The sequence below is a fragment of the Chiloscyllium plagiosum genome, unplaced genomic scaffold (assembly GCF_037043375.1).
Source record: "Chiloscyllium plagiosum isolate Xiang-an unplaced genomic scaffold, Cpla_swu_hap1 HiC_scaffold_35, whole genome shotgun sequence".
Taxonomy (NCBI): domain Eukaryota; kingdom Metazoa; phylum Chordata; class Chondrichthyes; order Orectolobiformes; family Hemiscylliidae; genus Chiloscyllium; species Chiloscyllium plagiosum.
Window position 1 is genome coordinate 59,823,447 of NW_028270173.1, and position 144,179 is coordinate 59,967,625.

Below are 144,179 nucleotides of genomic sequence, written 5' to 3' on the forward strand. Positions count from 1 at the left end.
TGTGTGAGGTGATTTGGTGGGGAGGGGTTTTACAGTAATCATTGTCCTGGTGTATTTTTTTGATGGTTTTGAGAGTATGTGCATGCATTGAAGTGAGCCTGCTCTTGGGAGTGCATGTGGGGATATGAATTATAGACAGACCCTCTTCAGGTTACAGGGGTTTGACTAGTACCATGCGGAATGTTTGTACTGTCCTGTCTGGGAGGACTACTATTCTAAATATGGTGAGGAAGTAGAGGGTAAGTCTCTGCAGACGTGAGTTCCCTCAGCCCATCAGACCTTGATGTAATAATGGTGTGATAATTATACTCTTCCAAGATTTATTTCATGTTCTGGGAAATGGCATGAGTCATTTTCAACTGTTTTGTTATTTTGTTCGATTCAGAGTTTGATGTACACTGAATAAGGTAAAGGTAAAATGGCTATAGTCCCAGGATTATTGTGTTGTTGTTTCCTGTACTTCCTTCAAACTATTTTACTACATTTGTTGCTCCTAATGTGCTGATCTTTACATTAGTGAGATCAAAGACAGACCAAATGACCACTTTGTTGAACAACTTCACTCCATGTGTAAGAATGACCCTAGCTTCCCGGCTACCTACCATTTCAATAAACCATCTTGCTCTCAAGCAATCATTTTTGTCCTGTGCCTGCTGCAATGTTCCATTGAAGCACAACACTTCATTTTCCACTTCAGCCTCGAGGTCCATAACTTCAGAATCTTACCACATTATATCTGATCTCGATTTGTCTTCCCCCAACCACACGTACACAACAGTCTTGTCTTTTTTTTATCTTAGCAGAGAGGATCCATTCTCTTCCCTTTCACATAGCAACAGGAGTGGATCATTCAGCCCCTTAAGCCTGTTCTGCCATTCAACATGGTCATGGCTGATCATCCAATTCAGTAGCCTGTTCCTGCTTTCTTCCCATATCTTTTGATTCCTTTTGCTCTAAGAAGTATATTTCACTCCTTTTTAAGAAAAAAATCAATGTTTTGGCCTTAATGACATTATGGCAGAGAATTCTACAGGTTCACCACTCTCAGGATGAAGAATTTTTCATCATCTCACTCCTCAATATCCTCGCCCACATCCTTAAATTGCGACCCCTAGTTCTGAGCTCCTAGTCATTGGAATATCCTTCTGCATTTACTCTTGTTATGGTCTTGCTGGAATTTTACAGGTATCTTTGAGATCCCCCCACCATTCTTCTGAATACCTGTGAAAATAGTCTTAACCAATACAGTCTCTCTTCATATATCATGAGGGAATCAACTAGGAGAAAGTGAGGACTGCAGGTGCTGGAGATCAGAGTCAAGAGTGTGGTGCTGGAAAAGTACAGCAGACCAGGCAGAATCTGAGGAACAAGAGATTTGATGTTTTGGGCATCGGGAATTCCTGATGAAGGGCCTATGCCCGAAACATCGATTCAGCTGGTGCTGAGGTGCTGCCTGACCTGCTGTGCTTTTCCAGCACCACACTCTCGACTCTCTTCATACATCCGTCTTGCCATTCTAGGAATCAGTCTGGTAAATCTTCGTTGCACTTCCTCCCTTGCCAGAACATCATTTCAAAGCTGTAAGCAGTGCTCCATGCGTGATCTTACAAAATCAATCTACAATTGCAGCAAGACATTCTGCTTCTGTACTCAAATCTTCTCACTGTGAAGACCAACATAGTTTGCCTTTTTCACCACCTGCTGCACCTGTATGCATATTTTCTGTGATAGTGTACAAGGGCAGCCAGGTCTCATTGCGCCTTTCCTTTTTGCTATCTATTGTCAGATAATAATGCCTTCCTGTTTTTGCTTTCAAATTGGATGACCGCATTATATTTCATCTGTCATGCATTTTACCTACTCATTCAACTTGTCACAATGAAGCATCTCTGTATTCTTCTCACAGTTCACCCAACCACCAAGCTTTGTGTCATTTGCAAATTTGGCGATATTACATTATCGGATCCTGGAGACTTATCAGCCTTATATCCCGTGAATTTCCCTAACATCATTTACGTATTAATGCTGATTTATTTCAGTTCCTCCTTCTATGCAATATAATAATCAATGTCATTGTGAGCTGGGAGACTGTCTCGATTAGTGGGTTTATAATTTCAAGTTCATAGGAAGCGGAACCTTCCATAAAAAAAATCCTATTTACAGGGGCGCACAGCCGTTTCCAGCGCCGTCTTCGTGAAGCCGCTCGAGCTCGCGCGCTTTCAAATTTAAACTGCCGAACGCTCGGGTGCCAACTGTCGCTGTGTGGATAGGAACTACAATGCCCGTCAGGCACCGCGGGCAGTTTTTCCCTGATTATATATTGCAGACCCTCTCTGTTCAGACGCGGGTCCCATATGCACTATGGGTAATGTAGTTCGGAGCGGGGTTGTGAGCGGTTTGGATGAATTGAGCTGAGTCCCTGTGGAGATTTTAAACAACCTCAGCGAAGAGGGAGCTTTCTGGGCTTGGGGCTGCAATTCAGTCATGTTTGAGGAGGTGACCTGTCCCTCCCTCCATCAAACACAGGAAGACGCTGCCAGAGAAAATATCTTCAACATTCTCTCATCAAATGTGAGTTTTTTTTCTCTGAAATGTCCGAGATATTTCTGGAGATGTTGGGTTTCACAAGATTTAGACAGACCTGATAAATGTTGACATCTGTTGTTCTGTTATAGATATTACTGTCCCAAAATGAAACATTCTAACATTAATTACAGGAACATTTTGTCAATAAGGATTTGAAATTTTTAGTTCTGTACGTGGGACGACTTGTGAGGTAAGTTATTGATCTTGGTGTCCAAGGAACAGTAACAACGCAGAGACCAAATTGGCTGAGTCATTAAAAAAAGAGATTAACGGCCAATAAACATGTTTTAAGCCGAAGGAAGGTTTGTAGAGTGTTCCCCAGGGATTGATATTAGGTTTTGCTTTTCCTGCTATGTGAGAAATAAAACTCACAGTATAATAAATTTCAGTCCGAGTCAAAATCTGAAGCAGCGAATTTTATTGGAACCTTCTTGCAAGAAGGGGTAGTCAGTGGGCACACACATTCAGGGATTGCTTTACAATTTATACAGTTTTAATTTTTAGTACTCCCCGTTTACCTCACAGGCCTTCATACCTATCAAGCTCCCTTATTGTGTTCTGCCACTACCCAGCTGCGCTCCGCCCTTATTACTTACCCCCTTCTCCAAGTTGGTGACCCTCCCCTCTGTAAGTGCTGACATAATGGAGATTTTATTAAACTTGGATCTTGATGTTCTTTTCACTTTATCTGTTTGCTTGTAACATCTTCCATTGTTCATAGGTACATTCCATTCCTGAATATACATCTTAACAATGTGTCTTTTCTTGTCTAGTTTATGCGTTTCAGCTCTCAGCTATTTTGCTGAGACTGTAAATTTTTAAACTATCATGATGAAAGAAATTATTTGCTAGAATAATTATGCACAAAAGTTAGTACCCAATTATCTACAATTATACACTAAAGTTAGTAACTATTTACCTATATCGCACAATTATACACAAAAGTTAGTACTCAATTATACGACACGACCAGCTATCCTTAATAGCCACACACGCAGATGACAGGCAACATGAGTTCGACTGGGAAAACACTACTATTTTAGGACCAGCCAAACAGAGAACAGCCAGGGAATTCCGAGAGGCATGGCACTCATCCACAGATTCTATCAACAAACACACCGACCTGGACCCAATATACTGGCCACTGCAGTGGACAGCTAGAACTGACAACCGGAAGCGGCAGAGACAAACCACTATAAATGCCGGAGGAAACAACACAGAAGCGCTTCACAGGAGGCTCCCAAGCACTGAGGATGTCACCTAGACAGGGAATGAAACGTCTGCAACACAAATTCCCAGCTCGGCGAACAGAACCACAACAACGAGCACCCGAGCTACAAATCTTCTCACAAACTTTGAACTCAATTATACTTGCAGAAGTACCACTGTTTTACCTATATCCCACAATTTCTCCCCTTTCTTTTTATTATCTTTTGTTATCTTCTACATTTTTTTACTATGTTGCTCCCAAACTGACCAACATTTTTCCCGAAATTTCATCCATTCTGGAATTCTTCCCGGGGTCACTTATTCCCTCATTGTTCAACAGGTAGAGCCCTTCCCCCGGATTGTTCTTTAAAGGCATTTGTGTGGCTAAAGTTGTTTCAATCAATCTTAGAATTAACCCCCCGTGTGCAGGGTACGATACAGCATCCTAGTGCGATTAGTCCTCCCACCACTACGATCAAAGAGGTAAGGACTGAAATCACTACACCCTTCCATTTTCCAAACCATGATTCTCGCCACCCAGTGAATGATGTGCTGATTCTTGAATTTTCAGCTAGTTCTTCGGCTAGTGTTGTTAGACCTTGCAGAGCTCGAGTAATAGACCCATTTGGGGCTGTGTTATTTGGAATAAAGGTACAACAGCTCCCTCCTAACATTACACACACTCCCTCTTTTTCTGCCAGGATCATATCTCGGGCCATTCTATTCTCCCATGCCATTCGGCTGGTTGCATCAAGTTGTTCGGCTATACCTTTAATTGCATCTCTAGTGTGATTGATAAACCTTTGCTGATTATAGAAAATATAATTTATCCAATCCACATTTTTGTTAACTGTTAGCCACCAAAAGAGAGTTGATTCAAAGCCTGCCGTGATATGGTTACGAGCCTTGAACTCATCATGTACCCCTCTTGGGACTCCTATAGAGTCTAGATATACCTGATCATCAAACGAAGTACCCAATAGTGATCTCTTACTTCGTCCCCTTCCTTTACTATCTCTTTCTTTTCAAATGCCAGGGTGAACGGAATTGCCAGTTGTACAATTACACACATGCCCCTCCAATCTAGAGGTAGGGTGGGTCTCTATATTTTCTCTCCGCAGTACCACCACAGATCCGCTTGGGGAATCCTTAATGCTGAGTAGTACCCTCCCTTTTCCGTCACGTACTCAATCTCAGTACATGATTTCAGCTCCCCCAAATATCTGGACCGATCTGTTCCTCACCTATTTACACACAATCTGTGATTTCTGACCATGACCGAAAACATGGGGGGCATCTTCAAGCCTTCCTTCTTTAGAGGAGGGAACTTTAATAGAAGGGCATACAATCTTTATTACTCCATGCAGTCTCATCCTGATACAGGGCTATCATGCATGTCATGCTCCTCCTGTTTCGCTTCCCCCTGAACGGAAAGGGGACTACTTGGGCCATTGGTCTCCCAGAGGCACATGCATAACAATTGCTTTTATTCAAACTTTTCACAGTGTACTTTACCCATTCAACCCAGGCATTTGTACCCCCATATCCCGTTTCTACTTCAATGGTCTGCTTTAAGTCCTTTACCTCTACTATCTTTATCACCTTAGGGTTAGAGTAAGGGATTTTACTATTCCTTTCTCCTACTCGGGTTCTGCCTTTCACCTGTATTTTAAAACAACATCCCAGGAAATTCTTCCCGTCTGCTTTCATCTCTATCCCAAGGATTTGGTTTAATTGGACCTGATCGTTTTCTCCCCCTAAAACTGCTTCATACTATGAAGTTTTCTTTATTATTAAATATATTGGGTTACACTTTTTATCGGGACAGTCAAGAGCTGACCGGAAGGGGTCTCGGTGTACTGTAACGAGTGGATTAATCAAGAGGTCACCCCTGAGGCCTTCCTGCCTCTGCCATTCTTTACATTCTTTATTCCGAAGATATCTCTTACACTTTTCTCTCTGGGACATTTTCTTCCCGCTAGTCTTATCCCATGCCACACCCCTCCCCCTCTGGAATTCTTTCATAAAATCTAAGATGTATCTCTGAGTTACTGTACTGCCTTTGATTTATTACATCTCCACAATCCACCAGGCTGCAGGCATCTGTTTCTATGACTTGTGGATTTGTACTTTCAGGAACCGTTATCACTGAGTAAGATGACATCACCGTAATCTGACAGAGTCCTAAGACTAGAAAAGCTAATATAATGTACCTAAACGTTTTTCCCATTCTGTAGTGGTATGGAGGTACTGAGAGACTTAACATACAGTACTGCAGAAACTATCCCACGCTTACGCTGCTACCATATAATCAGGAGAGACTTCACATACAGTATTACAGAAACTATCCTGCGCTAACGCCACTACCGTATAGTCAGTTATTTAAAGTCTTTTCAACTTAAGTTTAAGTACTTCTTTTGTCAATTCAGCTGTTCAGACTTCTGTCTCAACTGGAGATTCCACTGGCCCTTTGATCCGAGTGTAGTGAGTCCAGCCTTTCTCTGCCGTTCTTATTGCTGTTTCAGTGGTTAGGAGTGCTTGGTCCAGCCCCTCCCAGTCTGGTTGCAATTTGGCCTCAGTCCAATATTTGACTCGGACCCAATCCCCCGGTTGGAGCGGATGGACGGTGAATTCAGGGGATGGAGTCTGTTTTCTGGGAAAAGACAAAGACAAGTCCAGCATATACTTCTTCAAGAACAGATCTTTAGTCTCCAGGGTCGGCAATTCCCCTTTTGTTCCCAGATCGGGCAGGCCAAACAATATCTTATAAGGGGACAGCCCCATATCTTTCCTTGGGGCCGTTCGCACTCGCAAAAGGGCTATAGGTAAACACTTAGTCCAAGGGAGTCTGGTTTCTATTACTAATTTTGATAACTGCTTCTTGAGTTCATTCTCTCAACCTTTCCTGATGAAGTGCCAAGGAGTGTGGAACTCCCAGGAGATTCCTAATCCCTCCATTACCCCCTGGAGTACCCTGGAGGTAATATGAGTTCCCTGATCTGAATCTATGCATTCCACTATACCGTATCTAGGGATTAATTGTTCGGGTATTATCTTGGACACCCCACTTGCAGTGGCAGTGGCTAAAGGGTATGCTTCCACCCATCCATTTAGGTGATCAACCATTATCAGCATATACCTCAGTCTGCCCACTCGGGGTAATTAGGTATAATCTACTCGAATACTCTGAAATGGTCTTAGCCCAGGTTCTCTCCCTCCTAGGACTTGTTTCCTTAACACCTCCTTGTTTTTTTTTAACATGTTATACATCCCTCGCATATCTGTTTGGCTATCGTATATATCCCTTTGCATCCATATTTTCTTAAGACTAAATCACAAATTGCTTGCACTCCCCAGTGACTCCCCTGGTGTAAGACAGCCATAATTTCTCACATCATCATTTTATTCAAAATTTCCCTCCCATCGGGTAACATCCAGCACCCATCCGCTGTCTTTGCAGCTCCTAAGTCTTTTAGTTCCTTTTCCTCCTTTGCAGTAAACAACGGGGTACCCTGAAGATCTGGAATTGCAGATATTAGGGAGTGTATCACTGCTCCTTGTGGATTTAGGGCCGCTTCTTTAGCGACCTCATCGGCCAATTTATTTCCCCTTGTTTCCGGGTCATTCCCCTTCTGATGTCAGTTTATATGAACTATCGATATTTCTCTCGGGAGTAACAAAGATTCCAGCACTTGTTTTATCGATTCCTCGTGTGCTAGTCCATTTCCTCTGCTACTTATCAGTCCTCTCTCTTGCCAAATTTTTCCAAAGGTATGTACCACTCCAAATGCATATTTGGAGTCTGTATATATCATTCCTTCTTTGACTTCTAAGTTTCTGAGAGCTCTTTCTAGGGCATAGAGTTCACAAGTTTGGGCTGACCAGCCATTGGGCGGTCTTACAGCCTCAATAACGCTTCCCTCTATCCCATCTACTACAGCATATCCATTGTGCCTTTTACCTCTCCCCGCCACAGAAATGCAGCTGGATTCAAACAATTGTCTGTGACTAATACAAGATCATCCTTCTCTATTAATACTCTCTCATATTTCAAGATCCTAGAGTCTTTGAGCCATCGTCCTGCTTTCTGTGCAATTTGTTCTGTACCTGATGTGGGATGCTGACTATTTAAGGCTTCCCCAAAAGTAAGTTTTCGACTCTCTTCTACCAAGAAGGCTGTTGCTACCACTGCCTGCACGCACTCTGGCCAGTAATGTAGCTTTCAGTTCTTTAATTTAAAATGAATTGATGCAGTCATGTTTTAAATTAACCATGAATCAATATGACAGGTCACTGAGAATGCGTGAAGGAATCCTGCCAATTAATATTGATTCAGGCTAACACAATTGATTTATTATAAATATTAATTATTAATTATATATATTATATAATTCAGGGTGAAAACGCAACAAGTGACAAAAACATTTTAAAAACTGTAATTGCGCAGTTCTGTTTGTTTACCAATCACTTGTGACTTCTCATTCTGTTTCTGTAATTGTTTTGCTCGAGCACATTCATTTTTAAGAACCTCAACAGATTTCATAGCACCATTTGCAGCTAATTCAACCCTCAATTTAGTGGCAGTATCTTATCATGAGCGTAAAACTGATTCTTTGTGCCTCTCATCACAAAACTGTCGCCATAATCCAATTGACTCTTTTGCTCCCACTCCCTTCGGCTTAAAATTTAAGAATGACCTTGCTACCCCTGTATCGACTAGGAAAACTACGTCCTCTTTGTAAGGTCCCACCTTTAAATTTATCAAGGGTTCCTGGTGGGTCCCTGGAGGCAGGATCCCCTGACACCCCTATTCTTCATCAAGGTTCATAAACAGTACTGCTTTGCTTCCTTTTTCAGATCTGGACACTCTCTCTTAAAGTGACCTGTCTTTCCACAGTAATAATGTCCCGCCTGTGGGGATTTCCACTTTGATCCTTGTTCCTGTCTACCAGACCCCTTAACATCTCCTTCCTTATTTCCCTTATTTTCAACATGCTGCCCGCTACCATTCCGATTTCCTTCTCCGCTTAGGTTTGTCCTTTTCTTCATTATCTCATCAACCATGGCTATCATTATTTTTGCCTTTCGTTTCTGGTTTTCATGTTACGTTTCCAGATCAATTGCTGAGCCGATTTAACCAATTGAACAGCTTTAGGGTCACCTAATGGCCATTCCTCATCACCCAATGTTTTGTTCAGACCTTGATTCTTTTTAAGAAATATTGCAATATTTCTTGATCCCTGTAACCTCAAATACCAGGACCCTCTTTCTCCTTGTAATCTCAAATACAATTTATCAATTTATGCTTGTCTAAAGCCTGTTCCTAACTATACATTTTGGAATCTTATTTGTAAATATATATTTATATATTATAAATTCATATATTCAGTGTTTAATATTTAAAATGTAAAATGCATACAGTTCCCAACTTTGAAATCCACTATAATTACCCGTTTTAGTCCCTTGATTTAAATCCAAAATTAGTTTTCTTAAGTAGTCCTGACCAGTCATTGCTCAATTACAATGCTATAGGTCGTGTTTGGCCATGATTTAGTTACGAAGTGTACCCTCAGTAGCTCTTTAGCTACTTCTGACACGAAGCATAATCTGATTCCCCCTGACTGTAAGGTTGTTTTCCATTGACATATAAATTCAAATATTTACAAACCCAGTCTTCGTCCGACCCGTACTTTGGCCAAAAGACGGCAGGATGAAGAATGGATTCCTCAGTGCATACAAAGCAACAATATTTAATCTTCTTTTTCCTATCTTTTCCCCTTGTACAAGTATTATTTTTCCAATTCTACAACATCCTGCCCAACGGACTTTCTGGAGGTATGTTGTCAGGGACCCCACCTCTGTTTCCATTTTCTTTTTCCGGAGGCTTTTTCCTTACACATATTGAGTTCCTTCGTTAGTCCCTTATTAACTACTAGAACTCAATCCCAGCCACCAAGGCAGTACTTAAAAGTTAATTTTCTTACCTTGGTCTGTGCACAGAGTTGCCTGGCTCCCTGTGCCTACTTAAACCTTTCGCCTGGTTCAGATAGACTCTTATCAGATCTCGATCAGACAACCAGAGGGGGGAACCCACTGCCGAGGAACACGGGACTGTTCTAAAAAGAACGGGACGTGTCTTCCCAGCCGTTGACGGTGCTTTACCCTGCCGGTGATGAAGGACATCCCGGACGAAGCCCCCAAATTGTGAGAAATAAAACTCACAGTATAATAAATTTCAGTCCGAGTCAAAATCTGAAGCAGCGAATTTTATTGAAACATTCTTGCAAGAAGGGGTGACCAGTGGGCACACACATTCAGGGATTGCTTTACAATTTATACAGTTTTAATTTTTGGTACTCCCCGTTTACCTCACAGGCCTTCATACCTATCAATCTCCCTTATTGTGTTCTGCCACTACCCAGCTGCGTTCCGCCCTTATTACTTCCCCACTTCTCCAAGTTGGTGACATAAGGGCGATTTTGCTAAACTTGGATCTTGATGTTCTTTTCACTTTATCTGTTTGCTTGTACATCTTCCATTGTTCATAGGTACATTCCATTCCTGAATATACATTTTAACAATGTGTCTTTTCTCGTCTAGTTGATGCGTTTCAGCTCTCTTAGCTATTTTGCTGAGTCTGTAAATTATCTAAACTATCATGATGAAAGAAATTATTTGCTAGAATAATTATGAACTAAAGTTAGTACCCAATTATCCACAGTTATACACTAAAGTTAGTAATTATTTACCTATATCCCACATGCTATATTAATGAGCTGGATCTTGGTGTGCAGTTCAGTTTGGAGATGACGCAAAACTTGGAAGAATTGTAATGTGCGAGAAGTGTTGTGGCTACTTCTATTAATTAATTACTAGAGATCGAGTACAGGTTTACAATTATTTTATTGAAGCAATGCTGGGAGAGCTCCAACTCAATTAAACTGATGTACAACTCTGAAGGCGCAGGGGAAAATCTTATAGCACTCATTTGGTCACATCAGCTCATTATTCAACTTCCAATATTGCTTCATACAAACATAAAAAGAATCACAACTATCCATTCTAGATAATTGATTAATGTTGTTAACATCTCCTTCACCCAGTCAGGACACATTTCATTTTATTTTTGTTAAAAATCACACAACACCACGTTATAGTCCAACAGGTTTATTTGGAAGCACTAGCTTTCGGAGCGCTGCTCCTTCATCAGGTGGTTATAGCTTATTTTCGATATTGTAGTTTCAGTGGCTGCTTCCCCTTTACTCATTTTGTTATGTTGCCTTCTATTGTTGCTTACATTCCTGCTGACAGACTCATTTCTAAGATGTTTAACATCTGTTGTTTTCTCTAATCTGAAAATCTTTGTATAACCCTAACAGGTTAAAAATATAAATTCACTCTATCAGATAGACAGTGTAGAATTCCAAAACGATGTAGACAGGTTAATGGGTGGGCAAATCTGGAGTTCCAAAGCAGAGGAGTGTGAAGTTGTGCACTTTGATTGGGAAGAACATAGAATTGTAACCCCTGTTTTATGTTGTATTTCAAAGGGCATGCAAGAACACAAGGATCTGGATGTTTATGTGGATAGATCATTGAATGTGGTTGGATTGCTGCAGAACATGAAGTACGTATGTAATATCCCTATAAAAGCAAGGAGTTAATGTTGAACTTGTAGAAGATACTATATAGATCTCAACTGAAATATTGTATATAGTTGTGGTTGCCACATTGTAGGATGAATGTGAACTCATTGGAGAGAGCGCAGAAGTGATTTACATGAATGGCTCCTGGAATGAGAAACACTGCCTGGCAGTCTGGTGGGAGGTAAATTCTACAGAAGTATTCAAGAGGGCATTGGATAATTATGTGCATAAAAATAACATGCAAGGGTATGGAGTAAAATGTGAGAGATTAACACAAGTTTATGATGCTCATTTGAAGAACTGGTGCAGCCACATTCTGCTGAATGGCTCTTTCTTGACCAATACTCTGTGAGATCTGCTCTAATGATCATTGTAATGTGCAAGGTATTGACACAGCTCTTACTCATACATAGTCAACATCTATTTTTGTCCCACCAGATAAATTACATCTCCATGTTAGTGGCTCATTAAAAACCAGTAATCTGTTGATGAGGTTTTATGGTCAATTTCGAGAGTGTGGTGCTGGAAAAGCACAGCAGGTCAGGCGGCATCCGAGGAGCAGGGGAATTGACTTTTCAGACATAAGCCCTTCATCAGGAAACATCTATTCTCCTGCTCCTTGGATGTTGCCTGACCTGTTGTGCTTTTCCAGCATCACATTCTGGACTCTGATTTTCAGCATCTGCAGTCCTCACTTTCTCCTCCTTTATGGTCAATGTGTCCTTTCTCAGTAATTTTAGCAGCAAGGTGAAGGGTTCAAGCTGCGGATTTGGACCTGAATCCCTGGTTGGTTTGATCTCCAGGTACAGAGCATAGTAGGAAGGAGTGTACCCAATTCTGGATTTTACATCTCAGAGTTGTGGACAATGCATACACTCTTACACAGTTCATAGAGAAAGATTAGGAGAAAGTGAGGACTGCAGATACTGGAGATCAGTCAAAGTGTGGTGCTGGAAAAGCACAGCAGGTCAGGCAACATCCGAGAAGAAGGAGAATTGATGTTTCCTGATGAAGGGCTTATGCCTGAAATGTCAACTCTCCTGCTCCTTGGTTGCTGTCTGACCTGATGTGCTTTTCCAGTGCTACACTTTCTGACTCTGACTCTTCAGCATCTGCAGTCCTCATTTTCTCCAAATCATTTTGAAGGGGAAGGGAAAATTTTTGACAGAATCATGGGGAAAGGAGACAGTGCGTACTTTTGTGGATCACATGGTTAAAGTTTTGGGTATTTGTTGAGGATGGGAGTGGTCTGGCAGGGACTTATAGAGTCATAGAGATGTACAGCACGGAAACAGACCCTTCGGTCCAACCCGTCCATGCCGACCAGATATCCCAAACCAATCTAGTCCCACCTGCCAGCACCCGGCCCATATTCCTCCAAACCCTTCCTATTCATATACCCATCTAAATGCCTCTTAAATGTTGTACCAGCCTCCACCACATCCTCTGGCAGCTCATTCCATACACGTACCACCCTCTGCATGAAAAAGTTGCCCTTTAGGTCTCTTTTATATCTTTCCCCTCTCACCCTAAACCTATACCCTCTAGTTCTGGACTCCCTGACCCCAGGGAAAAGACTGTCTATTTATCCTATCCATGCCCCTCATAAGTTTGCAATAAGGTCACCCCTCAGCCTCTGACACTTCAGGGAAAACAGCCCCAGCCTGTTCAGCCTCTTCCTGTAACTCAGATCCTCCAATCCTGGCAACATCCTTGTAAATCCTTGGGTCCAACTCGCCCATGCCAACCTGATACCCCAACCCAATCTAGTCCTACTTGCTAGCACCTGGCCCATATCCCTCAATCCTTCCTATTCATATACACATCCAAATGCCTTTTAAATCTTGCAATTATACCAGCCTCCACCACTTCCCCTGGCAGCTCATTCCATACACCTACCATCCTCTAAGTCAAAACTTTACCCCTTAGGTCGCTTTTATATCTTTGACCCTCTCACCCTAAACCTATGCCCTCTAGTTCTGGGCCACCGGACCCCAGGGAAAAGACTTTGTCTATTCATCCTATCCATTCCCCTCATGATTTTATAAACCTCTATAAAGTCACCCCTCAGCCTCCGATGCTCCAGAGAAAACAGCTCCAGCCTGTTCAGCCTCTCCCTGTAGCTCAAATCCTCCAAAACTGGCAACATCCTTGTAAATCTTTTCTGAACCCTTTCAGGTTTCATAACATCTTTCCGATAGGAAGGAGACCAGAATGGCACACAATATTCCAACAGTTGCCTAACCAATGTCCTGTACAGCCGCAACATGACCTCCCAACTCCTGTACTCAATACTCTGACCAATAAAGGAAAGCATACCAAACTTCTGGCAATGGCAAGGCGTGACCTCTCAGAGTTATCTATAGGAGGCATCTGGGTAATCCATAGGAGAGACTTCGGGTGGTTTTAAGTCAAAGAGGGTGATCTACAGGAGTCACAGTATATCAACTGTCAGAGTCAGCACAATGTATGGGGTCACTGGGTGCAATGTATAGGGGTCACTAAGTGCAGTGGATTAGAGGACACAACTGTTCAGCTAAGTTCTTCAATGCACAGCCTCGTAAATTGAGATGCCAGATCAGAAGAGATTGGCAAACTTTTTTCTGTCATTAGAATTGAGAATAAGCTTGTTAAAACTAATTCACAAAAACTCATCATGAGTTAAACCTTAAGCATAAAAGTGTATATCAATCCTGACCAAAATCAGAGGCCAAAAATAATTATTCACATTAAAAATAACAGAATGTGAATAATACACAACAATAGTTCTCCATGAGTCAAAAAGTGTGGCGCTGGAAATGCACAGCAGATCAGACAGCAACCGAGGAGCAGGAGAGTTGACATTTCGGGCATAAGCCCTTCATCAGGAAATGTCAATTCTCCTGCTCCTCAGATGCTCCTGACCTGCTGTGCTTCTTTAGCGCTAAACTTTTTGACCCTTCAGAATGATTGTTTTCTCTGAGCTGATTTCCTGAACTGATACACTTTGTTCAAGTCAGTAATTTGTTTTGATCCTTCATTACTCCACTGATTGCATGAAAATGTGTTCAAATGATTATCCAATCAGAGTACTGAAAGATGAACCAATCAAGGAATTGAAAAGATGTCCAATATCAAATTAAGTTTGGGAATGAAATGTGGTCAATGTTTATACAAAACCAGTAATTCTGGCAAGAATTTCAGTTATTTGTAATAATGTATTCATAGAATCACAGAGATGTGCAGCACAGTAACAGACCCGCATGTCCAACTCATCCATGCCAACCAGATGTCCTAAATTGATCTATTCCTATTTGCCAGCATTTGGACCATATTCCTCAAAAGCCTTCCTATTCAAATACCCATCCAGATGTCTTTTAAATATCGTAATTGTACCAGTCTTTGGCAGCTACATTCCATTCATACACCACCCTCTGTGTGAAGAAGTTGCCCCTTAGGTCCCTTGCCCCAGCCTATTCAGCCTCTCCTAGGAGAAAGTGAGGACTGCAGATGCTGGAGATCAGAGCTGAAAATGTGTTGCTGGAAAAGCGCAACAGGTCAGGCAGCATCCCTAAAGTTCAAACCCTCTAACCTCGGCAACATCCCTGTAAATCTTTTCTGAACCCGTTCAAGTTTCACAACATCCTTCCTATAGCAGGGAGACCAGAATTGAACACTGTATTCCAAAAATGGTCTATCCAATGTTCTGTACAGCTAAAATATGACCTCCCACTCCTATACTCAATGCACTGACCAATAAAGGCGATCATACCAAACATCTTCCCTATCCACCTGCAAATCCACTTTCAAGGAACTATGAACCTGCACTCCAGGGTGTCTTTGTTCAACACACTCCCTCAGACCTTACCAATAAATGTATAAGTCTTGCCTGATTTGCCTTTCCAAAAAGCAGCACCTCACATTTATCTAAATTAAACTCCATCTGCCACTCCTCGGCCCATCTGATCAAGATCCTGTTGTATTATGAGGTAATCTTCTTTGCTGTCCATTACACCTCCAATATTTGGTGTAACCTGCAAACTTTATACTAACCTATGTTCACATCCAATCATTTGTATAAATGACAAAAAGCAGTGGACATTTATGACAGTTTACAATGCCTCATGCAGAAGTGGAACAGCAATGGATTTGCAGGGATCTTGATAGATACTCTATGCATTTAACAATCAATATGGCTATGATGGATATTTATAGACACAACTAACATAATCTGGTTGAAACTGTATCAATTCATTAATTTATTAAGGCTTGTAGGCAGTAATCTGGAGCTTCAGCGATGTTGGATCATTGTAATTGCAGGTTTCATGCCAGTATTCACTACCACCCACATGTTTATCATCTTAACTTGGCTCCCAACAACATGGTTAAATGAAAAACCTGTGATTACTTTCTACAGTTGTTTTCTGTGATTGTTTTCTGATGACCATGGAGTGAAAGTATAAAGGTTTGAGGCTCCCGGTTTGAATACATCTCCCTAAATGGTATTGAAGATTCTGGCCTCGATTTACTCCTTAAGCCAGTTAATATTAGAGATCTAAGTTGTACTGTTCCTTGGTACAATTCTCAAATCATTTGTGTCCCTCATGAAGCTTTCTGCTTGCTATTCCTTCAGGGCTAATTTTCTGATTTGTCCAGGGGTGAATGGCAATGACTTGACTGAAAAGGGGAGAGGTTGTAAGAGAAACTCCATGAAGCTGACATCCTAACATCTGCAGAATTTTTTATTTTGATGTGATTTCCTCAGATGTTTTTGCCGTGAGGTCAATGTTCAAGTCACAGTCACTCCTTAAGTATTGGTATTGCCTTGAGCAGGGAGTTACTCCCTGATTCCAATTGCCACTCCCTGCTTCACAGTCTCATTCCCCAGTCAGAATCAATATATTGTCTGGAGAGTGACTGCCATGTAGATTATGACTTTTATGTCCTTATGGAGTTGATAGTTAATGAAGATTTGTCTACCTGTATACCCTGTGCTGACAGATTCACCTTTTCTGAGCTCATCCTGGCAGCATTTGAGGAGGAGAAGGTCACATCCCCACGTTGGTGCTACAATTGGTGCTCTTTGTTTAAATTGCTTAATGAGGACCAAAAAGGATAGTTCCAAGTGTGCAATGATAGAACTACAGTTTCATCAGAAACAAGCTCTGACTATCACTAACTACCCTCATCCGTTGTGAGCGTCCCCCTCCACAGCACTTTCCTCGTAATAACAGCAGCAATGGCCCTATCCCCTACTCCCGAATTCAATGGGTCAACAGCGTAACTAACTGTCATTTTATTGTCTCAAAATTGGTCACCCTGGAGTGTTATGGACCAGGCTAGACACCCTCAAAATATTTTAAGCAGGTAGCCTAGACCTGAACTTTTTCTTATTGTAAAGGTAAATGTGAAGTGGCTGTTCCAAGCGTGATGCAACTGGTCAAACTACTTGGCTTCAAACAAAATAATTTAGTTAAACACTACAGTTGAAGCATGAACAAAAGAAACTGGAATTTAGAATAACTTAACAATTGGAAAACTTAACTGACTTGATACAGAAATTAACTAATTAACTATTCCAATATAGTAACATCCCTTAAACATACCCTTTGGGAAAAGGGTAAATTCAATCACAGATTCTTGCAGGCAGGGGGGATCTTCTTCCAGAGAAATTCAGAAGAAATTCAAATGAATTTGTTGCTGAAGTTTGCAACTCCTTTAGACTCTTACATCTTGTGACTGCCCCAGCGAATACAAGCTAGAAAAAACCTGAACTGGGAGAATTGACCACTCCCCTTCCATTGTTAAACTACACGCCTCAGTATCTCTGCCTTTACGGCCTCTCTTCAAAAGAACAAGGACAAAATAACCTTTTTAAAGTGACAGCATTGTCACAGGAGTCAGTCTCCAAGTCACAGTTACTTCCTAACTAAAGAGTCTCCTCTCGGCATCATATTACTCGCTGAGCAATGTGCTGTTCCCAGAGCACAATCATTCCACAAATCAGTGTCACTCCCTGAGGAACATTGCTTTTCAAGCATTGGCTCAATCTCCTTTTCTAGTCATCTCTCTGCTCCTATGTCCCTCCCTCCTATGTTTCCTTCTTCGCAAAAGAAATCTTCTCAAAACTCGCTTCCCTGTTCTCAGCTAATCCCATTATGGCACAGCAACACTGCCTTGTCTGCTGAGGATTTTCCTCTCTTCTGACTTGCTGTTAAACCCATCCCACACTGATGTTGTCAGTTTGAAATCCTCTGAAGATGAAGAACAATATTCTCACACTAGAAATCTCTGTCAAACATTTACCAAGGGAACTGTCATAGAGGTGGCAGCAAGTGAGGATTTATTCAGGTGGGCCAATGTCAAGTTTAAATATCCACCTCATCTGCTGCTCAATGTCACCTCCATTTCTCTGGTCAGTTCCGAACGCTTCTGGAAACTGGCGTTACACCAGAAATATTTGGATTGACAATGAGAGGTGTCAATCAGAGAGCCCACCCATTCTGCCCATTCTCTCCTCTTCCTCTTCCAGAGCTGGTTCACTTCCTATAGGGACTGAAAACCAAGTGAGGAGATGGCGAGTGAACAGCAGCGTTTATACAAATTGTATCCCATAATATCCACACCAATCTTCAGGCAGTTTGACTATCCTGTGCGCAGTCAGGGGTGGAAATGTCCCTTATTTGTGTGAGAGGATCCAGCTGAGAGAGCTGTTTACTCGGTGATTTGTGCTGAACTGTTTGAATGGAGCTGTTTGTTTAATATTGATTATGTTTATTGGAAGCATTTCCCTCTGATTTCCAGCTGGGTTTTGTGGATTGCTCATTCTTGAATATAAGAAGGTGAGATGTAATTATCGGGGATGTGCAGAGTGAGGATTCTTACTGATTTATCTTACTGAGTTCTCTGTTTATGTTTGGAGTTGATTTATTATCCTGGGTACTGCTAATTGGCGAATGAATTGTGGATGGTGTAGAAGAGAATGGGGAGAGTGGGTGTGCTCTCTGATTGACATCTCTCACACCCAATCGAAATATTCCTGGAGCAGTATGAGATTCCCGAAGCTTGGGAAACTGACCAGTGAAATGTCGGTGACGTTGAGCATGATGTGCTAGGATGCGCGCCGCTCCATCAATCCATAGAAAACTCAACACTGTCCAGGTCAAAGAAATCTGCTTAATTGTGTTATGGACAAGACTAAACCCCCTCAAAATATATTCAGAAGATAGTCTAGACCCTATTTGCTTCTTATGTTCAAGGTAAGTGTAAGATTTTGTGTTCTGGATGCAATTTGATTGGTCAAATTACCAGGCTTCAAATGAACACACTATTCATATACTATAAGTAAAATACAGGCAAAAAGAAATTAAATAAAAGAATTGGCTTTACTGGAACTATCAAATTGCTTAACAAAACAATATATATTAACTACTACTAATTAACTGCTCCAATATTGTAACATCCCATAAACACACCCTTGGCAAAGGCAAATTCAGTGAAATAGGTTGTCTCACATGCAATTCCAGCAGCAGGAAGAAATCTCCAGCTTTTAAATATAACAGAGAGAGTAATAAGAGTTTCCACATTCCGCATCAAGACCCAGCAACTACTGAAAGCAAAAACTAAAACAAATCTTGGTTCTGTGGGAGCTTGACTCCATCCATTGAGACTGCTTCAATTGTTCCAACTTAAAATAAAACAAGGCATCACAAGCTATTTACTTTATCGGATTCAAATAGACAGCTTATTACCTGTCTTCAAAAAAAAAAAGCCTGGTTAAAATACACCTCTTAAAGCCATAGTATTGTCACAACTGGCATTCTATCCACTACCTTGAACATTCAGTTCTTACACCACTGCCACACTGCTTTGAAAATACCTTATAAACCTATGAATTCTATGATTTAGAAGGACAAGGAATAGCAATGATTGGTTGGGATATGGAGTTTAGGCCAAAGTCAGAACAATCAAGAACATATTGACTACTACGGCAGATTAGTCATAGAGGTGGACAGCATGGAAACACGCCCTTTGTCCCAACTTGCCCATGCCTCCCAGTTTTCACAATTCAAACTAGTTCCATTTGCCTGTGTTTGATCCATATCCCTCCATACCTATCCCATTCTTGTACTTGTCTAAATGTTTCTTAAATGATAAAATTATACTCGCTTCTACTACTACCTCTAGCAGCCCATTCCAGACACTCATCACCCTCTATGTGAAAAAATTGCCCTGTGTACCCTTTTATATCTCTCCCTACTCACCTTAAACCTAAGCCCTCTAGTTTTAGACTCCTATGATGGGGAAAAACTTGTGGCTATCTACCTTATCGATGCTCCTCATGATTTTATATACTTCTATAACATCACCCCTCAGTTTCCCATGCTCCAGGAAAAAAAGTACTAGCATATACAAACTCTCCTTATAACTCAAACCTTCCAGTCCAGGTAGCATCCTAGTAAATCTTGTCTGCATTCTTTCTAGTTTAATAATATCCTTTCTATAGTGGGGCAACAAGAACTACACGCTGTACTCCAAATGTGGCTTCACCAATGTCTTTTATAGCTGCATCAAGACATCCCAACTCCTGGACTCAGTGCTCTGACTGATGAAAGCAAGCATGCTGAAAGCTGCCTTCATTACCCTGTCCACCTGTGACTCCATTTTTAAGGAGCTATGAACCTGAACCCACAGATCTGTTCTATAATGCTGCCAAGGGTCCGACCATTGACTGTGTAAGTCTTGCCTTACCAAAATGCAACATCTAAATCAAGCGGGGCGGTTTGGTTGATTGGTGCGGGTGTCTCGGAGATGTTCCCTAAAGCGCTCCGCTAAACCGCCCCGTGGCCCAACATTTCAACTCCCCCTCCCACTCTGCCGAGGATATGGAGGTGCTGGGCCTCCTCCACCGACGCTCCCTCACCACCAGACGCATGGAAGAAGAACGCCTCATCTTCCGCCTCGGAACACTTCAACCCCAGGGCATCAATGTGGACTTCAACAGCTTCCTCATTTCCCCTTCCCCCACCTCATCCTAGTTTCTAACCTCCAGCAACACTGTCCCCTTGACTTGTCCGGACTTGTCCGACCTGCCCAACTCCTTTTCCACCTATCCACTCCACCCTCTCCTCCCTGACCGATCACCTTCATCTCCTCCCCCACTGACCTATTGTACTCTATGCTACTCTATCCCCACCCCCACCCTCCTCTAGCTTATCTCTCCATGCTTCAGGCTCTCTGCCTTTATTCCTGATGAAGGGCTTTTGCCCGAAACATCGATTTTGCCTGTCCTCGGATGCTGCCTGAATTGCTGTGCTCTTCCAGCACCACTGATCCAGAATCTGGTTTCCAGCATCTGCAGTCATTGTTTTTACCACATAGATAACCTTGTTAATCTTTAATAAGCCGTGTTCTCTCCATAGTTACTCTTTTGCCCTTCATGTACTTGTAGAATCTCTTTGGATCCTCCTTTATCATATATTCCAAAGCCATCTCATGTCCTCTTTTAGCCCTCCTGATTGCTCTCAAGTGTACTCCAACACTCTCTGTACTTCTCAAGGATCCCTTGATCCCAGCTGCCTTTACATTTCATATGCCTTCTTCTTTTTCAAGACTAGGACTCAATAACTCTAATCATCCAGAGTTCCCTATTCCTGCAAGCCTGACCCTTTGATCTAACAGGAACATTCTGGCCCTGAAGCCTCATTAACTCACTTTTGTAAGCCTCCCACTTACCAGACATCCCTTTGCCTACAAACAGCTTCCCTGAATCAATTCTTGAAATTTCCTGTCTAAGCCTGTCAAACTAGCCTTGCTCCAATTTCACTCTAACTTGTGAACCAGACATATCCTTTTTCATAGCTATTTTAAAAATACTGTAATGGAATTACGGTCACTGGTGTCAAAGTGCTCCCCCACTAACACTTCGGTCGCTTGCCCTGCCTTATTTCCCAAGAGGAGGTCAAGTTTTGTCCCTTCTCTAGTAGAGCCATCTACTTACTGCATGAAAAATTCTTCCTGACCTACTTAACAAATTTCTCTCCATCCAAGCCCTTAACATTATGACAATCTCAGTTGATGTTCGGAAAGTTACAATCACCTATTATTAAAACCCTATTATTCTTGCAGCTATCTGTGATCCGTTTACATATTTGCTCCTCAATCTCCTGCTGACTACTAGAGGGCCTCTTGTACAATACTATCAAAATAATCTCCCCCTTTTTATTTCTCAGTTCTACCCACTTAGACTCAGTGAACGAACTCTCTAGAATGTCTGTTTTCAGTGCCGTGATGTCCTCCCGAATCAAAATTACAACTCCCCCTCCTTGCTTGACTCCTCTTCAGTCCTTCCTATAGCATCTGTACCCTGAGACATTGAGCTGCTGATCCTGTCTCTCTCCCAGCCATGTTTCTGTAATAGCTATAGTATCACAATCCTGTGTACCCATTCATGCCCTGAGTTAATTTGCCTTACCTGTCAGGCCTCTTGCATTGAAATTAATGCAGTTTAACTCAGACTTCCCTTGCTCCCTGCAGTGCTCTTGCCTATCCTGTTTGGTACTGGGATTACCAAGACCGCCTTTACGATTTAACTTGCTCTCATTAACCTCTGCACTGTCCTCATCCTTCTCTTTTGTCTCACTACTGCTTTGGATCACACGCCCTTGCCAGACTAGTTTAAACCCTCTAGCAAATCTCCTTGCCAGGTTATTGGCTCTCCCTCCAGGTCAGGTGCAACCCCTCCCTCTTCTTTTGGTAACCTCTACCCCAGAAGAAATCCCAATGATCAAAGAATCTGAATCCTGCCCCCTGCACCAGCTGTCAAGCCACGCATTCATCTGCCAAATCCTATTCTCACTAACCAGAAGTAGTCCAGAAATTACTACACTTGTAAGATTAGGGGGCTGAATAGCTTAGCTCCTAGTTCTTGTTTGTAAATGCAAAGGAACACCACCACTTGCCAATTCCTCTTCAAGGCCCACAGCCTGTCTTGAAACTGTATTGCCATTGTTACGCTACCACCAGTTCAAAATCCTTTAACTCCATTCCTAACAGTGCTTTAGATGTCCCTACACCACATGGACAGCAGTGGTTGATGAAGTGGCTTAGCACCTCCTCTTCAGAGCAATTAGAGATGGGAACAAATGACAATTTACACAGAAAATTGTATCCAATGAAGAAATATAAAAAAAAATTACTGAGGAATAATTCCCTCGAGTAAAGGAGTAGAAGGAGCTGGAGGAAACATATTTTATTTTCCTGTTTTACAGGACGATTGCACTGTACAACACCAGAGATACAGAGGATAGACACCGCAGATAGATACTGACCATCACCCAAGGAACAGCTGCAAAACTGTCTGAAGGCATTCGGTCCTGGTGTATCATTGTTCAACACAGAAGGTTGGGCCATCATCTGGAAATCAGTTGGGTCAAGGGACCATTGTCAGATCTGAAACTGGTTAGTGGTGTGGAACCTTCCATCAAAACCAACCTTTCTGAAGGTTTGGCTGTGGGTGATCAGTCAGGGTGAGGCTGGGATGTGGCGTGAGTGGTTCCAAGTGTGTTGAGAGCTTCAGTCATTCATCAAGCCTCATGACCCACTGACACATTTCTGCAGGGGAGAGGCTGTTCAAGAGTGAGCTCTATTCGTGAGATTTCACGCAATCATCAATGCTCATGAATCAGCAACACATTCACACTGGGGAGAAGGTATTCAATTGTGTGGTTTGTGACAAGGGCTTTTCACAGTTATCAGGCCTGGTAAATCATCAGCGCATTCACACGGGGAAAAAATCATTTTTGTGTGAGGTATGCAACAAATCATTTCTGCAGTCATCAAAGCTCCTTGTGCACCAACTCATTCACACAGGGGAAAAGCCTTTCACGTGTGAAGTGTGTATCAAATCATTCTCCCAGTCATCAACCCTGCGTAAACACCAACGCATTCACACAGGCGAGAAACCATTCAGGTGTGAGGTGTGCAAGAAATCATTCTCACAGTCAGAGAACCTCTGCAGACATCAGCGCATCCACACAGGGGAGAAGCTATTCAAGTGTAAGGTCTGTGACAAGTCATTCTCTGACTCATCTAGACTCCTGCGCCATCAAAGGATTCACACGGGGGAGAAGCCATTCACATGTGAGGTGTGTAATAAATCATTTTCCGTGTCGTCACATCTCCGTGTGCATCAACGCATCCACACAGGGGAGAAACCTTTCAGATGCAAGGTGTGTGACAAAGTATTCTCGCAGTCAGAAAACCTGCGCACACATGAACGTGTTCACACGGGGGAGAAGCCATTCACGTGCGATGTGTGTGAAAAAACGTTTGCGCAATCAGGACAACTCCGTATACACCAACGCATTCACACAGGGGAGAAACCATACATGTGCAAGGTTTGTGACAAATCATTCTCTGACACGTCAGGTCTCCTGCTCCATCAGAGGATTCACACAGGGGAGAAACCATTCACATGCAAAGTGTGTGACAAATCATTTTCGGTGTCATCAACACTCCACAAGCACCAACGCATTCACACAGGGGAGAAGCCATTCACATGCGAAGTATGTTTCAAATCATTCTCAGATTCATCATACCTCTGCAGACATCAACGTATTCATACAGGAGAGAAACCATTCATATGTGATGTGTGCAATAAATCATTCTCAAGGTCATGCAACCTGCTGCTCCATAAGAGGATTCATACAGGGGAGAAACCATTCACTTGTGAAGTTTGCCATAAATCGTTCTCGTCATCCTCGACCCTCCGCACACACCATCACGTTCATACTGGGGAGAAACCATTCACATGTGAAGTGTGTGACAAATCGTTCTCTCAGTCAGGGATCCTTCGCACACACCAACGCATCCACATAGAAGGCAAGCCATTCAAGTGTGAAGTGTGTGACAAATCATTCTCGCAGTCAGAAAGCCTCCACAGACACCAGTGCATCCACACAGGGGAGAAACCATTTATGTGCAATGTATGCAACAAATCATTCTCAAGGTCCTGGAATCTCTTGTTCCACCAGAGGATTCATACAGGGGAGTAAAAGGTTTCGGATATCTTTGATGACCTAGGACATTACAAGATTCACAAAGAAAAGAAACTCTTCAGTGCAATATTTATGACAAGACTTTCACATGGAATTTCTCCTGGTCCATCAACACATGATTGCAGGATAGAACCCTACTGGCCTGTATTCTGTAATGAAGACTCCACAAAGTTCTCTTGTCTCTCAGAACATCAACAGTCCCAAGTATTTGCCAGTCTCTCATTGAATGTGAATTCCCTCCCTAACAGCATTGTCGATCTACCTACAGAACAAAGACTACAGTAGTTCAAGATGACAGCTCACCATCACTTTTCAAGGTCATCTCGGGATAAACAATAAATGCTGGCCCTGCCAGCTATGCCCATGCCCCATGAGTGAATTTTAAAAGTTGCGCACAAACTCACTATGCAGGGTGTTCAGTAGGACTGGGACACAAAAAAAAAGCAGTTTTCACTCCCATCAAACAATTAGTGATCACAACACTGTGTTGTCAACAATGGAGTCACCCTGCTTTGTGATGCCAGGACTGAGAGAAACTCCTTGCAACGAGGACAACCAGTTGTATTATCCAGAGGGTTAACACAAACTGAACAACGCTGTACATGGATGGTATTTAAGTATCTGATTGTTGTGTTCTGGGTATTGTGGCTGGTAAAGAATGTTACTTCATTTACAGAGATGTAACTGGGAAGTGAAGTACAAGCAAGGGAAGCAGATATACATCAATGACATGCTATCGAGTGCTGCACTATCTAAGAAGGAGGTTGATGCTGATACACAGTGTGATATAGTCTAGATTCAATAAGAAGCAACAGCATGACATGCTTCAGGAGGCATTGGCCCAATGCAAACATTAGTGCAGATCTTCTAGTCTCGAGATCATCAGCTACTGCTCTTAAAGCACAAAATGTGCAATGAAACCCCTTGCAAGTTCAAACATACTAACCCTATGGGAATTTCCCGAGAAGTTGCAAAGTCCAATGGGGAAAAAAGCCTCTAAAAAGTCTCCAAATCTGAATTAGTATCAGAGAGTTTGTTGAGTTCCAATATGCTCTTATAAATTCTGTTTTATTTCCCTGTATTTTTAATTGTGGACTGAAATGAGAAAAGAACTATTTTAAAATCAAGAATTGCTGGAGGATTGTTGACTGGTTTTAAAGCAAGTAACCTGACTGTCATTGCAGGCATCGTTCATATAGCTGCTGATTCCAGCAGTACCTGAAATGTATGTTGCAGTCAAGTTGGAACCAGAGAGTTGTGTACAAGGCAGCTTTGGCAATTAGTAACTGACTGAAGCAATGGTCAGTTCTCATTGACAATGGCCTTCTGCCTGCCAACAACGGTGATTGGTTTGGGGCAGCTTGGAGCTGCATATGTTCTCTGGAACAAAAACACCTAGCAATCTGAAGAAAACGCAGTTTAATTTTCCTTCAGCAGTTGCAGTAAATGATATTTTCTAATTAATCAGTTCGCAACTTTATAAAAGGGTGAACTGGTCCCCGTGGCAAACCAGTGAAAACATCTGAAGAAGGAAGACCAACATTCACAAGGATCATCTCTGGAATGCTTTGAACAGGAACCACTCTCACTTATTTCCCTCTGTATCTGTGTGTAAAGGAGAGTTTGAAAGGGTATTAGACTTTTAACGAGTAGAGTGATATGCCAGAAGCTCCTTATTGTTGACCTGTAGCTAGAGTCTGTTTACTTATCCTATATTGTCATTGTTAAGTACAGAAATCTAGTCAGTATTTTCTGTTATTTTGGGTATAAAGCACATATAAATCGGAGATTTCTATGTGTGTTTTAATGTCTCTAATCTTTGTGATATCCCCAAGAGTAGTGGGGCTTGATTTCCAGTGTGCTACCCCAGCAAGATGTAACATTTAACTGAATAGTTGCCCAGGAGATTTTAAATCCCAAGCTAATATCTGACCCATTGACTATAGCCAACTGATCCCCATCACCTCTGATTCGTGGCTGGACAACTTCACTGCCTGACCCGACAGGCCACCTTCCCAGACACAACCTGACCATCCCCAATACCCGATCACCTCTGATCAGACAGAACTCCCCTCCTGACCTGACGAACACCCAACTTAATTGTCCATTCTCCCACCCTAACCAGCTGCCATTCAACCCATTAACTACACTAGCCCCTACTTACCTCATCCATCTACCCATCTTGACCATTCACACATTGATCCTCTCATACCATAATATTCACACTGGACCTTTATCTTGGGCAGCTAGCTCCGTAAATAAAAGATATGTTGTTTGCATTGATTCTCTTCACTGCTGTCTGTATAGATTCCTGCACTGATTCTCTTCGGTGCTTTCTGTGAATTAATGCATTGGCTCGCTTCACTGAGTCATTGAGTTTTTATAGAATGGAAAGAGAGACGCTCGGCCCATCATGCTTGTGTTTATTCACATCCCATTTTTTAGCACTTGACCTGCAGCCTTGTATGCTATGGCGATTCAAATGCTTATTTGAATACTTCTTAAATGTGTTGAGGGTTCCCACCTTTCACCTAGTAAGTTCCAGGTATCCACCATAGGATGAAAAATATTTCCTCAAACCCTGCTAAACCTCCTGCTCATAGAGCCTTCCTGTCCACATTTTAAGAATTCTGCTGCCTCTGTGCCTTTCAAGTTTTGTGTATCTCAGATAATATTGGAGTAATTGAAATACTGTAGTCTGATTACCATATTGTTTTTACACTTCTGTGAGATTTGCTTACCTATCAGGCTTCCCATCTCCCTCTGACTACTTGGGGTTGCTGTGAGTGTCCCATTTTTGTTTTAAAGTTCCAACTACATGGCCTCATTTGAGGTGCCTTCTAAGATATCATCCCTCTCTATTGCAGTAATTGATCCTTTGATCAATATTGCAACACTGCTTCTTTTACATCCTGCCTCCTGGCCTGAAGCTCCTATACCATGGAATATTGTTGCCAGTCTGCCACACCCTCAACCACGGATCCATTCTAGCAACAATATCGTATCCCTTGTGGTATTCAACACCATCAATTCATGCACTTTTTTCGAGACTGACTTAGTCCTTCTTCAATGTTGTTCTGTGTATCACACCCTACTGTGCATCCACTATCCCATCCTGCTGCCAAATTTAGTTTAAATCCCCACCAAAACTGCACTAGCAAATCACCCAGGAAGGATGATGTCTCAGTTGTGGTTCAGATACAAACCATCACACTTGTTCAGGCCCTAACTTCCCAGGAAATAGACCCAGTGATCCAGAAGGCTAAAGTCCTGTTTCTATTCCAGCACATTCACCTGGTCTATCCGCCTATTCCAATATCCACCAGAATGTGATAATGGGAGAAATTCAGAGATTACAGCCTTTGAGGTCCTGCTTTTTAAATTTGCTATATAGCTCCCTAAATTCTTGTTGCATGATCTCTTCCCTCTTTCTACCAATATCGTTGGTACCAATTTGAACCACCTCTGACTGTTCCCCCTTGCTTTTCAGAATGATTTGTAGGTTCAGTGGCATCCTTGACTGTGACCCCAGGAAGGTAAGTCACCATTCTGGAGTTAGGTCTGTGGCTGCAGAATTACCTGTGAGTCTTAGTCATGGCTGAGTTTCCCACCACTATTGTTCTTGCACTCTTTCTGCTCTCCACCTTGCACCACAAAGCACTGGCTGCACTCCTCTGAGGACCCATCACTCTTAGTGCTTTCCAATACAGAAAATCTGATCTTGAGCGAGATGCATTCTGGGGCTTTCCTGAATCTCTGACTCCCTCCCTACTACCGACTGGTGGTCACCATCAATGAGAAATGCTTCTTAAGTTGCCAGATGACCATGTCCCCAAAAACATACTGTCCACATAACTCTCAGCCTGCTGGATCACTACTGTGCCTCCAGTTGATGCTCAAGCTCTGAAACCTCATTCTGAAGCTGATCAAACCAGTGCTACTTCCGGCAGATGTGGTTATCCAGTCTGCCAGGAGCATCTATGTTTTCCCATATCTTGCAGGTAACACAACCAATTAGACTGAGCTCCCCTGGTGTACCATTAATTAAAACATTTTTAGTCAGATAAGTAAAAAAAAATTAAATTTGAAAATTTCATTTGAATAAAAGCTACAACTTTTGCCTTTTCTCACTCTCTCTTTGAAGTAGAGAAACAATGTAAAGACTATCTACCAATCACTTCCCTGCTTTGTGCTAATATCACTTTTGTCAGTCTATATGAATTTTGTTGGGATCGATGTCTCTCTGTCAGTGTTTCCCGCAGGTCTGGTTGTCTCCATTCCCAGAAGGTGAGTTAAAACCCCAAGCCTTGCCCTCTCTTCATCTGCTGCTCGGGAAAAGATGACCCTCGTGGTCCAGCAGTCTCCACTGAGAGAAGATGCGTGCATTTATGTGACATGTGCAGGTCCACCAATATTCCACTGAAACTAAATATTTCTTTACAATAAAATTATTTCTTTACAATATCTGACAGTACAACTGTGAAAAGGGTCAATTGCTTTTATGAACTTGAGGCTCTGGATGAGATCAACTAGCATTATGAAATGGTGGATGTTTTTGGAACAATTTCTGTTCCAAAGATGAGGATCTAGAGGAGGTCAATTGTTGTTACAATGTCCTCGATCTGGAGGAGATAAGTGGTGATACAAATTTGAGGATCTGGAGAGATCACTTGGTGTTAGAATGGCAAGGTTCTTACACAGGTGAAATGTTGTTATAAAATTAAGGTTTGGAAGGACTTCTGATATTGTGATGAAGGTGAAAAAATCCATTGGTATTACACAAACATTGATATTCAAAAAATCTGTTAGTATTTTGAATATGAAGATCTGGAGTAGATGAGTTGGTGTTAGGAAGACAAGGTTCTGGACCATATTCAGAGGCTGATGTCCTGAGGTCTCATTTGGGTACTGGACAGCAGCAATTGCCAATTAATATTTTGTACCAGGTAGCCCATCGGCTGAGTTGGAAGTGGTGTGTCTGCTTCTTGAGGAATGATGACAGGGCCACTGCATGATTGTAGAGATGGTCCTGGTTGGAGATGAAGGATACACAGTTGAAATGTAAGAATTCACCGTGTTCGGATAATCATAAACACATTGACGTGAAATGCATCTCAAAGTCCAGGTGACTCCAGCTTGGCTCTTCTAGAAGCCTTTCATTTAAGGAGCTCGCCTTTGTAGATCCAGTGAATGAGAAGATCATCTGCAGTGTTGTTCTGCAACATTGGATGATTTTCTCACTCTTAGTGCCCAAATGCAACAGCAAGCATATGATGTAAGCTTACATTTGTTTCTGGAAGTCACCCCACTCCCTAAATTTGGCCAATATTCCCAACATTTGGAATGCTTCCACTGAGACTTGCTACTGTCTGCCCCAATGAGTGGCTTAATCCTGATGAGGATTTTGAAAAAGGGCTTGATTGTTTCTGCTGGTACCAGAGTTTTTTTTTTAGCAGCTAAGACAACACAGCAAATGTGATTACACTGGTGTTCTCTTTATTCCCCAACAGGCTGACCAATGCATTTGTCAGACTTCAATAGTGTTGTCTCACTCCAAAAATGATGTTTTCTAAAGCTCTGACACACTGTAACTGAATAACAGGTGAGGAGTCATACTAACACAAGTTTTGGATCAAGCTGTTAATCACAGCATCTCTGAGACCCAGCTCTGAAACACATGAGACTTTCAGGAGTTCCTAAAGAAGATGATCATAGGAACTGCCTGACAGTCTCTCAGCTGAAAGATTTGGCAAGCTAGTCAATGAATAGTGTCAACAGAACAACTCCCTGATCAAATATAACCCCTCCTGGCTGTTGCCATTCTCCTACTGTCACCACAGATGTCACTTCAACCGGTCTGATCAAACAGGGCTTCGAGTGACCTCACACACTTTTCATTCAGTGACTGACTTGTATCAACATCAATTCGCTGTGAAACCTCTCTGCTGTGATTCAATATCCGAATCATTGGGTAGAAGGAAATTCACCCAATTGGTGAGGGATATATGTAGGCTACTGAATATCTATGGGAAGAATGTTGTCACCACGTCTGCCATTCTGGGCTGAGTGAGAATTTCATATAGGCCATGGCTGGCAGGGAGAAATTGGCCGAATGCAAATCCCCACTGATGGGGCAAGTTTTTCTCTTGAGTGAGTACACAAGACATTTGATAGTAATCACCACGCAGGCTGTACCCTTAGCTGTAGCTCTTCACCCATCCTGGAAGAACTTGTTCCGGGGAGGGGAACAGAGCAGTGGCTGGGACACAGCTGCTGTCTGGTTCTGTGAGGTTAAAATGGTTATCCCTCTTAGAACCCACTGTTTCACTTCCTAGTGAGCGATTAACTCCAAATGAAGTCCCAGCACATGAAGGATGTCCGAGGCCCAGCCCTGAAGTTGTCATCTCTGTTGTAGGTACAGGTTTTCTAAGCTGAAACTTTATTGCTGGAACAGCACAGCAGGTCAGGCAGCATCTAGGGAACAGAAGATTCGACGTTTCGGGCACATGCCCTTCTTCAGGTTTTCTAAGAGCAAGAAGCAGCCTAGGCACAGATATTTGTCAGACAACTGCCACAGACCTTGAGCAATAGTTGCCCAGCTGACCATGGAGCAGGCTCTGGCAAATCAGCTGTGATCTGACAACCCTTCTGGAACTGGACTTGTTCATCAGGTTCCGTTATTTCTTTACAATCTCTCCATGCTCTTGATGCTGTTCCAAGCTGGTTCTTTCACCTACTAACTGGATGGAAAGGATGGTATAGACTGCACTGAGAGCCATCTGTTGAACTGCAAGAGAATGATCAGCACAGCTGGGAATTAGTCCTCTAAGCAGTGTCCCCACAAGATTGCACAGCACTTTCCTGCTGACATCGAACTTCCTTGAATAAACCACTAGCAACTCAGATTTTGTATATTGATACCTCTCACTCACTGTCTTTCATTCACAAGATGCCATCTTCAATCTTCTGGATGGTTTGAGACATCTTCTGTCTCAGCAATGATCTTCTTTACTGCAAGAGAAAAGAAATGAAAAACATGCTTCATGTTCAGTCTGCTTTCAAATATGTTTTAACTCTGCTGAATGATTCAACTCTGCTATCTCTCCCTGGAGTTGGGAAGGTATGGGTTGAGGTACTGAGTACACTTGGCTTGCTGTCCTCTCTTGTTGTCTGTCCTGTGTAAGTGCACAGATTGCTTCACTTTATTGTGTTTTCTGTGACCCTGCATTGACTATGTTGTAATGGTTCTCATTGTGATGGCATGGATTGATGAACATGGATTGTGTGCTGGTAAACAGACAAGAGTACAGGAGATCTTAGCCTTGACTGGTCTGTGAATGATTTTTCTGTTGGAGGATGTTTTAACGTCATAGAATCATACAGCATGGAAACAGACCGTTTGGCCTAACCAGTCCATACCTACCATAATCCCAAACTAAAGTATTCCGACCTGTCTCTGCTTAGCCCAGACCCTTCCAAACATTTCTTATTCATGTGCTTATCTAAATATTGATTTTGTTGTGAAAAGAGCTAAATCTGAATCAAAATAAATGTCTTAAACTACTGAAATGATATAACTTCAAGAAATCTGGAAGTGAATCTAGAAATAAGCTTGAGTCTCGGGAGCAGCTGCAAGATCCACGCTACTTTCAGTCCACCATTTAAAAAAATTATTTTCTCATCAACATTCCATAAAATGGGTGTCATTCCTGCTAAACGCAGTTGGTGCATTCCTTTATTTGGAGGACCACTTTCTCTCCCAAATTCCCTTCATTGAGGAACTCCTCTGTTAATTCAGGCAGGTATTCGCTGACATCATCTGAAGAATCTTTAACTGGCTGAATGTCCACTAGCTCATGATGGCTCCATGGAAACAGGTGTCTTCTTTTTTGCAATATCCTAGATTTTTGAGCCATTTCTTCTTGATCACATTCTGAATCTGTGGAGTTAGATTTGGCTACAGTTGTGTCATATGCACCTCATCTTCATTTTTGTGCAAGAAAAAAAATCTTACTTCTCAATCTACTGAATTATCTGTGTTGAAGTATGCTTTAATTTGACCTATTGAATAAGTAGAACATTTTCATTGGCTGTCTGTGCGTGATTTCCTGGTGAATTAGATATTTTTACATCCTCAAGCATGTTACTCCAGGTTTACTGCTTATTTAGTATTGCCTTTGTCAATGGGTCTGACAATTCTTCTCTGAAGATTGCAAGATTAAAAGCTTCCACTTGAACTTGGGTCACCTCATTACCCGACATTAAAGTCAAATCTGCTAAACTAATTTGTTCATCTATTGCTTGCTGTCTGAATAACTTCAGTTAAAGATTCACCCATCAGCTCAAGTGAGTTGTACTGCACATTTGTTTTCTCCTCAACTGCATTCTTTTGAAAACTTTGTTGGTCTTTGTCATTTGACTTTTCTTCAGAGATTATAGAAATGGAAATTTTATGCAATCCTGTATACTCGTAGATTTTACAATGGTTTGTGAGATCTTGAATCTCTTAAGAGATCTCTGAATGCCACACTACTAGTGAGCCTTGGCTGTACACCTGACAATGTTGCAATGTTTCTAATGTTTTTCCAAAAAAACTGGAATAATTTGTCTTTGATCAAACACTAAAACCTTGTCTGTAATTTTGAAATGCCACTGCTCTAAGTGTGTGTTCCTGTCCAAGTTGCTGACTCTTAGTGAGGATCTAATTTCATTTCGATCAATGGTACCATCTTCTTTCTCTCTTTTCCTATAATATTTGCTTGAATCTCTGAGCTTTGCTGGACACTGGTTCTTCTTGGCCATTTGAAATATTATATTTGTGCCATTGCAGATATCTCAATAGATTTCTCCTTTTTGACTTCAGGAAGCTAAATTAAATATACCTGTTGCCCATTGACTGGTTGGTCAACAAGTTAGGTGCTGCTCCCTTGGAAACTGGTTCAGTGCTTTCTACTACCTCAAGAACATTGAGGTGAGGACTTGCTTGCTGTGGATGTCTCTACAGCACCATGGAGAGCAGTAGTTGATGAAGGTGGCTTAGCACCTCCTCTTCAGGACAATTAGAGATGGGAATAAATAATGATTTACACAGAAATATATCCCACGAAGAAATGAATAAAACATTACTGAGGAATCAGCCCCTAGATGAAAGGAGTTGGAGGAAAATATGTTTCATTTTCCCGTTTTGCAGAGAAATTGACTGTACTCACCAGAGAATACAGAGAGAGGATAGACACCACAAGAGAGATCCTGATGATCTCCCAAGGATCAACTAACCAACTGTGGGTAGTTGCTCAAAACAGAGAAGGTTGAGCAGCAAAACTGGGGATATCTCAGTCAAGAATCCTTCACACACACCAACGCATCCACAGAGGGGACAGAATGTTCAAGTGTGAAGTGTATGACAAATCTTTCTCACAGTCAGAAAGCCTCCACAGACACCAATGTATCTACACAAGGGAGAAACCATTCATGTTGAACATATGTAAGAAATCATTCTCAAGATCCTGGAACTTCTTACTCCACCAGAGGATTCACACAGGGCAGTTAAAGGTTTGTGAGTAAGTATTTGATACTCCCCTGTGTGAATTTCCTCTTCAATGGTATTGTTGATCTACCTACAGAGCAAAGACTGCAGTAGTTAAAGATGCTCAATTCTGAGGTGTCTCAATGCTCTTTAAATCATCTTGATGCTCACAGTGCCTTCTCAGGCATACAACCTCAGGGGTACTGCGGTTACCAGTCTTTCAATATATCATAATTGAAAGCCCTTCTCCCAAATTGCTCCTGCAGTTGCTATTCAAGCTTTAATGCATCCCTCAGCAAATAGTCCTGTACCTTGGAATGTGTCAGTCTGCAGCATTCAGCTGAGGACAGCCCTTTAAACTCAGAGACCAGCAGGTTTTGGGAGGACTAAAGAGTGTCTTTCAGTGATTTGGATGTCTTGGTTTGTATCTGTGGGAACAGCTCAGAGAGTACAGAATCCTGCATCACATAGCTGTTTGGGATGAATCTTAGATAAAACCATTACATCTCTCGCTGAGCCGTCTTTGCAAATACACACTTCAGGATACGATTGACAACAAATTATTCCTCACCACAGCCACCTCAAAGGCAGTATGTGGAGGAGGTAGGACTTCAAGCATTGAGCATAAATATGAGAAGAAAAGCTTCCATAATGTTTGATAGCTTTTCAATATTAATAAACCAGGACTTGTTATGGATGAAATTCGAGGTAACATGATCCTTGGCTGGTATACAGGAGTTGAAATAGTATTTGTCCTTGCAGACCTGTTACCAAGGTAAGAGTCTAAATTAGTAAGAAAATTCTGAATATTTATTCAACGAGTTGAATGGAGAATGATGATGTGTGTGGTTTTGTAGAGAATTGAACTATAGTTACATTGTGGAACTCCATTTCTGACAGCAGGTAACGTTTAGAAGGAATTGATGTAACACATTACTTGTTCACAACCCTGCCCCACTATACTTTGCTTTCTAGATTTTTGATGGAAGTTCTGTGGTTTCACCAAATCATAACATAAGTGTAGATACAGAAAACTGTGCTAAGTCAGAAAGTCAATTTGGGTCAGAGAGCTAATTACATCAGTTGCAAGAGAGCATGTAATTGCAGTTGAGTAGCAGGGAGTACCCTGTAGTGTTGATGAATAAAATTGTAATGCTGTTGTGTTTATGACAGGCAGAGCAAACACATTAAGGCATTTAGTTTAGTTTTGACTTCAGAACAGTAGGTTCGAAAGGTTTAGTTGTGAATAACCCAGAGTTCAGAAGTTGAACAGTTTTTCCAAGCAGGAGAATCAGATCAGTTCAGAGCATCTTGTCATTTCATAAGTGGTTTCTAGTCCATGAAACTTCCAAGCAGATAGAAATCTTAAGTTCATTGAAAATGGGAAAAAAGGCCATCCGAACTGTGAAAGGAATTATTAAAAAGTGTCAATCCTTGGAAAAGAAAATGGAAATTGTCAGTCAAGATTTAGAGTGATATTGAATCTCTGCAATGAATGTTGTTGAAAAATGAGTTGCAACTGGGCACGATGGCTCAATGGTTAGCACTGCTGCCTCACAGCACCAGGGTCCCAGGTTCGATTCCAGTTTTGGGTGACTGTGTGGAGTTTGCACATTCTCCCCGTGTCTGCGTGGGTTTCTTCCGGGAGCTCCCGTTTCCTCCTACAAGTCCAGAGATGTGCAGGTCAGGTGAATTGGCCATGCTAAATTGTCCATAGTGTTAGGTGCATTAGCCAGAGGGAAATGGGACTGGGTGAGTTACTCTTTGGAGGGTCAGTGTGGACTTATGGGCCGAAGGGCCTGTTTCCACACTGTAGGGAATCTAATCTAACTATGTTTTGATATTCATATTAAGATTATTCCAATTGTTTTCTATTTCATACATCTTGTACTTTTTTCTATAATAAATCAATGTTGTGCCATTTAAAACATATCCACAATTAAATATATGTTCATATATTGAGTACCACTGACTGATCCAGTGTCTAAGCTGGATTCTTAGTTGGAATTAAAACAACATGTTATAATGTGGAGGCCAAGCCATTCTCTTAATTAAAACTAGAACACCCAGAAAAGTTTGCCTCGCCTTGTAATCTGTTAAAAATGTGATTGAAAGAAAACCTCTGATTTCCACTGTTTAAAGAAAAAAGCAATTTATTTTCCTAACTCTGACAGTGAACACTAAACCAAAACATTAACAAACCCAAGCCCCTTTTTCTGAACTTAGCAACTATCTAACTCCAACTCTATTAAAGTGCTGCTCCAATAACACAATTACTGAACATTAAATTAGTGTCTCAAAGTCCACATAGTCTTCCGTCTGGTCTTTTAAATCTGCTGTTTCCTTGCCTCTTTCTGAATCTGTTGTTTCCTTCCATCCTTGCAATTCTGCTGTCTTCTTCCTGGATTGTCTTCAATGATTTATCTTTTTTTTTACTGAGTGTCTTTCTTGAAGATTTCTTGGTACCTTTAATGGATTATGCCTTCTGAGAGATTTCTTTGAGAGCGTTCAGATGTTTATTTCTTCAGATGGCAGTTAGCTTTGAATAATTTTCAAAATGCCCTTCCTTTTTTAAAAGCCCCAAGACTCGTACCCTCTCATTGCTCCAGTGTTGTCAATACAAGCCAATTCGATTGGTTTTTGATATCCTGGACATAATTTAAATTAATTAGTTAAATTCAAATCGGGTTGCCTTATCGTCAAAACACAACTCCCAAACTGATTGTTAAATATTTTAAATTCTCAGCACTCTCTTTACCTGTTAGCTAGTCACAGATGCGTGTGCTGTCACAATCTCTCATCTCAGAAAAGGTATCTCTCTCTTAAAGTGACCAAACAATCTTTCAACTTTGTAACAAAAATGCCCCTGGCTCTTTATTTCATCGTTTGAATGACCTGATGTTCTCCATCATTGCAGCAGTCAACTGTAACCTCAATAATTCTCACCTTTTTCCCTCATTACTGTATCTCACACCTTATTTTACTCATGAAGAACTACATGCTATCAGCCTTCAATTAGTCTTTTACTAATTTGAATTTGCATCTTTTTGTCCTACCTGTTGAACTTAAGTTTTTATTCTCAGAATTTACTATTTCCATATTGTATGCTGTCTTGAAAACTTCTAAGATTACCTTCAATGTCTTGTTGAGGCTAAATATCCCAAGTGTAATTCTGATTTTTTCCACTGTTAAAACTGTGGCAACATCCCTATTCAGTTCCTCTGCCATTTCTTTGTTCCCTGTGACTATTTCTCCAGTTTCATTTTCCATAAGTCCAATATACACTCTTACCTCTTCTTACCTTTTAGATATGTAAGAAAAACTCTTGCAATCTATTTTATATTAAGAGCCAGTTGGCTGTCATATTTTATTATCTCCCCGTTTATTGCTTGGTTTTTAGTTGTCCTCTGCTAGTTTGTTAAAGGCTTCCCAATCCTCTAGCTTCTCACTAATGTTCATCTGATTGTATGCTTTCTCTATTGCTTTCATGCTGTCCCTCACTTCCCTTGTTAGCCATGATTGTGTCTTCCTACCCTTAATATGACTAATGTAGCGCCCTTGTTTCAAAAGGGAGGGAGGCAGGAGACAAATTCTGGACTGATTTTCCTCACCTTGGTCTTTGATAGTATTTTAGAGTCAATTATGAAGGATGAGATTGTGAATTACTTGGGTATATGGTAAAAGAGGACTAAGTCAGTACAATTTTTTCAAGAGGACTGTAAGCCGTAGTGAGACGAGGGAAGGTTGAGGCTGGAACAGGTGTTAAAGAGAGCAAATTAAATGGGCAAGGCAGGCAAGAGCACAGCAAAGAATGAGGGAAGACAGATGAATTAAAATGCATTTATTTCAATGCAAGAGGCCTGACCGGTAAGGCAAATGAAGTCAGGGCATGGATACAAACATGGGACTCGGATATTATCGATAATACCGAAATTTAGCTGAGGGAAGGACAGGACTGGTAGGCCAGTGTTCTGGGCAATAGATTCTATAGGAGGGACAGATGGGGAGGGAGGAGGGAAGAGGCAGTGATGTTTTTGATAACTGAAAACATCAGGACAGTAATTAGAGGATATTTCTGTGGGATCATCCAGAGAAATATGAAGGGGTGGGATTGTACTCTCGGCCTCCCAATAGTTCACGGGAAATTGAGGAGAAAATACGTAGGGGGATAGCTGTAACAGTAACAGGATTATAATAGTTGGGATTTTAATAGGCCTGCCATAGTGTTGAATGGGAAAGAATTTAAGTTCATTCAAGAAAATGTTCTCAATCAATATGTAAATGACTCTCTTGGAGAAGGGGCAAAACTCAACTTCCTCTGGGGAAATAAGGCAGGTCAAGTGACTGAGGTGTAAGTAGGAGAGCACATTTGGACCAGTGACCACAATTCTATTAGTTTTGGACAAGGATTGGCTTGATCTAAGTTAAAGTTCTAAATTGGAGGAAGGCCAATTTGTTTGGTATTAAACAAGAAATTTCAAAAGTTGATTGGGGGTAGCTGTTTGTAGGAGATCTGGTAAGTGGGAGGCTTTCAAAAACTAAGATAATGGGAGTTCAGGGACAGCATGTTCCTGTTACTGTGAAGGGCAAGTCTGTCAGGAGTAGGGAATACCGGATGACTAGAGATATTGAGGCTCTGGTCAGGATAAGGAAGGAGGCATATGTCAGGTGTAGGCAGCAGGGATCAAGTGAATCCCTTGAGTATAGCGGTGTAGGAAAATTAAGAACATTTAAGAGGGCAAGCAGGAGGGCAAAATGGAGACATGAGAGGACTTTGGCAGAAAGGGAATTCAGCATCTTAATCAACTGGACCAATTAGCCGAGGAGTGGCAGATGGGGTTTAATTTAGATTAATGTGGGGTGTTGCATTTTGGTAAGATGAATAAGAGCAAACTTACACGGTTAATGGTAGGATCCTGGGGAGTGTTGTGCAATATAGCAACCACTGGGTTCAGATACATAATTCCTTGAAAGTTGTCACAGGTAGACAGGATGGTGAAGAAGGCGTTTGTCGCGCTTGCTTTCATTGCTCAGAACATTTAAGTACAGGATTAGATTTGATTACTTACAGTGTGGAAACAGGCCCTTCGGCCCAACAAGTCCACACCGACCCGCCGAAGCGCAACCCACCCAGATCCATTCCCCTACATTTACCCCTTCACCTAACACTACGGGAAATTTAGCATGGCCAATTCACCTAACCTGCACATTTTCTTTGGACTGTGGGACGAAACTGGAGCACCCGGAGGAAACCCACGCAGACATGGAGAGAATGTGCAAACTTCACACAGTCAGTCACCTGAGACGGGAATTGAACCCTGGTCTCTGGCGCTGTGAGGCAGCAGTGCTAACCACTGTACCACCGTTGTACAGGATTTTGTTGGTGAGTCTACCTTTGGAGTACTGAGTATATTTCTAATCATAGTGCTGTAAGAAGGATATTAAATTGGAAAAGGTTCAGAAAATATTTGCAGGGATATTACTGGGACTGGATGGGTGGGACTTTGTTCGCTGAAGCATAGGCGGTTGATGGGTGACATAAAGTTTATAAAATCTTGAGGGGTGTAGATAAGGTGAATAGCAAAGATCTTTTCCCTGGGTTACAGGAGTTCATGACTAGAGAGCATCATTTCAAGGTGAGAGGGGAAACGTTTAAAAGGAACCTGAAGGGCAACCTTTTCCACACAGAGGGTGGCTCGCATGAGTGTCCCCAAAACCCCCCAATCACATCAGATCAGACTGGAATAGCCCCCACCTGACAACCCCTCCTAACCTGACTAACATCAAATCTACCTGTCCATTCTCCAACCCTACTCAGCTGCCACTTGACCCATTCACTACACTAAACTCACCTACTTGACCAATCCATTAACCTAACCAAGCACCCAACCATTCACACATCGACTCACTCATATCTTAATGTTCAAATTGGAAATTTACCTCCGGGCAACTGGCTCTGCAAATAAATGTCTTTTGCATTGATTCCCTTCACTGCTCTCTGTGTGGATTCCTGCACTGATTCCCTTCACTGCTAAGTGTGTGGATTCCTGCACTGATTCCCTTCACTGCTGTCTGTGTGGATTCCTGCACTGATTCCCTTCACTGCTGTCTGTGTGGATTCCTGCACTGATTCTCTTCACTGCTGTTTGTGTGGATTCCTGCACTGATTCCCTTCACTGCTAAGTGTGTGGATTCCTGCACTGATTCCCTTCACTGCTGTCTGTGTGGATTCCTGCACTGATTCCCTTCACTGCTGTCTGTGTGGATTCCTGCACTGATTCTCTTCACTGCTAAGTGTGTGGATTCCTGCACTGATTCTCTTCACTGCTCTCTGTGTGGATTCCTGCACTGATTCCCTTCACTGCTGTCTGTGTGGATTCCTGCACTGATTCTCTTCACTGCTGTCTGTGTGGATTCCTGCACTGATTCCCTTCACTGCTAAGTGTGTGGATTCCTGCACTGATTCCCTTCACTGCTGTCTGTGTGGATTCCTGCACTGATTCCCCTCACTGCTGTCTGTGTGGATTCCTGCACTGATTCTCTTCACTGCTGTCTGTGTGGATTCCTGCACTGATTCCCCTCACTGCTCTCTGTGTGGATTCCTGTACTGCTTCTCCTCATTGCTCTTTGTTTGGATTCCTGCACTGATTCACTTCAGTGCTGTTTGAATATAACAACATAAGAAATAGGAGTAGGCCATCTAGCTAGTTGATCCTGCTCCGCCATTCAATATGATCACGACTGATCCTTTTGTGGATTCAGCTCCACTTACACACTTGCTCACCATAACCATTGATTCCTTTACTGATCAAAAATCACCTATCTTTGCCTTAAAAACATTCAAAGATGTAGCCTCAACTGCTTCACTGAGTAGTGAATTCCACAAATTCACAACCCTTTGGGTGAAGAAGATCCCCCCTCACCTTGAAATGATGCTCTCTAGTCGTGAACTCCCTACCCTAGGGAAAAGACCATTGCTATTCACCTTAACTATATCCCTCAAGATTTTATAAACTTTTATAATGTCACCCCTCAACCTCCTATGCTCCAGTGAACAAAGTCCCAGCCTATCCAGTCCCAGTAATATCCTTGCAAATCATTTTTGGATCTCTTCCAATTTAATCCTACAACTGTGACACAAATCAATCCTAAATCTGCTCCCTCTTTTTGAGGCTATGCTCCTTAGATCTAGTTTCACCCACCAGTTGAAACAACTTCCTTGCTTCTAACTCATCTATTCCTTTCATCATTTTATATGTTTCAGTAAGATCTCCTCCCCGCTCATTAAATTCCAGTGAGTATAGTTCTAGTCAGCCTAATCTCTCCTCAGAAGCCAACCCTCTCAACTCCAGAATCAACCTAGTGAACCTCCTCTGCATCTCCTAAAACAAGGAGACAAAAACTACACAGTACTCCGGGTGTGGCCTCACCAACACCCTAAACAACTGCAGCAAAACTTCTCTACTTTTAAAGTCAATCCCTCTAGCAATGAAGAACAATATTCTATTTGCCTTCTTAATTACCTACTTCACCCACAAACCAACTTTTTGTGATTCATGCACAAGGACACCTAGGTCCCTCTGCACAGCAGCATGCTGCAATTTTTCACCATTTAAATAATAATCCATTTTGCTATTAATCCTACTAAAATGGATGACGTCATGTTTACTAACATTGTACTGCAGATGCTTGCTCACTCAGTTAACTAATCTATACCCCTCAGCAGACATTTAGTGTCTTTACCACTCAACTTGATGTCATCTGCAAACTTTGACACACTGTACTTGGCCCGCACCTCTAAAATATCTATGGTAAATTATAAATAATTGTGGTCCCAACACTGATCCCTGAGGCATACCACTAACCACCAATTGGCAACCAGAAAACCATTTATCCCCACTCTTTGCTTTCTGTTAGTTAAGAATCTTCTATCTCTGCTAATAAATTACCTGCAACACCATGCACCTTTATCTTTTGTATCAGCCTTTTGTGCGGCATCTTGTCAAATGCCATCTGGAAGTCCAGATACAGTAGTCCCCCTGAATCCATGGGGGATATGTTCCAAGACCTACCACGGATGCCCGAAACCACAGATAGTAGCGATCTCATTCAGTTAAATGGGAAATTTATCTCCCCAGCAGCGCCCAGGTTCCTGGTTCTGGCCTGTTTTCAGGCCACAGCAAACCTCAGATAACTGAAACCACGGAAGCTGATGCTGCGGATACGACACTTGCCCTGTACACTACAGCCACCAGTTCTCTGTTGTCCACCGTGCTTGTAATATCCTCAAAGAGTTCCACTAAATTACTGAAACATGACTTGCCTCTCATGAACGAATGCTGTGTCTGTCAATGGGAGAATTTATATCCTGACTTATTGCTATTTTTCCCTTGATTATAGATTCAAGCATTTCCCCCAATCTAGAAGTTAAGCTAATGGGCGTATAGTTAGCTACCTTTCAACTGCCTCCTTTTTTCAGCAGTGATGTCACATTTGCTGTTTTCCAATCTGCTGGAACTGCCCCAGAGTCCAGTGAATTTTAATAAATTACCACAAGCTCATTTGCTATTTTCCCCGCCATCTGGGATGCATTCCATCAGGGCCAGGTGACCTATCTACTTTTCGCCTCAGTAGCTTGCCTAACCTACCTCTTTAGTGAGAATGATCATTTAGGTTCTCACGTGCCGTCGCCTCCTTGTCACCAATTATTGGGGCACATTATTTGTGTCATCACTGTGAAGACCGACACACAATACCTGTTCAACACCTTGGCCATTTCCTCATTTCCCATTATTAAATCCCTCTTTCATCTTCGAAAGGACCAATGTTTGGCTTAGTCACAGTATTTTCTCTGTGTGGATTCCTGTACTAATCTACTTCAGTGCTGTCTGTATGAATTACTGCATTGATTCACTTCACTAAGTCATTAAGTTATTACAGCATGGAAAGAAGTCTTTCTGCCTGTCACACTTGTGCCTGTTCAAATCCCACCTTTCAGCACTTGACCTGCAGTCTTGAATACTATGGCAATTCAAGTACTTGTCTGAAGACTTAGAAAACTGTTTTGAGCATTTCCACTTATTTTGCAGTGAGTCCCAGATATTTTCTCATCCCTGCTAAACCTCCTGCTCATAAAGGCCTCCTGTCCACACTTTAAGAAATCTGCCATCTCTGCGCCTTTCACAATTTATGTATACCAAATAGCACTGGAAGAATTGAAACCTTATACTGTTTTCACAGTATATATCAGTCTTTCCATCTCTCTCTGACTATTTGGCGTCTACAGTGCACCACCAGCAATATAAGTGCCCCATTTTTGTTCTTAACCTCTACTCACATGATCTCATTTGCGGTACCTTCAAAGATATCATCCTTCCCAATACCAGTAATTGATCTCTTGATCAATATTGCAAGAATGTCTCATTTATACCCTGCCTTCTGACCTGAAGTTTCTATACAATGGAATATTGATGCCAGTCTGCTACTCCTTTAATCCTGTCGCCATTCTGGCAATGATATCACATCCTACATACTAATCAACTCATCTGCTTTGCTCACAAGACTCCTTTCTTTATAATAATTACCATGCAGCCTTGCACCTGAACCTGGCTATACAGTATTCACATTGTTTCTGGACTGCCGTAGTCCTTCTTTAATGCTTGTCTGTGCATCACACCTTACTGTGCCTCCACGATCCCATCTTGCTGCCAAATTACTTTAAACCCCCACCAAAACCAAACAAGCAAATCTCCCTGGAAGGATGATGTCCCCATTGTGGTTCAGGTACAAACCATCAATTCTGTCTAGGCCCTGTCCTTCCCAAGAAATGGACCCAGTGATCCAGAAATCTAAAGCCCTGCCTGTACTCGTAACACATTCATCTGTTCTATCTGCCTGTACCTATATTCACTAGCACCTGATATTGGGAGTAATTCAGAGATTACAGCCTTTGACGTCCTGCTTTTTAATTTGCTACATAGCTCCCTGAATTCTTGTTACAGGACCTCTTCCCATTGATGTTGTTAGTACCATGTGAACAGCCTCTGACATTTCATCCTCCACCTTCAGAATGTTCTGTAGCGGTTCAGTGACATCCTTGACCCTGGGTCAGGAAGGTAAGTCACCATTCTCGCGTGACATCTGTGGCTATAGAAATCTCTGTGAGTCCCTCTCATGACTGGTTTCCAATCACGACTGTTCCCCTTCTCTTTCTGCCCTCTATCTTGTGCCACTGAGCTCTGGCTGCACTCCCCGGAGGAACCGTCACTGAACACAGATAATCTGTTATTGAGTGAGATGCACTCTGGGGCTTTCCTGAATCTCTGGCTATCTCCTTTTTACTGACTGGTGGTCACTGTCAGTCAAAAATACTTGCTTAAGCTGCCAGGTGACCACATGCAAAAATGTACCATCACATAAATCACAGCTTGGCAGATCACTGCTGTGTCTCCAGTTGATGCTTAAGCTCTGAAACCCCGTTCTCAAGCTGATCAAACCAGTGCTACCTCCTGCAGATATGGTCATCCAGACTGCCATGAGCATCTATGATTTTGCATATCCTGCACGCCACGCAACCAATCAGACTGAGCTCCCCGAAATACCATTCGTTAAAACATCCTTAGTCAGACAAGTAAAAAAAAATCATATTTGAAAATTTTATTTAACTAAAAGCTACAACTTTTATCTTTCCTTACTATCTATTTGAAGTGGAGAAAACAACATAATGACTCTCTACCAATCAGTTCCCTGCTTTGTGCTAATGTCACTTTTGTCAGCCTTTATGAATTTCGGTAGAGTCGATGACTCTATGCAGGTGTTTTCCTCAGCTCCAGCTGTCTCCACTCCCAGAAGATGAGTGAAGATCCTGAGCTTGCCTGCTCCATCTGCAGCCTGGGAAGAGATGACTCCTGATGGTCTAACAGTCTCCACACCCAGAAGGTTAGAGCATTTATGTGACGTGCAGATCTGACAATACAGTGAAGCCAAATATTTCTTTACAATAAAATTATTTATTTACAATATGTACAAATACAATGGGGAGAAGGGTCAATTGCTTTTATGAACTGGAAGCTCTGGATGAGATCTAGCAGTATTATAAAAAGGTGTGTGTATTTCAAACAATTGCTGTTCCAAAGCTGAGGATCTGGAGATCAATTGCTTTACAATGTCCATGATCTGGAGGAGATCAGTTGTGATACAAAATTGAGGATATGGGGTGATCACTTAGTATTAGAAAGGTGAGGATCTGACCGAGATACAATGCTGTTAGAAAGTTAAGGATCTGAAGGCCATCAGATGTTGCGATGAAGGCGAGAAGTTCCATTGGTTTTACACAAACATTGATATTCAGAAAATCTATTACTATTTTGAATATGAAGATCTGGAGCAGATCAGTTGGTGTTAGGAAGACCAGGGTCTAAACCATATTGAGAGCCTGATGTATGAGGCCTGATTTGAATGCTGGACAACATAAATTGCCAATTAATGTTTTGCACCAGGAGGTCCATCGGGTGACTTGGAAGAAATGTGTCTGCTTTATGAGAAATGTTGACAGGGCTACTGCATGATCGTGGAGATGGTCAGTGTTGGAGATGAAGGGCACAGAGTCTGAGGTATAAGAATTCACTATGTTGGGGTAATCAGTTGATGTGAAATACATCTCCAAGTCCAGGTAACTCCAGCTTGGCTCCTCCACATACCTTTCGATTGTGGAGCAAGCCTTTGTAGATCCAGTGAATGAGAAGATTGTCTGCAGTGTTGTACTACAACATTGGATGATTTCCTCACGCAACAGCAAGCACATGATGTTGGTGTGATCTGTTGCTGGAAGTCACCAGACTCCCCCAACATGGCCAATAGTCCCAACAAATGGAAAGCTTCCACTGAGATTTGCTCACTCTCTACCCCATAGAATGGCTGAACCCTGGTGAGGATTGAGTTTAAAAAGGGCTTGATTGTTTCTGCTGATGCCTGAAGAATGTTTTTATTCACAGGTAAGATCACACTGCAGTGTGAATATATTGGTGTTCTCTTTATTCCCCAACAGGCTCACCAATGCATTTGTCACACACCAAAAGCATTGCCTCACTACAAAAAAAAGTTTGGTAAAGCTCTGACACAGAGAAACTGGGTAACAGGCGATGAGTCATATCAGCACAGGTATCCGATCAAGCTGTTAATCACAGGATCACTGAGATCCGGCTTTGGAACACACAAAGCTTTCAGGATTTCTCTGATGGAAATGATCCCAGGGATTTCCTGAATGTCTTGGAGTTGAAAGATTTGAGAAGGTAGTTGATGAATCATACAATCTGCCGTTTGACCTCCTTGTGAGAAACTAACTCCAAATGAAGCCCCAGGACATGAAGGCTATCTGAGATCTGACCCTGAAGTTGTTGTCTTTGTCATATGAAGGGGTTTTCTAAGAGCAAAGAAGCAACCCAGAGCATTTATGTGACATGTGCAGATCTGACAATACAGTGAAGCCAAATATTTCTTTACAATAAAATTATTTATTTACAATATGTACAAATACAATGGGGAGAAGGGTCAATTGCTTTTATGAACTGGAAGCTCTGGATGAGATCTAGCAGTATTATAAAAAGGTGTGTGTATTTCAAACAATTGCTGTTCCAAAGCTGAGGATCTGGAGATCAATTGCTTTACAATGTCCATGATCTGGAGGAGATCAGTTGTGATACAAAATTGAGGATATGGGGTGATCACTTAGTATTAGAAAGGTGAGGATCTGACCGAGATACAATGCTGTTAGAAAGTTAAGGATCTGAAGGCCATCAGATGTTGCGATGAAGGCGAGAAGTTCCATTGGTTTTACACAAACATTGATATTCAGAAAATCTATTACTATTTTGAATATGAAGATCTGGAGCAGATCAGTTGGTGTTAGGAAGACCAGGGTCTAAACCATATTGAGAGCCTGATGTATGAGGCCTGATTTGAATGCTGGACAACATAAATTGCCAATTAATGTTTTGCACCAGGAGGTCCATCGGGTGACTTGGAAGAAATGTGTCTGCTTTATGAGAAATGTTGACAGGGCTACTGCATGATCGTGGAGATGGTCAGTGTTGGAGATGAAGGGCACAGAGTCTGAGGTATAAGAATTCACTATGTTGGGGTAATCAGTTGATGTGAAATACATCTCCAAGTCCAGGTAACTCCAGCTTGGCTCCTCCACATACCTTTCGATTGTGGAGCAAGCCTTTGTAGATCCAGTGAATGAGAAGATTGTCTGCAGTGTTGTACTACAACATTGGATGATTTCCTCACGCAACAGCAAGCACATGATGTTGGTGTGATCTGTTGCTGGAAGTCACCAGACTCCCCCAACATGGCCAATAGTCCCAACAAATGGAAAGCTTCCACTGAGATTTGCTCACTCTCTACCCCATAGAATGGCTGAACCCTGGTGAGGATTGAGTTTAAAAAGGGCTTGATTGTTTCTGCTGATGCCTGAAGAATGTTTTTATTCACAGGTAAGATCACACTGCAGTGTGAATATATTGGTGTTCTCTTTATTCCCCAACAGGCTCACCAATGCATTTGTCACACACCAAAAGCATTGCCTCACTACAAAAAAAAGTTTGGTAAAGCTCTGACACAGAGAAACTGGGTAACAGGCGATGAGTCATATCAGCACAGGTATCCGATCAAGCTGTTAATCACAGGATCACTGAGATCCGGCTTTGGAACACACAAAGCTTTCAGGATTTCTCTGATGGAAATGATCCCAGGGATTTCCTGAATGTCTTGGAGTTGAAAGATTTGAGAAGGTAGTTGATGAATCATACAATCTGCCGTTTGACCTCCTTGTGAGAAACTAACTCCAAATGAAGCCCCAGGACATGAAGGCTATCTGAGATCTGACCCTGAAGTTGTTGTCTTTGTCATATGAAGGGGTTTTCTAAGAGCAAAGAAGCAACCCAGAGCATTTATGTGACATGTGCAGATCTGACAATACAGTGAAGCCAAATATTTCTTTACAATAAAATTATTTATTTACAATATGTACAAATACAATGGGGAGAAGGGTCAATTGCTTTTATGAACTGGAGGCTCTGGATGAGGTTTTGGTCAGACAAGCTGCTGCAGACCATTTGTAGAAGGTTGTCCAGCTGAGCATGAAGCAGGCTCTGGCAAATCAGCTCCTGATTTGACAACACTTCTGGACTGGATTTGCTCATCAGGGTCTGTCAGGAAGGATCGTCAGAATCCCAAATGCTCTTACTGCTGTTCCAGGCAGGATCCTTCAACCACTAATTGGATGGAGAGGATCATATAGACTGTGTGGAGGGCCATCTGTTGAATTGGAAAGGAACGATTAGCACAGTGTGGAATCCATCGTCCAAGCAGTGTACCCACTTGTTTGCCTCGCACTTCCTTGCAGATGTCGAACTTCCTTGAAGCAACTTGGAGATTTGTGTGTATTGATACCTCTCACTCATTGTCTCCCATTTATAAGACCCCATCTTCAATTTTCTGCAGGCTTGAGACTTATCTCAGCAATGATCTTCTATATTGCAAGGGGGAAAAAATGAATAACAGGCTTCATTGTTCAGTCTGCTTTTGAAAACATCATAACTCTGCTGAATGATTCAACTCTCTCTGCTATGTCTCACTGGAGTTGGAAAGGTGTGGATTGAGTTTCCCAAAACACCTGGCTTGCTGTGCTCTCTGTGTTTTCTTCTGCACAAATGCACAGATTGCTTCATTTTGTTGTGTTTTCTCTGACCCTGTGATGATTGTGTTGCCATGGTTCTCATTATGATGGCAGCAGCATCAGTTGTGACGTGATCCTGAGCTCCCAGCAGATGTGGTGTGTTTGAATTTTCAAAAATATTCAGTGAGAAGTTACAGAGGTTATGACACAGAGTGCAGACTCATATGATTTAAAGTGAAAATATGACCATGGATTGACTGCTAGTTAATAGAAGATTTTAGCCTTTACTGGTCTGAATGATGTCTCTGCTGGAAGATGTTTTATAGAGTCATACAGCATGGAAACAGACCCTCTGGTCCAATCAGTCCATACTCACCATCGTCCCAAGCTAAAGTATTCTGATCTGCCTATACTTAGCCTATATCCTCCCAAACATTTCTTATTCATGTGCTTATCTACAAGTCAATTTTGTAGAGAAAATAACTAAAAATGAATCAAAATAAGCATCTTATACTACTGAAATGTAATAACTGTAAGAAATCTGGAAGTAAATCTAGAAATAAGCTTGAATCTCAGCTGCAGGATCCACGCTACTTTCAGACCACTATTTTAGAAGTTTATTTTCTTTTCAACATCTCTCAAAATAAGTGTCATTCCTGCTAAAAGCATTCCTTTATTTGGGAGAACACTTTCTCTCCCAAATTCCCTTCATTGAGGAACTCTTCTCTGTTAACTTAGGTATATGTTCCATGACATCATCTGAGAATCTATGACTGACTATAATCTTTACTTGGCTGAGTGTCCACTGTAACTCATGGCCATAGAAACAGGTAGTTTCTTTTTTGCAATATCCTAGATTTCTGAGCCAGCTCATTTCTTCTTGACCATATCATGAATCTATGGAGTTAGGCTTGGCTACAGTTGTGTCACATGCAGCTCATTTCTCATTTTGTGAAGAAAAATAATCCTAATTCTCAGTCTGCTGAATTATCTGTGTTGAACTATGTAAGTGCTTTAATTTGACTCATTGAAAAAGCTGGACATTTTCATTGACCCTTTGTGCATGCTTTCCTGGTGAAATAGATATTTTCACATCCTCAATCATGTTACTCTAGGGTTACTGCTTATTTAGTATTGCTTTTGTCACTAGGACTGGCAGTTCTTCTTTAGAAGGTGAAGGATTATGATCTTCCTGTTGAGCTTGGGTCATTTTATCACTTGAGATTGAAGTCAAATCTGCTGTACTAATTTGTTCACCATATTGCTTTGCTGTCTGAGTAACTTCAGTTAAAGATCCATCCATCAGTGAGTTTTGATGCAAATTTATTTTCTTATCTGCATCCTTTTGAAAACTTTGTTGGTTTTTGTCATCCGACTTTTCTTCAGTAATGATAGAAATGGAAAATGTATGCAATCCTGTGTACTCATGGATTTTACAATGGTTTGTGAGATATTGAATCTCTCAAGAGATCTCTAAATATGATACTACTTACTGAGCCCTGGTTGTTCACCTAACAATGCTGCAATGTTCCCAACGTCTTTCCAACAAACTAGAATAATTTGTCTTTGATTAAACACTAAGATGTTGTCTATAATTTGAAATGCTGCCAGTGCTCAAAGTATGTGTTCTTATCCAACTCCATGGATATTTAGTGAAGCTTTAATTTCAATAAGGTCAATGGTACAACCTTCTTTCTCTCTATGTGGCTTGCTGGACACTAGTTCTTCTTGGCCATGTGAACTGTTATTTTGGGCCATTACAGGTTTCTCAGTAGATTTCTTCTTTTTGGCTTCTGCCAAAATTAAATATACCTGTTGCCCATTGACTGGTTGGTCAACAAGTTAGGTCCTGTACCAGCTGCTCCCTTGGAAACTGGTTCAGTGCTTTCTGCCACCTCAAGAACATTGAGGTGAGGACTGCATGCTGTGGGTGTCTCTACATCACCATGGAGAACAGTGGGTTGATGAAGGTGGCTTAGCACCTCCCCTTCAGGACAGTTAGAGATGGGAATAAATGATGATTTATGTAGAAACACTTGTATCCCAGGAAGAAATGAATAAAAAAATTCTGAGGAACCAGCCCCCAAGTCCACAGGAGTAAAGGGAGTTGGAGGAAATCATGTTTCACTTTCCTGTTTTGCAGAGAAATTGCACTGTACAACACTAGAGAATACAGAGAGGATAGACACCACAGATCTTGACATCACCCAACTATCAACTACACAATTATGGGAAGACATCCAATCCCTTCACTGTATTGCTCATAATAGAGACATTTGGCAGTGAAACCAGGGATTTCTCAGTCATGAATTCTTCACACACACCATCCACTCAGACTATTCAAATGTGAAATGTGTGACAAATCATTCTCGTTGTCAGAATTGCACATTCTGTAATTCAGAAAGTCAATTTGGGTCAGAGAGCTAATTACATCAATTGCAAAAGCACATTGTAATTGCAGTTGCGTGGCGGGGAGAACCCTGTAGTGTTAATGAATAAAATTGTAATGCTGTTGTGTTCATGAAAGGCAGAGCAAACACATTAAGGCATTTAGTTTAGTTTTAACTTCAGAACAGAAGGTTCAAAAGGTTTAGTTGTGAATAACCCAGAAATCAGTTCAGAAGTTAGAACAGTTTTTCCAAGCAGGAGAATCAAATCAATCCAGTTCAGAGCATCTTGTCACTTCACAAGTGGTTTCTAGTCTGTGAAACTTCCAAGCAAATAGAAATCTTACGTTCACTGAAAATGGAGAAGTTTAGTTCATCAATATTGTGAAAGGTTCATGCCTATGGACTTGAAAACAAAGCGTTAAAAAAATGTCAATCCTTGAGAAAGAAAATGGAAGTCAGTTAAGATTTAAAAAGCTACTTTAAGAGTGATACTTAAGTGGTGTTAAATCTCTGTAATGAATCCATGCTGTGCACCTCTATGACTCTATAAATGGGTAGCGACTACTTTTTTGATACTCATATCTATATCATTCTAATTGTCTTGTATTTCATATAGAATCAAACAGCATGGAACGTCCAACTAGTTCAATATGGCCGTGTCCAAACCAAATTGGCTTCACCTGCCTGTATTTGGTTCATATCCCTCCAAAGTCTTTTTTATGTATTTATCCAAATGTCTTTTTTTAACATTGTAACTGTACCTGCATTCACTACTTCCTCTGGCAGTTTATTCCACACTCTGTAAAAAAAAAGTTGCCTCTCATGTCCTTTTTGAATCTTTCTCCTCTCACCTTAAAAATATGCCCCCCTACTTTTGAAGGTCCCCAACTTAGGGAAAAGACCTTTGATATTCACCTTACTCATGAACCTTGATCATGTCACTCTGCAACCTCCTACCCTTCAATGAAAAAACCTATCCAATCTTTTTTTATCACTCAGTCATAAACATATGTTCTGCCATTTGAAAACATATGCATATTCGTGTGTATGTTCAGAAACTGAGTACTGTGTTAAACGACTGAAAAAACTAAACATATTATTTGTTGAGCCAGATTTTATTTGGAATCTGACCTGATCAGTATCTAAGTTGGATTCTTAGCTGGAATCATAACAAAATACTCATGACTCCTTTTATTTCATTGTTTTGAATGACCTGATGTTCTCCATTGCTGCAGCAGTCAACTATATCCTCAATAATTCTCACCTTTTTCACTCACTACTGTATCTCAGACCTTACTTTACTCATGAAGAATGACATGCTACCAGCCTTCAATTAGTCTTTTACTAATTTGAATTAGAATCTTTTTGTGCTACCTGTTGAATTTAAGTTGAGTTTATTCTCAGAATTTACTATTTTCACATTGTTTGCTGTCTTGCAAATGTCTTGTTGAGGCTAAATATCCCAAGTGTACTTCTGGTGTTTTCCACTGTTAAACCTGATGCACAGTCCCTGTTCAGTTCTTCCACCATTTCTTTGTTCCCCATTACTATTTTTCCAGCCTAATTTTCCAGAAGTCCAATGTTTACTCTTACCTCTCTCTTACCTTTTAGATATGTAAGGAAAAAGTCATGTAATATATTTTATGTTACGACCTAGCTTACCCTCATATTTCACCTTCTCCCCGCAAAGGTGTTTAAAGTTATCCTCTGCTAGTTTGTTAAAGGCTTCCCAATCCTCAGGCTTTCCATTAATGTTCATCATATTGTATGCTTTCTCTTTTGCTTTCATGCTGTCCCTGACTTCCCTTGTCAGCCATGATTGGCTCTTCCTTCCTTTAGAGACAAAAAAAACTGCAGATGCTGGAATCCAAGATAGACAAGCAGGAGGCTCGAAGATCACAGCAAGTCAGGCAGCATCAGGAGGTGGAGAAGTCAATGTTTTGGGTGTAACCCTTCTTCAGGACTGGGGGTGGGTGTAGGAGGAGCTGCAGATGGAGTGGGGGGGGGGGGGGGGTGTGGTAAGGTAGGGGGCATGACCTGCTTGGTCGATGGGAAGAATGAATCTGGTTGGTAGCTAGGAGGAAGAGTTGATCAGAGGAATGGAAGGGAAGGAGATTGTCTGAGAAGGGAGTTGGTGGATGGAAAGGATTCTTTTTGAAATTGGAGAACTCCGTATTAAGTCCTCCAGGCTGTAGGCTGTCCAGGCAGAAGATAAGGTGTTGTTCCTCCAACTTACAGTCTGATTTGCTGTGGCAATGGAGGTGGCAATGATAGGTCAGGTCAGAAAGAGAGTGGGAAGGGGAGTTAAAATGGGTGGTGACTTGGAGGCCAGGTCAGCCCCTGCGGGCTCAGCTGATATGATTGGTGAAACGTGCCCTGAGTTTACATTTAGTCTCCCTGATGTAGAGAAGAAAGCATATGAAATGCCTTCGTCACTATCCTATCTACCTGCGACCCTACCTTCATGGAACTATGACCCTGCACTCCAAGGTCTCCTTGTTCAACAACACTCCCCAGGACCTTACCATTAATTGTGCAAGTCCTGTCTGATTTGCCTTTCCGAAATGCAGCACCTCACATTTATCTAAATTAAACTCCATCTGCCACTCTTCGGCCTATTGGCCCATTTGATCAAGATCCCATTTTACTCTGAGGTAACCTTCTTTGCTGTCCACTACACCTCCAATTTTTGTGTCATCTGCTTACTAACTACCAACAGCACCTCCTATGTTCACATCCACATCATTGGGGGTGATATAACTGAGTACACAGCATTATCACACTGAGAGTGATATAACTGAGTAGAGAATAAGCCTTTGTTGAACTATCAGACTGAGACATTTTTCATGAGTGTTTTACATTTTCCTTCACTGTTATCTTGAAGTTGGTGAAGTGTATCTGGTGATTGAACAAAGTAAGTTGTACAGTAATTGAAATTCCTCATAGAGCTTACAGGTTAATTGATATCTTCTCTGTTCTCTTAACAAACATTGTAACAGTGCAGCATTGTAAGAAATCACAGACATGCATACCATGGCCACAAGCATTAGTAATGTTCCCTTTGCAATGTCAACACACAACAGCCTATTGTTTAAAGAGATTGGCAAGTGGAGGGATCAACAGTGGCTGAAAAATATCAGGTCCGTATTTTTCCATTGAAGTTGTTCCTGCAGATCTCTTTCTGTCAGCACTGAAGCACAGCAATGCAGTGTTTAGGATGTTGGTGCAGGTTTCTCTTCAAGAAATTGAATCTTTCAGAGTAGTGGGTTTGATTTCCAATATGCTACTGCAGCAAGGTATAACATTTAACTGAACATTTAACAGGAGATTTTAAACCCCAACCTAATATCTGACCATTGACTGTCACCAACTGACCCCATCGCCTCTGACTCTTCTCTGGACAACTTCACTGCCTGACCTGACAGGCCAGCTTCCACAATCCAACATGACCACCCCACAGCACCTGTGTACCCTTGATCAGATGGGAGTAGCCCTAAACCTGACAACCCTTCCTGACCTGACTAACACCCACCCTACCCAGCTGCCACTCGACCCACTGACAACACCAGCCCCACCTACCTACCTCACCCATCTACTCACCCGAACACCTGACCATTCACACATTGATCCACTCATAGCTTAACATTCACACTGGACCTTTACCTTAAGACAGCTGGCTCTGTCAATAAAAGGTATGCCTTTTGCACTGATTCTCTTCACTGGTGTCTGTGTGGATTCCTGCACTGATTCCCTTCACTGCTGTCTGTGTGGATTCCTGCACTGATTCCCTTCACTGCTGTCTGTGTGGATTCCTGCACTGATTCCCTTCACTGCTGTCTGTGTGGATTCCTGCACTGATTCCCTTCACTGCTGTCTCTGTGGATTCCTGCACTGATTCCCTTCACTGCTGTCTGTGTGGATTCCTGCACTGATTCCCTTCACTGCTGTCTCTGTGGATTCATGCACTGATTCCCCTCACTGCTATCTCTGTGGATTCCTGCACTGATTCCCTTCACTGCTGTCTCTGTGGATTCATGCACTGATTCCCTTCACTGCTGTCTCTGTGGATTTCTGCACTGATTCTCTTCACTGCTGTCTCTGTGGATTCCTGCACTGATTCTCTTCACTGCTGTCTCTGTGGATTCCTGCACTGATTCTCTTCACTGCTGTCTATGTGGATTCCTGCACTGCTGTGCTTCAGTGCTGTCTGAACATAAAAAATAGGGGCAGGGTAGGCCATCTGTCCATTGAGCCTGATCTGCCATTCAATGCAATCAGGGCTGATCTTTTCATGGATTCAGCTCCATTTACCTGCCTGTTCACCATAAGCTTTAATTCCTTCACTATTCAAAAACCCATCTATATTTGCCTTAAAAACATTAAACGTGGTAGCCTTCAGTGGTCAGGAAATTCCACAGACTGACAATCCTTTAGTTGAAAAAGCTCCCACTCAACACAGTCCTTAATCTGCTCCCCTTATTTTGAGGCTATGCCCCTAGTTCTTGTTTCTATCATATCTATCCCCGACTTAACTGAATATATTTCAATTCACAAGAACCCCCTCCATTCTTTTAAAATCTGATGACTGTAGTCCCACCACTGGCAATGTGATTGCCCCATTCTTGTTTTGAAGTTGTATGCAAATGGCCTCATTTAAGTTGCATAGAGTCACACAGCACATGAAACAGATTCCTCAGTCCAACTCATCCATATTGAGAGGTTTCCCAAACTGAACTAGTTCCATCTGCCAGCAGTTGACCTATATTCCTTTAAACCTTTCCTCTCCATGTACCTGTTCAAATGTCTTTTGGATGTTGTAGTTGTGCCTGCTTTGACGACTTCCTCTGGCAGTTTGTTCCATACATGTACTACCCTCCATGTAAAAATGTTGCCCCTCAGGTCCCTTTTAAATCCTTCCCCTCTCACCTTAAACTTATGCCCTCTAGTTTGAATACCTCTACCCTGAGGAAAAAATCTTAACTATTCACCTTATCTATGCCCCTCATGATTTTATAAACTTCTAAGGTCACCACTCATTCACTTACCTCCAAGGAAAAATGTCCCATCTTCTCCTTATAAGTCAAACCTTCCAGACTCTGTACAATCTTTGTAAATCTTTTTTGCAGCCTTTCTAGTTTCATAACGTTTCCTATAGCAGGGCAACCAGGATTGTACGCAGTATTCCAAATGTGGCCTTACCAATGTTTTGTATAGCTGTAACATGTAGTCCCAATTGTTATACTCAATGCTCTGACTAATGAAGCCAAGCATGCCAAAGGCCGCCTTCATCACCCTGTCTACCTATGACGCTACTTTCAAGGAACTATGTACCTGCACCGTCCTGAGTTTAAGGAGATTCTTTACTCAGATGCAACAAACTACTGGGGAGTACAGTGCAGGAGTGCTTTGAAAGCAGGGCAGTACAGTCTTTACCAGGTATTTCACTATACAACTGCTGGATCTAGGTCAGGCATGCAGAGAGCTTAAACGTTGTAAAGGTCACAGAATCTTGGCTTTGGACATATTGCAAATGTATTAGCAATTAGGTACTATCAAATCAAGCAGCTTACTGTCCCCAGTGAAGCTGTAACTTTGGTCTGCCTTCTGCTGTAAGTCAGCTTGACATGGCAATGTGTTACATTCTCTGCACCCCACACCAACAAATCATTTCCCTTGTTCCTGGGTGCTCCACGATCCTGGAACTCCAGGGGCGCTCTTCCTGCAGCAGGTACAGAGATGCTGAGTGTAATATTTCCAAGTTTATTGATGACAACTAACCGGTGAATTTAGTGATGAGAAGGATGTAAGGAGGCTTCACGATGATTTAGACAAATTGAATGAGTGGACAAATGCATGGCAGATGCAGTATAGCTTGGATAATTATGAAGTTGTTCACTTCAGTCGGCAAAACAAAACTGCAGAGTATTGTTTAAATGGTAATAGATTGGGAAAGATTGATGTACAAAGTGGCCTGGGTGTCCTTGTAGATCAGTTACTGAAAGCAAGCATGCAGGTGCACTAAGCCGTCAGAAGACAAATGGTATAGAGTCATAGAGTTATACAGCACGGAAACAGACCCTGTGGTCTAACCAGTTCATGCCGAACATAATCCCAACCTAAACTAATTCCATCTCCGTGCTCCTGGCCACTATCCCTCAAACCCTTCCTATTCATGTACTTATCCAAGTATCTTTTAAATGTTGTAACTGAACCCACATCCACCGCTTCCTCAGGAAATTCATTCCACATGCAAACCACCCTCTGTGTAAAAGGTTTGCATCCCATGTCTGTTTTAAATCTCTCTCCTCTCACCTTAAAAATATGCCCCTCATCTTGAAATCTCCTATTCTAGGGAAAAGACAACTACCATTAACCCTATCTATACCCCTCAGATTTTATAAATTTCTGCAAGGGTCATCTCTCAGTTTCCTATGGTCCAGTGAAAGAAGTCCGAGCCTTTCTTTATCAGTCAAACCTTCCATATAAGAACAGCAACAAAGTATTCTTACTATATATATGTACAGGAGCTTGATGAGACCAAACTTGGAGGATTATTAGCAGTTTTGGTCTCCTTTTCCAAGAAAAGTTACATATGTCATAGAGGGAGGAAAGGAAAGGATGACTAGACTGAATCCTGGGATGGCAGGTTTGTCATCAAAGATGAGGTTGACTTGATCTGTATTCATTGGAGTTTTGAGAAATGAGAGGGGACCACACTGAAACTCAAAGTTCTGACAGGGTTGGCTGGGCAGATTGGAAGCAGGAATGATGGTTTTCCTGGCTTGGGGTGTAGGGGCTGTTCTGATTGCAAAAAGTTCGGATTCTGAAACTATTTTCCCTATAAGAAATAATGGAAAGTGAATTAATCTGTTTCTGGACCCAAAAAAAGACATTTTCAAGACACTTTTAACTGCAAGTATACATGGTTACGGTAAATTAAGATGAGTAAATGACCTAAATATCAAGTAATAATAATAAAATCAAGAAATAAATGTACTAACATGAAAATAACTTCATTTACCTTAGTGAGGAGTGCTAATGGTGCATGTGGAAGCTGGAGAGGAGGAAGGAGGGAGAGGGTTTACTGCTTGGAAGGTGAGTCACCTTCCATAATAAGATCAGGTAACTGTGCTTCTGGTGTTTGTTCTCTTTGTCTCTTCATTCTCGTAACACTAAGACCACTTGTAGAGGGCTGGGGTTCACTGGACTGGCTTTCTTCAGAGAACCACCTTTCCAAAGTTGTCTGGTGTTGGCGACTTTTCTGAATTTTTCTGAAGTGGTCAATCACATTATCATTGAACATGTTTATGCTCCTGTTGACCACTGCCTTGTTAGGATGCCACTTTTCAACAATGGCCTGTGTTTTAGACCGCAAGAAGCACAGTTCCTTAATTTCAGCATTGGAAATGTTCCCACTAGCTCCCTTTTCCTCCTTTGAAGAAATTTCCTCTGCCACTTCTTGCTGCATCTTGTGGAGGTGCTGAAGTTCTTCTGTGGTGAGTTCATTCTTGTGATCCTCCACTAACTCCTCCACATTCTCTTCACTCACCTCCAAGCCCATGGACTTGCTCAGAGACACAATAACAGGCACAACGGCGGTCCTTCAAAGTCTCTCCCTGCAACACATTCAGGCCAGACTTTCTTCCAGGCAGAGTTCATTGTCCTCAGAGACACTTCCCTCCATGCTTTGTCTATGATTCTTAAGCAATGGAGGATATTATAATGATCTTTCCAAAACTCTCTGAAGGTCAGTTCGGTCTCGTTTGTTATCTCAAAGCATCTCTGGAACATAGCCATGGTGTACAGTTTTTTGAAATTTGAGATAACTTGCTGGTCCATGGGCTGGATGAGAGGAGTGGTATTGGGGGACAAGAACTTCACCTTGATGAAGCTATACTCACCCACCAAACCTTCTTCCAAGCCTGGAGGATGAGCAGGAGCGTTGTCCATCACAAGAAGAGCCTTCGGGGTAGATTCTTTTCCTCAAGATTAGCCTTCACAGAAAGGGCAAACTCTTCATGAATCCACTCAGTGAAGAACTGCCTGGTAACCCATGGCTTTCATGTTTGCCCTCCACATAACATTAAGCTTGCTCTTCATAACATTGTTCTTTTTGAACACACGTGGATTCTCTGAGTGGTACACAAGCAAAGGCTTTATCTTGCAGACTCCACTAGCATTACCACACAGCAAGAGAGTAAGCTTGTCTTTCATTGGCTTCTGGTCTGATAAAGACTTCTCTTAGTTATATAGGTCCTCCTTGGCATCTTTTTCCAGAAGAGGCCTGTCTCATCACAATTGAACACCTGTTGTGCCACATACCCCTCAGAGTTCATAAACTCACTAAATTTCTTCACAAACTTTGCCGCTGCATCCACATTCGAACTAGCAGCCTCTCCATGCATAACAACACTGTGGGTCCCAGTTCTTTTCTTAGTTTTCAAACCACCCCCTACTAACCTTAAACTCATCACTAAAGTTAAAAAAATTAATTTTCAAATTTTATTAAAACAAAAGCTACAACTTTTATCCTTTCTTACTATCTCTTTGAAGCGGAGAAAACAACGTAATGACTCTCTACCAATCAGCTGCCTGCTTTGTGCTAATGTCATTTTTGTCAGCCTTTATGCATTTTGGTGGGGTTGATGACTCTCTGTAGGTTTCTCCCTCAGCTCTGACAGTCTCCACTCACCTGAAAACCCTAAGCCTTGCTCTTTCTTTATCTGCTGTCTGGGAAGGGATGACACCTGATAGTCCAGCAGTCCCCATATCCAGAAGGATTTATGCATTTACGTGCATTTATATATGTGACAACAATATTGCCATAGTATCTTTTATAGTGAAGCAGAATATTTCTTTAAAATACCATTATTTTTTTTACAATATGTACAAATATAACAGGGAGAAATAGCAATTGTTTTTATGAACTGGAGGCTCTGGACGAGATCAACCAGTATTATGAAAAGGTGAATATTTTTGGATCAGTTTCTGTTCCAAAGATGAGGATCTGGAGGAGATCAATGTTGATACAACATTGAGGATCTGGGGAGATGACTCGGTGTTAGAAATTCGAGGATCTGACAGACATCAGATGCTGATACAAAATTAAGAATCGGAAGGGAATCAGGTTTTGTGATGAAAGTGAGAAGATCCATTGGTATTATACAAACATTAATATTCAGAAGATCTATTGGTATTTTGAAGATAAGGGTCTGGAGTAGATCATATTCAGAGCCTGATGTCCTGAGGTCTCATTTGAGTGCTGGACAGCAGCAATTGCCAAGTAATATTTTGTACCAGGAGGTCCATCGGGTGAGTTGGAAGCGGTGTGTCTGCTTCATGAGCAATATTGACAAGGCTACTGCATGATCATGGAGATGGTCCTGGTTGGAGATGAAGGTCACACAGTAAGAGATGTAAGAACTTGCCATGTTGGCATCATCAGAAATGACATGAAATGCTCCTCAGAAAGTTCAGGTAACTCCAGCTTGTCTCCTCTAGAAGCCTTTCAATTAAGGAGCTAGCCTTTGTAGATCCAGTGAATGAGAAGATCATCTGCAGTGTTGTTCCGCAACGTTGGATGATTTCTTCACTCTTACTGCCCATGTGCAACAGCAAACACATGATGTTGGTGTTCATCTGTTGCTGGAGTTCACTTCCCTCCCCAAAAGAGTGGCTGAATCCTGGTGAGGATTGAGTTTAAAAAGGGCTTGATTCTTTCTGCTGGTGCCTGAAGAATGTTTATTCGCCGTGAAGACAACATGGCAAATGTGAATATTTTGGTGTTCTCTTTATTCCCCAACAGGCTCACCAATACATCTGTCACACTCCAATAGCATTGTCTCACTCCAAACCTAATGTTTACCAAAGCTCTAACACAGAGCAACTGGATAACAGGCAAAGAGCAGCAATAGCGCAGGTATCGGATCAAGCTGCTAATTACTGTGTCTCTGAGACCCAGCTCTGAAACACATGATGCTTTCAGGGGTTCCTCGAAGAAGATGATCACAGTAACTGCCTGACAATCTCTGAACCGAAAGATTTGGAAAGCTAGTCAATGATCAGTGTCACACAAATCATCGCTGGCAGACGCAATCATTGCTGTGGCCGGCAGAACAACCCTTTGATCAAATGCAACCCCCACTAGCTGTTGCCATCTACCAACTGTCATCATTTTGTCACAGATGTCACTTGGACTGCCTGATCAAACAGGGCCTCAACTGACCTCACAATTTTCATTCAGTGACTGACTTGTATCAACATCAAACTTCATGTGAAACCTCTCCACTGTGATTCAGTATCTGAATCATTGGGCAGAGAGGAACTCACCCCACTGCTGTGCTATACAAGTAGGCCACTGAACATCTGTGGGAATAATGTGGTCACCATGCCTGACATTCCTGGGCTGAGTGAGAATTTGATGTAGGCTATGGATGGCAGTCAGGGAAACATTGGCCGTGTACATGTCCCAACTGATGGGACCGGTCATTCTCTGGAGTGAATATACAAGATGTTTGATAGTATTCACCAAGCAGGCTGTATCTCAGCAGCTGCTCTCCACACAGTCAAGATGAACTTGTCGCGGGTCGGGGATGGGGGTCGATGACAAAGGCTGTTGTTAAGTTCTGTGAGGTCAAAGTGGTTATCCCTCTTGGAACTCGATATTTCACCTCCTGTTAAGGGTTTAACTCCAAATGAACCCCAGCACATGAAGGATATCTGAGACCTGGCCCTGAAGTTATCGTCTCTGTGTATGAAGAAGTTGTCTAACAGCAAGGAAGCGATCCAGACACAGCTAAGATGTTGGTCAGACAAGCTGTCACAGATTATAAGCAGTAGGATGTTCAGCAGCTTACGAGGCAGCCTTTAGCAAATCAGCTCGATGATGTAATGATACTTCTGGAACTGGGTTTGTTCATCAGGATCCATCAATTCTTTAGGAAGGGTCTTCAGAATCCCTAAGCGTCCTTGATGCTGTTCCAGGATGGGCCTTTTACCTACTAACTGGATGAAGAGGATGGTATAGTCTGCATTGAGGGCCATCTGTTGAACTGCAAGGGAACAATCAGCAGCCTGGAATCAGTCCTCCAAGCAATGTTGCCACCAGATTGCACAGCACTTCCCTGATGACATTGAACTTCCTTGAATAAACCACAAGCAACTTAGAGATTGTGTGTATTGCTGCCTCTTCCTCACTGTCTTTCACTGAAAAGATCAGTGGTGAGCTTAAACTCCCAGAGAACAAACCTCCTAACTAGCTAGCAGGGATGGGAAGGCAGGTGGTGAAGGTGCTTTGGGACTTCAGGGTCAGGAAGTCTGATTAAAGATTCTGTAATTAAAACTGTTGTATTTCTGTGTTGTCAGTAGGATAGGGTTTGAATTGCTTTAGTCTAGCTAATTGTGAATTTCATAGGACTACTGTTCTTTGCATAATTAATTGTGCCAATTTCGTTGTTTATTGCATTTACCTATTTTTCTTGTATTATACTTAACTTTTGTATTTAAATAAACACAGAGATTCTTTTGCCCTAAAACACCTAACCGCAGCCTCTTCATTTCACATTCCCGAAATAAGTCCAGCGTCCAGAACCAGAGATCTGGGAGTGATTCAAACCTCTTAAGAATAAGGAAACAACTGATTGCAAACCAGAACCCTACAGAATGTTGACCGCAGCAGGACGCTGGCAGAAGGAATGTGATGTGGTAGATGGTGTTTCAGAAGCAAAGTTTCTGATGGAGGAGAGGATCTCCTCTGACATGTTTAAAAAGGTAAATATATCCAAACAAAATTGGATCTTGATCTCTTGCACCCTGAGTGTCCAAGGAGGCAGCAGCCCAGTGGACTGACAGCAAGGAGCATAACAGTTCCATAGAGAAGGTGATCTGACTCCTCTGCCTTCAGCGACAGATCCAGGTACTGGATCAGAAAGTCAAAGAACTGAAGGCAGAGTTAAGGGAGTCAGAGAAAGGCTCTAGCATGAGGGCCAGGGCAGGAGAAATGCTGTACGCTGACCTGCAGTGAGAGACACAAGAGAGGTGGCAAGCCAAGGAAAGGTACAGAAATCAGAGAATCGACGTTTCGGGCATAAGCCCTTGAAGAAGGGCTTATGCCCGAAACGTCGATTCTCCTGTTCCTTGGATGCTGCCTGACCTGCTGCGCTTTTCCAGCAACACATTTTCAGCTCTGATCTCCAGCATCTGCAGTCCTCACTTTCTCCTCGAAGGTACAGAAATCCCCAAGATTGCCTATTCACCACATTTGATTTCAGTGGCCTGACGCTGCAGGTAATGAAAAAGGAAAATAGTTGTCTGAGAAAGCAAGTGAAAGTGCAGCAGCAGAAGCTAAGGGACATCCAGGCAACCTATAAGGTAGCCTGCAGTAAAGGATATCAGAGGGAAGAGCACAGCCCCCACCAGGTACTCTGGATTGCCATCTATGGCACCAGGATCAGGCCCAGTGCGGCAGGAGGTGGCAGCTTGATCTGAACCTGTGCAACTGCGATTGGGCTCAGTCTGGCAGCAGCTGGACGCTCAAACACCCCTAAATGTAGGGGAGGCAGTGGCTAAGTCGTATTAGCACTGAACTGCTAATCCATAGACCCAGGTAATGTTCTGGGGTACCTGGATTCAAATCCCACCATAGCAGATGGTAGAATTTGAATTCAATAAAAACCTGGAGTTAAGAGTCTAATGCTGACCATTGTCAATTTTTGGAAAAACCCATCTGGTCCACTCATGTCCTTTAGGGAAGAAAACTGCCATCCTTACCTGGTCTGGCCTACATGTAACTCCAGACTCTTAGCAATGTGGTTGACTCTTAACTGCCCTCTGGTCAATTAGGGGTGAGTAACACCCTCATCCTGTGAATGATTGATTTTTAAAAAAGTACCGTGGCACTGGGAACATACCCAGTTCGGCAGCAGATAGATGGGGGTGCAGGGTCAGCACGGGAAGGGTCAGGACAAGGGCCCATATGCCCGGTATGGCAACTAAAGTATGGCATGCCCCAGGATGGTCAGGAGCAGGGGGATCTGGAGAGTTGCTTTGTACCCCATGTGGAAACCCAGCAGCTCAGGGCTACGGTAGCACACCTGGACAAGCTTACAGATAAATCGGACCTGTGTGTACACTTCATGGCAGTGCTGAAGGCAGGAGAAATAAACAGCTGTGATAATGCTGAGATGGCCAAGTTGTTGCTGTTCTCCCTGGACAGCGAGCTGTACAAGGCTGTCTCACCAAGGAGGTGGAGTACATTGCCGCTGTCCAGGAACAAATCCTGGAAGCCACGGGCTTCAATGATGGAAGTCCATTCTCCCAGTGCAGAATACCATCCAAGTCGCAGAGGAAACCCTACAGGCATTCATGGATAGGCTGTGGCCTGTTTCTGTGAGTGCCTGTGGAGGATACCTCAACCGGGATAATCTCCAGCAGGACAACCCGGTCTGCTGGCTCCACATCCTGGCAGCCTACCGAGGTTGTGGACGAAGGCCGAGGAGACAGGAACCAGTCTGGTAGCGCAGGGCTCCTCTAACGCCTTTGAGGAACTTATGGAGGCACTCTGGGCCATACTCACAGGGTCAGGAAAGGCAGCTGGTGCAAGAGACCCCACTGCCCCATACCATCCTGACCCTGAGCTGTGACTAGAGCCGGAAAGGTTCGAGGTGAACCCATAGAAGGCACAAGCGGGCTAGTATGCCAGGGAATTCCTGGGGCTGACTGTGCAGTTGGGGGAAAGAGGAAAGACAGGATTCCGACGCTGAGGGCAACCACTAGGCTGGCACCCTAGCCAAGGAAAGCACCTGAACAGGTACCTGTTGAAGCCCAAGTGGCTCAGGCCTGACAGCAGCAGCCAGGAATGGAAAGGTGGGATGCACAAAAGGCGAAGTGTCGGGGTCCAGGACTTGAAGACAGTCTTGGTACAGGATCCCATCCTAAACCCTCTCCTGGGAATGCTGGTTGGGGGAGAGAATGTAGATAACTTGCAAAAAATAACAGTCAACACAGTGTGGAGGAAGCAGCTGGGAGCTGTGGGCTGTACTAAGGGACAGGGAAGTAGGCAGTGGCCCTGAACTGTAGAGATCCACCAGGGAAAGTTGCAGGCCGCAGGCCAAGGCTCTTGAAGACCCTCCCAGGCTAGGCTAGCCTGCGCACTGTTGGGACACAGGAGAATCCCCATTTAGAAAAGTGCGAGTCCTCACTTGTGGTCCTCACTGTATCTGCCACCCGTAGGCCGCAGGAAGCAAAAACCTGCCCCCGACAGTGAAAAGCATCCAAGGAAGGTCACAGGTTAGGCAGCAGCCCCACACTATGAGGAGCCCCAGAAGAAGTCTCAGTCCTACAGGCCCTAGAACCAGGGTTAGCTAAGTCCCTCCCAGGTCAGGTTAGCCTGCTTATGATTTGGGACTGAGAAGGATCCCCAGAATCTCCAAGGGCAGCTACAGTTTGACAGGTCACAGAGCCAGGGCCAGTGAACTGCTTCACAGGGCAGGATAGCTCAGCCCGAGTTAGGACTTGGGAGGTGCTCCAAAGCCAGGGACACTGTGGTTCCTAGAGGCAGCAGCCCCAGCGTGGGAAAAGCCTCCAGGGGAAGCCACAGACCACAGAGCTGAGGTCAATAAAGACCCTTCCAGGCCAGGTCAGCTCATCCTTTGTTTGGGTCTCGGCAGGACCCCCATCAAATAAAGAAGGAGAATGCTCTGAGCACTGAGGCTGGGGACACCATGGTTCCCAGGGTAGTTGGTGTCCAGAGGCTGCAGAAGGCACAGAATTGTCAAGTTCTAGCCTGGCCACCCGGAAACAGATAGAGCTGTACTTATCTTGATTCTAAATAGTTTTATCTGGAGTTTTGGGTTCAGAGTTTGTGTAATGTGTAAGATGTTGGAATGGTTTAATGTGGGGCTGAGCCTGAGAACAGCTGAAGGGCGAGGTTATGTTCTGTGTTTATCCAGGGAAGATTGGGTGAAATGGATAAGGTACGGTCGCAGGGGCAACACTGAGGAGTCACTCATCTATGGGTGCTTAGGAGGGACAGCACCCACCATCACCACCAGAAGTGGCACACTGAGTGTAACGAGGGAGGTGGCCAGGGTGGCTGGGGTTGAATTCGACTCAATACTCCAGCCACACTGGGTTCATCGACAGGGAGGCATCCATTCCATGCCTGACAACGAAGAGCACCAAGCCTGGGTTAGGGTAACAGAGGGAAAATGGGTATGCCTCGGCTGTAAGGTAGGGGTGACTCAGGAAATGGAGACCGGACACAACCCTGCCCACCAACCCGATGGTAGAAATTGACATAGATAGGTGTCCTCCTACTGCCAAGGGACCAAAGATGGTTTAGTCCTAGTTCCGAACCACAAATTACTTTACTAAGCTTAACTGAAGTACACTTAACTGAGTGGTGCCCACAGGAGACAGAGCGACCATCCTACTGCAGGAGACATTCCGAGGGTCCGATGAGCTAGAACTTGGTACACAAATGCAGCAGATCCATACACCTGTACCACAGGGAATACTGACACATTGGGAGTAGGAAGATGGAGAAAGGGGGAATCTGGAATGACACCACATTTCCTCTTCTGTCAGAATACCTCACTCCCCTACTCAAAGCATTGGAAGGGTCCCAGAAACATTTTATTTTTACACACTAAAACAGAAAACTGGGGAAAAGGTGAAGAAATAACAAAACTAACAGCACAGCCATGGTGAGATCTGGGGTTGGATGTGGAAATTCTTACTTGGATCTGGGTGATCTCCCACAGGTTGGTTTTATGTCAACTAGGAATTGTCATGTACTTACTGTGGGCCAGTTGTAGGGCAAGATATCAAGCCCACTGGTCCTAACACCAGACAGTATAACAATGAATCAGGAGTGTAAATGGGAGTATAAATTGTGTTTCTGTGGGGTCCTTTTTGAGGTGTGCATGTTTCCCTGTGAGAGCCCACATCTTACCATCTTCTTGAAGAAGGGCTCATGCCCGAAATGTCGATTCTCCTGCTCCTTGGATGCTGCCTGACCTGCTGCGCTTTTCCAGCAACGCATTTTCAGATCTTATCATATAAGTATAGTTAAGTTTTAAATCTCATGTTGTATGTGTGCACAGGCTAATATATACCTGATGATCTGTTTTTCTCTAATCCTACCTTTTGCTTTTCCATTCTGGGGAAGCTGCACTGTCTCTCAAGGGAGGAACAATGTGATTTTTGGGGTGAGGTCATTTGGGGAGTCGGCTTTTGGGTCTCGCTGATTTTTTGCTCACCCGGAGGACGTAGAGTATCAAAGGGGGAATATGTAAGATTGAGGAAATATCTCCAATATTTAAAATACTGGACAAACCATGAGCTTTTTAAAATGTTTAAAGGATAAAGGGGACAACTGGACAAAGTCCTGTGGAAAGTACACAAACCCCTAACTGCGCTTTTTGAGAAGATTTGTAGCTCAGGTTGAGATTCAGGTCGTACGTTTGCTTGCTGAGCTGGCAGGTTTGTTTTCAGATGTTTCATCACCAGACTACATAACATCATCAGTGAGCCTCCAGTGCAGTGCTGGTGTTCTGTCCTGCTTCTATTTGCAGGTCTTGGTCTATTAAGGTGGGTGATATCATTTCCGGTTCTTATTCTCGGATGTTGGTAAATGGGGTCCAAATCGATGTGTTTATTGAATGCCTAACCCACCTATCAAACCTAACTCACAGAATGGAGATGGCTGTCTGGAACCATTGTTCAGCCTGGAATTCCAATTCAGACCTCCTCTCTAAAAGGACAATCAATCGAAACCGACAGACTCTAACCCGAGACAACCTTTATTCCCTCAGGCTCCCCAGCACAGACAACATGGGGCCTACAGAGATACCGGACATTCAACCTCAACCAAAATCCATTCAAAAGCCAGAAACACAATGAAAAGCACAGATTTTTGGTGTGAAGAGGCCCACAATTGGTATATTTCTAGTCCCGATTTCACCTGGGACAGCAATCTGAGAGATTCCCAAGCGAGAGTGACCAGACACCAGCCTGTTCCAAACCAAGAGAACTGATGGCAACCGACCACGACCAGCAGAGCCAAAGACCAACAACTCCGCCAACCAACCGATTCAACCAATGCCACAGGTCCTCAGACACACCCTCAGTTGAAAACTGGGCCGGCACAACCAGCAGAAAGTAAAGAAAACCAGGTACTTAGCCAAGGCATCTAATAGACACCTTACTGCATCGGTGGACTCAACACAAACTGAAACAACCAATGCAATCTGAAGTCTTATCCAGGCTCTGAGTACCGCAAGTGGGGACAACCAGGTACATTTAGAAATCATGTTTTCTCAGTGGTGAGCTTAAAATCCCGAGACCCCAAAATTCCGATCTAGCTAGCAGGGAAGGGAAGGCGGGTGGGTGAGTGTGCATTGGGACCCAAGGGTAGGATGTCTGGTTAAAAATTCTGTAATTAAAACTGTTGTACTTCTGTGAGTGTCAGTAGGAGAAGGTTCTAATAGTGTTAATCTAGCTCATTGTGTATTTAATAGGACTACTGTTCTTTGTATAATTAATTGTGTCAACTTTCTTACTTATTGCATTTATCTGTTTTTCTTGTATTATCCTTACCAATTGTATTTTAAATAAATGCAGAGATTCTTTTGCCCAGAAACACTTGCCTACTTTTTCTTCATTTCACATTCCCTCAACAAATCCAGTGTCCAGAACCAGAAATCTGAGAGTGATTTGAACCACTTAAAAATCAAGATTGCAAACCAGAACCTTAGACACAGAAGAAATGATTCATGTCACATATGCAACAAATCATGCTCAAGGTCCTGGAACCTCTTGTTCCACCAGAGAATTTACACAGGGGAGTAAAAGGTTTGTGATAAAGCAAGGTAGGAACCCTACTGGTGTGTGTTCTTGTAATGAAACTCCACACAGTTGTTTTATCTCTCAGAATATCAGCAGACCCACATGGGAGCTATGTACCCAAGTATTTGCCAGTCTGAGATCAGAATGTGAATTCCCTCTCTAACAGTATTATCAATCAACCTAAAAAACAAAGACTGCAGTACCTCAAGATGACAGTTCACCGCTACCTTTTCAAGGGCAACTCGGGGCAGGTAATAAATGCTGGTCCTGCCAGTGATGCCCAAGTCCCATGAGTGAATTAAAATAAACTCTACACAGTCTCACTATGCAGGGTGTTCAGTGGGACTGGGACACAGAACAAGAAGCAGCTTTCACTCCCATCAAACTAGTGATGACATCACCAGTGCTGAGGGATTATGATGTCAACAATGGAGTGACCCTGCAGTGTGATGTCAGTGAAACAGGACTTGGAGTAACCCCCAGGCAGTGAGGGCAACCTGCTGTCATAGAGTCATAGAGATGTACAGCACGGAAACACCCTTCAGTCCAACCCGTCCATGCTGACCATATATCCCAACCCAATCTAGTCCCACCTGCCAGCATCTGGTCCATATCCCTCCAAACCCTTCTTATTCATATACTCATCCAGATGCCTTTTAAAAGATGCAATTGTACTCACCTCCACCACTTCCTCTGGCAGCTCATTCTATACACATACCACCCTCTGAGTGAAAAAGTTGCCCCTGAGGTCTCTTTTATATCTTTCCCCTCTCACCCTAAACCTATGCCCTCTAGCTCTGGACTCCCATGCCCCTCATGACGTTATAAACCTCTATAAGGTCACCCCTCAGCCTCCAACTCTCCAGGGAAAACAGCCATAGCCTATTCAACCTCTCCCTATAGCTCAAATCCTCCAACCCTGGCAACATCCTTGTAAATCCTTTCTGAACCCTTTCAAGTTTCACAACATCCTTCTGACGGGAAGGAGACCAGAATTGCATGCAATGTTCCAACAGTGGCCTAACCAATGTCCTGTACAGCTGCAACATGACCTCCCAACTGCTGTACTCAACACTCTGACCAATAAAGGAAAGCATACCAAATGCCTTCTTCACTCTCCTATCTACCTGTGACTCTACTTTCAAGGAGTTATGAACCTGCACTTCAAGGTCTCTTTGTTCAGCAACACTCCCTAGGACCTTACCATTAAGTGTATACGTCCTGCTAAGATTTGCTTTCTCAAAATGCAACACCTCGCATTTCTCTAAATTAAACTCCATCTGCCACTTCTCAGCCCATTGGCCCATCTGGTCAAGATCCCGTTGTAATCTGAGATAACCTTCTTCGCTGTCCACTATACCTCCAATTTTGGTGTCATCAGCAAACTTACTAACTACACCTCTTATGCTCACATCCAAATCATTTGTATAAATGATAAAAAGTAGTGGACCCAGCACCGATCCTTGTGGCACTCCACTGGTCACAGGCCTCCAGTCTGAAAAACAACCCTCCACCACCACTCTCTGTCTTCTACCTTTGAGCCAGTTCTGTACTCAAATGGCAGGTTCTCCCTATATTCCATGTGATCTAACCTTGCTCACCAGTCTCCCATAGGAAACCTTGTCGGACGCCTTATGGAAGTCCATATAGATCACATCCACCACTCTGCCCTCATCAATCCTCTTTGTTGCTTCTTCAAAAAACTCAATCAAGTTTGTGAGACATGATATCTCATGCATAAAAACATGTTGACTACCCTTAATCAGTCCTTGCCTTGTACATGTCCATCCTGTCCCTCAGGATTCCCTCCAACAACTTGCCCACCACGGACATCAGGCTCACTAGTCTATAATTCCCTGGCTTGTCCTTACTACCTTTCTTCAACACGTTAGCCAACCTCCAGTCTTCTGGCACCTCACCTATGATAATCGATACAAATATCTCAGTAAGAGGCCTAGCAATCACTTCCCTAGCTTCCCACAGTGTTCTAGGGTACACCTGATCAGGTCCTGGGGATTTATCCACTTTTACGCATTTCAATACATCCAGCACTTCCTCCTCTTTACTATGAACATTTTTCAAGATGTCACCATCTATTTTCCTACAGTCTATATCTTCCATATCCTTTTCCACAGTAAATACTGATGCAAAATACTCATTTAGTATCTCCCCCATTCTCTGTGGCTCCACACAAAGGCCACCTTGCTGACCTTTGAGGGGCCCTATTCTCTCCCTTGTTACCCTTTTGACCTTAATGTATTTGTAAAAACCCTTTGGATTCTCCTTAACTATTTGCCAAAGCTATCTCATGTCCCCTTTTTGCCCTCCTGATTTCCCTCTTAAGTGTACTCCTACTGCCTTTATACTCTTCTAAGGATTCACTTGATCTATTCTGTCTATACCTGACATCTGCTTCCTTCTTTTTCTTAACCAAACCCTCAATTTCTTTAGTCATCCAGCATTTCCTAGCCAGCCTTTTCCTTCACCCTAACAGGAATATACTTCCTCAGGACTCTTGTTATCTCATTTCTGAAGTCTTTCCATTTTCCTTTACCTGCGAACATCTGCGCCCAATCAGCTTTTGAAATTTCTTGCTTAATACCATCAAAATGGGCCATCCTCCAATTTAGAACTTCAACTTTTAGATCTGGTCTATCCTTTTCCATCATTATTTTAAAACTAATAGCATTGTGTTTGCATCCAGAGAGTTAACACAAACTGAACAACACTGTGTACTGATTGAGTGTAAGGACCTGATTATTGTGTTCTGGCTATTGTGTTATGTAAAGAATGTATCTTCTTGTAAAGAGATATCACTGGGAAGTGAAGTACAAGCAAGGAAGCAGATGTACATCAATGACATACTGTTGAGTGCTGCACTGTCTAAGAAGGAAATTGATGCAGGTACACAGTGTGAAATAATCCAGATTCAACAAGAACAACAGCACAACAACCTTCATTCCTGATGAAGGGTTTTTGTCTGAAACATCGATTTTCCTGATCCTCGGATGCTGCCTGACCTGCTGTGCTTTTCCAGCACCACTCTAATCTAGACTCTGATTTCCAGCATCTGCAGTCCTCACTTTTGCCATCTATGCTTCAAGAGGTGTCAATCCAATGGTAACATTGGTCCAGATCTTCTAGTCTCGAAGTCATCAGAGACTGGTCATAAAACATAAAATGTACAATGAAACCCCTTGCAAGTTCAAACATACTGATCCAATAGGAATTTCTTGAAAAGTTTCTAAGTCTGATGGGGAAAAAGACTGAAAAAGTCTCCAAATCTGAATCAATATCACAGACTTTGCTCAGTTTCAATGTCGTCATGTAAATTCTGTCATTTTATTTTTCTGTATTAACTGTGGACTGAAATGAGAAAAGATTTGTTTTAAAGCCAAGAATTCCTGCAGGATTGTTGACTGTTTGAAAACAAGTAACCTGAATGTCATTGCAGGTATCTTTCAAACAAATGCTGGTTCCAGCAGTATCTGAAATGTCATCACAGAGTCATAGAGATGTACAGCATGGAAACAGACCCTTTGGTCCAACCTATCCACGCCGACCAGATAACCCAACCCAATCTTGTCCCACCTGCCAGCATCCGGCCCATATACCTCCAAACCCTTCCTATTCATATACCCATCCAAATGCCTCTTAAATGTTGCAATTGTACCAGCCTCTACCACATCCTCTGGCAGCTCATTCCATACACGTACCACCCTCTGCATGAAAACGTTGCTCCTTAGGTCTCTTTTGTACCTTTCCCCTCTCACCCTAAACCTGTGCCCTCTAGTTCTGGACTCCCCAATCCCAGGGAAAATACTTTGTATGTTTATCCTATCCATGCCCCTCAATAATTTTGCAAACCTCTATAAGGTCACCCCTTGGGTGAACCAGTCCCCATGCCACCTGCAAACCGGGCGGCACGGTGGCACAGTGGTTAGCACTGCTGCCTCACAGCACCAGAGACCTGGGTTCAATTCCCGACTCAGGCGACTGACTGTGTGGAGTTTGCACATTCTCCCCGTGTCTGCGTGGGTTTCCTCCGGGTGCTCCGGTTTCCTCCCACAGTCCAAAGATGTGCAGGTCAGGTGAATTGGCCATTCTAAATTGCCCGTAGTGTTAGGTTAGGGGTATGCGTGGGTTGCGCTTTGGCGGGGCGGTGTGGACTTGTTGGGCCGAAGGGCCTGTTTCCACACTGTAAGTAATCTAATCTAATCAGTGAAAGCATCTGGAGAAGGAAGACCAAGAGCAACTTTCTGAGCAGCACAAGATTCACAAGAATCATCTCTGCAATGCTATGAACAGGAACCACTCTCACTTTTTTCCATGTGTACAAAGTAGAGTGTGAAAGGGTATTAGATTTTTAACTAATAGAGTTATATGCCAGAAGCTCCTAATTGTCAACATGTATCTCGAGTCTGTTTACTTAGGATCATATCCCTTTCAGTGTGAAAATAGCCATTTGGTCTAACAAGTCCACACCAACCCCTCGAAGAGTAACCCACCCAGACCCATTCCCCGACCCGAATACTCTACATTTCCTGATTAACACATTTCTGAACACTATGGGCAATTTCGCATAGCTAACCTGCAGAAGTTAGGGAGGGTGGGCCGGTGTAGTGAGTGGGTCAAGTGGCAGATGGGTTGGGCGGGTTGGATTGTGAGAGAAAACCAGAGTACCCAGACACAGGGAGATTGTGCAAACTCAACACAGGCAGTCACCTGAGGCTGGAATTGAATCCAGGTCCCTGGAGCTGCGAGGCAGGAGTGCGAACCACTGAGCCACCGTAACTTGTAACGCATAGTCATTGTTGTTAAGTACAGAAACTTGGATTATTTTCTGTTATTGTGGGTCTAAATCACATGTAAATTGCAGAATTTTTAAAAATATATTTAATATTTATGATTTCTCCAAGATATAGCGAGGCTTGATTTTCAGTGTGCTACTCCAGCGAGGTGAAACATTTAACAGAGTAATTGCACAGGAGATTTTAATCTATAACCCCCAAACTAACCTCTGATCCATTGACTGGAGCCAACTGACCCCATCACCTCTGACTTTTGGCAGGAGAATTTTACTGCCAAACCTGACCACCTTCCTAGATGCAACCTGACCATCCCTAAACCTCGATCACCTCTGATCAGACTGGACGAATCCCCAACCTGACAACCCCTCCTGTCCTAAAACCCAACCTACCTGACCATTCTCCCACACAACCCATCTGCCACTTGACCCACTCACTACACCAGCCCACCCTCCCTAACTACTGACCATTCACACATTGATGCACTTATATCATTACATTCACACTGGACCTTTACCTTTGGGCAGCTGGTCTGATAATAAATGGCACATCTTTTGCACAGATTCTCTTCATTGCTGTCTGTGTGGATTCCTGCACTGATTCTCTTCACTGCTGTCTGTGTGGATTCCTGCACTGATTGTCTTCACTACTCTCTGTGTGGATTCCTGCACTGATTCCCCTCACTGCTGTCTGTGTGGATTCCTACACTGATTCTCTTCACTGCTCTGTGTGTGAATTCCTGCACAGATTCTCTTCACTGCAGTCTGTGTGGATCCCTGCACTGATTCCCCTCACTGCTGTCTGTGTAGATTCCTGCACTGACTCCCTTCCCTGCTGTGTATGTGGATTCCTGCACTGATTTCCTTCACTGTTCTCTGTGTGGATTCCTGCACTGATTCTCCTCACTGCAGTCTGTGTGGATACCTGCACTGATTCTCTTCACTGTTGTCTGTGTGGATTCCTGCACTGATTTCCCTGAATGCTGTCTGTGTGGATTCCTGCACTGATTCTCTTCACTGCTCTCTGTGTGGATTCCTGCACTGATTCCCTTCACTGGTCTCTGTGTAATTTTGTGCACGGATTCCCCTCACTGTTGTCTGTGTGGATTCCAGCACTGATTCCCCTCACTGCTGTCTGTGTAGATTACTGCACTTACTCCCTTCCCTGCTGTCTGTGTGGATTCCTGCACTGATTTCCTTCACTGTTCTCTGTGTGGATTACTGCACTGATTCTCCTCACTGCAGTCTGTGTGGATACCTGCACTGATTCTCTTCACTGGTGTCTGTGTGGATTCCTGCACTGATTCCCCTGAATGCTGTCTGTGTGGATTCCTGCACTGATTGTCTTCACTGCTGTCTGTGTGGATTCCTGCACTGATTCCCCTCACTGCTGTCTGTGTGAATTCCTGCACTGATTCCCCTCACTGCTGTCTGTGTGGATTCCTGCACTGATTCTCTTCACTGCTATCTGTGTGATTTTGTGCACCGATTCACTTCACTGCTTCTGTGTGGATTCCTGCGCGGATTCTCTTCACTGCTATCTGTGTGAGTTTATGCACCGATTCTTTTCACTGCTTCTGTGTTGATTTCTGCACTGATTCTCTTCACTGCTCTGTGTTGATTTGTGCACTGAAACACCTCAGTGCTGTCTGTGTGGATTCCTGCACAGAATTCCCATCACTGCTGTCTCTGTGGATTCCTGCACTGATTGTCTTCACTATTCTCTCTGTGGATTCCTGCACTGATTCCTCTCACTGCTGTCTGTGTGGATTCCTGCACTGATTGTCTTCACTAGTTTCTGTGTGCATTCCTGCACTGATTCCTCTCACTGCTGTTCGTGTGGATTCCTGCACTGATTCCCCTCACTGCTATCTGTGTGGATTCCTGCACTAATTCTCGTCACTGCTCTCTGTGTGAATTCCTGCACTGATTCTCTTCACTGCTGCCTGTGTGGATTCCTGCACTGATTCTCTTCACTGCGGTCTGTGTGGATTCCTGCACTGATTCCCCTCAATGCTGTCTGTGTGGATTCCTGCACTGATTCTCTTCACTGCTGTCTGTGTTGATTCCTGCACAGATTCCCTTCACTGCTCTCTGTGTAAGTTTGTGCACTAATTCCCCTCACTGCTGTCCGTGTGGATTCCTGCACTGATTGTCTTCACTGGTGTCTGTGTGGATTCTTGAACTGATTCCCCTCAATGCTCTCTGTGTGAATTCCTGCACGGATTCTCTTCACTGCTGTCTGTGTGGATTCCTGCACTGATTCTCTTCACTGCTATCTGTGTGATTTTATGCAGCAATTCTCTTCACTGCTTCTATGTTGATTCCTGCACTGATTCTCTTCACTGCTCTGTGTTGATTCCTGTACTGATACACCTCAGTGCTTGTCTGTGTGGATTTCTGCTCTGAATTCCCCTCACTGCTGTCTGTGTGGATTCCTGCACTGATTCTCTTCACTGCTGTCTGTGTGGATTCCTGCACTGATTCCCCTCACTGCTGTCTGTGTGGATTCCTGCACTGATTCCCCTCACTGCTGTCTGTGTGGATTCCTGCACTGATTCCCTTCACTGCTTTTGTGTGGATTCCTGCACTGATTCTCTTCACTGCTATCTGTGTGGATTCCTGCACTGATTCCCCTCACTGCTGTCTGTGTGGATTCCCGCACTGATTCCCCTGACTGCTCTCTGTGTGGATTTCTGCACTGATTCTCTTCACTGCTGTCTGTGTGGATTCCTGCACTGATTCCCCTGAATGCTGTCTGTGTGGATTCCTGCACTGATTCTCTTCACTGCTGTCAGTGTGGATTCCTGCACTGATTCCCTTCACTGCTCTGTGTTGATTCCTGTACTGATACACCTCAGTGCTGTCTGTGTGGATTCCTGCACAGAATTCCCTTCACTTCTGTCTGTGTGTATTCCTGCACTGATTCCCTTCACTCTTCTCTCTGTGGATTCCTGCTCTGATTCCCCTCACTGCTGTCTGTGTGGATTCCTGCACTGATTCTCTTCACTGCTGCCTGTGTGGATTCCTGCACTGATTCTCTTCACTGCGGTCTGTGTGGATTCCTGCACTGATTCCCCTCAATGCTCTCTGTGTGGATTCCTGCACTGATTCTCTTCACTGCTGTCTGTGTTGATTCCTGCACAGATTCCCTTCACTGCTCTCTGTGTACGTTTGTGCACTGATTCCCCTCACTGCTGTCCGTGTGGATTCCTGCACTGATTGTCTTCACTGGTGTCTGTGTGGATTCTTGAACTGATTCCCCTCACTGCTCTCTGTGTGAATTCCTGCACGGATTCTCTTCACTGCTGTCTGTGTGGATTCCTGCACTGATTCTCGTCACTGCTCTGTGTTGATTCCTGTACTGATACACCTCAGTGCTTGTCTGTGTGGATTTCTGCTCTGAATTCCCCTCACTGCTGTCTTTGTGGATTCCTGCACTGATTCTCTTCACTGCTGTCTGTGTGGATTCCTGCACTGATTCCCCTCACTGCTGTCTGTGTGGATTCCCGCACTGATTCCCCTGACTGCTCTCTGTGTGGATTTCTGCACTGATTCTCTTCACTGCTGTCTGTGTGGATTCCTGCACTGATTCCCCTGAATGCTGTCTGTGTGGATTCCTGCACTGGTTCTCTTCACTGCTGTCAGTGTGGATTCCTGCACTGATTCCCTTCACTGCTCTCTGTGTGGATTACTGCACTGATTGTCCTCACTGCAGTCTGTGTGGATACCTGCACTGATTCTCTTCACTGCTGTCTGTGTGGATTCCTGCACTGATTCTCTTCACTGCTCTGTGTTGATTCCTGTACTGATACACCTCAGTGCTTGTCTGTGTGGATTTCTGCTCTGAATTCCCCTCACTGCTGTCTGTGTGGATTCCTGCACTGATTCTCTTCACTGCTGTCTGTGTGGATTCCTGCACTGATTCCCCTCACTGCTGTCTGTGTGGATTCCCGCACTGATTCCCCTGACTGCTCTCTGTGTGGATTTCTGCACTGATTCTCTTCACTGCTGTCTGTGTGGATTCCTGCACTGATTCCCCTGAATGCTGTCTGTGTGAATTCCTGCACTGATTCCCCTCACTGCTGTCTGTGTGGATTCCTGCACTGATTCTCTTCACTGCTATCTGTGTGATTTTGTGCACCGATTCACTTCACTGCTTCTGTGTGGATTCCTGCACTGATTCTCTTCACTGCTATCTGTGTGATTTTATGCACCGATTCTTTTCACTGCTTCTGTGTTGATTCGTGCACTGATTCTCTTCACTGCTCTGCGTTGATTCGTGCACTGATACACCTCAGTGCTGTCTGTGTGGATTCCTGCACAGAATTCCCTTCACTGCTGTCTGAGTGGATTCCTGCACTGATTCCCTTCACTCTTCTCTCTGTGGATTCCTGCACTGATTCCCCTCACTGCTGTCTGTGTGGATTCCTGCACTGATTCTCTTCACTGCTGCCTGTGTGGATTCCTGCACTGATTCTCTTCACTGCGGTCTGTGTGGATTCCTGCACTGATTCCCCTCAATGCTCTCTGTGTTGATTCCTGCACAGATTCCCTTCACTGCTCTCTGTGTACGTTTGTGCACTGATTCCCCTCACTGCTGTCCGTGTGGATTCCTGCACTGATTGTCTTCACTGGTGTCTGTGTGGATTCTTGAACTGATTCCCCTCACTGCTCTCTGTGTGAATTCCTGCACGGATTCTCTTCACTGCTGTCTGTGTGGATTCCTGCACTGATTCTCTTCACTGCTATCTGTGTGATTTTATGCACCGATTCTCTTCACTGCTTCTATGTTGATTCCTGCACTGATTCTCTTCACTGCTCTGTGTTGATTCCTGTACTGATACACCTCAGTGCTTGTCTGTGTGGATTTCTGCTCTGAATTCCCCTCACTGCTGTCTGTGTGGATTCCTGCACTGATTCTCTTCACTGCTGTCTGTGTGGATTGCTGCACTGATTCCCATCACTGCTGTCTGTGTGGATTCCTGCACTGATTCCCTTCACTGCTTTTGTGTGGATTGCTGCACTGATTCTCTTCACTGCTATCTGTGTGGATTCCTGCACTGATTCCCCTCACTTCTGTCTGTGTGGATTCCTGCACTGATTCCCCTGACTGCTCTCTGTGTGGATATCTGCACTGATTCTCTTCACTGCTGTCTGTGTGGATTCCTGCACTGATTCCCCTGAATGCTGTCTGTGTGGATTCCTGCACTGATTCTCTTCACTGCTGTCTCTGTGGATTCCTGCACTGATTCCCTTCACTGCTCTCTGTGTGGATTCCTGCACTGATTCTCCTCACTGCAGTCTGTGTGGATACCTGCACTGATTCTCTTCACTGCTGTCTGTGTGGATTCCTGCACTGATTCTCTTCACTGCTGTCTGTGTGGATTCCTGCACTGATTCTCTTCACTGCTGTCTGTGTGGATTCCTGCACTGATTCCCTTCACTGCTCTCTGTGTAATTTTGTGCAGGGATTCCCCTCACTGTTGTCTGTGTGCATTCCTGCACTGATTCCCCTCACTGCTGTCTGTGTGAATTCCTGCACTGATTCCCCTCACTGCTGTCTGTGTGGATTCCTGCACTGATTCTCTTCACTGCTATCTGTGTGATTTTATGCACCGATTCTTTTCACTGCTTCTGTGTTGATTCCTGCACTGATTCTCTTCACTGCTCTGTGTTGATTCGTGCACTGATACACCTCAGTGCTGTCTGTGTGGATTCCTGCACAGAATTCCCATCACTGCTGTCTGTGTGGATTCCTGCACTGATTCCCTTCACTCTTCTCTCTGTGGATTCCTGCACTGATTCCCTTCACTCTTCTCTCTGTGGATTCCTGCACTGATTCCCCTCACTGCTATCTGTGTGGATTCCTGCACTAATTCTCGTCAGTGCTCTCTGTGTTAATTCCTGCACTGATTCTCTTCACTGCAGTCTGTGTGGATCCCTGCACTGATTCTCTTCACTGCTGCCTGTGTGGATTCCTGCACTGATTCTCTTCACTGCGGTCTGTGTGGATTCCTGCACTGATTCCCCTCCATGCTGTCTGTGTGGATTCCTTCACTGATTCTCTTCACTGCTGTCTGTGTTGATTCCTGCACTGATTCCCTTCACTGCTCTCTGTGTTATTTTTTGCACTGATTCCCCTCACTGCTGTCCGTGTGGATTCCTGCACTGATTCTCTTCACTGCTGCCTGTGTGCATTCCTGCACTGATTCTCTTCACTGCTGTCTGTGTTGATTCCTGCACTGATTCCCTTCACTGCTCTCTGTGTAATTTTGTGCACTGATTCCCCTCACTGCTGTCCGTGTGGATTCCTGCACTGATTGTCTTCACTGGTGTCTGTGTGGATTCTTGAACTGATTCCCCTCACTGCTCTCTGTGTGAATTACTGCACGGATTCTCTTCACTGCTGTCTGTGTGGATTCCTGCACTGATTCTCTTCACTGCTATCTCTGTGATTTTATGCACCGATTCTCTTCACTGCTTCTATGTTGATTCCTGCACTGATTCTCTTCACTGCTCTGTGTTGATTCCTGTACTGATACACCTCAGTGCTTGTCTGTGTGGATTTCTGCTCTGAATTCCCCTCACTGTTGTCTGTGTGGATTCCTGCACTGATTCTCTTCACTGCTGTCTGTGTGGATTGCTGCATTGATTCCCCTCACTGCTGTCTGTGTGGATTTCTGCACTGATTCCGTTCACTGCTCTCTGTGTGGATTCCTGCACTGATTCTCTTCACTGCTATCTGCGTGGATTCCTGCACTGATTCCCCTCACTGCTGTCTGTGTGGATTCCTGCACTGATTCCCCTGACTGCTCTCTGTGTGGATTTCTGCACTGATTCTCTTCACTGCTGTCTGTGTGGATTCCTGCACTGATTCCCCTGAATGCTGTCTGTGTGGATTCCTGCACTGATTCCCTTCACTGCTCTCTGTGTAATTTTGTGCACGGATTCCCCTCACTGTTGTCTGTGTGCATTCCTGCACTGATTCCCCTCACTGCTGTCTGTGTGAATTCCTGCACTGATTCCCCTCACTGCTGTCTGTGTGGATTCCTGCACTGATTCTCTTCACTGCTATCGGTATGATTTTGTGCACCGATTCACTTCACTGCTTCTGTGTGGATTCCTGCACGGATTCTCTTCACTGGTATCTGTGTGATTTTATGCACCGATTCTATTCACTGCATCTGTGTTGATTCCTGCACTGATTCTCTTCACTGCTCTGTGTGGATTCCTGCACGGATTCTCTTCACTGGTATCTGTGTGATTTTATGCACCGATTCTATTCACTGCATCTGTGTTGATTCCTGCACTGATTCTCTTCACTGCTCTGTGTTGATTCCTGCACTGATACACCTCAGTGCTGTCTGTGTGGATTCCTGCACTGATTCTCTTCACTGCTATCTGTGTGATTTTATGCACCGATTCTTTTCACTGCTTCTGTGTTGATTCCTGCACTGATTCTCTTCACTGCTCTGTGTTGATTCGTGCACTGATACACCTCAGTGCTGTCTGTGTGGATTCCTGCACAGAATTCCCATCACTGCTGTCTGTGTGGATTCCTGCACTGATTCCCTTCACTCTTCTCTCTGTGGATTCCTGCACTGATTCCCTTCACTCTTCTCTCTGTGGATTCCTGCACTGATTCCCCTCACTGCTATCTGTGTGGATTCCTGCACTAATTCTCGTCAGTGCTCTCTGTGTTAATTCCTGCACTGATTCTCTTCACTGCAGTCTGTGTGGATCCCTGCACTGATTCTCTTCACTGCTGCCTGTGTGGATTCCTGCACTGATTCTCTTCACTGCGGTCTGTGTGGATTCCTGCACTGATTCCCCTCCATGCTGTCTGTGTGGATTCCTGCACTGATTCTCTTCGCTGCTGTCTGTGTTGATTCCTGCACTGATTCCCTTCACTGCTCTCTGTGTTATTTTTTGCACTGATTCCCCTCACTGCTGTCCGTGTGGATTCCTGCCCTGATTCTCTTCACTGCTGCCTGTGTGCATTCCTGCACTGATTCTCTTCACTGCTGTCTGTGTTGATTCCTGCACTGATTCCCTTCACTGCTCTCTGTGTAATTTTGTGCACTGATTCCCCTCACTGCTGTCCGTGTGGATTCCTGCACTGATTGTCTTCACTGGTGTCTGTGTGGATTCTTGAACTGATTCCCCTCACTGCTCTCTGTGTGAATTCCTGCACGGATTCTCTTCACTGCTGTCTGTGTGGATTCCTGCACTGATTCTCTTCACTGCTATCTGTGTGATTTTATGCACCGATTCTCTTCACTGCTTCTTTGTTGATTCCTGCACTGATTCTCTTCACTGCTCTGTGTTGATTCCTGTACTGATACACCTCAGTGCTTGTCTGTGTGGATTTCTGCTCTGAATTCCCCTCACTGTTGTCTGTGTGGATTCCTGCACTGATTCTCTTCACTGCTGTCTGTGTGGATTGCTGCACTGATTCCCCTCACTACTGTCTGTGTGGATTTCTGCACTGATTCCGTTCACTGCTCTCTGTGTGGATTCCTGCACTGATTCTCTTCACTGCTATCTGCGTGGATTCCTGCACTGATTCCCCTCACTGCTGTCTGTGTGGATTCCTGCACTGATTCCCCTGACTGCTCTCTGTGTGGATTTCTGCACTGATTCTCTTCACTGCTGTCTGTGTGGATTCCTGCACTGATTCCCCTGAATGCTGTCTGTGTGGATTCCTGCACTGATTCCCTTCACTGCTCTCTGTGTAATTTTGTGCACGGATTCCCCTCACTGTTGTCTGTGTGCATTCCTGCACTGATTCCCCTCACTGCTGTCTGTGTGAATTCCTGCACTGATTCCCCTCACTGCTGTCTGTGTGGATTCCTGCACTGATTCTCTTCACTGCTATCGGTATGATTTTGTGCACCGATTCACTTCACTGCTTCTGTGTGGATTCCTGCACGGATTCTCTTCACTGGTATCTGTGTGATTTTATGCACCGATTCTATTCACTGCATCTGTGTTGATTCCTGCACTGATTCTCTTCACTGCTCTGTGTGGATTCCTGCACGGATTCTCTTCACTGGTATCTGTGTGATTTTATGCACCGATTCTATTCACTGCATCTGTGTTGATTCCTGCACTGATTCTCTTCACTGCTCTGTGTTGATTCCTGCACTGATACACCTCAGTGCTGTCTGTGTGGATTCCTGCACAGAATTCCCATCACTGCTGTCTGTATGTATTCCTGCACTGATTCCCTTCACTGTTCTACTCTGTGAATTCGTGCACTGATTCCCCTGACTGCTGTCTGTGTGGATTCCTGCACTGATTCTCTTCACTGCTATCTGTGTGATTTTGTGCACTGATTCACTTCACTGCTTCTGTGTGGATTCCTGCACTGATTCTCTTCACTGCTATCTGTGTGATTTTGTGCACTGATTCTCTTCACTGCAGTCTGTGTGCATTTCTGCACTGATTCCTCTCACTGCTGTTCGTGTGGATTCCTGCACTGATTCCCCTCACTGCTGTCTGTGTCGATTCCTGCACTAATTCTCGTCACTGCTCTCTGTGTGAATTCCTGCACTGATTCTCTTCACTGCTATCTGTGTGGATCCCTGCACTGATTCTCTTCACTGCTGCCTGTGTGGATTCCTGCACTGATTCTCTTCACTGCGGTCTGTGTGGATTCCTGCACTGATTCCACTCAATGCTGTCTGTGTGGATTCCTGCACTGATTCTCTTCACTGCTATCTGTGTGATTTTATGCACCGATTCTCTTCACTGCTTCTATGTTGATTCCTGCACTGATTCTCTTCACTGCTCTGTTTTGATTCCTGTACTGATACACCTCAGTGCTTGTCTGTGTGGATTTCTGCTCTGAATTCCCCTCAGTGCTGTCTATGTGGATTCCTGCACTGATTCTCTTCACTGCTGTCTGTGTGAATTCCTGCACTGATTCCCCTCACTGCTGTCTGTGTGGATTCCTGCACTGATTCTCTTCACTGCTATCTGTGTGATTTTGTGCACCGATTCACTTCACTGCTTCTGTGTGGATTCCTGCACTGATTCTCTTCACTGCTATCTGTGTGATTTTATGCACCGATTCTTTTCACTGCTTCTGTGTTGATTCGTGCACTGATTCTCTTCACTGCTCTGCGTTGATTCGTGCACTGATACACCTCAGTGCTGTCTGTGTGGATTCCTGCACAGAATTCCCTTCACTGCTGTCTGTGTGGATTCCTGCACTGATTCCCTTCACTCTTCTCTCTGTGGATTCCTGCACTGATTCCCCTCACTGCTGTCTGTGTGGATTCCTGCACTGATTCTCTTCACTGCTGCCTGTGTGGATTCCTGCACTGATTCTCTTCACTGCGGTCTGTGTGGATTCCTGCACTGATTCCCCTCAATGCTCTCTGTGTTGATTCCTGCACAGATTCCCTTCACTGCTCTCTTTGTACGTTTGTGCACTGATACCCCTCACTGCTGTCCGTGTGGATTCCTGCACTGATTGTCTTCACTGGTGTCTGTGTGGATTCTTGAACTGATTCCCCTCACTGCTCTCTGTGTGAATTCCTGCACGGATTCTCTTCACTGCTGTCTGTGTGGATTCCTGCACTGATTCTCTTCACTGGTATCTGTGTGATTTTATGCACCGATTCTCTTCACTGCTTCTATGTTGATTCCTGCACTGATTCTCTTCACTGCTCTGTGTTGATTCCTGTACTGATACACCTCAGTGCTTGTCTGTGTGGATTTCAGCTTTGAATTCCCCTCACTGCTGAATGTATGGATTCCTGCACTGATTCTCTTCACTGCTGTCTGTGTGGATTGCTGCACTGATTCCCATCACTGCTGTCTGTGTGGATTCCTGCACTAATTCCCTTCACTGCTTTTGTGTGGATTGCAGCACTGATTCTCTTCACTGCTATCTGTGTGGATTCCTGCACTGATTCCCCTGAATGCTGTCTGTGTGGATTCCTGCACTGATTCTCTTCACTGCTGTCTCTGTGGATTCCTGCACTGATTCCCTTCACTGCTCTTTGTGTGGATTCCTGCACTGATTCCCCTCACTTCTGTCTGTGTGGATTCCTGCACTGATTCCCCTGACTGCTCTCTGTGTGGATATCTGCACTGATTCTCTTCACTGCTGTCTGTGTGGATTCCTGCACTGATTCCCCTGAATGCTGTCTGTGTGGATTCCTGCACTGATTCTCTTCACTGCTGTCTCTGTGGATTCCTGCACTGATTCCCTTCACTGCTCTTTGTGTGGATTCCTGCACTGATTCCCCTCACTTCTGTCTGTGTGGATTCCTGCACTGATTCCCCTGACTGCTCTCTGTGTGGATATCTGCACTGATTCTCTTCACTGCTGTCTGTGTGGATTCCTGCACTGATTCCCCTGAATGCTGTCTGTGTGGATTCCTGCTCTGATTCTCTTCACTGCTGTCTCTGTGGATTCCTGCACTGATTCCCTTCACTGCTCTTTGTGTGGATTCCTGCACTGATTCTCCTCACTGCAGTCTGTGTGGATACCTGCACTGATTCTCTTCACTGCTGTCTGTGTGGATTCCTGCACTGATTCTCTTCACTGCTGTCTGTGTGGATTCCTGCACTGATTCTCTTCACTGCTGTCTGTGTGGATTCCTGCACTGATTCCCTTCACTGCTCTCTGTGTAATTTTGTGCACGGATTCCCCTCACTGTTGTCTGTGTGCATTCCTGCACTGATTCCCCTCACTGCTGTCTGTGTGAATTCCTGCACTGATTCCCCTCACTGCTGTCTGTGTGGATTCCTGCACTGATTCTCTTCACTGCTATCTGTGTGATTTTATGCACCGATTCTTTTCACTGCTTCTGTGTTGATTCCTGCACTGATTCTCTTCACTGCTCTGTGTTGATTCGTGCACTGATACACCTCAGTGCTGTCTGTGTGGATTCCTGCACAGAATTCCCATCACTGCTGTCTGTGTGGATTCCTGCACTGATTCCCTTCACTCTTCTCTCTGTGGATTCCTGCACTGATTCCCTTCACTCTTCTCTCTGTGGATTCCTGCACTGATTCCCCTCACTGCTATCTGTGTGGATTCCTGCACTAATTCTCGTCAGTGCTCTCTGTGTTAATTCCTGCACTGATTCTCTTCACTGCAGTCTGTGTGGATCCCTGCACTGATTCTCTTCACTGCTGCCTGTGTGGATTCCTGCACTGATTCTCTTCACTGCGGTCTGTGTGGATTCCTGCACTGATTCCCCTCCATGCTGTCTGTGTGGATTCCTTCACTGATTCTCTTCACTGCTGTCTGTGTTGATTCCTGCACTGATTCCCTTCACTGCTCTCTGTGTTATTTTTTGCACTGATTCCCCTCACTGCTGTCCGTGTGGATTCCTGCACTGATTCTCTTCACTGCTGCCTGTGTGCATTCCTGCACTGATTCTCTTCACTGCTGTCTGTGTTGATTCCTGCACTGATTCCCTTCACTGCTCTCTGTGTAATTTTGTGCACTGATTCCCCTCACTGCTGTCCGTGTGGATTCCTGCACTGATTGTCTTCACTGGTGTCTGTGTGGATTCTTGAACTGATTCCCCTCACTGCTCTCTGTGTGAATTACTGCACGGATTCTCTTCACTGCTGTCTGTGTGGATTCCTGCACTGATTCTCTTCACTGCTATCTGTGTGATTTTATGCACCGATTCTCTTCACTGCTTCTATGTTGATTCCTGCACTGATTCTCTTCACTGCTCTGTGTTGATTCCTGTACTGATACACCTCAGTGCTTGTCTGTGTGGATTTCTGCTCTGAATTCCCCTCACTGTTGTCTGTGTGGATTCCTGCACTGATTCTCTTCACTGCTGTCTGTGTGGATTGCTGCATTGATTCCCCTCACTGCTGTCTGTGTGGATTTATGCACTGATTCCCTTCACAGCTCTCTGCGTGGATTCCTGCACTGATTCCCCTCACTGCTGTCTGTGTGGATTCCTGCACTGATTCCCCTGACTGCTCTCTGTGTGGATTTCTGCACTGATTCTCTTCACTGCTGTCTGTGTGCATTCCTGCACTGATTCCCCTGAATGCTGTCTGTGTGGATTCCTGCACTGATTCCCTTCACTGCTCTCTGTGTAATTTTGTGCACGGATTCCACTCACTGTTGTCTGTGTGCATTCCTGCACTGATTCCCCTCACTGCTGTCTGTGTGAATTCCTGCACTGATTCCCCTCACTGCTGTCTGTGTGGATTCCTGCACTGATTCTCTTCACTGCTATCTGTATGATTTTGTGCACCGATTCACTTCACTGCTTCTGTGAGGATTCCTGCACGGATTCTCTTCACTGGTATCTGTGTGATTTTATGCACCGATTCTATTCACTGCTCTGTGTTGATTCCTGCACTGATACACCTCAGTGCTGTCTGTGTGGATTCCTGCACAGAATTCCCATCACTGCTGTCTGTATGTATTCCTGCACTGATTCCCTTCACTATTCTACTCTGTGAATTCGTGCACTGATTCCCCTGACTGCTGTCTGTGTGGATTCCTGCACTGATTCTCTTCACTGCTATCTGTGTGATTTTGTGCACTGATTCACTTCACTGCTTCTGTGTGGATTCCTGCACTGATTCTCTTCACTGCTATCTGTGTGATTTTGTGCACTGATTCTCTTCACTGCTTCTGTAATTATTCCTGCACTGATTCTCTTCACTCCTCTGTGTTGATTCGTGCACTGATACACCTCAGTGCTGTCTGTGTGGATTCCTGCACAGAATTCCCATCACTGCTGTCTGTGTGGATTCCTGCACTGATTCCCTTCACTCTTCTCTCTGTGGATTCCTGCACTGATTCCCCTGACTGCTGTCTGTGTGGATTCCTGCACTGATTCTCTTCACTGCAGTCTGTGTGCATTCCTGCACTGATTCCTCTCACTGCTGTTCGTGTGGATTCCTGCACTGATTCCCCTCACTGCTGTCTGTGTCGATTCCTGCACTAATTCTCGTCACTGCTCTCTGTGTGAATTCCTGCACTGATTCTCTTCACTGCAGTCTGTGTGGATCCCTGCACTGATTCTATTCACTGCTGCCTGTGTGGATTCCTGCACTGATTCTCTTCATTGCGGTCTGTGTGGATTCCTGCACTGATTCCACTCAATGCTGTCTGTGTGGATTCCTGCACTGATTCTCTTCACTGCTATCTGTGTGATTTTATGCACCGATTCTCTTCACTGCTTCTATGTTGATTCCTGCACTGATTCTCTTCACTGCTCTGTTTTGATTCCTGTACTGATACACCTCAGTGCTTGTCTGTGTGGATTTCTGCTCTGAATTCCCCTCAGTGCTGTCTATGTGGATTCCTGCACTGATTCTCTTCACTGCTGTCTTTGTGGATTCCTGCAATGATTCCCCTCACTGCTGTCTGTGTGGATTACTGCACTGATTCCCTTCACTGCTCTCTGTGCGGATTTCTGCACAAATTCTCTTCACTGGTGTCTGTGTGGATTCCTGCACTGATTCTCTTCACTGCTGCCTGTGCGTATTCCTGCCCTGATTCCCTTCACTGCTGTCTGTGTGATTTTGTGCACTATTTTCCTTCCCTGCTGTCTGTGTGGATTCCTGCACTGATCCTCTTCACTGCTCTCTGTGTGGATTCCTGCACTGATTCGCCTCACTACTATCTGTGTGGATTCCTGCACTGATTCCCTTCACTGCTCTCTGTGTAAGTTTGTGCACTGATTCCCCTCACTGCTGTCTGTGTAGATTACTGCACTGATTTCCTTCACTGTTCTCTGTGTGGATTACTGCACTGATTCTCCTCACTGCAGTCTGTGTGGATACCTGCACTGATTCTCTTCACTGGTGTCTGTGTGGATTCCTGCACTGATTCCCCTGAATGCTGTCTGTGTGGATTCCTGCACTGATTGTCTTCACTGCTGTCTGTGTGGATTCCTGCACTGATTCCCCTGAATGCTGTCTGTGTGGATTCCTGCACTGATTGTCTTCACTGCTGTCTGTGTGGATTCCTGCACTGATTCCCCTCACTGCTGTCTGTGTGAATTCCTGCACTGATTCCCCTCACTGCTGTCTGTGTGGATTCCTGCACTGATTCTCTTCACTGCTATCTGTGTGATTTTGTGCACCGATTCACTTCACTGCTTCTGTGTGGATTCCTGCACGGATTCTCTTCACTGCTATCTGTCTGATTTTATGCACCGATTCTTTTCACTGCTTCTGTGTTGATTCGTGCACTGATTCTCTTCACTGCTCTGTGTTGATTTGTGCACTGATACACCTCAGTGCTGTCTGTGTGGATTCCTGCACAGAATTCCCATCACTGCTGTCTCTGTGGATTCCTGCACTGATTGTCTTCACGATTCTCTCTGTGGATTCCTGCACTGATTCCCCTCACTGCTGTCTGTGTGGATTCCTGCACTGATTGTCTTCACTAGTTTCTGTGTGGATTCCTGCACTGATTCCTCTCACTGCTGTTCGTGTGGATTCCTGGACTGATCCCCTCGCTGCTATCTGTGTGGATTCCTGCACTAATTCTCGTCACTGCACTCTGTGTGAATTCCTGCACTGATTCTCTTCACTGCTGCCTGTGTGGATTCCTGCACTGATTCTCTTCACTGCGGTCTGTGTGGATTCCTGCACTGATTCCCCTCAATGCTCTCTGTGTGGATTCCTGCACTGATTCTCTTCACTGCTGTCTATGTTGATTCCTGCACAGATTCCCTTCACTGCTCTCTGTGTAAGTTTGTGCAATAATTCCCTTCACTGCTGTCCGTGTGGATTCCTGCACTGATTGTCTTCACTGGTGTCTGTGTGGATTCTTGAACTGATTCCCCTCACTGCTCTCTGTGTGAATTCCTGCACGGATTCTCTTCACTGCTGTCTGTGTGGATTCCTGCACTGATTCTCTTCACTGCTATCTGTGTGGATTTCTGCACCGATTCTCTTCACTGCTTCTATGTTGATTCCTGCACTGATTCTCTTCACTGCTCTGTGTTGATTCCTGTACTGATACACCTCAGTGCTTGTCTGTGTGGATTTCTGCTCTGAATTCCCCTCACTGCTGTCTGTGTGGATTCCTGCACTGATTCTCTTCACTGCTGTCTGTGTGGATTCCTGCACTGATTCCCCTCACTGCTGTCTGTGTGGATTCCTGCACTGATTCCCTTCACTGCTTTTGTGTGGATTCCTGCACTGATTCTCTTCACTGCTATCTGTGTGGATTCCTGCACTGATTCCCCTCACTGCTGTCTGTGTGGATTCCCGCACTGATTCCCCTGACTGCTCTCTGTGTGGATTTCTGCACTGATTCTCTTCACTGCTGTCTGTGTGGATTCCTGCACTGATTCTCTTCACTGCTGTCAGTGTGGATTCCTGCACTGATTCCCTTCACTGCTCTCTGTGTGGATACCTGCACTGATTCTCTTCACTGCTCTCTGTGTAATTTTGTGCACGGATTCCCCTCACTGTTGTCTGTGTGCATTCCTGCACTGATTCCCCTCACTGCTGTCTGTTTGAATTCCTGCACTGATTCCCCTCACTGCTGTCTGTGTGGATTCCTGCACTGATTCTCTTCACTGGTATCTGTGTGATTTTGTGCACCGATTCACTTCACTGCTTCTGTGTGGATTCCTGCACTGATTCTCTTCACTGCTATCTGTGTGATTTTATGCACCGATTCTTTTCACTGCTTCTGTGTTGATTCGTGCACTGATTCTCTTCACTGCTCTGCGTTGATTCGTGCACTGATTCCCCTCACTGCTTCTGTGTTGATTCCTGCACTGATTCTCTTCACTTCTCTGTGTTGATTCGTGCACTGATACACCTCAGTGCTGTCTGTGTGGATTTCTGCACAGAATTCCCATCACTGCTGTCTGTGTGGATTCCTGCACTGATTCCCTTCACTCTTCTCTCTGTGGATTCCTGCACTGATTCCCTTCACTCTTCTCTCTGTGGATTCCTGCACTGATTCCCCTCACTGCTATCTGTGTGGATTCCTGCACTAATTCTCGTCAGTGCTCTCTGTGTGAATTCCTGCACTGATTCTCTTCACTGCAGTCTGTGTGGATCCCTGCACTGATTCTCTTCACTGCTGCCTGTGTGGATTCCTGCACTGATTCTCTTCACTGCGGTCTGTGTGGATTCCTGCACTGATTCCCCTCCATGCTGTCTGTGTGGATTCCTGCACTGATTCTCTTCACTGCTGTCTGTGTTGATTCCTGCACTGATTCCCTTCACTGCTCTCTGTGTTATTTTTTGCACTGATTCCCCTCACTGCTGTCTGTGTGGATTCCCGCACTGATTCCCCTGACTGCTCTCTGTGTGGATTTCTGCACTGATTCTCTTCACTGCTGTCTGTGTGGATTCCTGCACTGATTCCCCTCACTGCTGTCTGTGTGGATTCCTGCACTGATTCCCTTCACTGCTTTTGTGTGGATTCCTGCACTGATTCTCTTCACTGCTATCTGTGTGGATTCCTGCACTGATTCCCCTCACTGCTGTCTGTGTGGATTCCCGCACTGATTCCCCTGACTGCTCTCTGTGTGGATTTCTGCACTGATTCTCTTCACTGCTGTCTGTGTGGATTCCTGCACTGATTCCCCTGAATGCTGTCTGTGTGGATTCCTGCACTGATTCTCTTCACTGCTGTCAGTGTGGATTCCTGCACTGATTCCCTTCACTGCTCTCTGTGTGGATTACTGCACTGATTCTCCTCACTGCAGTCTGTGTGGATACCTGCACTGATTCTCTTCACTGCTGTCTGTGTGGATTCCTGCACTGATTCCCCTGAATGCTGTCTGTGTGGATTCCTGCACTGATTCTCTTCACTGCTGTCTGTGTGGATTCCTGCACTGATTCCCTTCACTGCTCTCTGGTAATTTTGTGCACGGATTCCCCTCACTGTTGTCTGTGTGCATTCCTGCACTGATTCCCGTCACTGCTGTCTGTGTGAATTCCTGCACTGATTCCCCTCACTGATGTCTGTGTGGATTCCTGCACTGATTCTCTTCACTGCTATCTGTGTGATTTTGTGCACCGATTCTTTTCACTGCTTCTGTATTGATTCCTGCACTGATTCTGTTCACTGCTATCTGTGTGATTTTATGCACCGATTCTTTTCACTGCTTCTGTGTTGATTCGTGCACTGATTCTCTTCACTGCTCTGCGTTGATTCGTGCACTGATACACCTCAGTGCTGTCTGTGTGGATTCCTGCACAGAATTCCCTTCACTGTTGTCTGTGTGGATTCCTGCACTGATTCCCTTCACTCTTCTCTCTGTGGATTCCTGCACTGATTCCCCTCACTGCTGTCTGTGTGGATTCCTGCACTGATTCTCTTCACTGCTGCCTGTGTGGATTCCTGCACTGATTCTCTTCACTGCGGTCTGTGTGGATTCCTGCACTGATTCCCCTCAATGCTCTTTGTGTGGATTCCTGCACTGATTCTCTTCACTGCTGTCTGTGTTGATTCCTGCACAGATTCCCTTCACTGCTCTCTGTGTACGTTTGTGCACTGATACCCCTCACTGCTGTCCGTGTGGATTCCTGCACTGATTGTCTTCACTGGTGTCTGTGTGGATTCTTGAACTGATTCCCCTCACTGCTCTCTGTGTGAATTCCTGCACGGATTCTCTTCACTGCTGTCTGTGTGGATTCCTGCACTGATTCTCTTCACTGCTATCTGTGTGATTTTATGCACCGATTCTCTTCACTGCTTCTATGTTGATTCCTGCACTGATTCTCTTCACTGCTCTGTGTTGATTCCTGTACTGATACACCTCAGTGCTTGTCTGTGTGGATTTCTGCTCTGAATTCCCCTCACTGCTGTCTGTGTGGATTCCTGCACTGATTCTCTTCACTGCTGTCTGTGTGGATTGCTGCACTGATTCCCATCACTGCTGTCTGTGTGGATTCCTGCACTGATTCCCTTCACTGCTTTTGTGTGGATTGCTGCACTGATTCTCTTCACTGCTATCTGTGTGGATTCCTGCACTGATTCCCCTCACTTCTGTCTGTGTGGATTCCTGCACTGATTCCCCTGACTGCTCTCTGTGTGGATATCTGCACTGATTCTCTTCACTGCTGTCTGTGTGGATTCCTGCACTGATTCCCCTGAATGCTGTCTGTGTGGATTCCTGCACTGATTCTCTTCACTGCTGTCTCTGTGGATTCCTGCACTGATTCCCTTCACTGCTCTCTGTGTGGATTCCTGCACTGATTCTCCTCACTGCAGTCTGTGTGGATTCCTGCACTGATTCTCCTCACTGCAGTCTGTGTGGATACCTGCACTGATTCTCTTCACTGCTGTCTGTGTGGATTCCTGCACTGATTCTCTTCACTGCTGTCTGTGTGGATTCCTGCACTGATTCTCTTCACTGCTGTCTGTGTGGATTCCTGCACTGATTCTCCTCACTGCAGTCTGTGTGGATTCCTGCACTGATTCTCCTCACTGCAGTCTGTGTGGATACCTGCACTGATTCTCTTCACTGCTGTCTGTGTGGATTCCTGCACTGATTTTCTTCACTGCTGTCTGTGTGGATTCCTGCACTGATTCCCTTCTCTGCTCTCTGTGTAATTTTGTGCACGGATTCCCCTCACTGTTGTTGTGTGCATTCCTGCACTGATTCCCCTCACTGCTGTCTGTGTGAATTCCTGCCCTGATTCCCCTCACTGCTGTCTGTGTGGATTCCTGCACTGATTCTCTTCACTGCTATCTGTGTGATTTTATGCACTGCTTCTCTTCACTGCTCTGTGTTGATTCGTGCACTGATACACCTCAGTGCTGTCTGTGTGGATTCCTGCACAGAATTCCCATCACTGCTGTCTGTGTGGATTCCTGCACTGATTCCCTTCACTCTTCTCTCTGTGGATTCGTGCACTGATTCCCTTCACTCTTCTCTCTGTGGATTCCTGCACTGATTCCCTTCACTCTTCTCTCTGTGGATTCCTGCACTGATTCCCCTCACTGCTATCTGTGTGGATTCCTGCACTAATTCTCGTCAGTGCTCTCTGTGTTAATTCCTGCACTGATTCTCTTCACTGCAGTCTGTGTGGATCCCTGCACTGATTCTCTTCACTGCTGCCTGTGTGGATTCCTGCACTGATACACCTCAGTGCTGTCTGTGAGGATTCCTGCACAGAATTCCCATCACTATTCTACTCTGTGAATTCCTGCACTGATTCCCCTGACTGCTGTCTGTGTGGATTCCTGCACTGATTCTCTTCACTGCTATCTGTGTGATTTTGTGCACCGATTCACTTCACTGCTTCTGTGTGGATTCCTGCACTGATTCTCTTCACTGCTATCTGTGTGATTTTATGCAGCGATTCTCTTCACTGCTTCTATGTTGATTCCTGCACTGATTCTCTTCACTGCTCTGTGTTGATTCCTGTACTGATACACCTCAGTGCTTGTCTGTGTGGATTTCTGCTCTGAATTCCCCTCACTGCTGTCTGTGTGGATTCCTGCACTGATTCTCTTCACTGCTGTCTGTGTGGATTCCTGCACTGATTCCCTTCACTGCTCTCTGTGTGGATTACTGCACTGATTCTCCTCACTGCAGTCTATGTGGATACCTGCACTGATTCTCTTCACTGCTGTCTGTGTGGATTCCTGCACTGATTCCCCTGAATGCTGTCTGTGTGGATTCCTGCACTGATTCTCTTCACTGCTGTCTGTGTGGATTCCTGCACTGATTCCCCTCACTGCTATCTGTGTGGATTCCTGCACTAATTCTCGTCAGTGCTCTCTGTGTGAATTCCTGCACTGATTCTCTTCACTGCAGTCTGTGTGGATCCCTGCACTGATTCTCTTCACTGCTGCCTGTGTGGATTCCTGCACTGATTCTCTTCACTGCGGTCTGTGTGGATTCCTGCACTGATTCCCCTCCATGCTGTCTGTGTGGATTCCTGCACTGATTCTCTTCACTGCTGTCTGTGTTGATTCCTGCACTGATTCCCTTCACTGCTCTCTGTGTTATTTTTTGCACTGATTCCCCTCACTGCTATCTGTGTGGATTCCCGCACTGATTCCCCTGACTGCTCTCTGTGTGGATGTCTGCACTGATTCTCTTCACTGCTGTCTGTGTGGATTCCTGCACTGATTCCCCTCACTGCTGTCTGTGTGGATTCCTGCACTGATTCCCTTCACTGCTTTTGTGTGGATTCCTGCACTGATTCTCTTCACTGCTATCTGTGTGGATTCCTGCACTGATTCCCCTCACTGCTGTCTGTGTGGATTCCCGCACTGATTCCCCTGACTGCTCTCTGTGTGGATTTCTGCACTGGTTCTCTTCACTGCTGTCTGTATGGATTCCTGCACTGATTCCCCTGAATGCTGTCTGTGTGGATTCCTGCACTGATTCTCTTCACTGCTGTCAGTGTGGATTCCTGCACTGATTCCCTTCACTGCTCTCTGTGTGGATTACTGCACTGATTCTCCTCACTGCAGTCTGTGTGGATACCTGCACTGATTCTCTTCACTGCTGTCTGTGTGGATTCCTGCACTGATTCCCCTGAATGCTGTCTGTGTGGATTCCTGCACTGATTCTCTTCACTGCTGTCTGTGTGGATTCCTGCACTGATTCCCTTCACTGCTCTCTGGTAATTTTGTGCACGGATTCCCCTCACTGTTGTCTGTGTGCATTCCTGCACTGATTCCCGTCACTGCTGTCTGTGTGAATTCCTGCACTGATTCCCCTCACTGATGTCTGTGTGGATTCCTGCACTGATTCTCTTCACTGCTATCTGTGTGATTTTGTGCACCGATTCTTTTCACTGCTTCTGTATTGATTCCTGCACTGATTCTGTTCACTGCTATCTGTGTGATTTTATGCACCGATTCTTTTCACTGCTTCTGTGTTGATTCGTGCACTGATTCTCTTCACTGCTCTGCGTTGATTCGTGCACTGATACACCTCAGTGCTGTCTGTGTGGATTCCTGCACAGAATTCCCTTCACTGTTGTCTGTGTGGATTCCTGCACTGATTCCCTTCACTCTTCTCTCTGTGGATTCCTGCACTGATTCCCCTCACTGCTGTCTGTGTGGATTCCTGCACTGATTCTCTTCACTGCTGCCTGTGTGGATTCCTGCACTGATTCTCTTCACTGCGGTCTGTGTGGATTCCTGCACTGATTCCCCTCAATGCTCTTTGTGTGGATTCCTGCACTGATTCTCTTCACTGCTGTCTGTGTTGATTCCTGCACAGATTCCCTTCACTGCTCTCTGTGTACGTTTGTGCACTGATACCCCTCACTGCTGTCCGTGTGGATTCCTGCACTGATTGTCTTCACTGGTGTCTGTGTGGATTCTTGAACTGATTCCCCTCACTGCTCTCTGTGAGAATTCCTGCACGGATTCTCTTCACTGCTGTCTGTGTGGATTCCTGCACTGATTCTCTTCACTGCTATCTGTGTGATTTTATGCACCGATTCTCTTCACTGCTTCCATGTTGATTCCTGCACTGATTCTCTTCACTGCTCTGTGTTGATTCCTGTACTGATACACCTCAGTGCTTGTCTGTGTGGATTTCTGCTCTGAATTCCCCTCACTGCTGTCTGTGTGGATTCCTGCACTGATTCTCTTCACTGCTGTCTGTGTGGATTGCTGCACTGATTCCCATCACTGCTGTCTGTGTGGATTCCTGCACTGATTCCCTTCACTGCTTTTGTGTGGATTGCTGCACTGATTCTCTTCACTGCTATCTGTGTGGATTCCTGCACTGATTCCCCTCACTTCTGTCTGTGTGGATTCCTGCACTGATTCCCCAGGCTGCTCTCTGTGTGGATATCTGCACTGATTCTCTTCACTGCTGTCTGTGTGGATTCCTGCACTGATTCCCCTGAATGCTGTCTGTGTGGATTCCTGCACTGATTCTCTTCACTGCTGTCTCTGTGGATTCCTGCACTGATTCCCTTCACTGCTCTCTGTGTGGATTCCTGCACTGATTCTCCTCACTGCAGTCTGTGTGGATTCCTGCACTGATTCTCCTCACTGCAGTCTGTGTGGATACCTGCACTGATTCTCTTCACTGCTGTCTGTGTGGATTCCTGCACTGATTCTCTTCACTGCTGTCTGTGTGGATTCCTGCACTGATTCTCTTCACTGCTGTCTGTGTGGATTCCTGCACTGATTCCCTTCTCTGCTCTCTGTGTAATTTTGTGCACGGATTCCCCTCACTGTTGTTGTGTGCATTCCTGCACTGATTCCCCTCACTGCTGTCTGTGTGAATTCCTGCCCTGATTCCCCTCACTGCTGTCTGTGTGGATTCCTGCACTGATTCTCTTCACTGCTATCTGTGTGATTTTATGCACTGATTCTCTTCACTGCTCTGTGTTGATTCGTGCACTGATACACCTCAGTGCTGTCTGTGTGGATTCCTGCACAGAATTCCCATCACTGCTGTCTGTGTGGATTCCTGCACTGATTCCCTTCACTCTTCTCTCTGTGGATTCCTGCACTGATTCCCTTCACTCTTCTCTCTGTGGATTCCTGCACTGATTCCCTTCACTCTTCTCTCTGTGGATTCCTGCACTGATTCCCCTCACTGCTATCTGTGTGGATTCCTGCACTAATTCTCGTCAGTGCTCTCTGTGTTAATTCCTGCACTGATTCTCTTCACTGCAGTCTGTGTGGATCCCTGCACTGATTCTCTTCACTGCTGCCTGTGTGGATTCCTGCACTGATACACCTCAGTGCTGTCTGTGAGGATTCCTGCACAGAATTCCCATCACTATTCTACTCTGTGAATTCCTGCACTGATTCCCCTGACTGCTGTCTGTGTGGATTCCTGCACTGATTCTCTTCACTGCTATCTGTGTGATTTTGTGCACCGATTCACTTCACTGCTTCTGTGTGGATTCCTGCACTGATTCTCTTCACTGCTATCTGTGTGATTTTATGCAGCGATTCTCTTCACTGCTTCTATGTTGATTCCTGCACTGATTCTCTTCACTGCTCTGTGTTGATTCCTGCACTGATACACCTCAGTGCTTGTCTGTGTGGATTTCTGCTCTGAATTCCCCTCACTGCTGTCTGTGTGGATTCCTGCACTGATTCTCTTCACTGCTGTCTGTGTGGATTCCTGCACTGATTCCCTTCACTGCTCTCTGTGTGGATTACTGCACTGATTCTCCTCACTGCAGTCTATGTGGATACCTGCACTGATTCTCTTCACTGCTGTCTGTGTGGATTCCTGCACTGATTCCCCTGAATGCTGTCTGTGTGGATTCCTGCACTGATTCTCTTCACTGCTGTCTGTGTGGATTCCTGCACTGATTCCCTTCACTGCTCTCTGGTAATTTTGTGCACGGATTCCCCTCACTGTTGTCTGTGTGCATTCCTGCACTGATTCCCCTCACTGCTGTCTGTGTGAATTCCTGCACTGATTCCCCTCACTGCTGCCTGTGCGTATTCCTGCACTGATTCCCTTCACTGCTGTCTGTGTGATTTTGTGCACTATTTCCCTTACCTGCTGTCTGTGTGGAATCCTGCATTGATTCCCATCACTGCTCTTTGTGTGGATTCCTGCACTGATTCGCCTCACTGCTGTCTGTGTGGATTCCTGCACTGATTCTCTTCACTGCTGTTTGTGTGGATTCCTGCACTAATTCTCCTCACTGCTCTCTGATTGGATTCCTGCACTGATTCCCTTCACTGTTCTCTGTGTGTATTCGTGCACTGATTCCCTTCACTGCTGTCTGTGTGATTTTGTGCACTATTTCCCTTCCCTGCTGTGTGTGGATTCCTGCATTGATTCACCTCACTGCTTTTGTGTGGATTCCTGCACTGATTCTCTTCACTGCTCTCTGTGTGGATTCCTGCACTGATTCCCCTCACTGCTGTCTGTGTGGATTCCTGCACTGATTCTCCTCAGTGCTCTCTGTGTGGATTCCTGCACTGATTCCCCTCACTGCTGTCTGTGTGGATTCCTACATTGATTCCCATCACTGCTATCTGTGTGAATTCCTGCACTGGTTCCCCTCACTCCTGTCTGTGTGGATTCCTGCACTGATTCTCTTCACTGTACTCTGTGTGGATTCCTGCACTGATTCTCATCACTGCTGTCTGTGTGGATTCCTGTAGTGATTCGCCTCACTGCTATCTGTGTGGATTCCTGTACTGATTCTCTTCACCGCTGTTTGTGTATATTCCTGCACTGATTCCCCTCACTTCCTCTGTGTGGATTCCTGCACTGGTTCTCATCACTGCTCTCTGTGTGGATTCCTGCTTTGGTTCCCCTCAAACCTGTCTGTGTGGATTCCAGCACGGATTCTCTTCACTGCTCTCAGTATGGATCCCTGCACTGATTCCCTTCACTGCTGTCTGTGTGGATTCCTGCACTGATTTCCTTCACTGCTGTCTGTGTGGATTCCTGCACTGAATCCCCTCACTGCTGTCTGTGTGGATTCCTGCACTGATTCTCTTCACTGCTGCCAGTGTGGATTCCTGCACTGATTCTATTCATTGGTGTCTGTGTGGATTCCTGCTCAGATTCTCTTCACTGCTGTCTGTGTGGATTCCTGCACTGATTCGCATCACTACCTCTGAGTGGATTCCTTCACTGAGTCTCTTCACTGTCTCTGTGTGGATTACTGCACTGATTCCCTTCACTGCTGTGCATGTGATTTTGTGCACTATTTCCTTTCCCTGCTGTCTGTGTAGATTCCTGCACTGATTCCCCTCACTGCTGTCTGTGTGGCTTCCTGCACTGATTCTCGTGACTTCTGTCTGTGTGGATTCCGGCACTGATTCTCGTGACTTCTGTCTGTGTGGATTCCTGTACTGAATCTCTTCACTGCAGTCTGTGTGGATTCCTGCACTGATTCCCCTCACTACTTTCTGTGTGGATTTCTGCACTGATTCCCTTCACTGCTGTCTGTGTGGATTCCTGCACTGATTCTCTTCACTGGTGTCTGTGTGGATTCCTGCACTGATTCCCATCACTGCTGTCTGTGTGGATTCCTGCACTGATTCCACTCACTGCTCTCTGTGTGAATGTCTGCACTGATTCTCTTCACTGCTGCCTGTGCGTCTTCTTGCACTGATTCCCTTCACTGCTGCCTGTGTGATTTTGTGCACTATTTCCCTTCCCTGCTGTCTGTGTGGAATCCTGCATTGATTCCCATCTCTGCTCTTTGTGTGGATTCCTGCACTGATTCGCCTCACTGCTATCTGTGTGGATTCCTGCACTGATTCTCTTCACCGCTGTTTGTGTGGATTCCTGCACAGATTCTCCTCACTGCTCTCTTTGTGGATTCCTGCACAGATTCCCTTCACTGTTCTCTGTGCGTATTCGTGCACTGATTCCCTTCACTGCTGTCTGTGTGATTTTGTGCACTATTTCCCTTCCCTGCTGTCTGTGTGGATTCCTACATTGATTCCTATCACTGCTCTTTGTGTGGATTCCTGCACTGAGTCGCCTCACTGCTGTCTGTGTGGATTCCTGCACTGATTCCCTTCACTGCTGTCTGTGTGGATTCCTGCACTGATTCTATTCCCTGCTATCTGTGTGGATTCCTGCACTGATTCTCTTCTCTGCTGTCTGTGTGGATTCCTGCACTGATTCGCCTCATTGCTATCTGTGTGGATGTCTGCACTGATTCTCTTCACTGCTGCCTGTGTGGATTCCTGCACTGATTCCCCTGAATGCTGTCTGTGTGGATTCCTGCACTGATTCTCTTCACTGCTGTCTGTGTGGATTCCTGCACTGATTCCCTTCACTGCTCTCTGGTAATTTTGTGCACGGATTCCCCTCACTGTTGTCTGTGTGCATTCCTGCACTGATTCCCCTCACTGCTGTCAGTGTGAATTCCTGCACTGATTCCCCTCACTGCTGTCTGTGTGGATTCCTGCACTGATTCTCTTCACTGCTATCTGTGTGATTTTGTGCACCGATTCTTTTCACTGCTTCTGTATTGATTCCTGCACTGATTCTGTTCACTGCTATCTGTGTGATTTTATGCACCGATTCTTTTCACTGCTTCTGTGTTGATTCGTGCACTGATTCTCTTCACTGCTCTGCGTTGATTCGTGCACTGATACACCTCAGTGCTGTCTGTGTGGATTCCTGCACAGAATTCGCTTCACTGTTGTCTGTGTGGATTCCTGCACTGATTCCCTTCACTCTTCTCTCTGTGGATTCCTGCACTGACTCCCCTCACCGCTGTCTGTGTGGATTCCTGCACTGATTCTCTTCACTGCTGCCTGTGTGGATTCCTGCACTGATTCTCTTCACTGCGGTCTTTGTGTGGATTCCTGCACTGATACCCCTCAATGCTCTCTGTGTGGATTCCTGCACTGATTCTCTTCACTGCTCTCTGTGTTGATTCCTGCACAGATTCCCTTCACTGCTCTCTGTGTACGTTTGTGCACTGATTCCCCTCACTGCTGTCCGTGTGGATTCCTGCACTGATTCCCTTCACTGCTGTCTGTGTGGATTCCTGCACTGATTCTCTTCACTGCTATCTGTGTGTTTTTATGCACTGATTCTCTTCACTGCTTCTATGTTGATTCCTGCACTGATTCTCTTCACTGCTCTGTGTTAATTCCTGTACTGATACACCTCAGTGCTTGTCTGTGTGGATTTCTGCTCTGAATTCCCCTCACTGCTGTCTGTGTGGATTCCTGCACTGATTCTCTTCACTGCTGTCTGTGTGGATTGCTGCACTGATTCCCATCACTGCTGTCTGTGTGGATTCCTGCACTGATTCCCTTCACTGCTTTTGTGTGGATTGCTGCACTGATTCTCTTCACTGCTATCTGTGTGGATTCCTGCACTGATTCCCCTCACTTCTGTCTGTGTGGATTCCTGCACTGATTCCCCTGACTGCTCTCTGTGTGGATATCTGCACTGATTCTCTTCACTGCTGTCTGTGTGGATTCCTGCACTGATTCCCCTGAATGCTGTCTGTGTGGATTCCTGCACTGATTCTCTTCACTGCTGTCTCTGTGGATTCCTGCACTGATTCCCTTCACTGCTCTCTGTGTGGATTCCTGCACTGATTCTCCTCACTGCAGTCTGTGTGGATACCTGCACTGATTCTCTTCACTGCTGTCTGTGTGGATTCCTGCACTGATTCTCTTCACTGCTGTCTGTGTGGATTCCTGCACTGATTCTCTTCACTGCTGTCTGTGTGGATTCCTGCACTGATTCCCTTCACTGCTCTCTGTGTAATTTTGTGCACGGATTCCCCTCACTGTTGTTGTGTGCATTCCTGCACTGATTCCCCTCACTGCTGTCTGTGTGAATTCCTGCACTGATTCCCCTCACTGCTGTCTGTGTGGATTCCTGCACTGATTCTCTTCACTGCTGTCTGTGTGATTTTATGCACAGATTCTCTTCACTGCTCTGTGTTGATTCGTGCACTGATACACCTCAGTGCTGTCTGTGTGGATTCCTGCACAGAATTCCCATCACTGCTGTCTGTGTGGATTCCTGCACTGATTCCCTTCACTCTTCTCTCTGTGGATTCCTGCACTGATTCCCTTCACTCTTCTCTCTGTGGATTCCTGCACTGATTCCCTTCACTCTTCTCTCTGTGGATTCCTGCACTGATTCCCCTCACTGCTATCTGTGTGGATTCCTGCACTAATTCTCGTCAGTGCTCTCTGTGTTAATTCCTGCACTGATTCTCTTCACTGCAGTCTGTGTGGATCCCTGCACTGATTCTCTTCACTGCTGCCTGTGTGGATTCCTGCACTGATACACCTCAGTGCTGTCTGTGTGGATTCCTGCACAGAATTCCCATCACTATTCTACTCTGTGAATTCCTGCACTGATTCCCCTGACTGCTGTTTGTGTGGATTCCTGCACTGATTCTCTTCACTGCTATCTGTGTGATTTTGTGCACCGATTCACTTCACTGCTTCTGTGTGGATTCCTGCACTGATTCTCTTCACTGCTATCTGTGTGATTTTATGCAGCGATTCTCTTCACTGCTTCTATGTTGATTCCTGCACTGATTCTCTTCACTGCTCTGTGTTGATTCCTGTACTGATACACCTCAGTGCTTGTCTGTGTGGATTTCTGCTCTGAATTCCCCTCACTGCTGTCTGTGTGGATTCCTGCACTGATTCTCTTCACTGCTGTCTGTGTGGATTCCTGCACTGATTCCCTTCACTGCTCTCTGTGTGGATTACTGCACTGATTCTCCTCACTGCAGTCTATGTGGATACCTGCACTGATTCTCTTCACTGCTGTCTGTGTGGATTCCTGCACTGATTCCCCTGAATGCTGTCTGTGTGGATTCCTGCACTGATTCTCTTCACTGCTGTCTGTGTGGATTCCTGCACTGATTCCCTTCACTGCTCTCTGGTAATTTTGTGCACGGATTCCCCTCACTGTTGTCTGTGTGCATTCCTGCACTGATTCCCCTCACTGCTGTCTGTGTGAATTCCTGCACTGATTCCCCTCACTGCTGCCTGTGCGTATTCCTGCACTGATTCCCTTCACTGCTGTCTGTGTGATTTTGTGCACTATTTCCCTTCCCTGCTGTCTGTGTGGAATCCTGCATTGATTCCCATCACTGCTCTTTGTGTGGATTCCTGCACTGATTCGTCTCACTGCTGTCTGTGTGGATTCCTGCACTGATTCTCTTCACTGCTGTTTGTGTGGATTCCTGCACTGATTCTCCTCACTGCTCTCTGAGTGGATTCCTGCACTGATTCCCTTCACTGTTCTCTGTGTGTATTCGTGCACTGATTCCCTTCACTGCTGTCTGTGTGATTTTGTGCACTATTTCCCTTCCCTGCTGTGTGTGGATTCCTGCATTGATTCACCTCACTGCTTTTGTGTGGATTCCTGCACTGATTCTCTTCACTGCTGTCTGTGTGGATTCCTGCACTGATTCCCCTCACTGCTGTTCGTGTGGATTCCTGCACTGATTCTCTGCACTGCTCTCTGTGGGGACTCCTGCACTGATTCTCATCGCTGCTGTCTGTGTGGATTACTGCACTGATTCTCCTCACTGCAGTCTATGTGGATACCTGCACTGATTCTCTTCACTGCAGTCTGTGTGGATTCCTGCACTGATTCCCCTGAATGCTGTCTGTGTGGATTCCTGCACTGATTCTCTTCACTGCTGTCTGTGTGGATTCCTGCACTGATTCCCTTCACTGCTCTCTGGTAATTTTGTGCACGGATTCCCCTCACTGTTGTCTGTGTGCATTCCTGCACTGATTCCCCTCACTGCTGTCTGTGTGAATTCCTGCACTGTTTCCCCTCACTGCTGCCTGTGCGTATTCCTGCACTGATTCCCTTCACTGCTGTCTGTGTGATTTTGTGCACTATTTCCCTTCCCTGCTGTCTGTGTGGAATCCTGCATTGATTCCCATCACTGCTCTTTGTGTGGATTCCTGCACTGATTCGCCTCACTGCTGTCTGTGTGGATTCCTGCACTGATTCTCTTCACTGCTGTTTGTGTGGATTCCTGCACTGATTCTCCTCACTGCTCTCTGAGTGGATTCCTGCACTGATTCCCTTCACTGTTCTCTGTGTGTATTCGTGCACTGATTCCCTTCACTGCTGTCTGTGTGATTTTGTGCACTATTTCCCTTCCCTGCTGTGTGTGGATTCCTGCATTGATTCACCTCACTGCTTTTGTGTGGATTCCTGCACTGATTCTCTTCACTGCTCTCTGTGTGGATTCCTGCACTGATTCCCCTCACTGCTGTCTGTGTGGATTCCTGCACTGATTCTCCTCAGTGCTCTCTGTGTGGATTCCTGCACTGATTCCCCTCACTGCTGTCTGTGTGGATTCCTACATTGATTCCCATCACTGCTATCTGTGTGAATACCTGCACTGGTTCCCCTCACTCCTGTCTGTGTGGATTCCTGCACTGATTCTCTTCACTGTACTCTGTGTGGATTCCTGCACTGATTCTCATCACTGCTGTCTGTGTGGATTCCTGTAGTGATTCGCCTCACTGCTATCTGTGTGGATTCCTGTACTGATTCTCTTCACCGCTGTTTGTGTATATTCCTGCACTGATTCCCCTCACTTCCTCTGTGTGGATTCCTGCACTGGTTCTCATCACTGCTCTCTGTGTGGATTCCTGCTTTGGTTCCCCTCAAACCTGTCTGTGTGGATTCCAGCACGGATTCTCTTCACTGCTCTCAGTATGGATCCCTGCACTGATTCCCTTCACTGCTGTCTGTGTGGATTCCTGCACTGATTCCCCTTCACTGCTGTCTGTGTGGATTCCTGCACTGAATCCCCTCACTGCTGTCTGTGTGGATTCCTGCACTGATTCTCTTCACTGCTGCCAGTGTGGATTCCTGCACTGATTCTATTCATTGGTGTCTGTGTGGATTCCTGCTCAGATTCTCTTCACTGCTGTCTGTGTGGATTCCTGCACTGATTCGCATCACTACCTCTGAGTGGATTCCTTCACTGAGTCTCTTCACTGTCTCTGTGTGGATTACTGCACTGAGTCCCTTCACTGCTGTGTGTGTGATTTTGTGCACTATTTCCTTTCCCTGCTGTCTGTGTAGATTCCTGCACTGATTCCCCTCACTGCTGTCTGTGTGGCTTCCTGCACTGATTCTCGTGACTTCTGTCTGTGTGGATTCCGGCACTGATTCTCGTGACTTCTGTCTGTGTGGATTCCTGTACTGAATCTCTTCACTGCAGTCTGTGTGGATTCCTGCACTGATTCCCCTCACTGCTTTCTGTGTGGATTTCTGCACTGATTCCCTTCACTGCTGTCTGTGTGGATTCCTGCACTGATTCTCTTCACTGGTGTCTGTGTGGATTCCTGCACTGATTCCCATCACTGCTGTCTGTGTGGATTCCTGCACTGATTCCACTCACTGCTCTCTGTGTGAATGTCTGCACTGATTCTCTTCACTGCTGCCTGTGCGTCTTCTTGCACTGATTCCCTTCACTGCTGCCTGTGTGATTTTGTGCACTATTTCCCTTCCCTGCTGTCTGTGTGGAATCCTGCATTGATTCCCATCTCTGCTCTTTGTGTGGATTCCTGCACTGATTCGCCTCACTGCTATCTGTGTGGATTCCTGCACTGATTCTCTTCACCGCTGTTTGTGTGGATTCCTGCACAGATTCTCCTCACTGCTCTCTTTGTGGATTCCTGCACAGATTCCCTTCACTGTTCTCTGTGCGTATTCGTGCACTGATTCCCTTCACTGCTGTCTGTGTGATTTTGTGCACTATTTCCCTTCCCTGCTGTCTGTGTGGATTCCTACATTGATTCCTATCACTGCTCTTTGTGTGGATTCCTGCACTGATTCTATTCACTGCTATCTGTGTGGATTCCTGCACTGATTCTATTCACTGCTATCTGTGTGGATTCCTGCACTGATTCTCTTCTCTGCTGTCTGTGTGGATTCCTGCACTGATTCGCCTCATTGCTATCTGTGTGGATGTCTGCACTGATTCTCTTCACTGCTGCCTGTGTGGATTCCTGCACTGATTCTCTTGACTGCTTTCTGTATGGATTCCTGCACTGATTCTCTTCACCGCTGTTTGTGTGGATTCCAGCACTTATTCCCCTCACTGCATCTGTGTGGATTTCTGCACTGATTCTCTTCACTGCTCTCTGTGTGGATTCCTGCTTTGGTTCCCCTCATGCCTGTCTGTGTGGATTCCTGCACTGATTCCCCTCACTGTTGTTCGTGTTAATTCCTGCACTGGGTGTCTTGACTGCTCTCTGTGTGGATTCTTGCACTGTTTCCCATCACTGCTGTCTGCGTGGATTCCTGCACCGATTCCCATCACTGCTGTCTGTGGGGATTTCAGCACGGATTCCCTTCACTGCTGACTGTGTGCATTCCTGAACTGATTCCCCTCACTGCTGTTCGTGTGGATTCCTGCACTGGTTCTCTTCACTTCTCTCTGTGTGTATTCCTGAGCTGATTCTCCTCACTGCTCTCTCGGTGGATTCCTGCACTGATTCCCCTCACTGGTGTCTGTGTGGATTCCTGGACTGATTCCCCTCACTGCTGTCTGTGTGGATTCCTGCACTAATTCTCTTCACTGCTCTCTGTGTGGATTCCTGCACTGATTCCCTTCACCGCTGTCTGTGTGATTTTGTGAACTATTTCCTTTCCCTGCTGTCTGTGTGGATTCCTGCATTCATCCCCATCACTGCTCTCTGTGTGGATTCCTGCACTGGTTCCCCTCAATCCTGTCTTTGTGGATTCCTGCTCTGATTCTCTTCACCGTTGTTTGTGTGGATTCCTGAACTGATTTGCCTCACTGCTTCCGTGCGGATTCCTGCACTGATTGTCTTCACTGCTCACTGTGTGGATTCCTGCACTGATTCCCCTCACTGATATCTGTGTGGATTCTTGCACTGATTCACCTCACTGCTGTCTGTGTGGATTCCTGCACTGATTCCCCTCACTGCTGTCTGTGTGGATTCCTGCACTGGTTCTCTTCACTTCTCTCTGTGTGGATTACTGCACTGATTCTCTTTACTGCTCTCTTTTTGTGGATTCCTGCTTTGGTTCCCCTCAAACATGTCTGTGTGGTTTCCTGCACTGATTCCCCATACTGCTGTCTGTGTCGATTCCTGCACTGATTCTCATCACTGTTCTCTGTGTGGATTGCTGCTCAGATTCCCATCACTGCTGCCTGTGTGGATTCCAGCACTGATTCCCTTCACCGCTGTCTGTGTGGATTCCTGCACTGATTCTCTTCACGGCTGTCTGTGTGGATTCCTGCATTGATTCTCTTCACTGCTCTCTGTTTGGATTCCTGCTTTGGTTTCCCTCAAACCTGTCTGTGTGGATTCCTGCACTGATTCCCCTCACTGCTGTTCGTGTGGATTCCTGCACTGGTTCTCTTCACTGCTCTCTGAGTGGATTCCTTCACTGATTCTCCTCACTGCTGTCTGTGTGGATTCCTGCACTGATTCCCTTCACTTCACTGCTGTCGGTGTGGATTCCTGCACTGATTACCCTCACTGCTGTCTGTGTGGATTCCTGCACTGATTCTCTTCACTGCTATCTGTGTGGATACTCTATGTGTGGATTCCAGCACTGATTCCCTTCACCACTGTTTGTGTGGATTCCTGTACTGATTCCCGTCACTGCAGTGTGTGTGCATTCCTGCAATGATTCTCTTCACTGCTGTCTGTGTGGATTCCAGCACTGATTCCCCTCACTACTCTCTGTGTGGATACCAGCACTGATTTCCTTCACTGCTGTCTGTGTGGATTTCTGCACTGATTCCCCTCACTGCTGTCTGTGTGGATTTCTGCACTGATTCCCCTCACTGCTGTCTGTGTGGATTCCAGCACTGATTCCCTTCACTGCTGTCTGTGTGGATTTCTGCACTGATTCTCTTCACTGCTGCCCGTGTGGATTCCTGCACTGATTGTCTTCACTGGTATCTCTGTGGCTTCCTGCACTGATTCTCTTCACTGCTGTCTGTGTGGATTTCTGCACTGATTCTCTTCACTGCTGTGTGTGTGGATTCCTGCACTGATTCCCCTCACTGCTGTCTGTGTCGATTCCTGCACTGATTCTCTTCATTGCTGTCTGTTTGGATTTCTGCACTGATTCTCTTCACTGCTGTCTGTGTGGATTCCTGCACTGATTCTCTTCACTGCTCTCTGACTGGATTCCTGCTTTGGTTCCCCTCAAACATGTCTGTTTGGATTCCTGCACTGATTCCCATCACTGTTCTCTGTGTGGATTGCTGCACTGATTCCCTTCACTGCTGACTGTGTGGACTTCTGCACTGATTCTCTTCACTGCTGCCCGTGTGGATTCCTGCACTGATTGTCTTCACTGGTATCTCTGTGGATTCCTGCACTGATTCTCTTCATTGCTGTCTGTGTGGATTTCTGCACTGATTCTCTTCACTGCTGTCTGTGTGGATTCCTGCACTGATTCTCTTCACTGCTCTCTGACTGGATTCCTGCTTTGGTTCCCCTCAAACATGTCTGTTTGGATTCCTGCACTGATTCCCATCACTGTTCTCTGTGTGGTTTCCTGCCCTGAGTCGCCTCACTACTCTCTGTGTGGAATCCAGCACTGATTCCCTTCACCGCTGTTTGTGTGGATTCCTGTACTGATTCCCGTCACTGCAGTCTGTGTGGATTCCTGCAATGATTCTCTTCACTGCTGTCTGCGTGGATTCCAGCACTGATTCCCCTCACTACTCTCTGTGTGGATTCCAGCACTGATTTCCTTCACTGCTGTCTGTGTGGATTTCTGCACTGATTCCCCTCACTGCTGTCTGTGTGGATTTCTGCACTGATTCCCCTCACTGCTGTCTGTGTGGATTCCAGCACTGATTCCCTTCACTGCTGTCTGTGTGGATTTCTGCACTGATTCTCTTCACTGCTGCCCGTGTGGAGTCCTGCACTGATTGTCTTCACTGGTATCTCTGTGGATTCCTGCACTGATTCTCTTCACTGCTCTCTGTGTGGATTCCTGCTTTGGTTCCCCTCTAACATGACTGTGTGGTTTCCTGCACTGATTATCTTCACTGCTGTCTGTGTGGATTCCTGCACTGAATCCCTTCACCGCTGTTTGTGTGGATTCCTGTACTGATTCCCGTCACTGCAGTCTGTGTGGATTCCTGCAATGATACTCTTCACTGCTGTCTGTGTGGATTCCTGCACTGAATCCCTTCACCGCTGTTTGTGTGGATTCCTGCACTGATTCCCCTCACTGGTGTCTGTGTGGATTCCTGGACTGATTCCCCTCACTGCTGTCTGTGTGGATTCCTGCACTAATTCTCTTCACTGCTCTCTGTGTGGATTCCTGCACTGATTCCCTTCACCGCTGTCTGTGTGATTTTGTGAACTATTTCCTTTCCCTGCTGTCTGTGTGGATTCCTGCATTCATCCCCATCACTGCTCTCTGTGTGGATTCCTGCACTGGTTCCCCTCAATCCTGTCTTTGTGGATTCCTGCTCTGATTCTCTTCACCGTTGTTTGTGTGGATTCCTGAACTGATTTGCCTCACTGCTTCCGTGCGGATTCCTGCACTGATTGTCTTCACTGCTCACTGTGTGGATTCCTGCACTGATTCCCCTCACTGATATCTGTGTGGATTCTTGCACTGATTCACCTCACTGCTGTCTGTGTGGATTCCTGCACTGATTCCCCTCACTGCTGTCTGTGTGGATTCCTGCACTGGTTCTCTTCACTTCTCTCTGTGTGGATTACTGCACTGATTCTCTTTACTGCTCTCTTTTTGTGGATTCCTGCTTTGGTTCCCCTCAAACATGTCTGTGTGGTTTCCTGCACTGATTCCCCATACTGCTGTCTGTGTCGATTCCTGCACTGATTCTCATCACTGTTCTCTGTGTGGATTGCTGCTCAGATTCCCATCACTGCTGCCTGTGTGGATTCCAGCACTGATTCCCTTCACCGCTGTCTGTGTGGATTCCTGCACTGATTCTCTTCACGGCTGTCTGTGTGGATTCCTGCACTGATTCCCCTCACTGCTGTTCGTGTGGATTCCTGCACTGGTTCTCTTCACTGCTCTCTGAGTGGATTCCTTCACTGATTCTCCTCACTGCTGTCTGTGTGGATTCCTGCACTGATTCCCTTCACTTCACTGCTGTCGGTGTGGATTCCTGCACTGATTACCCTCACTGCTGTCTGTGTGGATTCCTGCACTGATTCTCTTCACTGCTATCTGTGTGGATACTCTATGTGTGGATTCCAGCACTGATTCCCTTCACCACTGTTTGTGTGGATTCCTGTACTGATTCCCGTCACTGCAGTGTGTGTGCATTCCTGCAATGATTCTCTTCACTGCTGTCTGTGTGGATTCCAGCACTGATTCCCCTCACTACTCTCTGTGTGGATACCAGCACTGATTTCCTTCACTGCTGTCTGTGTGGATTTCTGCACTGATTCCCCTCACTGCTGTCTGTGTGGATTTCTGCACTGATTCCCCTCACTGCTGTCTGTGTGGATTCCAGCACTGATTCCCTTCACTGCTGTCTGTGTGGATTTCTGCACTGATTCTCTTCACTGCTGCCCGTGTGGATTCCTGCACTGATTGTCTTCACTGGTATCTCTGTGGCTTCCTGCACTGATTCTCTTCACTGCTGTCTGTGTGGATTTCTGCACTGATTCTCTTCACTGCTGTGTGTGTGGATTCCTGCACTGATTCCCCTCACTGCTGTCTGTGTCGATTCCTGCACTGATTCTCTTCATTGCTGTCTGTTTGGATTTCTGCACTGATTCTCTTCACTGCTGTCTGTGTGGATTCCTGCACTGATTCTCTTCACTGCTCTCTGACTGGATTCCTGCTTTGGTTCCCCTCAAACATGTCTGTTTGGATTCCTGCACTGATTCCCATCACTGTTCTCTGTGTGGATTGCTGCACTGATTCCCTTCACTGCTGACTGTGTGGACTTCTGCACTGATTCTCTTCACTGCTGCCCGTGTGGATTCCTGCACTGATTGTCTTCACTGGTATCTCTGTGGATTCCTGCACTGATTCTCTTCATTGCTGTCTGTGTGGATTTCTGCACTGATTCTCTTCACTGCTGTCTGTGTGGATTCCTGCACTGATTCTCTTCACTGCTCTCTGACTGGATTCCTGCTTTGGTTCCCCTCAAACATGTCTGTTTGGATTCCTGCACTGATTCCCATCACTGTTCTCTGTGTGGATTGCTGCACTGATTCCCTTCACTGCTGACTGTGTGGACTTCTGCACTGATTCTCTTCACTGCTGCCCGTGTGGATTCCTGCACTGATTGTCTTCACTGGTATCTCTGTGGATTCCTGCACTGATTCTCTTCATTGCTGTCTGTGTGGATTTCTGCACTGATTCTCTTCACTGCTGTCTGTGTGGATTCCTGCACTGATTCTCTTCACTGCTCTCTGACTGGATTCCTGCTTTGGTTCCCCTCAAACATGTCTGTTTGGATTCCTGCACTGATTCCCATCACTGTTCTCTGTGTGGTTTCCTGCCCTGAGTCGCCTCACTACTCTCTGTGTGGAATCCAGCACTGATTCCCTTCACCGCTGTTTGTGTGGATTCCTGTACTGATTCCCGTCACTGCAGTCTGTATGGATTCCTGCAATGATTCTCTTCACTGCTGTCTGCGTGGATTCCAGCACTGATTCCCCTCACTACTCTCTGTGTGGATTCCAGCACTGATTTCCTTCACTGCTGTCTGTGTGGATTTCTGCACTGATTCCCCTCACTGCTGTCTGTGTGGATTTCTGCACTGATTCCCCTCACTGCTGTCTGTGTGGATTCCAGCACTGATTCCCTTCACTGCTGTCTGTGTGGATTTCTGCACTGATTCTCTTCACTGCTGCCCGTGTGGAGTCCTGCACTGATTGTCTTCACTGGTATCTCTGTGGATTCCTGCACTGATTCTCTTCACTGCTCTCTGTGTGGATTCCTGCTTTGGTTCCCCTCTAACATGACTGTGTGGTTTCCTGCACTGATTATCTTCACTGCTGTCTGTGTGGATTCCTGCACTGAATCCCTTCACCGCTGTTTGTGTGGATTCCTGTACTGATTCCCGTCACTGCAGTCTGTGTGGATTCCTGCAATGATACTCTTCACTGCTGTCTGTGTGGATTCCAGCACTGATACCCCTCACTACTCTCTGTGTGGATTCCAGCACTGATTTCCTTCACTGCTGTCTGTGTGGATTTCTGCACTGCTTCCCCTCACTGCTGTCTGTGTGGATTTCTGCACTGATTCCCCTCACTGCTGTCTGTGTGGATTTCTGCACTGATTCCCCTCACTGCTGTCTGTGTGGATTCCAGCACTGATTCCCTTCACTGCTGTATGTGTGGATTTTTGCACTGATTCTCATCATTGCTGCCTGGGTGGATTCCTGCACTGATTGTTTTCACTGCTGCCTGGGTGGATGTCTGCACTGATTCCCCTCACTGCTGTCTGCGTGGATTCCTGCACTGATTCTCTTCACTGCTCTCTGTGTGGATTCCTGCATTGATTCTCTTCACTGCTGTCTGTGTGGATTCCTGCACTGATTCCACTCACTGCTCTCTGTGTGGATTCCTACACTGAGTCTCCTCACTGCTGTCTGTGTGGATTCCAGCACTGATTCCCTTCACTGCTCTCTGTGTGGATTCCTGCACTGATTCCCCTCACTGCTGTCTGTGTGGATTCCTGCACTGATTTCCTTCACTGCTGTCTGTGTGGATTCCTGCACTGATTCCCTTCACTGCTCTCTGTGTGGATTCCTGCACTGATTCCGCTCACTGCTGTCTGTGTGGATTCCTACACTGATTCCCTTCACTGCTGTCTGTGTGGATTCCTGCACTGATTCCCTTCACTGCTGTTTGTGTGGATTCCTGCACTGATTCCCCACACTGCTATCTGTATGGATTGCTGCACTGATTATCTTCACAGCTCTCTATGTGTGGATTCCTGCACTGATTCCACTCACTGCTGTCTGTGTGGTTTTTAGCTGTATTTCCCTTCCCTGCTGTTTGTGTGGATTCCTGCACTGATTCCCCACACTGCTATCTGAATGGATTGCTGCACTGATTATCTTCACAGCTCTCTGTGTGGATTCCTGCACTGTTTCCCCTCACTGGTGTCTGTGTGGATTCCTGCACAGATTCTCTTCACCACTCTTTGTGTGGATTCCTGCACTGATTCCCCTCATTCCTGTTGTTGTGTGGATTCCTGCACTGATTCCCGTCACTGCTGTTCGTGTGGATTCCTGCACTGGTTCTCTTCACTGCTCTCTGTGTGGATTCCTGCACTGATTCTCCTCACTGCTGTCTGTGTGGATTCCTGCACTGATTCCCTTCACTGCTGTCTGTGTGATTTTGTGAACTATTTCCTTTCCCTGCTGTCTGTGTGGATTCCTGCATTCATTCCCATCACTGCTCTCTGTGTGGATTCCTGCACTGGTTCCCCTCATTCCTGTCTTTGTGGATTCCTGCTCTGATTCTCTTCACCGCTGTTTGTGTGGATTCCTGTACTGATTCCCGTCACTGCAGTCTGTGTGGATTCCTGCAATGATTCTCTTCACTGCTGTCTGTGTGGATTCCAGCACTGATTCTCCTCACTACTCTCTGTGTGGATTTCTGCACTGATTCCCCTCTCTGCTGTCAGTGTGGATTTCTGCACTGATTCCCCTCACTGCTGTCTGTGTGGATTCCAGCACTGATTCCCTTCAGTGCTGTCTGTGTGGACTTCTGCACTGATTCTCTTCACTGCTCCCCGTGTGGTTTCCTGCACTGATTCTCTTCACTGCTGCCTGTGTGGATTGCTGCACTGATTCTCTTCACTGCTGTCTGTGTGGATTCCTGCACTGATTTCCCTCACTGCTGTCTGTGTGGATTCCTGCACTGATTCTCTTCACTGCTCTCTGACTGGATTCCTGCTTTGGTTCCCCTCAAACATGTCTGTTTGGATTCCTGCACTGATTCCCATCACTGTTCTCTGTGTGGATTGCTGCACTGATTCCCATCACTGCTGTCTGTGTGGATTCCTGCCCTGATTCGCCTCACTACTCTCTGTGTGGATTCCAGCACTGATTCCCTTCACCGCTGTTAGTGTGGATTCCTGTACTGATTCCCGTCACTGCAGTCTGTGTGGATTCCTGCAATGATTCTCTTCACTGCTGTCTGTGTGGATTTCAGCACTGATTCCCCTCACTACTCTCTGTGTGGATTCCAGCACTGATTTCCTTCACTGCTGTCTGTGTGGATTTCTGCACTGATTCCCCTCACTGCTGTCTGTGTGGATTTCTGCACTGATTCCCCTCACTGCTGTCTGTGTGAATTCCAGCACTGATTCCCTTCGCTGCTGTCTGTGTGGATTTCTGCACTGATTCTCTTCACTGCTGCCCGTGTGGAGTCCTGCACTGATTGTCTTCACTGGTATCTCTGTGGATTCCTGCACTGATTCTCTGCACTGCTGTCAGTGTGGATTTCTGCACTGATTCTCCTCACTGCTGTCTGTGTGGATTCCAGCACTGATTCCCCTCACTGCTGTCTGTGTGGATTCCTGCATTGATTCTCTTCACTGCTCGCTGTGTGGATTCCTGCTTTGGTTCCCCTCAGACATGTCTGTGTGGATTCCTGCACTGATTACCTTCACTGCTGTCTGTGTGGATTCGAGCACTGAATCACTTCACCGCTGTTTGTGTGGATTCCTGTACTCATTCCCGTCACTGCAGTCTGTGTGGATTCCTGCAATGATTCTCTTCACTGCTGTCTGTGTGGATTCCAGCACTGATTCCCCTCACTACTCTCTATGTGGATTCCTGCACTGATTTCCTTCACTGCTGTCTGTGTGGATTTCTGCACTGATTCCCCTCACTGCTGTCTGTGTGGATTTCTGCACTGATTCCCCTCACTGCTGTCTGTGTGGATTTCTGCACTGATTCCCCTCACTGCTGTCTGTGTGGATTCCAGCACTGATTCCCTTCACTGCTGTATGTGTGGATTCCTGCACTGATTCCACTCACTGCTCTCTGTGTGGATTCCTACACTGATTGTTTTCACTGCTGCCTGGGTGGATGTCTGCACTGATTCGCTACACTGCTGCCTGGGTGCATTCCTGCACTGATTGTTTTCACTGCTGCCTGGGTGGATGTCTGCACTGATTCCCCTCACTGCTGTCTGTGTGGATTCCTGCACTGATTCTCTTCACTGCTGTCTGTGTGGATTCCTGCACTGATTCCACTCACTGCTCTCTGTGTGGATTCCTACGCCGATTCTCCTCACTGCTGTCTGTGTGGATTCCAGCACTGATTCCCTTCACTGCCCTCTGTGTGGATTCCAGCAATGATTTTCTTCACTGCTCTCTGTGTCGATTCCTGCACTAATTCCACTCACTGCTCTCTGTGTCGATTCCTGCACTGATTCCCCTCACTGCTGTCTGTGTGGATTCCTGCACTGATTCCCGTCACTGCTGTCTGTGTGGATTCCTGTACTGATTCCCTTCACTGCTGTCTGTGTGGATTTCTGCACTGATTTCCTTCACTGCTGTCTGTGTGGATTCCTGCACTGATTCCCTTCAGTGCTCTCTGTGTGGTTACCTGCACTGATTCCCTTCACTGCTGTCTGTGTGGATTCCTGCACTGATTCCCCTCCCTGCTGTCTGTGTGGTTTTGAGCACTATTTCCCTTCCCTGCTGTTTGTGTGGATTCCTGCACTGATTCCCCACACTGCTATCTGTATGGATTGCTGCACTGATTACCTTCACAGCTCTCTGTGTGGATTTCTGCACTGATTCTCTTCACTGGTGTCTGTGTGGATTCCTGCACTGATTCCCCTCCCTGCTGTCTGTGTGGATTCCTCCACTGATTCTCTTCACTGCTGTCTGTGTGGATTCCTACACTGATTCTCCTCACTGCTGTCTGTGTGGATTCCAGCACTGATTCCCTTCACTGCTCTCTGTGTGGATTCCAGCAATGATTTTCTTCACTGCTCTCTGTGTCGATTCCTGCACTAATTCCACTCACTGCTCTCTGTGTGGATTCCAGTACTGATTTTCTTCACTGCTCTATGTGTTGGTTCCTGCACTGATTCCCCTCACTGCTGTCTGTGTGGATTCCTGCACTGATTCCCCTCACTGCTGTCTGTGTGGATTCCTGCACTGATTCTCTTCACTGCTGGCTGTGTGGATTCCTGCACTGATTCCCATCACTGCTCCCTGTGTGGATTCCTGTACTGATTCCCTTCACCGCTGCTTGCGTGGATTCCTGCACTGATTCTCTTCACTGCTGTCTGTGTGGATTTCTGCATTGATTCCCCTCACTGCTGTCTGTGTGGATTCCAGCACTGATTCCCTTCACTGCTCTCTGTGTGGATTCCAGCAATGATTTTCTTCACTGCTCTCTGTGTCGATTCCTGCACTAATTCCACTCACTGCTCTCTGTGTGGATTCCAGTACTGATTTTCTTCACTGCTCTATGTGTTGATTCCTGCACTGATTCGCCTCACTGCTGTCTGTGTGGATTCCTGCACTGATTCCCCTCACTGCTGTCTGTGTGGATTCCTGCACTGATTCTCTTCACTGCTGTCTGTGTGGATTTCTGCATTGATTCCCCTCACTGCTGTCTGTGTGGATTCCTGCACTGATTCCACTCACTGCTCACTGTGTGGATTCCTGCACTGATTCTATTGACTGCTGACTGTGTAGATTCCTGCACTGATTCCCCTCACTGCTGTCTGTGTGGATTCGTGCACTGATTCTCTTCACTGCTCACTGCGTGGATTCCTGCACTGATTCCCTTCACTGCTGTCTGTGTGGATTCCTGCACTGATTCCCTTCACTGCTGTCTGTGTGGATTCCTGCACTGATTCTCTTCACTGCTGTCTATGTGGATTCCTGAATTGATTCCAATCACTGCTGTCTGTGTGAATTCCTACATTGATTCCACTCAATGATGTCTGCGTGGATTCCTGCACTGATTCTCTTCACTGCTCTCTGTGTGGATTCCTGCTTTGGTTCCCCTCAAACATGACTGTGTGGATTCCAGCACTGATTCTCATCACTGCTGTCTGTGTGGATTCGTGTACTGATTCTCTTCACTGCTCTGTGTGTGGATTTCTGCACTGATTCTCTTCACTGCTGTCTGTGTGGATTTCTGCACTGATTCCCCTCACTGCTGTCTGTGTGGATTCCTGCACTGATTCCCGTCACTGCTGTCTGTGTGGATTCCTGTACTGATTCCCTTCACTGCTGTCTGTGTGGATTTCTGCACTGATTTCCTTCACTGCTGTCTGTGTGGATTCCTGCACTGATTCCCTTCAGTGCTCTCTGTGTGGTTACCTGCACTGATTCCCTTCACTGCTGTCTGTGTGGATTCCTGCACTGATTCCACTCACTGCTGTCTGTGTGGTTTTGAGCACTATTTCCCTTCCCTGCTGTTTGTGTGGATTCCTGCACTGATTCCCCACACTGCTATCTGTATGGATTGCTGAACTGATTACCTTCACAGCTCTCTGTGTGGATTCCTGCACTGATTCCCCTCCCTGCTGTCTGTGTGGATTCCTCCACTGATTCTCTTCACTGCTGTCTGTGTGGATTCCTACACTGATTCTCCTCACTGCTGTCTGTGTGGATTCCAGCACTGATTCCCTTCACTGCTCTCTGTGTGGATTCCAGCAATGATTTTATTCACTGCTCTCTGTGTCGATTCCTGCACTAATTCCACTCACTGCTCTCTGTGTGGATTGCAGTACTGATTTTCTTCACTGCTCTATGTGTTGATTCCTGCACTGATTCCCCTCACTGCTGTCTGTGTGGATTCCTGCACTGATTCCCCTCACTGCTGTCTGTGTGGATTCCTGCACTGATTCTCTTCACTGCTGGCTGTGTGGATTCCAGCACTGATTCCCATCACTGCTCCCTGTGTGGATTCCTGTACTGATTCCCTTCACCGCTGCTTGCGTGGATTCCTGCACTGATTCTCTTCACTGCTGTCTGTGTGGATTTCTGCATTGATTCCCCTCACTGCTGTCTGTGTGGATTCCTGCACTGATTCCACTCACTGCTCACTGTGTGGATTCCTGCACTGATTCCCCTCACTGCTGTCTGTGTGGATTCCTGCACTGATTCTCTTCACTGCTGGCTGTGTGGATTCCTGCACTGATTCCCATCACTGCTCCCTGTGTGGATTCCTGTACTGATTCCCTTCACCGCTGCTTGCGTGGATTCCTGCACTGATTCTCTTCACTGCTGTCTCTGTGGATTTCTGCATTGATTCCCCTCACTGCTGTCTGTGTGGATTCCTGCACTGATTCCACTCACTGCTCACTGTGTGGATTCCTGCACTGATTCTATTGACTGCTGACTGTGTAGATTCCTGCACTGATTCCCCTCACTGCTGTCTGTGTGGATTCGTGCACTGATTCTCTTCACTGCTCACTGCGTGGATTCCTGCACTGATTCCCTTCACTGCTGTCTGTGTGGATTCCTGCACTGATTCCCTTCACTGCTGTCTGTGTGGATTCCTGCACTGATTCTCTTCACTGCTGTCTATGTGGATTCCTGAATTGATTCCAATCACTGCTGTCTGTGTGAATTCCTACATTGATTCCACTCAATGATGTCTGCGTGGATTCCTGCACTGATTCTCTTCACTGCTCTCTGTGTGGATTCCTGCTTTGGTTCCCCTCAAACATGACTGTGTGGATTCCAGCACTGATTCTCATCACTGCTGTCTGTGTGGATTCGTGTACTGATTCTCTTCACTGCTCTCTGTGTGGATTTCTGCACTGATTCTCTTCACTGCTGTCTGTGTGGATTTCTGCACTGATTCCCCTCACTGCTCTCTGCGTGGATTCCTGCACTGATTATCTTCACTGGTGTCTGTGTGGATTCCTGCATTGATTCCCCTCACTGCTGTCTGTGTGGATTCCTGCATTGCTTCCACTCAATGGTGTCTGTGTGGATTCCTGCACTGATTCTCTTCACTGCTCTCTGTGTGGATTCCAGCTTTGGTTCCCCTCAAACATGACTGTGTGGTTTCCTGCACTGATTCTCTTCACTGCTGTCTGTGTGATTTTGTGCTCTGCTTGTCTTCACTGCTCTGTGTTGATTCCTTCACTGATCCACCTCAGTGCTGTCTGTGTGGATTCCTGCACTGATTCATGTCACTGCTGTCTGAGTGGATTCCTGTACTGATTCTCTTCACTGCTCTTTATGTGGATTCCTGCACTGATTCCCCTCACTGCTGTCTGTGTGGATTTCTGCACTGATTCTCTTCACTGCTATCTGTGTGGATTTCTGCACTGATTCCCCTCACTGCTGTCTGTGTGGATTCCTGCACTGATTCCCGTCACTGCTGTCTGTGTGGATTCCTGTACTGATTCCCTTCACTGCTGTCTGTGTGGATTTCTGCACTGATTTCCTTCACTGCTGTCTGTGTGGATTCCTGCACTGATTCCCTTCAGTGCTCTCTGTGTGGTTACCTGCACTGATTCCCTTCACTGCTGTCTGTGTGGATTCCTGCACTGATTCCACTCACTGCTGTCTGTGTGGTTTTGAGCACTATTTCCCTTCCCTGCTGTTTGTGTGGATTCCTGCACTGATTCCCCACACTGCTATCTGTATGGATTGCTGCACTGATTACCTTCACAGCTCTCTGTGTGGATTTCTGCACTGATTCTCTTCACTGGTGTCTGTGTGGATTCCTGCACTGATTCTCTTCACTGCTGTCTGTGTGGATTCCTACACTGATTCTCCTCACTGCTGTCTGTGTGGATTCCAGCACTGATTCCCTTCACTGCTCTCTGTGTGGATTCCAGCAATGATTTTCTTCACTGCTCTCTGTGTCGATTCCTGCACTAATTCCACTCACTGCTCTCTGTGTGGATTCCAGTACTGATTTTCTTCACTGCTCTATGTGTTGATTCCTGCACTGATTCCCCTCACTGCTGTCTGTGTGGATTCCTGCACTGATTCCCCTCACTGCTGTCTGTGTGGATTCCTGCACTGATTCTCTTCACTGCTGGCTGTGTGGATTCCTGCACTGATTCCCATCACTGCTCCCTGTGTGGATTCCTGTACTGATTCCCTTCACCGCTGCTTGCGTGGATTCCTGCACTGATTCTCTTCACTGCTGTCTGTGTGGATTTCTGCAATGATTCCCCTCACTGCTGTCTGTGTGGATTCCTGCACTGATTCCACTCACTGCTCACTGTGTGGATTCCTGCACTGATTCTATTGACTGCTGACTGTGTAGATTCCTGCACTGATTCCCCTCACTGCTGTCTGTGTGGATTCGTGCACTGATTCTCTTCACTGCTCACTGCGTGGATTCCTGCACTGATTCCCTTCACTGCTGTCTGTGTGGATTCCTGCACTGATTCCCTTCACTGCTGTCTGTGTGGATTCCTGCACTGATTCTCTTCACTGCTGTCTATGTGGATTCCTGAATTGATTCCAATCACTGCTGTCTGTGTGAATTCCTACATTGATTCCACTCAATGATGTCTGCGTGGATTCCTGCACTGATTCTCTTCACTGCTCTCTGTGTGGATTCCTGCTTTGGTTCCCCTCAAACATGACTGTGTGGATTCCAGCACTGATTCTCATCACTGCTGTCTGTGTGGATTCGTGTACTGATTCTCTTCACTGCTCTGTGTGTGGATTTCTGCACTGATTCTCTTCACTGCTGTCTGTGTGGATTTCTGCACTGATTCCCCTCACTGCTGTCTGTGTGGATTCCTGCACTGATTCCCGTCACTGGTGTCTGTGTGGATTCCTGTACTGATTCCCTTCACTGCTGTCTGTGTGGATTTCTGCACTGATTTCCTTCACTGCTGTCTGTGTGGATTCCTGCACTGATTCCCTTCAGTGCTCTCTGTGTGGTTACCTGCACTGATTCCCTTCACTGCTGTCTGTGTGGATTCCTGCACTGATTCCACTCACTGCTGTCTGTGTGGTTTTGAGCACTATTTCCCTTCCCTGCTGTTTGTGTGGATTCCTGCACTGATTCCCCACACTGCTATCTGTATGGATTGCTGAACTGATTACCTTCACAGCTCTCTGTGTGGATTCCTGCACTGATTCCCCTCCCTGCTGTCTGTGTGGATTCCTCCACTGATTCTCTTCACTGCTGTCTGTGTGGATTCCTACACTGATTCTCCTCACTGCTGTCTGTGTGGATTCCAGGACTGATTCCCTTCACTGCTCTCTGTGTGGATTCCAGCAATGATTTTCTTCACTACTCTCTGTGTCGATTCCTGCACTAATTCCACTCACTGCTCTCTGTGTGGATTCCATTACTGATTTTCTTCACTGCTCTATGTGTTGATTCATGCACTGATTCCCCTCACTGCTGTCTGTGTGGATTCCTGCACTGATTCCCCTCACTGCTGTCTGTGTGGATTCCTGCACTGATTCTCTTCACTGCTGGCTGTGTGGATTCCTGCACTGATTCCCATCACTGCTCCCTGTGTGGATTCCTGTACTGATTCCCTTCACCGCTGCTTGCGTGGATTCCTGCACTGATTCTCTTCACTGCTGTCTGTGTGGATTTCTGCATTGATTCCCCTCACTGCTGTCTGTGTGGATTCCTGCACTGATTCCACTCACTGCTCACTGTGTGGATTCCTGCACTGATTCTATTGACTGCTGACTGTGTAGATTCCTGCACTGATTCCCCTCACTGCTGTCTGTGTGGATTCGTGCACTGATTCTCTTCACTGCTCACTGCGTGGATTCCTGCACTGATTCCCTTCACTGCTGTCTGTGTGGATTCCTGCACTGATTCCCTTCACTGCTGTCTGTGTGGATTCCTGCACTGATTCTCTTCACTGCTGTCTATGTGGATTCCTGAATTGATTCCAATCACTGCTGTCTGTGTGAATTCCTACATTGATTCCACTCAATGATGTCTGCGTGGATTCCTGCACTGATTCTCTTCACTGCTCTCTGTGTGGATTCCTGCTTTGGTTCCCCTCAAACATGACTGTGTGGATTCCAGCACTGATTCTCATCACTGCTGTCTGTGTGGATTCGTGTACTGATTCTCTTCACTGCTCTGTGTGTGGATTTCTGCACTAATTCTCTTCACTGCTGTCTGTGTGGATTTCTGCACTGATTCCCCTCACTGCTCTCTGCGTGGATTCCTGCACTGATTCTCTTCACTGGTGTCTGTGTGGATTCCTGCATTGATTCCCCTCACTGCTGTCTGTGTGGATTCCTGCATTGCTTCCACTCAATGGTGTCTGTGTGGATTCCTGCACTGATTCTCTTCACTGCTCTCTGTGTGGATTCCAGCTTTGGTTCCCCTCAAACATGACTGTGTGGTTTCCTGCACTGATTCTCTTCACTGCTGTCTGTGTGATTTTGTGCTCTGCTTGTCTTCACTGCTCTGTGTTGATTCCTTCACTGATCCACCTCAGTGCTGTCTGTGTGGATTCCTGCACTGATTCATGTCACTGCTGTCTGAGTGGATTCCTGTACTGATTCTCTTCACTGCTCTTTATGTGGATTCCTGCACTGATTCCCCTCAATGCTCTCTGTGTGGATTTCTGCACTGATTCTCTTCACTGCTGTCTGTGTGGATTCCTGCACTGATTCCCGTCACTGCTGTCTGTGTGGATTCCTGCACTGATTCCCGTCACTGCTGTCTGTGTGGATTCCTGTACTGATTCCCTTCACTGCTGTCTGTGTGGATTTCTGCACTGATTTCCTTCACTGCTGTCTGTGTGGATTCCTGCACTGATTCCCTTCAGTGCTCTCTGTGTGGTTACCTGCACTGATTCCCTTCACTGCTGTCTGTGTGGATTCCTGCACTGATTCCACTCACTGCTGTCTGTGTGGTTTTGAGCACTATTTCCCTTCCCTGCTGTTTGTGTGGATTCCTGCACTGATTCCCCACACTGCTATCTGTATGGATTGCTGCACTGATTACCTTCACAGCTCTCTGTGTGGATTTCTGCACTGATTCTCTTCACTGGTGTCTGTGTGGATTCCTGCACTGATTCCCCTCCCTGCTGTCTGTGTGGATTCCTCCACTGATTCTCTTCACTGCTGTCTGTGTGGATTCCTACACTGATTCTCCTCACTGCTGTCTGTGTGGATTCCAGCACTGATTCCCTTCACTGCTCTCTGTGTGGATTCCAGCAATGATTTTCTTCACTGCTCTCTGTGTCGATTCCTGCACTAATTCCACTCACTGCTCTCTGTGTGGATTCCAGTACTGATTTTCTTCACTGCTCTATGTGTTGATTCCTGCACTGATTCCCCTCACTGCTGTCTGTGTGGATTCCTGCACTGATTCCCCTCACTGCTGTCTGTGTGGATTCCTGCACTGATTCTCTTCACTGCTGGCTGTGTGGATTCCTGCACTGATTCCCATCACTGCTCCCTGTGTGGATTCCTGTACTGATTCCCTTCACCGCTGCTTGCGTGGATTCCTGCACTGATTCTCTTCACTGCTGTCTGTGTGGATTTCTGCATTGATTCCCCTCACTGCTGTCTGTGTGGATTCCTGCACTGATTCCACTCACTGCTCACTGTGTGGATTCCTGCACTGATTCTATTGACTGCTGACTGTGTAGATTCCTGCACTGATTCCCCTCACTGCTGTCTGTGTGGATTCGTGCACTGATTCTCTTCACTGCTCACTGCGTGGATTCCTGCACTGATTCCCTTCACTGCTGTCTGTGTGGATTCCTGCACTGATTCCCTTCACTGCTGTCTGTGTGGATTCCTGCACTGATTCTCTTCACTGCTGTCTATGTGGATTCCTGAATTGATTCCAATCACTGCTGTCTGTGTGAATTCCTACATTGATTCCACTCAATGATGTCTGCGTGGATTCCTGCACTGATTCTCTTCACTGCTCTCTGTGTGGATTCCTGCTTTGGTTCCCCTCAAACATGACTGTGTGGATTCCAGCACTGATTCTCATCACTGCTGTCTGTGTGGATTCGTGTACTGATTCTCTTCACTGCTCTCTGTGTGGATTTCTGCACTGATTCTCTTCACTGCTGTCTGTGTGGATTTCTGCACTGATTCCCCTCACTGCTCTCTGCGTGGATTCCTGCACTGATTCTCTTCACTGCTGTCTGTGTGATTTTGTGCTCTGCTTGTCTTCACTGCTCTGTGTTGATTCCTTCACTGATCCACCTCAGTGCTGTCTGTGTGGATTCCTGCACTGATTCATGTCACTGCTGTCTGAGTGGATTCCTGTACTGATTCTCTTCACTGCTCTTTATGTGGATTCCTGCACTGATTCCCCTCACTGCTCTCTGTGTGGATTTCTGCACTGATTCTCTTCACTGCTATCTGTGTGGATTTCTGCACTGATTCCCCTCACTGCTGTCTGTGTGGATTCCTGCACTGATTCCCTTCACTGCTGTGTGTGTGGATTCCTGCACTGATTCCCTTCACTGTTCTCTGTGTGGATTCCTGCACTGATTCCCCTCACTGCTGTCTGTGTGGATTCCTGCACTGATTCTCTTCTCGGCTGGCTGTGTGGATTCCTGCACAGATTCCCATCACTGCTCCCTGTGTGGATTCCTGTACTGATTCCCTTCACCGCTGCTTGCGTGGATTCCTGCACTGATTCTCTTCACTGCTGTCTGTGTGGATTTCTGCATTGATTCCCCTCACTGCTGTCTGTGTGGATTCCTGCACTGATTCTATTGACTGCTGACTGTGTAGATTCCTGCACTGATTCCCCTCACTGCTGTCTGTGTGGATTCGTGCACTGATTCTCTTCACTGCTGTCTGTGTGGATTCCTACACTGATTCCCTTCACTGCTGTCTGTGTGGATTCCTGCACTGATTCCCTTCACTGCTGTCTGTGTGGATTCCTGCACTGATTCTCTTCACTGCTGTGTATGTGGATTCCTGAATTGATTCCAATCACTGCTGTCTGTGTGAATTCCTACATTGATTCCACTCAATGATGTCTGCGTGGATTCCTGCACTGATTCTCTTCACTGCTCTCTGTGTGGATTCCTCCACTGATTCTCTTCACTGCTGTCTGTGTGGATTCCTACACTGATTCTCCTCACTGCTGTCTGTGTGGATTCCAGCACTGATTCCCTTCACTGCTCTCTGTGTGGATTCCAGCAATGATTTTCTTCACTGCTCTCTGTGTCGATTCCTGCACTAATTCCACTCACTGCTCTCTGTGTGGATTCCAGTACTGATTTTCTTCACTGCTCTATGTGTTGATTCCTGCACTGATTCCCCTCACTGCTGTCTGTGTGGATTCCTGCACTGATTCCCCTCACTGCTGTCTGTGTGGATTCCTGCACTGATTCTCTTCACTGCTGGCTGTGTGGATTCCTGCACTGATTCCCATCACTGCTCCCTGTGTGGATTCCTGTACTGATTCCCTTCACCGCTGCTTGCGTGGATTCCTGCACTGATTCTCTTCACTGCTGTCTGTGTGGATTTCTGCATTGATTCCCCTCACTGCTGTCTGTGTGGATTCCTGCACTGATTCCACTCACTGCTCACTGTGTGGATTCCTGCACTGATTCCACTCACTGCTGTCTGTGTGGTTTTGAGCACTATTTCCCTTCCCTGCTGTTTGTGTGGATTCCTGCACTGATTCCCCACACTGCTATCTGTATGGATTGCTGAACTGATTACCTTCACAGCTCTCTGTGTGGATTCCTGTACTGATTCCCTTCACTGCTGTCTGTGTGGATTTCTGCACTGATTTCCTTCACTGCTGTCTGTGTGGATTCCTGCACTGATTCCCTTCAGTGCTCTCTGTGTGGTTACCTGCACTGATTCCCTTCACTGCTGTCTGTGTGGATTCCTGCACTGATTCCACTCACTGCTGTCTGTGTGGTTTTGAGCACTATTTCCTTTCCCTGCTGTTTGTGTGGATTCCTGCACTGATTCCCCACACTGCTATCTGTATGGATTGCTGAACTGATTACCTTCACAGCTCTCTGTGTGGATTCCTGCACTGATTCCCCTCCCTGCTGTCTGTGTGGATTCCTCCACTGATTCTCTTCACTGCTGTCTGTGTGGATTCCTACACTGATTCTCCTCACTGCTGTCTGTGTGGATTCCAGCACTGATTCCCTTCACTGCTCTCTGTGTGGATTCCAGCAATGATTTTCTTCACTGCTCTCTGTGTCGATTCCTGCACTAATTCCACTCACTGCTCTCTGTGTGGATTCCAGTACTGATTTTCTTCACTGCTCTATGTGTTGATTCCTGCACTGATTCCCCTCACTGCTGTCTGTGTGGATTCCTGCACTGATTCTCTTCACTGCTGGCTGTGTGGATTCCTGCACTGATTCCCATCACTGCTCCCTGTGTGGATTCCTGTACTGATTCCCTTCACCGCTGCTTGCGTGGATTCCTGCACTGATTCTCTTCACTGCTGTCTGTGTGGATTTCTGCATTGATTCCCCTCACTGCTGTCTGTGTGGATTCCTGCACTGATTCCACTCACTGCTCACTGTGTGGATTCCTGCACTGATTCTATTGACTGCTGACTGTGTAGATTCCTGCACTGATTCCCCTCACTGCTGTCTGTGTGGATTCGTGCACTGATTCTCTTCACTGCTCACTGCGTGGATTCCTGCACTGATTCCCTTCACTGCTGTCTGTGTGGATTCCTGCACTGATTCCCTTCACTGCTGTCTGTGTGGATTCCTGCACTGATTCTCTTCACTGCTGTCTATGTGGATTCCTGAATTGATTCCAATCACTGCTGTCTGTGTGAATTCCTACATTGATTCCACTCAATGATGTCTGCGTGGATTCCTGCACTGATTCTCTTCACTGCTCTCTGTGTGGATTCCTGCTTTGGTTCCCCTCAAACATGACTGTGTGGATTCCAGCACTGATTCTCATCACTGCTGTCTGTGTGGATTCGTGTACTGATTCTCTTCACTGCTCTCTGTGTGGATTTCTGCACTGATTCTCTTCACTGCTGTCTGTGTGGATTTCTGCACTGATTCCCCTCACTGCTCTCTGCGTGGATTCCTGCACTGATTCTCTTCACTGGTGTCTGTGTGGATTCCTGCATTGATTCCCCTCACTGCTGTCTGTGTGGATTCCTGCATTGCTTCCACTCAATGGTGTCTGTGTGGATTCCTGCACTGATTCTCTTCACTGCTCTCTGTGTGGATTCCAGCTTTGGTTCCCCTCAAACATGACTGTGTGGTTTCCTGCACTGATTCTCTTCACTGCTGTCTGTGTGATTTTGTGCTCTGCTTGTCTTCACTGCTCTGTGTTGATTCCTTCACTGATCCACCTCAGTGCTGTCTGTGTGGATTCCTGCACTGATTCATGTCACTGCTGTCTGAGTGGATTCCTGTACTGATTCTCTTCACTGCTCTTTATGTGGATTCCTGCACTGATTCCCCTCACTGCTGTCTGTGTGGATTTCTGCACTGATTCTCTTCACTGCTATCTGTGTGGATTTCTGCACTGATTCTCTTCACTGCTGTCTGTGTGGATTCCTACACTGATTCTCCTCACTGCTGTCTGTGTGGATTCCAGCACTGATTCCCTTCACTGCTCTCTGTGTGGATTCCAGCAATGATTTTCTTCACTGCTCTCTGTGTCGATTCCTGCACTAATTCCACTCACTGCTCTCTGTGTGGATTCCAGTACTGATTTTCTTCACTGCTCTATGTGTTGATTCCTGCACTGATTCCCCTCACTGCTGTCTGTGTGGATTCCTGCACTGATTCCCCTCACTGCTGTCTGTGTGGATTCCTGCACTGATTCTCTTCACTGCTGGCTGTGTGGATTCCTGCACTGATTCCCATCACTGCTCCCCGTGTGGATTCCTGTACTGATTCCCTTCACCGCTGCTTGCGTGGATTCCTGCACTGATTCTCTTCACTGCTGTCTGTGTGGATTTCTGCATTGATTCCCCTCACTGCTGTCTGTGTGGATTCCTGCACTGATTCCACTCACTGCTCACTGTGTGGATTCCTGCACTGATTCTATTGACTGCTGACTGTGTAGATTCCTGCACTGATTCCCCTCACTGCTGTCTGTGTGGATTCGTGCACTGATTCTCTTCACTGCTCACTGCGTGGATTCCTGCACTGATTCCCTTCACTGCTGTCTGTGTGGATTCCTGCACTGATTCCCTTCACTGCTGTCTGTGTGGATTCCTGCACTGATTCTCTTCACTGCTGTCTATGTGGATTCCTGAATTGATTCCAATCACTGCTGTCTGTGTGAATTCCTACATTGATTCCACTCAATGATGTCTGCGTGGATTCCTGCACTGATTCTCTTCACTGCTCTCTGTGTGGATTCCTGCTTTGGTTCCCCTCAAACATGACTGTGTGGATTCCAGCACTGATTCTCATCACTGCTGTCTGTGTGGATTCGTGTACTGATTCTCTTCACTGCTCTGTGTGTGGATTTCTGCACTGATTCTCTTCACTGCTGTCTGTGTGGATTTCTGCACTGATTCCCCTCACTGCTGTCTGTGTGGATTCCTGCACTGATTCCCGTCACTGCTGTCTGTGTGGATTTCTGCACTGATTTCCTTCACTGCTGTCTGTGTGGATTCCTGCACTGATTCCACTCACTGCTGTCTGTGTGGTTTTGAGCACTATTTCCCTTCCCTGCTGTTTGTGTGGATTCCTGCACTGATTCCCCACACTGCTATCTGTATGGATTGCTGCACTGATTACCTTCACAGCTCTCTGTGTGGATTTCTGCACTGATTCTCTTCACTGGTGTCTGTGTGGATTCCTGCACTGATTCCCCTCCCTGCTGTCTGTGTGGATTCCTCCACTGATTCTCTTCACTGCTGTCTGTGTGGATTCCTACACTGATTCTCCTCACTGCTGTCTGTGTGGATTCCAGCACTGATTCCCTTCACTGCTCTCTGTGTGGATTCCAGCAATGATTTTCTTCACTGCTCTCTGTGTCGATTCCTGCACTAATTCCACTCACTGCTCTCTGTGTGGATTCCAGTACTGATTTTCTTCACTGCTCTATGTGTTGATTCCTGCACTGATTCCCCTCACTGCTGTCTGTGTGGATTCCTGCACTGATTCCCCTCACTGCTGTCTGTGTGGATTCCTGCACTGATTCTCTTCACTGCTGGCTGTGTGGATTCCTGCACTGATTCCCATCACTGCTCCCTGTGTGGATTCCTGTACTGATTCCCTTCACCGCTGCTTGCGTGGATTCCTGCACTGATTCTCTTCACTGCTGTCTGTGTGGATTTCTGCATTGATTCCCCTCACTGCTGTCTGTGTGGATTCCTGCACTGATTCCACTCACTGCTCACTGTGTGGATTCCTGCACTGATTCTATTGACTGCTGACTGTGTAGATTCCTGCACTGATTCCCCTCACTGCTGTCTGTGTGGATTCGTGCACTGATTCTCTTCACTGCTCACTGCGTGGATTCCTGCACTGATTCCCTTCACTGCTGTCTGTGTGGATTCCTGCACTGATTCCCTTCACTGCTGTCTGTGTGGATTCCTGCACTGATTCTCTTCACTGCTGTCTATGTGGATTCCTGAATTGATTCCAATCACTGCTGTCTGTGTGAATTCCTACATTGATTCCACTCAATGATGTCTGCGTGGATTCCTGCACTGATTCTCTTCACTGCTATCTGTGTGGATTCCTGCTTTGGTTCCCCTCAAACATGACTGTGTGGATTCCAGCACTGATTCTCATCACTGCTGTCTGTGTGGATTCGTGTACTGATTCTCTTCACTGCTCTGTGTGTGGATTTCTGCACTGATTCTCTTCACTGCTGTCTGTGTGGATTTCTGCACTGATTCCCCTCACTGCTGTCTGTGTGGATTCCTGCACTGATTCCCGTCACTGCTGTCTGTGTGGATTCCTGTACTGATTCCCTTCACTGCTGTCTGTGTGGATTTCTGCACTGATTTCCTTCACTGCTGTCTGTGTGGATTCCTGCACTGATTCCCTTCAGTGCTCTCTGTGTGGTTACCTGCACTGATTCCCTTCACTGCTGTCTGTGTGGATTCCTGCACTGATTCCACTCACTGCTGTCTGTGTGGTTTTGAGCACTATTTCCCTTCCCTGCTGTTTGTGTGGATTCCTGTACTGATTCCCCACACTGCTATCTGTATGGATTGCTGCACTGATTACCTTCACAGCTCTCTGTGTGGATTTCTGCACTGATTCTCTTCACTGGTGTCTGTGTGGATTCCTGCACTGATTCCCCTCCCTGCTGTCTGTGTGGATTCCTCCACTGATTCTCTTCACTGCTGTCTGTGTGGATTCCTACACTGATTCTCCTCACTGCTGTCTGTGTGGATTCCAGCACTGATTCCCTTCACTGCTCTCTGTGTGGATTCCAGCAATGATTTTCTTCACTGCTCTCTGTGTCGATTCCTGCACTAATTCCACTCACTGCTCTCTGTGTGGATTCCAGTACTGATTTTCTTCACTGCTCTATGTGTTGATTCCTGCACTGATTCCCCTCACTGCTGTCTGTGTGGATTCCTGCACTGATTCCCCTCACTGCTGTCTGTGTGGATTCCTGCACTGATTCTCTTCACTGCTGGCTGTGTGGATTCCTGCACTGATTCCCATCACTGCTCCCTGTGTGGATTCCTGTACTGATTCCCGTCACCGCTGCTTGCGTGGATTCCTGCACTGATTCTCTTCACTGCTGTCTGTGTGGATTTCTGCATTGATTCCCCTCACTGCTGTCTGTGTGGATTCCTGCACTGATTCCACTCACTGCTCACTGTGTGGATTCCTGCACTGATTCTATTGACTGCTGACTTTGTAGATTCCTGCACTGATTCCCCTCACTGCTGTCTGTGTGGATTCGTGCACTGATTCTCTTCACTGCTCACTGCGTGGATTCCTGCACTGATTCCCTTCACTGCTGTCTGTGTGGATTCCTGCACTGATTCCCTTCACTGCTGTCTGTGTGGATTCCTGCACTGATTCTCTTCACTGCTGTCTATGTGGATTCCTGAATTGATTCCAATCACTGCTGTCTGTGTGAATTCCTACATTGATTCCACTCAATGATGTCTGCGTGGATTCCTGCACTGATTCTCTTCACTGCTCTCTGTGTGGATTCCTGCTTTGGTTCCCCTCAAACATGACTGTGTGGATTCCAGCACTGATTCTCATCACTGCTGTCTGTGTGGATTCGTGTACTGATTCTCTTCACTGCTCTCTGTGTGGATTTCTGCACTGATTCTCTTCACTGCTGTCTGTGTGGATTTCTGCACTGATTCCCCTCACTGCTCTCTGCGTGGATTCCTGCACTGATTCTCTTCACTGGTGTCTGTGTGGATTCCTGCATTGATTCCCCTCACTGCTGTCTGTGTGGATTCCTGCATTGCTTCCACTCAATGGTGTCTGTGTGGATTCCTGCACTGATTCTCTTCACTGCTCTCTGTGTGGATTCCAGCTTTGGTTCCCCTCAAACATGACTGTGTGGTTTCCTGCACTGATTCTCTTCACTGCTGTCTGTGTGATTTTGTGCTCTGCTTGTCTTCACTGCTCTGTGTTGATTCCTTCACTGATCCACCTCAGTGCTGTCTGTGTGGATTCCTGCACTGATTCATGTCACTGCTGTCTGAGTGGATTCCTGTACTGATTCTCTTCACTGCTCTTTATGTGGATTCCTGCACTGATTCCCCTCACTGCTGTCTGTGTGGATTTCTGCACTGATTCTCTTCACTGCTATCTGTGTGGATTTCTGCACTGATTCTCTTCACTGCTGTCTGTGTGGATTCCTACACTGATTCTCCTCACTGCTGTCTGTGTGGATTCCAGCACTGATTCCCTTCACTGCTCTCTGTGTGGATTCCAGCAATGATTTTCTTCACTGCTCTCTGTGTCGATTCCTGCACTAATTCCACTCACTGCTCTCTGTGTGGATTCCAGTACTGATTTTCTTCACTGCTCTATGTGTTGATTCCTGCACTGATTCCCCTCACTGCTGTCTGTGTGGATTCCTGCACTGATTCCCCTCACTGCTGTCTGTGTGGATTCCTGCACTGATTCTCTTCACTGCTGGCTGTGTGGATTCCTGCACTGATTCCCATCACTGCTCCCCGTGTGGATTCCTGTACTGATTCCCTTCACCGCTGCTTGCGTGGATTCCTGCACTGATTCTCTTCACTGCTGTCTGTGTGGATTTCTGCATTGATTCTCTTCACTGCTATCTGTGTGGATTTCTGCACTGATTCCCCTCACTGCTGTCTGTGTGGAATCCTGCACTGATTCCCTTCACTGCTGTGTGTGTGGATTCCTGCACTGATTCCCTTCACTGTTCTCTGTGTGGATTCCTGCACTGATTCCCCTCACTGCTGTCTGTGTGGATTCCTGCACTGATTCTCTTCTCGGCTGGCTGTGTGGATTCCTGCACTGATTCCCATCACTGCTCCCTGTGTGGATTCCTGTACTGATTCCCTTCACCGCTGCTTGCGTGGATTCCTGCACTGATTCTCTTCACTGCTGTCTGTGTGGATTTCTGCATTGATTCCCCTCACTGCTGTCTGTGTGGATTCCTGCACTGATTCCACTCACTGCTCACTGTGTGGATTCCTGCACTGATTCTATTGACTGCTGACTGTGTAGATTCCTGCACTGATTCCCCTCACTGCTGTCTGTGTGGATTCGTGCACTGATTCTCTTCACTGCTGTCTGTGTGGATTCCTACACTGATTCCCTTCACTGCTGTCTGTGTGGATTCCTGCACTGATTCCCTTCACTGCTGTCTGTGTGGATTCCTGCACTGATTCTCTTCACTGCTGTGTATGTGGATTCCTGAATTGATTCCAATCACTGCTGTCTGTGTGAATTCCTACATTGATTCCACTCAATGATGTCTGCGTGGATTCCTGCACTGATTCTCTTCACTGCTCTCTGTGTGGATTCCTGCTTTGGTTCCCCTCAAACATGACTGTGTGGATTCCAGCACTGATTCTCATCACTGCTGTCTGTGTGGATTCGTGTACTGATTCTCTTCACTGCTCTGTGTGTGGATTTCTGCACTGATTCTCTTCACTGCTGTCTGTGTGGATTTCTGCACTGATTCCCCTCACTGCTGTCTGCGTGGATTCCTGCACTGATTCTCTTCACTGGTGTCTGTGTGGATTCCTGCATTGATTCCCCTCACTGCTGTCTGTGTGGATTCCTGCACTGATTATCTTCACTGCTGTCTGTGTGGATTCCTACACTGATTCTCCTCACTGCTGTCTGTGTGGATTCCAGCACTGATTCCCTTCACTGCTCTCTGTGTGGATTCCAGCAATGATTTTCTTCACTGCTCTCTGTGTCGATTCCTGCACTAATTCCACTCACTGCTCTCTGTGTGGATTCCAGTACTGATTTTCTTCACTGCTCTATGTGTTGATTCCTGCACTGATTCCCCTCACTGCTGTCTGTGTGGATTCCTGCACTGATTCCCCTCACTGCTGTCTGTGTGGATTCCTGCACTGATTCTCTTCACTGCTGGGATGTGTGGATTCCTGCACTGATTCCCATCACTGCTCCCTGTGTGGATTCCTGTACTGATTCCCTTCACCGCTGCTTGCGTGGATTCCTGCACTGATTCTCTTCACTGCTGTCTGTGTGGATTTCTGCATTGATTCCACTCACTGCTCACTGTGTGGATTCCTGCACTGATTCTATTGACTGCTGACTGTGTAGATTCCTGCACTGATTCCCCTCACTGCTGTCTGTGTGGATTCGTGCACTGATTCTCTTCACTGCTCACTGCGTGGATTCCTGCACTGATTCCCTTCACTGCTGTCTGTGTGGATTCCTGCACTGATTCCCTTCACTGCTGACTGTGTGGATTCCTGCACTGATTCTCTTCACTGCTGTCTATGTGGATTCCTGAATTGATTCCAATCACTGCTGTCTGTGTGAATTCCTACATTGATTCCACTCAATGATGTCTGCGTGGATTCCTGCACTGATTCTCTTCACTGCTCTCTGTGTGGATTCCTGCTTTGGTTCCCCTCAAACATGACTGTGTGGATTCCAGCACTGATTCTCATCACTGCTGTCTGTGTGGATTCGTGTACTGATTCTCTTCACTGCTCTGTGTGTGGATTTCTGCACTGATTCTCTTCACTGCTGTCTGTGTGGATTTCTGCACTGATTCCCCTCACTGCTGTCTGCGTGGATTCCTGCACTGATTCTCTTCACTGGTGTCTGTGTGGATTCCTGCATTGATTCCCCTCACTGCTGTCTGTGTGGATTCCTGCATTGCTTCCACTCAATGGTGTCTGTGTGGATTCCTGCACTGATTCTGTTCACTGCTCTCTGTGTGGATTCCAGCTTTGGTTCCCCTCAAACATGACTGTGTGGTTTCCTGCACTGATTCTCTTCACTGCTGTCTGTGTGATTTTGTGCTCTGCTTGTCTTCACTGCTCTGTGTTGATTCCTTCACTGATCCACCTCAGTGCTGTCTGTGTGGATTCCTGCACTGATTCATGTCACTGCTGTCTGAGTGGATTCCTGTACTGATTCTCTTCACTGCTCTTTATGTGGATTCCTGCACTGATTCCCCTCACTGCTCTCTGTGTGGATTTCTGCACTGATTCTCTTCACTGCTATCTGTGTGGATTTCTGCACTGATTCCCCTCACTGCTGTCTGTGTGGATTCCTGCACTGATTCCCTTCACTGCTGTCTGTGTGGATTCCTGCACTGATTCCCTTCACTGTTCTCTGTGTGGATTCCTGCACTGATTCTCTTCACTGCTGTCTGTGTGGATTTCTGCACTGATTCCCCTCACTGTTCTCTGTGTGGATTCCTGCATTGATTCCCCTCACTGCTGTCTGTGTGGATTCCTACATTGCTTCCACTCAATGGTGTCTATGTGGATTCCTGCACTGATTCTCTTCACTGCTCTCTGTGTGGATTCCTGCTTTGGTTCCCCTCAAACACGTCTGTGTGGATTCCTGCACTGATTCTCTTGACTGCTGTCTGTGTGGATTCCTGCACTGACTCCCCTCACTGCTCTCTGTGTGGATTCCTGCATTGATTCCCCTCAATGCGGTCTGTGTGGAGTCCTGCACTGATTCTCTTCACTGCACTCTGTGTGGATTCCTGCTTTAGTTCCCCTCAAACATGTCTGAGTGGATTCCTGCACTGATTCCCCTCACCGCTGTCTTTGTGGTTTCCTGCACTGATTCCCCTCACTGCTGTCTGTGTGGATTCCTGCATTGATTTCCCTCAATGGTGTCTGTGTGGATTCCTGCAATGATTCTCTTCCCTGCTGTCTGTGTGGATTTCTGCACTGATTCCCTTCACTGCTGTCTGTGTGGATTCCTGCACTGATTCTCATTACTGCTGTCTGTGTGGATTCCTGCACTGATTCCCTTCACTGTTCTCTGTGTGGATTCCTGCACTGGTTCTCTTCTCTGCTCTCCGTGTGGATTCCTGCACTGATTCTCCTCACTGCTCTCTGTGTGGATTCCTGCACTGATTCCCTTCACTGTTCTCTGTGTGGATTCCTGCACTGATTCTCTTCGCTGCTCCCTGTGTGGATTCCTGCACTGATTCCCCTCACTGCTTTCTGTGTTGATTCCTGCATTGATTCCCCCCACTGCTGTCAGTGTGGATTCCTGCATTGATTCCCCTCAATGGTGTCTCTGTGGATTCCTGCACTGATTCTCTTCACTGCTGTCTGTGTGGATTTCTGCACTGATTACCCTCACTGCTGTCTGTGTGGATTCCGGCATTGATTCTCCTCACTGCTGTCTGTGTGGATTCATGCTTTGGTTCCCCTCAAACATGTCTGTGTGGATTCCTGCACTGATTCTCTTGACTGCTGTCTGTGTGGATTCCTGCACTGATTCCCCTCACTGCCGTTCTTGCGGATTCCTGCACTGATTCCCCTCACTGCTGTCTGTGTGGATTCCTGCACTGATTCTCGTCACTGCTGTCTGTGTGGATTCCTGTACTGATTCCCCTCACTGCTGTCCGTGTGGATCCCTGCACTGATTCTCTTCACTGCTGTCTGTGTGTATTCCTGCACTGATTCCCCTCACTGCTGTCTGTGTGGATTCTTGCACTGATTCCCCTCATTGCTGTCTGTGTGGATTCCTGCACTGATTCCCTTCACTTCTCTCTGTGTGATTTTGTGCACTGATTCCCCTCACTGCTCTTTGTGTGGATTTCTGCACTGATTCTCTTCTCTGCTGCCTGTGTGAATTCCTGCACGGATTGACTTCACTGGTGTCTTTGTGGATTTCTGCACTGATTCTTTTCACTGCTGTCTGTGTGTATTTCAGCACTGATTCCCCTCACTCCTGTCTGTGTGGATTCCTGTACTGATTCCCCTCACTTCAGTCTGTGTGGAATCCTGCACTGATTCCCTTCACTGCTGCCTGTGTGGATTCCTGCACTGATTCCCCTCACTGCTCTTTGTGTGGATTTCTGCACTGATTCTCTTCTCTGCTGCCTGTGTGAATTCCTGCACGGATTGACTTCATTGGTGTCTTTGTAGATTTCTGCACTGATTCTTTTCACTGCTGTCTGTGTGTATTTCAGCACTGATTCCCCTCACTCCTGTCTGTGTGGATTCCTGCACTGATTCCCCTCACTTCAGTCTGTGTGGATTCCTGCATTGATTCTCATGACTGCTGTCTGTGTGGATTCCTGCACAGATTCCCCTCACTGCTGTCTGTGTGGATTCCTGCACTGATTACCCTCACTGCTGTCTTTGTGTATTCCTGCATTCTTTCCCCTCACTGCTGTCTGTTTGGATTCCTGCACTGATTCCCCTCACTGCTGTTGGTGTGGATTCCTGCATTGGTTGTATTCACTGCTGTCTGTGTGGATTCCTGCACTGATTCCCTTCATTGCTGTCTGTGTGGATTCCTGCACTGATTCCCTTCATTGGTGTTCGTGTGGATTCCTGCACTGGTTCTCTTCACTGCTCCCTGTGTTCATTCCTCCACTGATTTTCTTCACTGCTGTCTGTGTGGATTCCTGCACTGATTCTCCTCACTGCTGTCTGTGTGGATTCCTGCATTGTTTCCCCTCACTGCTGTTGGTGTGGATTCCTGCACTGATTCCCCTCACTGCTGTCTGTGTGGGTTCCTGCACTGATTCTCTTCACTGCTGGCTGTGTGGATTCCTGCACTGATTCCCCTCACTGCTGTTGGTGTGGATTCCTGTACTGATTCCCTTCACCGCTGCTTGCGTGGATTCCTGCACTGATTCTCTTCACTGCTGTCTGTGTGGATTCGTGCACTGATTCTCTTCACTGCTCACTGCGTGGATTCCTGCACTGATTCCCTTCACTGCTGTCTGTGTGGATTCCTGCACTGATTCTCCTCACTGCTGTCTGTGTGGATTCGTGCACTGATTCTCTTCACTGCTCACTGCGTGGATTCCTGCACTGATTCCCTTCACTGCTGTCTGTGTGGATTCCTGCACTGATTCTCTTCACTGCTGGCTGTGTGGATTCCTGCACTGATTCCCCTCACTGCTGTTGGTGTGGATTCCTGTACTGATTCCCTTCACCGCTGCTTGCGTGGATTCCTGCACTGATTCTCTTCACTGCTGTCTGTGTGGATTTCTGCATTGATTCCACTCACTGCTCACTGTGTGGATTCCTGCACTGATTCTATTGACTGCTGACTGTGTAGATTCCTGCACTGATTCCCCTCACTGCTGTCTGTGTGGATTCGTGCACTGATTCTCTTCACTGCTCACTGCGTGGATTCCTGCACTGATTCCCTTCACTGCTGTCTGTGTGGATTCCTGCACTGATTCTCGTCACTGCTGTCTGTGTGGATTCCTGTACTGATTCCCCTCACTGCTGTCCGTGTGGATCCCTGCACTGATTCTCTTCACTGCTGTCTGTGTGTATTCCTGCACTGATTCCCCTCACTGCTGTCTGTGTGGATTCCTGCACTGATTCCCCTCTTTGCTGTCTGTGTGGATTCCTGCACTGATTCCCTTCACTTCTGTCTGTGTGATTTTGTGCACTGATTCCCCTCACTGCTCTTTGTGTGGATTTCTGCACTGATTCTCTTCTCTGCTGCCTGTGTGAATTCCTGCACGGATTGACTTCACTGGTGTCTTTGTGGATTTCTGCACTGATTCTTTTCACTGCTGTCTGTGTGTATTTCAGCACTGATTCCCCTCACTCCTGTCTGTGTGGATTCCTGTACTGATTCCCCTCACTTCAGTCTGTGTGGAATCCTGCACTGATTCCCTTCACTGCTGCCTGTGTGGATTCCTGCACTGATTCCCCTCACTGCTCTTTGTGTGGATTTCTGCACTGATTCTCTTCTCTGCTGCCTGTGTGAATTCCTGCACGGATTGACTTCATTGGTGTCTTTGTAGATTTCTGCACTGATTCTTTTCACTGCTGTCTGTGTGTATTTCAGCACTGATTCCCCTCACTCCTGTCTGTGTGGATTCCTGCACTGATTCCCCTCACTTCAGTCTGTGTGGATTCCTGCACTGATTCTCATGACTGCTGTCTGTGTGGATTCCTGCACAGATTCCCCTCACTGCTGTCTGTGTGGATTCCTGCACTGATTACCCTCACTGCTGTCTTTGTGTATTCCTGCATTCTTTCCCCTCACTGCTGTCTGTTTGGATTCCTGCACTGATTCCCCTCACTGCTGTTGGTGTGGATTCCTGCATTGGTTGTATTCACTGCTGTCTGTGTGGATTCCTGCACTGATTCCCTTCATTGCTGTCTGTGTGGATTCCTGCACTGATTCCCTTCATTGGTGTTCGTGTGGATTCCTGCACTGGTTCTCTTCACTGCTCCCTGTGTTCATTCCTCCACTGATTTTCTTCACTGCTGTCTGTGTGGATTCCTGCACTGATTCTCCTCACTGCTGTCTGTGTTCATTCCTCCACTGATTTTCTTCACTGCTGTCTGTGTGGATTCCTGCACTGATTCTCCTCACTGCTGTCTGTGTGGATTCCTGCATTGTTTCCCCTCACTGCTGTTGGTGTGGATTCCTGCACTGATTCTCTTCACTGCTGTCTGTGTTCATTCCTCCACTGATTCTCTTCACTGTTCTCTGTGTGGAATCCTGCACTGATTCCCCTCACTGCTGTTGGTGTGGATTCCTGCACTGATTCTCTTCACTGCTGTCTGTGTTCATTCCTCCACTGATTCTCTTCACTGCTGTCTGTGTGGATTCCTGCACTGATTCCCCTCACTACTGTCTGTGTGGATTCCTGCACTGATTCCCCTCACTGCTGTTTGTGTGGATTCCTGCACTGATTCTCTGCACTGCTCTCTGTGTGGATTCCTGCTTTGGTTCGTCTCAAACATGTATGTGTGGATTCCTGCACTGATTCTCTTCACTGCTCTCTGTGTGAATTCCTGCTTTGGTTCCCCTCAAATATGTATGAGTGGATTCCTGCACTGATTCCCCTCACTGCTGTCTTTGTGGTTTCCTGCACTGATTCCCCTCACTGCTGTCAGTGTGGATTCCTGCATTGATTCCCCTCAATGGTGTCTGTGTGGATTCCTGCACTGATTCTCATTACTGCTGTCTGTGTGGATTCCTGCACAGATTCCCCTCACTGCTGTCTGTGTGGATTCCTGCACTGATTCCCCTCACTGCTGTCTTTGTGTATTCCTGCATTCTTTCCCCTCACTGCTGTCTGTTTGGATTCCTGCACTGATTCCCCTCACTGCTGTTGGTGTGGATTCCTGCATTGGTTGTATTCACTGCTGTCTGTGTGGATTCCTGCACTGATTCCCTTCATTGCTGTTCATGTGGATTCCTGCACTGGTTCTCTTCACTGCTCCCTGTGTTCATTCCTCCACTGATTTTCTTCACTGCTGTCTGTGTGGATTCCTGCACTGATTCCCCTCACTGCTGTTGGTGTGGTTTCCTGCACTGATTCTCTTCACTGCTGTCTGTGTTCATTCCTCCACTGATTCTCTTCACTGCTGTCTGTGTGGATTCCTGCACTGATTCCCCTCACTGCTGTTGGTGTGAATTCCTGCACTGATTCTCTTCACTGATGTCTGTGCTCATTCCTCCACTGATTCTCTTCACTGCTGTCTGTGTTCATTCCTCCAATGATTCTCTTCACTGCTGTCTGTGTGGATTCCTGCACTGATTCTCTTTACTGCTGTCTGTGTGGATTCCTGCACTGATTCCCCTCACTGCTGTTCGTGTGGATTCCTGCACTGATTCTCTGCACTGCTCTCTGTGGGGACTCCTGCACTGATTCTCATCGCTGCTGTCTGTGTGGATTCCTGCTCGGATTCTCTTCACTACTGTCTGTATGGATTCCTGAAGTGATTCCCTTCAGTGCTGTCTGTGTGGAGTTCTGCACTGATTTCCGTCACTGTTCTCTGTGCGCATTTCTGGACTGATTCCCCTCACTGCTGTCCGTGTGGATTCCTGCACTGGTTGTCTTCACTGCTGTCTGTGGGGACTCCTGCACTGATTCTCTTCACTACTGTCTGTGTGGATTCCTGCACTGATTCTCTTCACTACTGTCTGTGTGGATTCCTGCACTGACCCCCCTCAATGGGGTCTGTGTGGAGTCCTGCACTTATTCTCTTCACTGCTCTCTGTGTGGATTCCTGTACTCATTCCCTTCACCGCTGCTTGCGTGGATTCCTGCACTGATTCCCCTCACTGCTGTCTGTGTGGATTTCTGCGTTGATTCCCCTCACTGCTGTCTGTGTGGATTCCTGCACTGATTCCACTCACTGCTCACTGTGTGGATTCCTGCACTGATTCTATTGACTGCTGACTGTGTAGATTCCTGCACTGATTCCCCTCACTGCTGTCTGTGTGGATTCGTGCACTGATTCTCTTCACTGCTCTCTGCGTGGATTCCTGCACTGATTCCCTTCACTGCTGTCTGTGTGGATTCCTGCACTGATTCCCTTCACTGCTGTCTGTGTGGATTCCTGCACTGATTCTCTTCACTGCTGTCTATGTGGATTCCTGAATTGATTCCCATCACTGCTGTCTGTGTGGATTCCTGCATTGATTCCCCTCACTGCTGTCTGTGTGAATTCCTACATTGATTCCACTCAATGGTGTCTGCGTGGATTCCTGCACTGATTCTCTTCACTGCTCTCTGTGTGGATTCCTGCTTTGGTTCCCCTCAAACATGACTGTGTGGATTCCAGCACTGATTCTCATCACTGCTGTCTGTGTGGATTCGTGTACTGATTCTCTTCACTGCTCTCTGTGTGGATTTCTGCACTGATTCTCTTCACTGCAGTCTGTGTGGATTTCTGCACTGATTCCCCTCACTGCTGTCTGTGTGGATTCCTGCACTGATTCTCTTCACTGGTGTCTGTGTGGATTCCTGCATTGATTCCCCTCACTGCTGTCTGTGTGGATTCCTACATTGCTTCCACTCAATGGTGTCTGTGTGGATTCCTGCACTGATTCTCTTCACTGCTCTCTGTGTGGATTCCAGCTTTGGTTCCCCTCAAACATGACTGTGTGGTTTCCTGCACTGATTCTCTTCACTGCTGTCTGTGTGATTTTGTGCTCTGCTTGTCTTCACTGCTCTGTGTTGATTCCTTCACTGATCCACCTCAGTGCTGTCTGTGTGGATTCCTGTACTGATTCCCCTCACTGCTGTCTGTGTGGATTCCAGCATTGATTCATGTCACTGCTGTCTGAGTGGATTCCTGCACTGATTCCCCTCACTGCTGTCTGTGTGGATTCCAGCATTGATTCATGTCACTGCTGTCTGAGTGGATTCCTGTACTGATTCTCTTCACTGCTCTTTATGTGGATTCCTGCACTGATTCCCCTCACTGCTCTCTGTGTGGATTTCTGCACTGATTCTCTTCACTGCTATCTGTGTGGATTTCTGCACTGATTCCCCTCACTGCTGTCTGTGTGGATTCCTGCACTGATTCCCTTCACTGCTGTCTGTGTGGATTCCTGCACTGATTCCCTTCACTGTTCTCTGTGTGGATTCCTGCACTGATTCTCTTCACTGCTGTCTGTGCGGATATCTGCACTGATTCCCCTCACTGTTCTCTGTGTGGATTCCTGCATTGATTCCCCTCACTGCTGTCTGTGTGGATTCCTACATAGCTTCCACTCAATGGTGTCTATGTGGATTCCTGCACTGATTCTCTTCACTGCTCTCTGTGTGGATTCCTGCTTTGGTTCCCCTCAAATATGTATGAGTGGATTCCTGCACTGATTCCCCTCACTGCTGTCTTTGTGGTTTCCTGCACTGACTCCCGTCACTGCTCTCTGTGTGGATTCCTGCATTGATTCCCCTCAATTCGGTCTGTGTGGAGTCCTGCACTGATTCTCTTCAATGCACTCTGTGTGGATTCCTGCTTTAGTTCCCCTCAAATATGTCTGAGTAGATTCCTGCACTGATTCCCCTCACCGCTGTCTTTGTGGTTTCCTGCACTGATTCCCCTCACTGCTGTTTGTGTGGATTCCTGCATTGATTCCCCTCAATGGTGTCTGTGTGGATTCCTGCAATGATTCTCTTCCCTGCTGTCCGTGTGGATTCCTGCAATGATTCTCTTCCCTGCTGTCCGTGTGGATTCCTGCACTGGTTGTCTTCACTGCTGTCTGTGGGGACTCCTGCACTGATTCTCTTCACTACTGTCTGTGTGGATTCCTGCACTGATTCTCTTCACTACTGTCTGTGTGGATTCCTGCACTGACCCCCCTCAATGGGGTCTGTGTGGAGTCCTGCACTTATTCTCTTCACTGCTCTCTGTGTGGATTCCTGTACTCATTCCCTTCACCGCTGCTTGCGTGGATTCCTGCACTGATTCCCCTCACTGCTGTCTGTGTGGATTTCTGCGTTGATTCCCCTCACTGCTGTCTGTGTGGATTCCTGCACTGATTCCACTCACTGCTCACTGTGTGGATTCCTGCACTGATTCTATTGACTGCTGACTGTGTAGATTCCTGCACTGATTCCCCTCACTGCTGTCTGTGTGGATTCGTGCACTGATTCTCTTCACTGCTCTATGCGTGGATTCCTGCACTGATTCCCTTCACTGCTGTCTGTGTGGATTCCTGCACTGATTCCCTTCACTGCTGTCTGTGTGGATTCCTGCACTGATTCTCTTCACTGCTGTCTATGTGGATTCCTGAATTGATTCCCATCACTGCTGTCTGTGTGGATTCCTGCATTGATTCCCCTCACTGCTGTCTGTGTGAATTCCTACATTGATTCCACTCAATGGTGTCTGCGTGGATTCCTGCACTGATTCTCTTCACTGCTCTCTGTGTGGATTCCTGCTTTGGTTCCCCTCAAACATGACTGTGTGGATTCCAGCACTGATTCTCATCACTGCTGTCTGTGTGGATTCGTGTACTGATTCTCTTCACTGCTCTCTGTGTGGATTTCTGCACTGATTCTCTTCACTGCAGTCTGTGTGGATTTCTGCACTGATTCCCCTCACTGCTGTCTGTGTGGATTCCTGCACTGATTCTCTTCACTGGTGTCTGTGTGGATTCCTGCATTGATTCCCCTCACTGCTGTCTGTGTGGATTCCTACATTGCTTCCACTCAATGGTGTCTGTGTGGATTCCTGCACTGATTCTCTTCACTGCTCTCTGTGTGGATTCCAGCTTTGGTTCCCCTCAAACATGACTATGTGGTTTCCTGCACTGATTCTCTTCACTGCTGTCTGTGTGATTTTGTGCTCTGCTTGTCTTCACTGCTCTGTGTTGATTCCTTCACTGATCCACCTCAGTGCTGTCTGTGTGGATTCCTGCACTGATTCCCCTCACTGCTGTCTGTGTGGATTCCAGCATTGATTCATGTCACTGCTGTCTGAGTGGATTCCTGTACTGATTCTCTTCACTGCTCTTTATGTGGATTCCTGCACTGATTCCCCTCACTGCTCTCTGTGTGGATTTCTGCACTGATTCTCTTCACTGCTATCTGTGTGGATTTCTGCACTGATTCCCCTCACTGCTGTCTGTGTGGATTCCTGCACTGATTCCCTTCACTGCTGTCTGTGTGGATTCCTGCACTGATTCCCTTCACTGTTCTCTGTGTGGATTCCTGCACTGATTCTCTTCACTGCTGTCTGTGTGGATTTCTGCACTGATTCCCCTCACTGTTCTCTGTGTGGATTCCTGCATTGATTCCCCTCACTGCTGTCTGTGTGGATTCCTACATAGCTTCCACTCAATGGTGTCTATGTGG

The 144,179-nt window shown here is 45.7% G+C and overlaps 1 protein-coding gene across 7 annotated transcripts; it reads left to right on the forward strand.

Annotated features, from left to right (window-relative positions):
- The first annotated feature begins 2,151 nt into the window (after nt 1-2,151).
- On the forward strand, nt 2,152-68,709 carry LOC122541203 (uncharacterized). Of its 7 annotated transcripts, none has more exons than XR_015752915.1 (3): nt 2,152-2,571; nt 11,346-11,422; nt 67,889-68,709. XR_015752915.1 is itself a non-coding variant. In XM_087978728.1 (3 exons), the coding sequence occupies exon 3, from the start codon at nt 23,093-23,095 to the stop codon at nt 24,473-24,475; it is 1,383 nt and encodes a 460-aa protein (XP_087834854.1). In that variant the 5' UTR covers nt 2,181-2,571; nt 11,346-11,422; nt 22,691-23,092; the 3' UTR covers nt 24,476-26,265. The 7 variants fall into 7 exon arrangements, 5 of the variants coding, with proteins under 5 accessions (XP_087834854.1, XP_087834852.1, XP_087834853.1 ...); XM_087978728.1 differs by lacking the exon at nt 67,889-68,709 and adding an exon at nt 22,691-26,265 and having other exon boundaries at nt 2,181-2,571; XR_015752916.1 differs by lacking the exons at nt 2,152-2,571; nt 11,346-11,422 and adding exons at nt 44,062-44,119; nt 44,818-44,942.
- Nucleotides 68,710-144,179: the final 75,470 nt, after the last annotated feature.

Bases quoted from the DNA above. Each gene is read 5' to 3' on its own strand.
- LOC122541203 (XM_087978728.1), top strand. From the start codon at position 23,093: ATGCTCATGAATCAGCAACACATTCACACTGGGGAGAAGGTATTCAAT.